The sequence below is a fragment of the Myotis myotis genome, unplaced genomic scaffold, assembly GCF_014108235.1.
Source record: "Myotis myotis isolate mMyoMyo1 unplaced genomic scaffold, mMyoMyo1.p scaffold_m19_p_11, whole genome shotgun sequence".
In the NCBI taxonomy this organism is placed as follows: Eukaryota; Metazoa; Chordata; class Mammalia; order Chiroptera; family Vespertilionidae; genus Myotis; species Myotis myotis.
In genome coordinates this window covers 67,061,814-67,205,992 of record NW_023416315.1, presented here as the reverse complement: position 1 = coordinate 67,205,992, position 144,179 = coordinate 67,061,814, and the positions used below count along the sequence as shown (strand labels likewise).

The 144,179-nt window shown below is 39.3% G+C and overlaps 2 protein-coding genes across 5 annotated transcripts; one reads left to right on the top strand and one right to left on the bottom strand.

Annotated features, from left to right (window-relative positions):
• The first annotated feature begins 16,176 nt into the window (after nt 1-16,176).
• On the top strand, nt 16,177-24,204 carry LMOD2 (leiomodin 2). The gene is made up of 3 exons (XM_036328806.1): nt 16,177-16,564; nt 21,863-23,242; nt 23,753-24,204. Exons 1-3 carry the CDS (start codon nt 16,292-16,294, stop codon nt 23,777-23,779), a joined length of 1,680 nt encoding a protein of 559 aa, XP_036184699.1. The 5' UTR covers nt 16,177-16,291; the 3' UTR covers nt 23,780-24,204.
• Nucleotides 24,205-42,023: 17,819 nt separating this feature from the next.
• Nucleotides 42,024-126,769, bottom strand: WASL (WASP like actin nucleation promoting factor). Of its 4 annotated transcripts, none has more exons than XM_036328804.1 (12): nt 126,367-126,769; nt 88,645-88,779; nt 85,618-85,704; nt 83,917-84,013; nt 80,683-80,706; nt 69,619-69,787; nt 68,522-68,564; nt 67,012-67,165; nt 65,154-65,171; nt 59,833-60,353; nt 50,040-50,148; nt 42,024-44,613 (listed from the first exon to the last, which is right to left on the bottom strand). In XM_036328804.1, exons 1-12 carry the CDS (start codon nt 126,475-126,477, stop codon nt 44,552-44,554), a joined length of 1,530 nt encoding a protein of 509 aa, XP_036184697.1. In that variant the 5' UTR covers nt 126,478-126,769; the 3' UTR covers nt 42,024-44,551. The 4 variants fall into 4 exon arrangements, with proteins under 4 accessions (XP_036184697.1, XP_036184695.1, XP_036184698.1 ...); XM_036328802.1 differs by lacking the exon at nt 126,367-126,769 and adding an exon at nt 104,806-105,272; XM_036328805.1 differs by lacking the exon at nt 65,154-65,171 and having other exon boundaries at nt 126,367-126,767.
• Nucleotides 126,770-144,179: the final 17,410 nt, after the last annotated feature.

Here is a 144,179-nt window from a genome sequence, read left to right as displayed (position 1 = left end):
AAGCCTCTGCCTTCGCGCCTTGGCTCTCCTCCCCACCCGTGTGTTTCTGGCTTCTTTCTGCGTCGCTCACCGCCTGCCAACCCTTTTGTAATATGTCTTAAGCCCTCTTCCCTTCTGATGCTACAGTCCCTGGGGCATTGCATCCACGTTCACAGTTCCGATGGCTGCCTGTGTGCTGTTGACTACAAAATGCATATCTGAAGTTCACCTTCTCTCGTGTGCTTGAGACCTGTGTAGACCATTGCCCTGATGCACATGAACACAAAGACACCTCAAGTTCAACGTGTCACAAATGAACTCACTACCTTCCTCCGCCAAAAGGCTCCTTCTCCTGTATTGTCTAGCTCAATGGTTAGTGCAAGGACCACTTCCGTCTCCCACGTCAAAAGCCTGGACATCAGCCTTGACCATCCCATCTTCCTTACCCAATGTAACAGATCACCAAATCCTGGTGTGTTTATCTCTTGAAATCATCTTCTTCTCAGTCTTACTGGTTCGGCCCTAATTCCAGCTCTTATGTCCACTGTCTGGGATCCTGTAGAACTGCCTCAAGGGCCTTCCTTCCTGTTGTCTCACCCCATTTAACATGCATTCTACACACAACATCACAGGATGATCTTTCACAAATGCGGTAGAATTTCACTCCCCTGCTTAAAATCATTCCCATTGCTCTTAGGATAAAGTTCAAAGTTCCTCATGATCTAATTTCCTGCCTTCCTCCTCAGCCTTATTTCTCGATGTCTCCCTCACCCCTCCCCTTCAACCATGGTAAACCACTTTTAAAAACGTATTCTTCGAACAGTGATTCCCAGACCTATGTGAAAACTACACATCAGTAGTTTTTGTTTTACTAGTTTTAAAAATGGGGTCATTTATCTAAATTTTCATAGAGGATCTCAGGCAGAGGGAGAAGGAAATGCAAATAGATTTGTATATGATCTACTATCGCTGCCATTTCATAAAAGAGCAGCCATTTTAGTGCCAGAAAATAAGGCAGCCTTAAACTCAATGATTAAAATGGAATGACTTTAGCTTAGGAAAGACTTACCACACTGTCCTCATTTTCCTATTGATGGGTGAAAATTTCATTCTGGCCCAACAAGTATCTTAGGTTCTTTGTTATGGACCATGCTCTCTTACATCTCGGGAGTCTTTGCACTTTCTTTTCCTTCTATCTGGGATCCTCTTTCCATCTCCTTCCTCCTTTTCGATGACCTAAGTTGTCTTAGATCATCGAATTGCCTTAGACTACACGTTGGCAGAAAAAGGAGGTGTATGACACCAACACGGATCCAGTAGAGTTGAGCAGCCCAGACGGAAGCTACCTGGCTTCAGCAGACATTAGACCATCACACCCCGCTCTTTGAGCGAACCGAAGATTGGTTTGCAAGTCTATTTTCATAGATACCACAAGAGCTCAGGTCCATATTTGGAGGAACTTCTTCATTAGGTTTAATCATTCTTTTCCTTATAATGCTTGCCTGTGTTTTGAAGCTCTTTGTGGCTTGTTTTTCCCTGTGCTGGAAAAACTGTATCTGCTGGAAGAAATACATCTGCCTTTAGCTCATGAAATCTTGCTTTACAACGGTCGCAAGTGTTTCCCCTTATCCTACACGTCTCAGCATTGATGTTGCCTCCTCTAGGGTGGGAGGCCCCAGCACAGCAGTTCTCATGCTCTACTATAGGTGCCCGTGTTCTCCTCTGTCTGTCCCAATAGATAAGCTCTGTGAGGGCAGGGTCTATGTCTGCTTTGTCTTCCAGTGTTTTCTTAGGGCTACATACATTCCCTAAGGCACAGAGAGGGTTCAAACATCATTTGTTCAATATGTTGAATGAGTGAATGTTGTACGAGACCCAGACAAAAATAAGCAATGACTTGTGGTAAATGATAGTGTTGACTCTCTGAATTGGGTACATAATATTAATAATGTAATTATTTAAATGTATTTTTCTTAGATTTTAATGTTTTTCTTCAATTTGTTTTTATCTTAAGAGTTACTGTACTCTTTCAATTGTAATGCCTCACTGGTTGTGAATTTTTCAAATTGTATTTAGCTTTAGGTAACTCTGAGATATAAATAGGTATAAAAATTACCTGTACAATTAGAGCTATAGTTGTATTCCCTACAGAATATATTTTTATATAAATTAAACTGCAATGTATTTAATTAGAACTATAATGTTTTATGTATAGAATTTCACGATTCCGATGTTGTTCTCCTACTTGAGGCTAAAATGCACTGTTGCCACTAAATAAATAAAAAATAACCTTAAGCATACAAGTTTGCCATACGTCTTCAGATATTAAATAAATAAACTAAAGCTTTGACATTTCCTTTAATGTATTTTTGCATAAATGCATTCAAAATACTCTAAATATTAAATAAATTCTAGTACACTAAAGCTTTGACATTTTATTTAATGTAGTTTATGTAAATATATTCAAGAACTACATGAATATAAATATATGAATTCACTGCACAGGTTTTTAAAATGGTTTGTTTGTTTTTTTGGTGTCTGTGAAGTAGGAGAAAAATGTATTCTATGAAACAGAAGCAGTCACTGTGCCCCAGATGGATTTGATCTTTTTCTTATCACATCTTGAACTTCCCTAGCAGTGTTTTTTGTTCTTGAGTGGGCTGGGTGGTAAGGAGAATGAATTTCTACCTAATTAGGACTCTGTTTCTCTCAGAATATGTCACTATCTGGGAGAGGGCAACAGCTGCTCATCCCTGTGAGCCTTTGGAGAAGCCGAACATTCTACAGTGGTGCCTGTGTAACCACCGTGAAGTCGACGGGGTAGTGTTTTGAGGACATCCTTCCATGCTGCCATGATGTCACGGCCGTTTTGGTCGCTGTGGGTTCTATTTTGTATTCTACGGAAATCCTGGGAAGAAAGAAGCAGGTTTGACCTCTCAGGTGAGTGTGTTTTGTTTAGTTTTTCAGGAGGTGATCTTTAAATAGTATTTCCATTTCCAACCTAAGATAATTTCGTAAGTCCATTGAAATCAAGTGCCTCCTGAAGAGTATGGTTCACTCGTTTTCATTAGTCACAGTGCATGTTTCCAGGCAATAGGATGACAGTGCAGAAAATGTGAACATGATTGTGCCCAGCAAATATTCATGGGTAGCACTCCCTCTCGATGCCTGCTATTGGAAAATCAATACATTATGGATCAGACAGCGTGGGAACTACAAAAAAGGTGAAGTGTTTTACATCACAGTGAACCACACTTAAGCTTTGTCCTGGCCTTTTACCAGACATCCCTATCCAAATTTTGGTTTCAAGATACATCACTCTTATATATATTGTCACCTTCCAAATCAGAAATCATTTAGGGCATATAAAAACTCTAAACTGCCCTAACTGGTGTGGCTCAGTGGATGGAGCGTCGGCCTAAGGACTGAAAGGCCCCAGGTTCGATTCCGGTCAAGGGCATATACCTGGGTTGGGGGCACATCCCCAGTAGGGTGTGTGCAGGAGGCAGCTGATCAATGTTTCTCTCTCATCGATGTTTCTAACTCTCTATCCCTCTCCCTTCCTCTCTGTAAAAGTCAATAAAATATATAAAAAAAATAAATAAAAATAAAAATAAAAACTCTAAACTACTTCAAGTTATTTAAGAAAATGAAACACTATATGTATATATCCATATTTGTATACATAGTACATATATATGACATCTATATAGCTAAAAGCCTAAGACCGAACAACCAGAATGACTGGAACGACCTGTTGACCAGTCGCTATGATGCACACTGACCACCAGGGGGCAGACGCTCAAGGCAGCAACTGCCCCCTGGTGGTTAGTGCGCTCCCACAGCCAACTTTCTGCAGCCGGCCAACCGCCTGAGGCCCCTATACCCCCCCCCCCCCCCACTGCTGGCTGGCTGGCCCCCATGGGGTCTGTGCGTGACACCCTGATTGGCCTCCAATCACTGGCCAAGCTGAGGGACCCTACCTGTGCACGAATTCGTGGACTGGGCCTCTCGTATATACATATAATATATATATAGATACATGCATCGTAGTATGGCACATTAGCTGTGCAATATAATGCAGTAGGTAAGAACATATACTTTGTAGCCAAACAGACATGAGTTTTAACCAGGCTCTACCAATTATTGTTTTTTAAATATATTTTTTATTGATTTCAGAGAGGAAGGGAGAGGGAGAGAGAGATAAGAACATCAATGATGAGAGAATCATTGAACAGCTGCCTCCTACACACCCCCTACCAGGGACCAAGTCTGCAACCCAGGCATGTGCCCTTGACCAAAATCAAACCTGGGACCCTTCATTCCACAGGTCGATGCTCTATCCACTGAGCCAAACTGGCTAGGGCTCCACCAATTATTAGCTGCTTGAATTTGAACAAGAATGATATAAATGTATAAACACGCTATCTAACACCTGAACTCTCATCATTCTTACATGGTGACAGTGATAGTGCCAGAGTTGCCAAAGTTAAGAACCTTGGCCTTATTGTACAAGGCTGCAGATTGTCATGTTTAGATGTGAAAATACGAAAAATAATGGTAGAGAAGTACATGGCATCTTACAATATCTATAAATACTTCGAGAAAAGGCACAGAATAAAGACAGCAGGGAATTGCCCCTAGCATGTAATCCCTCACATTTACTTTTACTTAGTAAAGCCCTGATCATCAACTGTTGAAAAGGGAAGACAGGGCTTCTCAAGGGAGAAGATGTGTGAAAGGAAGAGACTTATTTGACCTTGGTGGCCTATGTTCTGTAACTTCAGGGAGTGCTAGACATGTCTGGGGATTTGCTGTTTTTGGAAAGAGACAGCCTAGTAATTTGAATCTGGGCACTGGGAGTGCCTGAGTTCTAATGTTGGGCTGGCCAGTGATGCCACCAGAGGCACTTGGCTGCTACTAACATTCTGTGCTTCAGATTCCAGTAAACTGGGAACGGCCATTTCTCTTGCTTTGGAATTCTTGCATCCCGGATCTCCCAGTGAGATTTAAGATAAAACTCCTTGGAAGCAGCCCATAGTGCTGGATAAGGTAGAAGGTGTGGAGGGCGCTCAATGTGATACTTACTTGGGATTGAGCGGGTGCGAGATACCAGTATCAGCTTCTTTCTACGCGAGGCAAAGTCTGCACTGGCTTCCCAAGGAAGCCATGTTTACGCTTTGTGGCAGTTAAAGAATGAGGCAAGACCTTCAGTGGTCAACGATCTGTATTGGTGAATGTCTGAATATCCCTAAAGATCTAGTTTAATACTGTTTCAGTGAAGTGACAACTTTAATCACCTTTCACTAGACAATAGTAACGTTTGCTTAGGCTTGACTCATTGCAAGCCCCATGGCATGGTCTTAACTCTGACTCCAGACCCTGCTCTTCACAATCACCTGAGATACCCAAGAGACGAAATTGAATCTGTGGGTTGGAGGATGCCCTGATTAAATCTGAACTTCACTGTGTCTGACATCCTACACAGATTCTAGGATTTCTGAAGACCCTCTCTTCAAACAAAGCCTTTTACTTGACAATCAAAAGTAAGGTTTAGAATGCAAGTAAGTTTAAGAGAGGTGGAATCATATTAAAGCCTTTCGACATAACAAGCTTTAGCTAGGTAAAGATGGTGAGAACCCCAACTCTATAGAAGAAAATGAGTCGCTATTTCCTATAAATCAAAAGTTTGATTATTTGATCTATGAATGTGGAAAGAATCTTGAGAAACATCTAGCTCACTTGAATACATTCTGGAAAAACCACTTCAATAACAATGCCTTTCATTTGTTCTGTGTTTGATGGTTCACAGGCACTCCACATACATCATCATCTCATTTGATTCTTACAACTACTTTGGGAGCAGGGCAGGGATAAGGTAATCAATCGTGCAGTTAACTAAGCTAGGACTCAACCTGTGTCTCCTGACTGTAAATCCTGACCTCTTTCCACCCCAACATTTTCAGTTCAGATTAGGAGGGTGTTGTTCATAAGAGCCAAAAAGTGGAAACAATCCAAATGTCCATCACCTGGCAGTTACAGAAATACAATATGGCATAACTATACAACAAAATAACATTCAGCAGCACACTATGACATGGATGGGCCTCAAAAACATTAGGTGAAGGGAAAGAAGCCACACGCCAGTGCCGAGTAGTGTATGATTCCAGATTAGTGGTCCCCTGGGCTCGGGGGTTGGAACAAGGGTTGACTGCAAATGTTCTAAAATTGGGTTGGAATGATGGTTGCACAACTTGGAAAATTTACTGAAAAAAATCAGTGGACTTTACACTTAAAGTGGGTGAATGTTAGGGGATTAAATTGCATCTGAATAAATCACTTAAAAGAGAATAAAAGGGGAATGGCTCTCCCTGATGGGTGATGCCATGGTTACACCCTCGCCGAGGTGGCCCAACTAAACAGTGAGCTCATCGGGCTCAGAGGAAAGCACTTGTTCTGGTGCTGGCAGCACATGGTCATTAGCTGTGCTCTGCTGATAAGACGGTGAAAAGCAGATGAGGAGACAGTGTTCAAGGGCAGCACAATGCTTGCTGCTTTCCCCAGTCTTACTGGCCTTCAACCCAGACAAATGCCAACTGCTCTGCCGAATGGTCATTTTCATATTGGGGGTGATAGGACTTTCCCACGTTGTTATTTTTGTTATTATTATTTATAAACACATAAAAACATACAGATTGAGAGCTAGAAGTGAATGTTTCCTATCCTAGTCAGGGCATGAATTGGCAAGGCATCATGTTACCGGTGGGACGGGTCTTCAGTGACACCCTTGACTTCTAGCTCTGATTCCCTGGGGTGCAGTAGAAAGGACAACAAGAAGAGTGGGGGCGCAGCATTCAGAAGTGAGAGCCCAGGGAAACCAGAGAAGGCAAATGGTCACAAGGCCATGGGTCTCAAGAGCACGGGGAACTATGGACAGAAAGGTCAGCGAGGAACTGGGAGTCTCTGTGAAAAGACAGTGTCTTAGATTTTCAGGATAAAATTGCAAATGAAAAGGCTCAGTAACAGGATACCAGCTCTCAAACACTACCTGTCCCATTATTGGACGCACCGAGGCCCCATATTCCTGTACTTTGATACTGAAGTTACCTTTCTGGCCCCTCTTCACAGCAGGAGCTCAGCTTTGCTGCCCTTTAAGTGAGCACTTCCCCCGCAGGATTGGGAGTTTTCTAAAGGGACGGTTGTCCTGAACCGGAGGGGGGAGCCCTCCCAGGGAAAAGACCCATCTAACATCACAGTGAGCAAATCTCTATCAACACGCAGGGGTACAGGAAGCTAGCTGCAGAAATGAATAAACAGACCTTCCACGACAAGTAAAATTTTCTTTATTAGAATTTCGTATGATATACCTCAAATCTGCCTGTTGCGTGAGTGGAACTCCGTATTGATGGCCTGCAGCATAGGATGAACGGCCTGATGGATGAAAGTCAGCTATTCTTTCTTCGTTTCTGTTGTTGTTTTTTCTGGAAGTCACCCCCCTCCCTTTTTTTTGTTTTTGTTTTTTGGTCTTTACAGTTTTAACATAGTTTATCTTTCTATTTGCTTGCATGGGACTTATTCTTACGTTTTTGAATCAGTTCAACAAAGGATAATCGAATCTATTCTACATAAGGGAAAGCATCAGATGCTGGGTTAAAGATGTCTCATTTTTCTGTCTATCTTTCACTTTGGCACGTTTTGAAATGACAAAGCAGTAATTCTAATCATGAGAAGTGACTTGGACCTATGACACGACTCTACCACTTACTAGCCGGGTATGCTTAGAGATTTTTTTTAACCTCTCAGAACCTCAAAACCCATCTTTGCCCTTTGAAAAATGAAAATAATAGTGTCGATTATATCATGTGCTGCCTCAAAACTGTAAGTGGTGGCTATACACAGTTTTTTAATCCTCACCTGGAGATATGTTTTTACTGATTTTAGAGGAAGAGGAAGAGAGAGAGAGAGAGAGAGAGAGAGAGAGAGAGAGAGAGAGAGAGAGAGAGAGAGATGGAGAGAGGGAGAAACACCGATGTGAGAAACATCAATTTGTTGTCTCTCAAACTCGCCCTGGCTTTGGAACTTCAGCCTAGGCAGGTGCTCCGACTGGGACTTGAACCCGAAACCTTTTGCTATACAAGACGACACCCAACCAACTGAGCCACCCAGCCAGGGTCACACAATGAATAAATGGAGATCAGATTACTATGTTAGACTGCTGGGCACATTGTATGTGAAGGCATTTCGTAAACTGTAAATATTATACAATTGCAAGGTACTGTTATAAATAGCTCTAATAATTTTAAATTTGACTCATGCTCACTCCACCACAAGCTGGCATAGCTGGGAGATTTGCTTGGCTGCCAAGCCTGAGAGTGAAGACTTGATAAGGGTATTGCCAGTTCTCAGCTGATCCCTGTGGCCTGTTTGGTTGTTGTGCGTCCAGAGCCTGACCTTAGCCTGCCCTTCCCCCGGGAGCCTCCCTCCAGCGAGCTGAGCAGCTCCGGGGAACAGGCTGAGGGAAGTCGGAAGCTTAACTTCCTTAGGGGTCATTCATCACTTGGTTCAGCAGCCTTATGACAGACCGTGGTGGGAAACGCTGGAAACCCCAGTCCTCCTGCGAAAGGGGAGGGTTAGATCTAGTCCAGGGAGCAATCTCGCATCTGTGCAGTGAGAGTGATTATATAAGCCTAAAAAAAAAAAAGGCAGAGGTACACAGAGGGTGACAGTGAGGAACAGCCTTGATATGTGTGAGAATAAGAGAATTCCCAGGTTTGGTTTGTTTTTGGTGACGTGTCCAATTTTCAGTTTGCTTGTTTTCTATTTGTGAGAATAAGAGAATTTCCTTTGCAAATGAAACTAAAGCACACGCTTTCCATGTTTCTTCATCAGCAAATTGGGGACAGTTTAAATAAGAAAGGCATTCATGAAATGAACAAAAACGGCATCGTCAGATATGAGCATATGGTGGCCAGCTGGGCTCAATCATTAGTCTGGGGGCCACACTCAGAGGAAGATAAACTGTGAAGCAGAAGCTTCCAGGTCCCTGTGAGTGTCGGGGTTCCCAGGAATAGTGGAGTGGAGTGGGGGGGAGGGGTGCGGCTGAGAAGCCAATGTTACAATGAAGTAGCATTTCTCTATAAGCATTTCTGGAACCTGCTTAAGAAGATTTTAGAAGGAGCTCAAATTCCCTCAGACTTCGTCATTTGTCCTGATTTTATTGTTTAACCTTCTCAACTAACTTTTTATTTATAAATTATATCATTATTATTATTTGAGAGGCCCTCAACACCATATAAACTCCAGGCTCTATAAGAAGTGGATCTAGCCCTGTCTACACTGCCATTGATCTGGTTTGGACTTTTTAAAAAACCTAATTCCTGGACACGTAATAACTACCCTAGGCCCTGGGGACAGTGAGTGGCAGACAGGGCTCTTTCCTTTGGAGAAAATGCCTTTCCTGTGAAGACAGAGTCAAACAAGCGACCCCCTCCCCCCACCCCACCCAGTGGGATGCTGCCAGGGAGTGGGGTTCTGTGGGAGCTGGGAGAACTGAGCTGGTCCCTGGAATCAGGAAAGGTCTCCCCATGAGCCTGTTGCTGAACACCTGAGGGCTTGGGGGTGGAGTGAGAGTGGAGACCAGAAACCCAGTGTGAGACTCGGAGGAAGTGACCCCGGCTGAGGCTGGAGAGGTGAGCAGGTCCTGATCCTGGAAGGTCCAGGGTTAAAGATTCTGCCTGAAGCACCATGGAAGCCATGGAAGGTTTTAGGCAGAGAAGGAGCCGCTGAGACGTGTGTTTGCCAGGAGTTCTCTGGCTGAGTTGTGGGAATTGGAAGGTGCCCCGCCACACTGCATCGGGAGTCCGTGTTGCAGTCATTGGAGAAAAGGACCGCAGCCTAGACTCCGGCTGAGACGTGAAATCGGAGTCAAGAGCTTGCGAGTGACATGACAACGCTGACGAGAGCAGGCGCCAAAGGTAACAAACACACAGGCTCCCGCGAGGGTGGAGGAGGGATGCCAGTTTCAGAAACGTGGCAGCCGGGGTTGGGGGGCGGGGAAAAAAGCAGAAAGAGGGAAATGATGTTACTGGTTTGAAGCAGGTTGAGTTGTAGTGCCAGCGAGACAGCCAGGTGGAGATTTTCTGAGTGTTTTCATCAAACATTCTTAAGCTTGAGGATGCAAACTTTAGCTCAGTAAAATGACATGCCATTGGAAATCTTGGACCTGTGGGGTCCTTTCAGTTATTGAAATGACACTCATTAAATCTGCGAGTGACAAGGGTGTAATGCAGAATAAAGCAGAGGATCGGGAGAAATGAGACTTATATTAAATGTATGCATATGATACAGTCATTTAACTGTTCTGTGTTATGAATAGGAATGCTGATATAAACATTTTGCCATATGAACAGTTCCAGAAATTACCAAACTCTTCTTTGAAATGTCAGGGTTATTAGAGAAAAGAAAGAAACAGTTGGTAGGGGCTCCCGATAACTTCCAACATTAATAACCAAAAGGACGTAAGCAACACGCTAAGCAACTCACCTTTAGGCAGTGGGCGTCTCCTGCCACAGAGTGCTAGGCTGCAGCCAGTCCAAGTGGCCTTAGAAGGTCTCCAATCGCTGCCTGTCAAAGCTACTTACTGAAATACCAGATCCGCTGGCAGGGCTGGCACTGCTGATTTTTGGAGGTGCTGACGAGTTTTATTCTTATTGAATCTCCGGCATTCTCCCAACACTTGCCAGGATCAACAGTTGCCTACATTGAAGAAGGCAAACGATGACTATGAATGCTGCCATGGGATAATGTTAGAGATTTCCACTTAACAGTCGATGGTAATAAAGTTCAAACTCCTTGACATGGCCCTTCAAATAAAAAATGGTCAACATCTATATGCATCTTCCATGTGCAGGCATGATACTGGTGAGAGAGAGAGAGAGAAAAGAAAAGAAGGAGGAGGAGGAGGAGGAGGAGGAGGAGGAGGAGGAGGAGGAGGAGGAGGAGGAGGAGGGAGGAGGAGGAGGAGGAAAAGAGGGAGAGAGGGAGAGCGAGAGAAATGATGCAGGAAGAAGAGGTCAAGATACCAAAGCACTCTGTGTGATATAGTACAAGAACCAGCTGTACTTTTCTGGCCATCTCCACATACTCCCACTCCTACACCGAATAATACTGTCATCCTCCTGTGGTTTGCTCAGAGGCCTGTCTGTCTGCGTGGAAAGCTCTTTATCAACTTCTGAGCCTTCGCCGACTCCCACTCCCAGGCGGGCCACGGGCCATGTTGCTTCTGCACCTGCACCTGCACTCCACCTCCCTCCTCCTGCTGGCACCTTGGCGGAGCCCTCCCTGCACTCTGCTGCCGTCAGTTGTCTGCCTTTCTCCCTGGAGGATGAACTCCTGAGAGCAGGGGCCAGATCAATTTCTATTTTTCTGTATGTAACCCTAGCTCCCAGCACAGTACCTGCCCACACAGCAGGTACTTGGCAAACATGTGCTTCATAAACAATAGCATTTTCAAGGGGAAACCAAAGAAAATAAAAGGCGAAAGAAGAAACTGTTTTCACTAAAAAGGGAACTGAACAATATACTGGGAAGTAGTGTGTATCTGATTGCCAATCAGGAACCATGAAAATAATTCTCCCAATAAAAGATTTTTTTAAAAAAACACACAAATGATGCTAATCTTGAAAAGGCTTATAGTATCATTGACTCTAAAAGCAATTCTGCTCAAAAACACAATGTGCTTGCCAGGTCGGTGTTGCTCAGTGGTTGAGCGTTGACCTATGAACCAGGAGATCATTGATTCCCAGTCAGGGCATTTGCCTGGTTGAGGGCTCGATCCCCAGAAGGGGGCATGCAGGAGGCAGCCAATCAAAGATTCTCTCTCATTGATGTTTCCATCTCTCTCCCTGTCCCTTCCTCTCTGAAATCAATAAAAATATGTTTTAAATAAGCACACCACAATGTGCTCAAATGAAAATTCCAAAATAGAAAATGCTGGTGGTGCTAGAAATATGATTTGATTGTTTTCCCCTCTTAATATAGACAAGGTTGCAAGGAAATCTAAATTATTCATTGTACATAACTCTAGCCAGGGCTAGGTGGTAGTGTTTTGTCACTCAGCAGAATTATATTCAATGGAATTAAAGTTTGTGGAGAATATTTAAAGGGGGATCCAGTGAATTAAGATCCCAATGAATTGCGATTATTATCATAATCAGAGAGATTTTAACATGTATATAGGATATCTAAATGGATATTGTCTTAAGGTAGTGTCCTTGGAGAGGCCATTTTGCCCCAGTGATGCTGCCACAGAGCAAACACGTTCATGTCTCCGCTTTTGGAGTCATTTTAACAGTCATCCATGAGCCACCCAAGATTTGTGAGACTATTTATTCTGGGTTGTTCCAGTGAGAAAACTAAAATTTTTATTTTTTTTATTTTTTATTTTATTATTTTATATATTTTTATTGATTTCAAAGAGGAAGGAAGAGGGGGGGAGAGAGAGAGAAACATCCATGATAAGAGAGAATCATGGATTGGCTGCCTACTGCAAGTCCCCCACTGGGGATCGAGCCCACAACTCGGGCATGTGCCCTTGACTGGAATCGAACCTGGGACCTTTCAGTCCACAGGCCAACTCTCTATCCACTGAGCCAAACCGGCTAGGGCTCAAAACTAAAATTTTTAAGTTGGTTTTCCAAGTGATCAGTTTACAACACAATAGAAATAAGAATTTTGTAATGACTGAGCCATCCAACAATGGAATGAATTTTTGGTAATGTAGCATTTCCACTGAAGGTGTTCAAGCAAAGGCTAGGTGACCACTGAACAGAAGTGATAAAGAGAGGATCCATGTATTCAAAAGTCCCTTTGAGTTCTGACCACCTGTGATTCCAGGAATATCTGAGTAATCCTATCTAATAAAGACAGAATATGCAAATTGACTGTCACTTCACGACAAAGATGGCGGTGCCCAAAGCCAATAAGGAGAGAATATACAACTTGACATGACAAAGATGGTGGCAGCCGAGCCAGGACATTTGCGTTGTCGCCATGACGACGATGCAGGTGTTCTGCCCCACCCTGGCCGCTCCGGGCCTCTGGGCAGCACTTGAAGGTGGAAGGCGGCTCCGGGCCAGAGCGAAGGCGGTGCCAGCAGCCAGGGGAAGGAAGGCCTACTCTTGCATGAATCTTCATGCATCGGGCCTCTAGTTATTTTATAATCACATTAAATGTGTAGCATTATAATCTACACACATCAAGCCCTTACCTTTCTAGGTCTATGCTCAAATGTCAGTTATTACAGAGATCTTTCCTACTTGCAATATTATTCCCACAATCTCCTTTCTTCCCTCTTGCCCTGCTCTGTTTCTCTCCATGCAGCTTCTGTCTGATATGCTCTGTAGTTGCTGGGTCATTTATATGCTGTCTGTCTCCAGAAGGCTCCATCAAGGAAGGCATGTGGTTGGTTTTTTTCACTGCATTAACTCCAGCACCTAAAACAGAATCCGACATGTAGTGTGTGTTTAATAAATTGTCAAATATAAACAATATTAAAGTGTTGCAGAAAAATTAAAAACAAGAAAGAGAGACAGAAAGGGGAGTAAAATACAATTATGTTTTTGTACATAAATTACATACCTTCAAATTTGCACATATCACATGGGCCAGTACATAATTGTTGAAGAAATAAACTTGGGCTATCATTTTCATATATTTTCTTCTCATCTTTTTTTTTATCAAAAAACACAAAGGTTTTAATATAGTTTTAATCATAATTCATTGTTTTACCTAAAATGTCATTATACAGATGAATAACTAATCTTCTTCACCACACTTGGCTATAATGATTTGCTGTCCTTTCCAAAAACCAAACCATTTTCACATAAGGTAAGATGTGTTACCACTGAAGTTATGCAAAAGCATATGCTCAGGCCATAAAAAAATCTAATGAACTCATCATTTCTAATTTCATAATCATCTCTCTCATTAGAATCATTGAAAAGAGTTGTAGCTATTTTTGGAGGCAGTATACCATAATGAGTGAAGATAATAATGGTTAAAACATTTTTGCAAAAGAAAAAAGTTGGAGTACTTACACTTGCAATTTCACTATGTACAACAGGGCTATCATGTGGTATTGGCATAGAAAATTTACACAGATTCATAGATCAGATTTGAAAGTCCAGAAAGAAACCCTTACATTTGTGGACACGTAATTTTCCACAAAGGCACCAATGCAATTTAATAGTATTTTTTTAAGTGCTAAGACAACTGGATATTTGCATGCAAGAAGATGAATTTAGACTATTATCTTACACATATGCAAATATTAAGTCAAAATGGGTAACAAGCTTAAATATAATAACCTAACACTATAAAACTCTTAAGAGAAAACATAGGCGTAATTCTCTCTGACTTTGAGCTAGGAAGTGATTTCTTATGACACCAAAAACTCAAGCAATAATAGAAAAATTTGATAAATAGAACGTCATCAAAATTAAGAACATTTGCTCTTCAAAAGACATGAATAGACAAGCCAAAGAATGGGATAAAAGATCTGCAAATCATATATCTGATAAAGTCCAGAGTATATGGAAAATATATGTCCCAATAAGAGACAACCTATTTTTAAAATCAGCATAAAATCTGAATAATTATTTTACCAAAGAAGACATAAGAGAAACAATGAACACATGAAATGATTCCCAACATCGTTAATTATTAGAGGAATGAAAGTTAAAACTATAATGAGATACCATTTCATACCCTTGAAATGGCTATAATAATAAAAAAAAGCAATAGCAAATTAGGATGTGGGGACACTTGAACTCTTTTCAATTGCTGATGAGAATGTAAATTTGTGCAGCCATTTGGGAAAATAGTTTATCAGTTTCTGGAAAAGTTAAATGTAAATTTACCATATAACTCAGCAATTCCACAACTACATACCTATTTACCCAAGAGAAATGAAAACATACGGCCACTTAAACACTTGCATATAATTGTTCTTACAGCAGCATTATTTATAATAACCCAAACCTGGAAACAACCCAAATATTATACATATATATATATATATATATATATATATATTCACCAGCTGCTGAATACATAAACAAAATATAATATATTATACATGTATTGATAAATGTATATTTCAATGCATATACATTTTAACTGATTTTTAATCTATCCCTGTGCTAAAATGATACATTTACAAAGTCTCATGAGCTATATATTTTATCACATTCATAAGAATATGAGCATATATATATATATATATATATATATATATATATAATTTCAAATTAGCTTCTCTTTCGTTTTCAGCCCAGACACAAATATGAGTGCAAATTCTAGCTCTGTGGCCCTGGGCTAGTTACTTGACCTCTCTGAGACCATATTAGTGAAATGTGGGAATAATATTTACTGTACAGAACTGTAGAATTAAATGAGATGAACTATATAAAACGCTTAGCATTAGGCTGGCACAGTGTCAGTTCTTAACAAATCCTACCCAGTATTACTGTTTGTCTTTTCGGAGTTTTATTTGCAAACCTAGGAGTTTCCTAACACTCAGGGGTGAGGAGAGGGGAGCCATTTTGCGCTGGGGAGAGGGCCACTTCGCAGTCTGGCTGGCTGACTCCCAATCTGTCACTTCATCTCTCAGAGCCTTGGTTGCCAAAGTCTGTGAAGGAGGACACTGTTTGTCATCTCACCGGACTTGCTGTGATTAAGGAAATTGTATTAAAGTGCTTTGTAAACTACACAATGCCATAAAAAACCTAAAGTGCTCTGTGAGCATAGCTGTCTGTTCCCATCGCGGCGCTTTTAGAAAAACCTGAATAACTACCTACTGCACCCCTCAGATTAAAAGGACCCCTTTCGTGGCCACGGGGGTGGCAGCCAGTCAGTTCAACATGAACTTGTATTCCCCTGTTGTCTGAACACAAAGTGAAAACCTGTGTCTCTCCCTGTCGGAGACCTCTCTGCCTGTCCTCAGGAGCTATCAGGCACAGCTAAATCTGTCCCTGGCCAGTGTGTGCATAATCCCCACTGCTTCTGAGACCTCCATCCACCACTGATGTGACATTCTTTGTGTTCAAATGTCTAGCTGACGTCTGATGCTTAAAACAGCCCATGCCTTCACCCCGGCCGCATTGTCACGGCCTGTATCACCCTCTTAAAAGGCTATCGCAGCCGCTCCCCGCACCAGTTGCTGGCCAGCCTGCCCCTGGCCGCCTCGCCTGCTCCTGGCTGCCTTGCATGCCCAGGTCCTCAAGCTCCTTGTGCGTCTGACCAAACAGGAACCATGTCTACCTTCGGCTACAGGAGAGGACTTAGCAAATATGAATCCATCGACGAGGACGAGCTCCTGGCTTCCCTGACGGCCGAGGAGCTGAAGGAGCTGGAGAGGGAGTTGGAGGACATTGAACCTGATCGCAACCTGCCGGTGGGGCTCCGACAGAAGAGTCTGACGGAGAAGACCCCCACGGGGAATTTCAGCAGGGAGGCGCTGATGGCCTATTGGGAAAAGGAGTCCCAGAAGCTGCTGGAGAAGGAGCGGCTGGGGGAGTGTGGGAAGGTAGGCTTTCCGGACCTTTTCTTGGCTGCTCCCCGGGCCCCTCCACCCCCACCCCCACCCCAAATCTAGGAACCTGCTTTCTCTCCCTCTGCAGTCCCCCTCACTCTTCAGTCCTTATAACCTGCTACTGAACACTGTTTCGGGCTGAAATAGTCCTGTAAGTTCTATGGCCACCCGAAGGATCGTAATGTGTAAAATGATTGGCTGGGGTTCTAATAATTGGCTAAAGATGGAATCTTCAAGAAGAAAATAGTTCAAAAGTAAGGCATAGGTTTAGATAGTTTGCCAAACGTAAGTCTAATTTGAGTTATAAGCTGGGGATGTGGCATAGTATCTGTGTCTGAGATTTTATAAATATATATTATAGTTATGTAAATTTATTTTCTTCTTTAAAGACAAAAATGGGTACTCTTGTTGCGTTGACTGTGATGTGGCTACACCAGGAAGTGTGGGGTGGCAGGAAATTACATGGAACTGAGAGTCAGGGGACCTTCTTTCTAGTCCCTTCTGTATCTCTAAGTTGTTGGACAGATAGTCACTTAAGCAGGCTCCTCTTTCCCGTCTGTCCATTGAGGGACTGGGAGCCTGTGGTTTTACTGTCTGCATATGAACCAAAACCCCTTTGAAATTTGGGTCCGTTGTGGACCTTCTCCTTAAGAAAATACACGTGCGCTTGTGCACACACACACACATATTTCTACACAGAATTTCAAAAATGATGACATGCATCCAAAGCCCCCTGAGGGCCCAGGTTAAGCCTGCCTGGGTAGACGGCTCTAAGATTCCTTCCTACTTTACAGTCGTGATGCTGGGGCCAGAAAATGGACTTCTATCAGAGCGCAGGCTTCCCGAGCCCTTGTTCTCTGCCCAGTAAACGTTTCTTTAAATTCGCCAAATGAATCATGAAAAGGAGCTCAAAAGACAATGGGAAAGTGGTAACGGCCATGAGAACGTTGATAACGCCAATTTCCGAGTTTCTGGAAGAACACGGGTCTGCAGCGATGGTTTAAAACCTCTGTGCTTCACTACACTCACCTAAAAGCCAAATGGCCTGGAGCCCATGGGAAGACGTCCACAGGACTAATCCAGGCGCTGTTAGCTGATCTTGGTGGCAGGGTGTGTGGGCCACATTTGTAGCAAGATATGTGTGAGCTCTGCCCACGTCAGTCACCGCAGGAGGGGTCACGGGGATCGGGCCGGTGTCTGCCAAGGCCACGCTGGCCGCCTGCATGGAAGGCCTGGAGGGGGAGGTGACAAGGAAGGACACACATGACAGGCCAGGATTTAAGGTCAATTCCTCCACAGCCATGCTGTGTAGGGGTCTTTTCTTTTTCTTCCTGATGTGGGAATGTGCGTTAAAATATATAAAATATGCCCTGTTTGTGACAGTTATTCAAGAAATTCCTTCATAAAAAGATTAAAGGTGACCCAGAAGATGCAGGACAGACAGCCATTGTAGCAATAACCCCGCAAAGGCATTTTAATGCCACCATGTCTTTAGCTTGGTGGGTGGGAAGCAGAGGGCGAAGCCTGCTGTCAGCGGTGGGTGGAACCCATCTGATCCCGCCAAAGGTTTGGCTGATCCCCGCCAGTGGCTTATCGAGTCAATTAGAGAGGCTCCCGTGTTGATGAACTTTGACTCCTTTCTGGCTAATTTTTCTCTCGCGACACTTTCCTCGCTGGCCAGCTGTCCCTGTAGTCACATGGAGTGCTGGGCAGAAGCTTGCTGATGGAGAGTGTAAATCCATTCCAGCCGCAGGGAAAAGCTCAAAGCAGACGATGGGTGGGTGGGTGGGCGGGCCAGGAGCCACAGCATAAGTGAGGAGCACACAGCACAGACCATGAGGAGGGAGGAGATGGGGGTCTTTGCAGCTATTGGCTCTATAAAAGCTCAGGAAAACCATATTCAACTGCTGTTGAATGACAGTCTCTGCCCCCCCACCCCTACCCCCCTTCACACAAAGCTATGCGACACTCAATAGCTCCGTGGGCCTTGGAGACCAAGGCTCTAACTCCCCTAGCTTGAGTACAGTCACATCATTTCATTGAATTCTTACCTCCCGCACACGAGAACTCAGACTAAGAGAGGTTCAGAAATGCATTTGAGCTCAACACTCTAAAAGCAAGCTGAAATTCACACCAAGTTCTAATGGCACAAAGACCACGATTCTCAAAATGTGGGTGCCCGACCTTCAACATCATCTGGGAACTTCTCAGAGCAGCTAATTGTATGCTCCCTCCGACCTGCTGCATGAGGGACTCTGGCAGTGGGGCCCAGCCATTAGCCCATGTCATGTTACATCCATTCAGTGAGCAGATATTGATTGAGCCCCCGCTACATGCGGAGCCAGGCGAGCGAAACAGACATGATCCCTGTCCTCACCCTGCTAACAGCCTTTGGGGGAAAATGACAAACAACTCATTAAAATAGGCACTTTTTAGGGGGAAGTACAAGGTGGTGGGAATGCATCACCAGGGTGATTTCAGGGGGTGTCAAAGAAAGCTTTCTGGAAGAAAGTACGTTGTGTTTTTTTTATATATATATTTTATGAATTTTTACAGAGAGGAAGGGAGAGAGATAGAGAGTTAGAAACATCGATGAGAGAGAAACATCGATCAGCTGCCTCCTGCACATCTCCCACTGGGGATGTGCCCGCAACCCAGGTACATGCCCTTGACCAGAATCGAACCTGGGACCTTTCAGTCTGCAGGCCGACGCTCTATCCACTGAGCCAAACCGGTTTCGGCAGAAAGTATGTTTTTGAGGGGACAACATCTCTTGCAGATACAGCCTAAAGTTCTTCAAAAACCAAAATGGATAAAAATTTAAGGCACCATACCTTGAATTTTGAGAAAGGCCCCTTTCCTGCAAATATGGAAACAACTAAACACACACACACACACACACACACACACACACACACACACACACACACATCCCTCTCCCTCCTGATCTTGAAGAAGAGAGTAAATTAAGACTGGACAAGCCATCCCAGAAGCCTGACCCCTTCCCCAGGCCATCACTTGGTGCCTGCCACTCCAAACAAGTGGATAACTGGAGGCTATTTTGTGATAGCAACTGGGCAAACAAACTTGTGGAGACAAGCACAGTGTTATCCAAAGCTCATTCCACAGGCCTCAGGCAGTAGGATGCCTCAGGGTAAAAAAATAAAAATAAAAATAAAAGGTGCCAGTGTGGAAGGAAGAACCAAGGCATTGGGGACAGGGGAGGGACATGGAAAAATTGAACTGTCAGCAATTTCCTTTTTTTTTTTTTAAATCAGAAAAAGAAAGGAGTCAGTTGGACTTTTTAGTAGAGTCTTGTCAACAGGAAAGACAAAGTGAAATTGTGTTTGCCTGAAGGGCTTTCATAATGGAAACGTGGTAAATAATTGAAGACCATGGGCTGAGGCAATGGCTTGCTTCACGATTGTCTACTGTTCTCTGCTGTTCCGCGTTACACTTAGAGTCTAGTTGCTGCGGTCCGTCTCATCTAACCCTGCACTCGCGTGAGATTTCCAGTTGATTTGCTGAAAAGGGTGACCGAAGTGTTTTTCTTCACAGAGCCAAGCTTTGACCTGCTGCCCTGACAGCAGCCCCGCTTCCTGGGCTTCTTGCCCCGGAGCAGGGACAGGGCCAGCAGCGGCTCATGGGTGTGGGGTCTCTGGGCACCTGTGCCAGGCTCTGCCCCCGAGGAAGATAAATGCTGGAGAAGCACAGGACGCCACTGCCTCTGTCTCCACCGAGGCAGGCCCGGCCCACAGCACCTGGCTCCTGTCACATCTGCTTACAGGAGACCACGTTTACGAAAAGTCTTCAACATTAAGAGAAGAAATCCATTAACGTGTTGTGTATTCGTGTTGCCATGTGTTTCTTTGGGATGGAGAAATAAGCGTGGACAAAGGGGTGAGGGCAGAATCCAGAAGGGAGGGGTGAGTTTTTAAAAAATTGTACGTAGGCTAGGTGTCCAGTAGTTCAGAGTAAGTAGTTAAGAAAAAGAATACAAAATTGATCACGGGTTTCCAAAGCCAAAGTTCCACCTTATTTTTCAAAGTGGCAACATGATAGTAAATTTTAGTTCAACAAATTGCGTTCTGAATGCTTATTCTGCAGAAAACACAACAAATGTTTGTAGAAAAAGCTGTTGAAAATTATGCAATTCAATGTTAACCTTGGTCACCGAGGAGATTAAATTTTCTTCTTATATATTTTTGTTACTTGCCATGTGTTGCTTTTTCTTTTTCTGTATTTATTGAGTTATAGTTGACATATAACAATGTATTCGTTTTATTTGTACAACGTAACAGTAAAACCTTGATATCACGGACTAATTTGGTAAAGCAGATTTTCCGAATATATATGTTAAAAAATTGACAAATTAGTTAACCTGTTTTTACTTACATAGACAATTAAAATTAAGTGTGTATGAAAAGTTGACTTTCACAAAAAAGTTTTCTATATGCATTACATCACTTTAAATGTCTACTGAGTAGGTCTAGTAAATGCGTGCATTCACCAGTCACGAGTAAACAAGTGCACACGCTGGGGTTGGCTTAGAGCAGGTGGGGCATGGCCTGCACGTGTTAAAACTGCCCCAGAAAGTCACGCCACACGACAACGGAACCAAGGACAGTGCCAGGTGCGGTGTGATCACATGCTAATCGCTTGGTAAACATTGTTTACCAACAGTGACTTTTGGATTTAAATATGTAGACTATGATTGCAAACATGCAATATTAATTTATGTTGGGGAAATCATGACAGTGTTTTTTTCCCAACATATGGCCTATTTGCTAAAATGTGTTTAAAACATAACAGTGGCCCTAGCTGGTTTGGCTCAATGGATAGAGCATCAGCCTGCGGACTGAAGGGTCCCAGGTTCCATTCTGGCCAAGGGTACATGCCTGGGTTGCAGACTCGATCCCCGTTAGGGGACATGCAAGAGGCAGCCAATCAATGATTGTCTCTCATCATTGATGTTTCTATCTCTCTCTCCTTCTCCCTTCCTCTCTGAAATCAATAAAAAAAATTTTTTAAAAAATACAATATAATAATGGATTAATGACAAAAAAATAACCTGTGGCTTTAATGATCAGCAAATCTTGGTTACACGTAAGCATTTTAAAATTAAAGGTGCTAATTTTCACATATGACAGACAGACGGGAAATGTGGTCTGCGGCACCCGCGAAGGCCAGAAGGTCTGCAAAATCGAGGGTATTGTGAAACCATGTTACTTTTGTAAATTTAAAAAGTGTGCTTAGCAATGACAAACTTAACGATGGTGCCATGCTCTCTAGGTTGCAGAAGAAGACAAAGAGGAGAGTGAGGAAGAGCTGATTTTTACTGAAAGTAACAGTGAGGTGTCCGAGGAGGTGTACACCGAGGAGGAGGCGGAGGAGGAGGAGGAGGAGGAGGAAGAGGAGGAAGAGGAAGAAGAGGAGGAGGACGAGGACGACAGCCACGAAGAGGAGAGCGCCGTTGAAGACGAGGAAGCCATCAACGGCACTGCCCACCCTGAGCGCGCCAGTCCCGACAGCGCCCGGCCGAAGACATTTAAGAGTCAGTTAGAAAACATCAGCTTGACCAACGGCCACAGCGGGCGGCACTCGGAGTCGCCGGCCGCCATCCACCCCAGCGGCAACCCCACGGTGATCGAGGAGGCCTTGGCGAAGATCCGGAGCAACGACCCCGACACCCGCGAGGTCAACCTGAACAACATCGAGAACATCACGTCGCAGACGCTCGCGCGCTTCGCCGAGGCCCTGCGGGGCAACACGGTGGTGCGCACCTTCAGCCTGGCCAACACGCACGCGGACGACGCCGCGGCCGCCGCCATCGCCGACATGCTCCGGGTCAACCGGCACATCACCAGCGTCAACATCGAGTCCAACTTCGTCACGGGCAAGGGCGTGCTGGCGCTCATGCGGGCCCTGCAGCACAACCCCGTGCTCACCGAGCTGCGCTTCCACAACCAGCGGCACATCATGGGCAGCCAGGTGGAGATGGAGATCGTGAAGCTGCTCCGGGACAACACCACGCTGCTGCGCCTGGGCTACCACTTCGAGCTGCCGGGGCCGCGCATGAGCATGACCAGCCTCCTGACGCGCAACATGGACAAGCAGCGGCAGAAGCGGATGCAGGAGCAGAAGCAGCAGGAGGCGGCGGACGGCGGGGCCCAGCCCAGGACCGCGGTCTGGCAGAGAGGGACGCCCGGCTCCTCGCCGTACGCATCGCCCAGGCAGTCGCCCTGGTCGTCCCCCAAGCTCCCCAAGAAAGTCCAGACGGTGAGGAGCCGCCCGCCGTCTCCGGCGGCCCCGCCCCCGCCCCCTCCCCCGCCGCCGCCGCCGCCGCCGCCGCCCGCGCCGCAGAGGCTGCCACCCCCGCCGCCGCCGCCGCCGCCGCCGCTCCCAGAGAAAAAGCTCATCACCCGCAACATCGCCGAGGTCATCAAGCAACAGGAGAGCGCCCAGCGGGCTTTACAAAACGGACAGAAAAAGAAAAAGGGGAAAAAGGTGAAGAAACAGCCGAAAAACGTCCTAAAGGAAATAAAAAATTCCTTGAGGCCAGTGCAGGAGAAGAAAGCAGAAGACAGCTACCGACCTTCTACCCCACAGAGATCTGCCCATGACAACCTCATGGAAGCGATCCGGGGGAGCAGCCTGAGACAGCTAAGGCGGGTGAGTACCCCGAGGAGACCCTGGGGCTCAGGCCCCCCTTGCACAGTGGCACCCAAGTCGCCTCCCAACATACTTATCACTATTTTAACATGCGAGAGCAAGCCTACCAAGTTTGTAACATCCAGAGCAGGTGCCTGGTGAGCCGATTTCCATTTGAGAGAGGTGCCTGGTCCTTTCAGGGTTTTTTTAAGGGCTAGCCCCCATGTAAACACGCCACAACATATAAAAATACTGATTCAATTAACAATAATAAATAAATAAATAAATAAATAATCAGGGAGTATAATCTGCATTCCAAAAAAGTTCACCACTTGTCAAAAATGTTACCGAAGGGTTGGTTACACGTGGTTTCAAACCTAATTTGTAATATACAATTTTAATATCCGGTATTGAAAACCAATCCATAGCTGAGTTCCTCTCCGAGAATCCTGCTGGGGACATACCTCAGAGATATTTTTCACTTCGTCATTTGTGTTGTTTTTATTGAAAGAAAACCCCCTGTTTTTGTAGGTGGAAGTTCCAGACGCTCTGCGATAAACACACAATCTTGAGAAGAGGATGCAGACTTATTCCTTGGCGTTAAATGAAACGCATCGGGAGATGCTTCTAAAGTACCTTCTTCAATTGGAAACGTCCTCTGACTTTAAAAAATAGCCTCAGCCATGAAGTCCAAAGAGAATCTTAAGAATCTTCTGTAAATATGAAAATAAACTTCTTTTTTAATGTCATGAGATTTGTATTGGCAGGAAGCAGTTTGTTTAAAGATGCTTCATAGCTCTGAGCTGCTGAGTTAATGAAATATGCTGTTATTTTTGTAATCCCAATAAATTTGGATTGAAGTTTTTTTAAAAAAACAACAAACTAATATTTTTTTGTGAGTTGGTACATTTTCAGGTGTGTATGTAACATTGTTGAATATTAAAAATATTACATTATCACCCAAAAAAGGGTTTTGGTCCTTAGCATTTGCTTTTCTTTGTCTTCTCCAAAAAAACGTGGTCAGAGCTCTTTCTAAAGGTCTAGAATCAAAAACTCTCTTTACAGTCATCTTGGTAGTGAGATAAAAACTCAGGAAAAGATCCCAAAGTGGACATGATCATCCTGAAGGCAGTGATATGAGACCCAGGATGTCTACTGACACCCCCACATACTCATAAGATTTATAGGTCAATTTAATCATTTAGAATTAAAATCAACTCTTTCTGGAAGAAGAAAAATTGAAAGTTTTTTGGTAAACAGAATACAGATGCCGGGGGAATGCATGGAAGACAGGCCCCATGAATTTGGTGTGATCTGGTGGCTGATGCTAAAGATTCCTCTCTTGAGCTCTCCTTGGCTGAGCCCTCGTCCAGTGGGTCTCAGCCTTTCGTGCCCTACACACACAGTGGCGGTGTCAACATCCACGACACACTTCCAGGGACAAGGACACATGTATCTGTAATCATAGTGTGTCCCCACCCCCATCTCCTCTCACTCAAGAAAGATCTCAATTCAAATAAGAAAGACTTCTGCCGAAACCGGTTTGGCTCAGTGGATAGAGCGTCGGCCTGCGGACTGAAAGGTCCCAGGTTCGATTCCGGTCAAGGGCATGTACCTGGGTTGCAGGCGTATCCCCAGTAGGAGATGTGCAGGAAGCAGCTGATCGATGTTTCTCTCTCATCGATGTTTCTAACTCTCTATCTCTCTCCCTTCCTCTCTGTAAAAAATCAATAAAATATATTTAAAAAAAAAAAAAAGAAAGACTTCTCCACTCCAATTTATGAAAGCTACAAATCTCTTCTGAAGTCCCTTGTAATAGCTACGATTAGTCATGTTTCTTGCGTGTCCTGCAGAGTAGAACAGTGGTCTTGGGTCACCTGTCCAACGATTGTTTGCTTTATAGACAAAGCTTCAATCAAAATTACCTTCAATTTTCACTAGAACACTCCCCCATGGTTCTTGGGTCTGTGCCGTTTAGTCTGTCTCTCTTGTTCGGCCATTCTCTCTCTCACTCGTAAGAACAACTGATCATTTTCCTTAAGGAGGTGGCTCAGTGCCTGGACACGGTGTGGGCAGTGACTGGCATTTTCTGAACTCTCTAAGTTGTCTCCTGAACTTCTCACAGCAACATTAAAAGACGCTATCCTGTTTTACAGAGGCGGGAGCCCAGGCTCAGGGAGGGTGAGGTTGCACGAGAAACTGGCCGTCTGTCCCGGCTCGGCCCACACTCCCCGGCACTCTCTGTTCAAACCTCCCAAAGTCTCCCCGTTCAGTTTCCCTTGGTAGTGCCTTCACTTTTTTTTTTTTTTTTTTACCTCTTTTCATTGGTGTTCACAATCATGCCCATTATTGTTGTTCAAAGAAATAAAAGCTAACATGTAGGTTTTTAAAAGGTGGGTGTGTGGCCCTGACTGGTTTGGCTCAGTGCGTCGGCCTGCGGACTGAAGGGTCCCGGGTTCGATTCCGGTCAGGGGCATGTACCTTGGTTGCGGACACATCCCCAGTAGGGGGTGTGCAGGAGGCAGCTGATCTTCGATGTTTCTAACTCTCTATCCCTCTCCCTTCCTCTCTGTGAAAAATCAATAAAATATATATTTTTTAAAAAAGGTGTGTGTGTGTGTGTGAATTTAGAGCAGGAAACCAAGGCAGACCTTCCTTTTTCACCTGACCCTTTTGTGTACATGAGGACTAGGCCCTTCTAAAGGGGAACCGCCTCCAATCCCATCACGATGTGGCAGAGGAGCAAATGGTTGCTCATGAGGGGGGTTGTCCATAAAACCATGCATGAACGCCAGGAAGAGGGTGTGCAGCAACCCCTAGAGTGAGGGGAGAGAGAAGAGCTGCCAGACTTTCTCACCAGAGTGGTCAGGAGACACATACTGTTTCTTTGCATTTCAAAAGCTGTCTTTCTGGAACTTTGGGGGCTCAGGAAAGAACAGCCTGCACTTACTAGGTGCATCACAAGACCTATGACAAGTATGATACGATCAGATACTAAGTGAGTACATTGCTCATTCAGAAATACACTTCTAGAATGTTATCGCACAAGACAATCCCGTAAACATGCAAGGTGTTATTCGGCACAGGGCAGAGATTCTTAGCTCATCCCTCCTGCAAACTCATAGAGTGAATATGGGAACAAATTCGTTCATCCTCTATAAAGAGCTTTCAGCTCTCTGGGAGAGAGGCTGTCCAAGACCAGACGCAGTATTTAGGCTGTGATTGATATCTGCACATTAATCTCTTAAAGAACACCTCATCCCCATTTGAAATGGGGCCAGGTACTGAGTCTCGCTGGCTCCGAGAGCCCTGCTGCCACAGGTATTTAATAGCTCAGTGTCAGCAGGATCTTGATTTAATACCTGCCCAGTTGTAGTTGTTACGAGTGAGTGAAAGAGTGAGTGGAAGGAGGAGGTAACTACAGGCTGCCATGCCTGTATTGAAATGCACGGAAGAGGGGGTAAATCGATACATTCTTAAAAGGGTCTCTTAACTACTTCTTTTTTTGACAAAGTTAACATTGTCTTTTTCTTTGGTTTTTGTTTGTTTATTTTCTGAGGCTCCAGAGGTAAAGCTTTATTTCCACCAATCAGCAAATACATGATATAAAAGACTACAAATTGACTTAAAAATTATAAAACTAAAAAATGTAGTACTGCCCTGGCTGGTTTGGCTCAGTGGATGGAGCGTCAGCCTGCAAACTGAAGGGTCCCAGGTTCAATTCCCGTCAGGGGTACCTGCCCGGGTTGCGGGCTTGATCCCCAGTGGGGGACTTGCAGGAGGTGGCCGATCCATGATTCTCTCTCGTTGTGGATGTTTCTATCTCTCTCTCCCTCTTCCTTCCTCTCTGAAATCAATAAAAATATATTTAAATATATATATAGTGCCAACATTGATGCATTTAACAACTCCCACAAGTATTTTCCGAGTTCCTACTAGATACTCTTTCAGATACACAGCCGAAAAAGGAGATAAAACACCGGGCCTCATGTAACTTACATTCGGGTGGAGGGAGCTTACACCATTGCTTCATACATCACGGCTATATTTATCAAGTGCCTCCTGTGTACCAGGCACTCTGCTCAGCGGTGAGACCAACCAACTTTAATTAGAAAATATCCTCCACTTGAAAGTAAAGGGAATCCAAAGCAAATCATCCGTTCCAGGATATGAGGCAAGCACGGAGTGAGAGGCAGGTCTATGGTGTCCTGTGTGGGCACTGAGGAGGCATCATCTTCTAAAACTAATGTCAGTAAACTTTTTCTGCAAAGAGCTAGAGAATAATTAATTTAGACATCATGGGCATTTGGTCTCTGTCGCAACTCTTCAACCTGCTACTGCAGGGCAAAAGCAGTCATACACAATACCTGAATGAATGAACGTGCCTGGTACTAATACAACTTTATTTATAGGCCCTAAATTTTTAATTTCATGTACTTTCATGGGTTGTTCATTTTATTCTTTGATTTTTTTCTAGCATTTGCACATGTACAAACTCTTCTTAATTTGTAGGCTATTCAAAAATAGGTATTGTATGGATTTGACTGTGAGCCAGTCAAACTTGGGACTGGTTTATCATAAACCCTTGGCCAAAGGCAGATTAGAGGTCAAGAAAAGCTTATCAGGGAAGGTGACTTGGATTTTTAAAGAATAGAGAAGATGCCAGGTTATAAAAAAGTTGAATGATGAGGTACGGGTGGGGAATGAGGAAGGACATTTAAGTTTGAGGAACCAGGATGTTATAGAAAATAGTAAAAAAAAAAAAAAAAAAATCATAGAATTTAGGTATTTCTGGGAAAACATTTAGTAAAGAGTTAATATTTATCCTTTTTTCCAGTATTGGATAATTTTGGTGGATTAAGAAGAGAACTATTGTATTGGCCTTTTCTATTTACAAAAATAGTACACGATCATTAAGAAAAACCAGAGTATACAGATAAGCAAAAGAACATAAAGAATTTCTAAAATCCCACCCACATGGAATTACTGATAACCCTTGAGCATATATCCTTTTAGGTCCTTTCTAATGCATATTTAAACACACATATGACTATGTTTTCTACAATTAGGGGAAGATAGTGTACAGTACATACCATTATGTAACCCACCATATTTTATTTAAGCAATTTCAATAATTGTTGGATATTTAGGTTATTTTGATTAGTTCTATGATGTTGGCTATTTAGTTTGTTCATCACTTGAGTTATTCTGAATTTTAACTTTTCCCCAAAACCTGTAGAAGAAATGATTGACTGAGTGACTGACAGCTCGAAGTTAACAAGAGTTGAGGCATTACTGTGGTACACCACAACTGGGAATTAGGTTTCAACCAAATTGTCATGTTTAGCAACTTTCCCTCAGCCAAATTATATGTTGATCTGAACCTCAAAGGCATGCATTGCTAAGATGCATTTCAAAAAGTCCATACACTTTTCTGTTTCTGAATAAAAAGGCTGGGATGGATTGGAAATCCCAAGAGCCTATCCTGAACAACGTAGTATAAACTAAGGAATGTGCACTGTTGTGAAAGTCACGGGCAGCATCAAAGGCCTGCAGGAGGAGGGACATAAGGCTTATAGAGGTTAAGTATAGGACTCGTGTAACTGAACAAAGGATGGAGTCAGTGAGGCCCATGCTGGTGGCAGGAAGAACAGTCAGGAGGCCATTGTAACCATCTAAGAAGGAAGTGATGCAGACTTGAACTGTGAACGCTGCGTAGGTGCACATAGGTCAGAACAGGTAGATCAGAGAGGAAGAAAGCACCTGCTGAACGAAATTCAGCTACTGGTTAGATGAAGGGGGCAGGAGGTAACAAAAGCGAGGAATCTAAGGAGACACTTAGTTCCTGGCTGGGCCTTTTGGGTGAGTAGTAGTGACAGAAAATGGGATAGAGAATATAGCAGGACCAGATTTGGGATGAAACAGATGCATTTAGTCTTTGAATACATTGTTTCAGAGGTCCCTGTGCCTTTGAATGTGTGGGTCTAAAATCATGGAGGTGGGATCTGTGCCGAAAATGAGGATTTGGGGAGTCATGAGGCATGAGTGGCATTTAAAGGTGGGGGCTTAGATTAGGTCACGCAGGAAGAGTGTGGGGAAGGAAGGGCAGAGGCTGAGGGTGACCAGAAAACCAAAGAAGAATCATGTGGCAAAGCAGAGTGTCAGCAGCATAAAATGCCATTCGGGTCTGGAGCTTGAGCAGTGATCTTGGTGAGAACAAGTCCCTGGGAGCAGCGGGGATGGAATCAGGCTGTAGGGGTCGAGTGGGACGACTCGCCAAGATGAAGTATAAAGAGCATTGCTTCCTAAATGGGGGTGCTGCTCTGGTGAAGGGTTAGAGGGTCCACAAATCTCAGACCAAAAAAGGTACATCTTCCTGGTGTGTCTTTTACTTTACATGAAAAATAAAATTATATTATAGCCATGTATGCCCACATATATACATATATCATTATTTTTACTTGACAGGAGGAAACATAGATTATATATTTACACATACATACATTTATGAATTATATTTTTTTTCTCAGGTCAAGTAAAAATGTCATGTGTGTGCATATATATATAAAGTCAACTGGAAACCTCATTCCATCTCGTGACAGCCCGAAGTCTTCTGCCAGGTTTCTGAGAATTCCTAGGATAGAGGGTGGTGGCTGGAGACGTCTCTCCTCATGGTTGTCTCTGGCTTCAGATTCTGTATTCCAGTCTCACAGTCCATTTGCCTTGCATTATGGACTATTTGCAAACATGTCTTAATCATCCTGTTATTGTACTGGATTCTGTATCTTGAATCTTACAAACCCATGATTTAGTGGCCCTATTCCAAATTGCATTGACCTAATGTGCTAATTCACCTGTGGCCATCGGCCCTCATTCTCCAGTTCTTCAATAGTGCGTGAGCATGTGGGCAACGAAGGTGGGGCTGACATTACAGCAATACCATCGAACACGAGGCATTACTGTTACTATAAATCCTCTGGCTCACTGAACCCCACCGGTTACTGTAACCCACATAATGATCTGTTCTCTTGCCAGTTTATCCCTTTTGTTCTTCTCTCATGATTCTGTCTCGTTGCTGTCCTCCTAAATTATAGTTGGGAATTTGAAAGTCTTTTCGCAGTTATGCACAGCAAATACAGGTCTCTCTAGCCCCTCTCCCAAAGAGCAGCTCCATTCTCCCTTTGCTTATCCCAACTGGTCAGCGTGGTGCAGGTCAGAGAGCCTTTATTTAACAGGGGCCACCCTACATGAGTTGTGGAGTAGAATTTCTCCCCCCCGAAAAATAGCAGCGTGTCTTCTCTGCAATCAACACAAAAACCCTGTTGACTCACAATCTGTTATCTGGACTGTTGCTTCTGAACTGGTTTCTTCCGAACTGGTTCCTAACCAGTTTCTAACTAGTTTCTCTGTCTCCTATTTGCACTCACCTGAAATCTGTCTTCAACATACCAGCGTGGTATTTGTCCAAAATGCAATTCTGATCATGACAGTCACCTATTTGAAATTCTTCAGGGGTAACCCATATTCTATAGAATGAAATTCAAATCCCTTGGCGTAGCCAACGTGGCCCTGAATATCGTTCTCCCCCATCTTCCATCGCTTGTCCTCATGGACCCTGTGCTTAACAGACTTTGCAACTTGCAGGTCACTGAAGCACACCTTTTCACATGCCACCCTACCTGTCTGGAATGTCCCTTTCCCTGTTACAGCGGATTAGTGCCTAGTCATCCTTCAAAGGACACCTTGAACGCTGAGTAGCTTATTGCCCCCAAGGAGATGGGGGAAGGGGCATCCTTCAAGAGCCTCTGTTCTCCTGCACTGTTCTCCCTGGGTGGTTTCACCCAGACTCTTATCTGTAAGTACCACTCATACCACGTGACCCTCCAATTCTGACTTCGAGCACAAATACCACCCCCATGATTCTAAACCCACACATGCAAATGGACAGACAGTGTGTTGGAAACTGCAATCGCCTGCCTCCTCCAATGCCTGCCCCTGTTAGAGTCTATATTCCAGTTCACAGTCCATTTTGCCTTGCATTATGTACTATGTGTGAACATGCCTTGATCTTCCCATTACTGTACTGGATTCTGTATCTTGGAGATCAGAACCTGCATCTTATCTTTGTGCTTAATAAAACGCCAGCGCTCAATATGTACATTTGAATAGCTGGAGATAATGAGCTACTCAATGGCAATGAAGGGTCCTCGAAGGGTGGCCAACCCTGGTATGGGATCGGAAAGAACCATAATTGAGAAATGATGCTTGAGAGGCAACACTGGTCCCAGCGTGTAGGATGGGGCAGGATCTGCAGGTGGCGCTAAGGGGTTCCAAGGAGCATATCGCAAAGGAGTAAGCAGTGGTAGGCATTCCCTCTGTGGACATTGTAGGGCCAGAATTCTGAATACCCACATCCCCTCTCACTTGCCCTCCTCCCTCAAAGACCCCACCCCTTTTCCATGTGTGATCAGGGGCAGGTGCTGGGCTGTAGACATGAGTGACTGTGCAGATACAGTCGGGAGAATGTCTGGACAAACCAGGGACTGAAAACTAGAAAATGGAAGTCCTGTTCTGTAAATAAACAATTCTGAGGTAAAATCAGTATAATCATTAAAACCCTAAATCTTGAGTTCACAAATTTTCATTGTAAAACAAAGGTTTTTACTTTGATATAGTATGTTTGTACATTGGTTGTTCTGCACTAATTTTCAAATAATCACTTATTCCAGATTTAAACATTGTGTAATCATAGTCTTTAGTACAAATTAAACAGTTTCTTAGACAACTTCCGCAAAGTTACATATTTTAAAAAATTAGGTATTTAATGGAAAAGTATCTGATCAAGTCTCTGATTGAATCTCCTCTGATCAAAACACTGTTGTCACCAGCATAAACTTCTAAATTCTTTTTTTTAAAATATATATTTTATTTATTTTTTACAGAGAGGAAGGGAGAGGGATAGAGAGTAAGAAACATCGATCAGCTGCCTCCTGCACACTCCCCACTGGGGATGTGCCCACAACCAAGGTACATGCCCTTGACTGGAATCGAACCTGGGACCCTTGAGTCTGCAGGCCGACGCTCTATCCACTGAGCCAAACCAGTCAGGGCTAAATTCTCTCTTTTTGCATGAACTCTCAGATGATCTGAGTAATCCCTGTTACATAAACACAGAAACAAATGATCTAAAGTCAGTCCTGAGTTTGCATGTACCCTCCCTGAGTTTATTCTGCATTAATTCCCCTTCAAGCTAGGCCTATATGGGGGCAGCATCCTACATTGAAAACCAGTGCATTCATGTGATCAAATGATGCAACCAATAGCAGCTCAGAGGCTCTTTACATTGAAGCAAAATTGTGAAAATTAAGCTTTTTCAACATTTAAAGGAAGAACCAGAGGGAAAATACAATTATTATACATACTAGAGGTCCAGTGCATGAAATTTGTACATGGGTAGGGTCCCTAGGCCTGGCTGGCAGTCAGGGCCGATCGGGGCCTTCTGGCTACTGGTTGGGGCCTCCCTTCTTTCTGTGCCTCCCCCTGGTGGTCAGCGCATGTCATAGCGAGCGATCGGTCACAAGGTCGAACTCCCGTGGGGACAATTTGCATATTAGGCTTATATATATAGATTTGTGAATGTCTTTCTAGAAGTTATACTTTAATCTTTGTAGCTCTTGCTTTATCAACATGTCACTGATTAGTTGTAAGACTATGCAGGAGAACAGCAAAAAGCTGAAAATGTCACATTCAGGAGGAGCTAGGGAGCACTAACACTCTCATTTATTTTTCTCTAAATGCAGCCAATAAATTTTGGTGACTATTTTCAGAGATACTTACAGGAAGTTGAACAGGAATCTTGACCTGTCAGAACTTGTTGGGATAGTAACTATTCTTTTACCCCAGAAGCTGTCACTAATAAAAGTGATTTTTTTTAAAAAGCAAATAATTTTTAACATATACCAAAAAGGTGAAACAAATCAACTTCTCCATATATGGACTATTACTTAAAGTGATGGCAGAAGAATGGTGGTGTGAGAGATCCCCTTGGCCTCTACCTCTGAAATTTCAACAAGTTAACCAACCATAATTCAACAAGGAATTACTCACTCAATACAGAGGCATGCCTGAGAGACCCAGGAATTGAAACATCTAAAGGTAGGCAACCAGGAATAAACAATGAGATGAGAAGGGAGGACACCTCAGACGGCCCACAGGTGCAGCCCTGCAGGTGGGACCTTGTGGCTCAGCCTGAAGAGGGGAGGAAGTCAGCGGTAGCAGGTGCTTCCTTCCACAGGAGGATCAGAGAGCTGTGGGGGGCAGCCCAGCAGAGCAAGTGGAGTGAACAGTGACTGAGCCAGCAGATACCTGACAGAGCACAGGGTTCTGCCATGCGGCTCTCCACTGTCAGGCTGGGCGGCGGTGTTTCAAAGAAATGGAACCACAAAGCCCAGCCACCACTTGGACTCCCAAAACTCACCTCGCCTCCCACTGCCCTTGGAGTTGGGTTGAGGAACATATTATCTGTAAACCAGTAGAACTGTTGTTTCCCTCTGTGACTGATCCCCAGGTGAGGCAGGACCCTCACAGAGGTCAGGGGTCACCATTACGGTGAGGGCAAAACAAACCCCATCTGAAAGCAGCATGGCTGTACTCTTATGGAAGTTACAAAGGTCAAGTCTGGGAGCTCTTAGACATAAAAAATCTTGTGATTCAGCACCATATACTAGAAAATAGTAGAAAGACCTCTTCAGAGAAAGCTATTGTAGCAAGCCATTAAAATAGAGATATAAATACCTAGATAAAGGAGAACAGCAAATATGGTGAATAACCACAGTAACAAGGATGAGCAGAAAGAAAATGAAAAGTCTCTAGAAAGCAAGCTAGAACACATGGGAATATGTGACATAAATGATAGGGATTTCAACATTGCAGTTCTGAAAGTACTTATCAAGATGTGACAAAATACAGACAGGCCATTCGATGCATTCAGAAAACAAATCAATGAACAAAATGAGTAAAAACATTGAAACTTAAAAAAACAACCAATCAGAAATCCTGGAAATGAAGCATACAATTAAGGAGATTAAGAGTAAACTACTGAGCACAGAAAACAGAGGCAACCAGATGGAGGAAAGAATTAGTGATATTAAAGATAGGAATCTAGAAGCGATGCAGAAGGAAAAAGAGAGACCTGAGCATAGAGAAAAAGAAAAGAGTTATTTGAGAATCGACTCCATCAGAAAAAGCAATATTGGAATAATAGGTATTCCAGAAGAGGAAGAGAGGGAGACAGGAATGGAGAGTCTATTCAAACAAATAGTGGATGAGAACTTCCCAAACCTATGGAAAGAATTAGATCCTTGAATCCAAGAAGCAAACAGAAAAACTACTTACCTCAATCCAAAGAGGCCATCAAAGGCATTAAAACTGTCAAAAATTAATGACAAAGAAAAAAATTCTCAAAGCAGCCAGGGAAAAGAAGGAAGTATCCTACAAAGGAAAACCCATCATAATTTTATCCGACTTCTCAGCAGAAACTCTACAAGCCAGAAGAGAGTGGAATCAAATGTTTAAACGTCTAAGAGAAATAACCAGCTACAAATACTATATCCAGGAAAATTATCCTTTAATTATGAAGGAGAAATAAAGACATTTCCAGACATACAGAAGCTGAGGGATTTTATCACCACAAAACCTCCACTGCAGGAAAACCTCAAGGGAGTTACTACTCTACTTGAAACAAGGAACATAAAGTCACAACACTACAAGTAAAATCACCAAAAAACTTACAGCATAAACAGGGATAATTTGTGACAGCCAAAACATAAAAGGGGAGGAAGTAAAGGTCTGAACTGGCAAAGGAGGAGGAAGATCAGATGCACTCAAAACAAACAAACAAAAACAACTACTGTATATATGCAACTTTATTTTTTATAAATCTAATGGTAACCACACAAGAAAATCCCCAAACCAGAACACATAGTTTAAAAGAAGAGTAAACAGAGGAAAGAAGTATGGAACACCACCAAATAAATACAACAGACAGAAACACAAAGGAAAAGAACCAATGGGGTCACGGAAAGCAAAAGATAAAATTGCTATAAGAAATCCTCATACATCAATAATTACCCTAAATGTAAATAATTCACCAATAAAGATGCACATAGTAGTAGAGTGGATCAAAAACCAAAATCCAACCATATGCTGACTACAAGAGACACATCAGAGCTGCAAAGACAAAGGTAGATTCAAAGTAAAAGGGTGGGAAATGATTCTCCAAACAAACAACATCCACAGAAAAGCAGGTGTAGCCATACTTACATCTAACAAAATAGATTTCAAGATAACAAAGATAATGAGAAACAAAGATGGACACTTTATGATAAAGGGGGCACAACATCAAGAAAACATAATACCATCTCACACCTGTCAGAATGGCTATCATAAACAAATCAACAAAAGACAAGTGCTGGAGAGGATGTGGAGAAAAGGTAACACTCGTGCACTGCTGGTGGGAATGCAGACTGGTGCAGCCACTATGAAGACAGTATGGAGTTTCCTCAAAGTTAAAAATGGAACTCCCATTTGACCTAGTGATCCCACTTCTAGGAATATATCCCAAGAAACCAGAAACACCAATCAGAAAGGATATCTGCATCCCTATGTTCATAGCAGCACAATTTACCATAGTGAAGATCTGGAAACAGCCTAAGTGTCCATCAGCAGATGAATGGATTAGAAAACTGTGGTACATCTACACAATGGAATACTATGCTGCTGTAAAAAAGAAGGAATTTTTACCATTTGCAATAGCATGGATGGCCAGAACCGGTTTGGTTCAGTGGATAGAGCGTCGGCCTATGGACTCAAGGGTCCCAGGTTCGATTCCGGTCAAGGGCATGTACCTTGGTTGCGGGCACATCCCCAGTAGGAGATGTGCAGGAGGCAGCTGATCGATGTTTCTCTCTCATCGATGTTTCTGGCTCTCTATCCCTCTCCCTTCCTCTCTGTAAAAAATCAATAAAATATATATATATTTTTTTTTAAAAAAGAAGCTGAGGACCAATTTGGATGCTCAGTGTTTAAAAAAAAAAATAGCATGGATGGAACTGGAAAGCATTATGCTAAGTGAAATAAGCCAGTCAATGAAATAAAAATACCACATGATCTCACTCATTTCTGGATAATAAAGACCATTATAAACTGATGAACAAAAATAGATATAGAGGCAGAGCAGCATCAAACAGACTGTCAAACTACAGTGGGAAGGCTGAGGAGGGTTGGGGGGCAGGAGAGGGGGTAAGAGATCAACCAAAGGACTTGTATGCATGCATATAAGCATAACCAATGGACATAAGACACTGGGGGGTAGGGGAGGATGCGGGAATGTCAAGGGGGGGGGGGAGACATATGTAATACTCTTTGTAATACTTTAAGCAATAAAACAAGATAAAAAAATAATATTTAATATATGTGCACTCAACCAGGGAGCACTAAAATATATAAAACAACTACTCACAGAACTAAAGGGATAAACAGATCAAAACACAATCATAGTTAGGGACCTTAATACTATATTGACAGCTCTAGGCAGATCAACCAAACAGAATAGCAGTAAAGAAATATTGGCCTTAAATGAAACACTAGACCAAATGGACATAATTGACACTCACAGAATCTTTCATCCAGGAACATCAGATTCTTCTCCAGTCCACATGTAATATCCTATATAATAAAAGCCTAATATGCTAAGTGTCTGGTTGTCCAGTCGGCTGTTCAACCAACCAAAGCGTAATATGCTAATGATATGCTAAGGCAGCTTAACCGCTTGCTATGATGTGCACTGACCACCAGGGGGCAGACACTCTGACAGGTAGGTTAGCTTGCTGCTGGGGTCCGGCCAATCAAGACTGAAGGAGATGGGCCAGACATGCCCTGGAGCCCTCCGGTGGCCCCTCTCGGGCTTGCTAACCCTCCCGCGTCCCTCTGCAGCTCTGATTGTGCACTGGTGGGCTCCCTTGGCCTGGCCTGTGCCCTCTCACAATCTGGAACCCCTCGGGGAATATCAGAGAGCGGTTTCAGCCCCATCCCACAGGCCAGGCCGAGGGACCCTACTGGTGCACAAATTTGTGCACTGGGACTCCAGTTTATAAATTAAAAGTCACAACTGGGGTGATAAAGATATGAAATAAATAGGAAATGCTTAAGGTAAGAAGACAGACCAGCAGAGATTGCTTTAAGTTTGGAGAGAAGGTTCTGAGGTAATTCCAAATAAATTCTTATGTAATAATTAAGCACTTGGGATTACTCAAACATGCAAGTTACCTAATCTTTCAAATAGAAAAAAATAATGGAAAAGAATGGGGATGAGCAAATCCTATTCTATTAACTGAATACTGCACAAATCGGGTTATACTAATCTCAAAACTTGTCTTGCTTTAGTAGCTGCTGGTTTAGCTACATTATTATAACATTTTCCTTTATGTTGCATTTTAAAAGTTTTGACAAGAGAATGACATTTCTCTTTGGGTCTTTGCATGTACACACATGAGCAGAAAAATCCCAAGCCTTCTACGTTTGAAGAAAAGATATTGGAGTAATATTTTTACTGTTCATTTAGACCAGTGATGGCGAACCTTTTGAGCTCGGTGTGTCAGCATTCTGAAAAACCCTAAATTAACTCTGGTGCCGTGTCACATATAGAAATTTTTTGATATTTGCAACCATAGTAAAACAAAGACTTATATTTCTGATATTTATTTTATATATTTAAATGCCATTTAACAAAGAAAAATCAATCAAAAAAATGAGTTCGCGTGTTACCTCTGACACGCGTGTCATAGGTTCGCCATAACTGATTCTTGACCATCACTGGTGTGTTAACGCATCTGGGAGGCAGGGAACTACAGTGGTTAAGAGAGATAAATAGCAATGGGAAAATTTTTTTTTTAAAAAAATGAAACCAGATAAAATAGGATTAAAAAATTTAAGACTCCCACTTATTTCTACTTGCAGTGTTCTCCCAATTGGTAATTGTTGTTTTGTAAAATAAATTTTATTTATTGATTTTAGAGAGAGAAGGAAAGGAAGAGAGACCGGTCTCCAACCCCGCAACCTTAGTGTATTGGGGCGACACTCCAATCAAGCCACATCAGTCAGGGTCTCCCTATCGCTAATCTTAAAACTCTGCTTGCAAACACAGTCTCCTCCTTTCTATTCTCTTAGACCCTCATACTAGTTACAGAAAAAAAGGTTGTTTCTCTCAGGTTCACAAGCTGATTTGAGGGGCCAATTAGCATTGTCTTATAGACAACTCCAGAATTGAAACATTATGAATAGCTTTGCTTCACTATAGTTAATTGGACAAAATGCCTTTTCCTTTCACTTAGTTTCTTCCTTTCAGTACCACAAACACTAGCTGTGTCTTATTTTTCTTCCTGTTTTCTAATAAGGGTAAGGTACATGCCACCAAATTAGAAGCTCTCCTCTCTTACTACTAAGGAAACCAGAGAGTTGTGGAGTTAAAGTGTTCCGTTTGTCCTCATGCTCCTTGGAAGAACTTCCTGTCAGTAAATTGGCAGTGCAGCTGTTGACTGAAAATTATACAGAAAGATTAAAACAGCCTCAAACTAATTTTGTCTGGCAAATTTATTGTAAGGGTTTACAAAATACTTATGTTTAAATGAAGGCAATGACCATTCACATTTATAAGAAACTAACACATAATTTGGATGTGTAGAATATAAAGTTCAATCATTTCAACTGAGTCCTAAATGACAGGAGTGTCTGGTGATGACTAAATGCTTGGACAATGTAGGGTGACTGCCATCACTGAGCCAAATATGATCACATGCTTCAGTCAGAGGCTGGCTCCTCAAAGCAAGCCAGGTTTCCCAGGGAACACAGGGATAGCTTCTGTCACACCCAGATGACATGTGAGTGAAATTTATAGCCACAAATCTTTCAGAAAGAGTAAATCTGCATTTTATCCATAACTCACAAAAAATAGAGAAAACAAGGAAAAAACAGTATTATGGTACATAATAAAGAGCAACTGAATTAGTAGATCTGGCTTCTAGTATGAGCTTCTTCTAACCTTGGGGCAAGCCCCTCCACCACTCTGAACACGGGTACCTTTACCTGAGAAGTGGGAGTATGCCGGGAGCCGGTCCATGCTTGCTGTTTCAAGGGACCTGGCATATATGGCATACTGTTCTTAATATGTTTGCTCACCTTCTTGGCACTATGTGTTTTAACCAAGGTCTCTGAGAAAGGTTGTTTCCCCAGGTAGGGATTTTCCCCTGAAGTTAGGGAGGGAATAAAACCTCTTAACTAGTGCCAGGTGGGTAATTAATCACTTTAACTACGAACAATCATGCTTAAGCTACATAATCTTTACTCCCTGGAATGGAGATAAGAAACGCCCTAACCTTTGTAATAGAGATTGATAGGATTGAATCAACTGGTATAAATACAGATGTAATAAGACAGCAAGACACAGAACTTAGAATACAGAACTTAGAACACAGAACTTAGAACTCAGGACTTAGAATACAGAGCTTAGAACACAGAACTAAGAGGACAGAACCTACACAGAACCTACAGACAGAAGAACTTTGCTGGAGAGAACATGGCAAAAGATCCTGGACTGAACCTGACTACAGAAATTGGCAAGAGAACCTGACTAGAACCTGGTGACTGAACCTGGCTGGAGAACCTGGCTGGAGATCCAGACCAGAACTTCGCTGGAGATCCAAAGCAGAACTTCGCTGGAGATCCAGACCAGAACTTGGCTGGAGATCCTGGCTAGAGATCCTGGCTAGGCTGCTGATCAACTTAACGCTGTCTCCATGTCATTCCTTCTTCACCGACTCCGTCCACACCTTTGGGAACCCCTGGACCTGCTGGGGTAGGACCCCAGCAGGAGTAGGCTTGATAATAACTCAATGGTCTCCAACTGTCTTTCAGTGGTGAAGTATTTTAAAGGAGGGAGGGGAACCTATCTTATTCCACTACATATTTAATATCCACTACATATTTAGTCTTAATAGTTATTTAAATATGGTGATATTGCTTAAAATTTTTTTATACTTAAGCCTTGATGAAAATCCTCACACATCAAGCAATAACTAAAACTGAATTTAGGTCAAGATATGTCAACCAATTCAAGACAGAAAATTACAATGGGGCCTTGACTTACTAGTTTAATTCGTTCCAAGACCGAGCTCATTAAGGAGCTTGTTAACTCAAATTACTCTATCAACTCAATGCAAAAAATCGGCCGAGAGACAGCTGGTATCTCAAAAAACTCGTTAGTCGGGACACTCGTAAGTCAAGGCCCCACTGTATGTCAATGTGATACTTGTAATTTCAAGTTCCATAATGCAAATCGACTGTTAAAACTGGACTTACTCTTAAATAGAAAGTTCAAAAAAATCCTTAAAAACTAAAGGGCCATTTCAAATTACTAGCAATTCACCAACACAAAAATATCTAAACTAAAAACCACCTATAAGGTACTATTATATTTTACTCAAAATAATTGTGCTATTCATATCTTGATCTGTCAATCTTAATGGTGGTACACATGACCAGTTTAGATTTACAATGGACTTCTGTGAAGTGAAATACTCATCAGTAGTTACTATGACCACTGACGAATATTTAAAAATAAAAAAAATTATGGCTGATTTATCTAGACATATTTTGTTATAAAGCCAAAATTTTCACTGGGCTCCCTCATGGCAATGGAGGATACCATATACCACAGATAGAAGTAAAGGCAGTCTTACTATTAGCTACAAAATATGTTCCCCATCACAGTCCTAACAACCAAATTATTACACCTTTTCCCAGTGGCTTCATGAGAAGCAAAGTTTAAAAAAATCCATGAATAAAAGACCAAAATATTGCCAGAAAATGCTATGATTTGGAGGTAGAGGTGACAATGGCAATAAAATAAGTATGCAAAGTAAAATTTCTCCACGTTTCCATGCAGTATTTTCTATTGTACTATAAATAGGCCTTATCTCTATAGCTGTCCTTTAAGAACTTCATGTGAAAAGAGCAAGTTATTTCAGGAATTTCTCTGTTGATTACATAAATATGTGACAAGAGCAATTCGGAGGCACTTTTCTCTAAAACTTTTTGGTAAAGTTTGGTTAATACATTCTTAAGTGTTCACATTTGTACGACACAAACAACTTTTTAATAGAACATATTATTCTTGACATGTTTGTTAAATTCGGTGAAAGGTCTTAGAAGGCATTCAGTAGCATCCTACACACTGGATTCCATAACTTAGTTTAATCTTAAGACACCCACTCGTGCCAGGGTCAGTAGAACAAAAAATTCTATTTATCAAAAACTGAGCTTCTTGTTTAAAGCACGCACCATCTTTAATACCATTCATTAGGAGCTACTTAAATTCCACATGAACTGCTGTATTGGGCTTTTACTGAAACTACCAGTAAACTCCAATATTCTAGTTTAGAACCGCAACACTGTTGCTGCGTGAAGGTTTCTTTCAGTGCGACTTGTGACATGAACGCTCTGTATGTCACAGCAGTGGCCGCCCAGGAGCCGAGCAGCTGCCACTTCTCCCAGCAGAACAGGCTGTAACATTCCTTTCTTTCCGTGTTTACTTAATGGCACACTAGCTCTCAGGGCATGCGGCCGCTGAAAACTCCAACCATTATCGTTCACTGCTGTGTGCCCTTCACTGTATCGTTTCACACCACCCCCCACCCGCCGCCGCCTTCACTTTTAGTCTCTTAACAATAAATGAAAACACACTATTTTATATTTTTTGGGTCAAATTAATTTTATTATGTTCCATGATGAATTGCCACCAGTGCAACATCCTATTCACTATACATTTCAAAAAGAAATTCACATACTAAACAAAAATTCAGTTGATAAATGGAAATGAATGATTGAAAGTCATTTTGAATCTCATACATACAATATGTGGCTAGCTGAAATTGTCTATATCACGTAGCATTTAGATTAAAAAGCCTCATGCTGGTTTGTTAATGCGAAGGCTGTCAGACAATCACTTAGCTGGAGTATATATAGGAGGCTTCCAGACAAGGCACAGGTACAGTGCTGCCCACAGTGCACGGTGGTGGAGGACTGAAACATGCAACCTTTACATTGAACGCAGATTCAGTCCTCATGCCCGGACTGAACTCCACAGCTGCAGTGTTTCAACCAATAGTAACTTAGACTTTGTGCAACAACAACAACAAGTCCTTTTCTTTAATAAGGAAGAATAAACTCAAATACCTTTGGCAAATTTCTTACCCATCTTAAGTGTTTAAAATTGTGTTCACAACTCAAAGAATTCATAGCCTCTGCTCAGAGCAGCTCCTGATAGTTATTATACCACAGTTAGCGGAAAACCCTGAATTCCTTGGCCAAAAGTTAGAGAGATCTTAAATTGGCATTACCTTAAAGACATTTCTAGAATATGTAAAGTGTTTTTTATAATGTTGAAAAGAAAAAAATGGAAAATGTTTGATATTACTTAAAATAAGTAGTATGTTCTATTTACCATTTGCACAAATTCCTAATTTTATTGGTTAGTAAGTTGTCTAGCCTCATCTACACCAGGTTCAACTGAGCTCAAGCCACAATAGAAATTATAGTAAGCAGAAAAAGGTTTCCAGCAGCAGAGGGCACTGTTTCTGCAAGAACAAAAAGTCTAGATCTAGAATCTTTCCCATGTGCTTAAATTACTCTTGCAAGGAAGGTAACATTCTTTGAATAACTTAACTGTTTTACTGTACCACTTAACTGCTTTTAGCAACAAAACCTTTTAAATTATTTCTTATGATAACTAGATGCATGATCACTAGAAGTTATGTGATAACTGGTTAAAATTCAAGCCACATCTTGCAGGTCCAGCCTGTCAAGATCATGCCAATACTAGATTTGGGTCGGTATAATTCTAGAGAGCTTAATTTTTAGTTGGATACTGTGATTACAGTAATGAAATACATTTGGAACTACATTCTGCATGACTCAATGTGAGAAAAAAAATGTCTTATTTAAATCAGATAATTTTTCTATCTAAAATTTAAAGTAGGAAGGTATTATAATTAGTGTTACAAATATGAAAACCACCTTTAGGCAATTAGTGTATTGTAGAGAGGCAAGGAAACCCTAATTTTAACATATCATTTTTCTGTGCATAACAAATGTACAGGTTGCAAATTTTTATTTTATTTTTTTTAAAAATCTGTCATTGAGTTATGTTTTTTTTTCCCAAGAAATTTGACATTGGGGAAAGCAATCTTATAAGAAAAATGTAACCCTTCACCTGACATTTGATAAAAACCTTGAGAAATTATAAAAATTTCTTAAAAAAAGCATAATGGGTTCAACAGTAGATTAGATTCTTATGGCTGCTATTTTTGAATATCTCAATCGATATAAACTGCAAAATAAAAGTTATTAAACTCATATAATTTTTATAATGTTCTAATTTTTATACTATACACAACCAAATAGTAAAGTAACCATAATGTAGTTGACTTCAGTTCATATGAAAATTATTCACAAGATTCCCCAAACTCCAATAATTTAAATAACATTTATTTCAGAATAACACCAAAATTATTTTTAAAATTTTTGCCAAAAGAGCCAAATCAAGTACAGGTATGTAAGGGCTCCTAATGATACCAGCCTCCAAATGCCGCTGCTTTACATAACAGGCAATATTGCTGTAAGAGGTGTGTTACTGTTTTCCCTAACTAGCATTTCTGTGGTGATTTTATGTAGAGCATATTGCTAAAATTTGAGAAACTGCATCATTGTAGTGACGTCTAAAAACTGTGCAATGTATCAACTTCAACATTCATATAGCATTGTGTTCAAAATAAAGGGGCTAAATAAACTAAGGTTTGCATCACTTAAAAAGAATGTAGTGCTACACTAGATTTTAATAAGAAAATTTAGGTACAGAAAAAGTAGGGTATGAAAATAGTGTTTTCCTTCTGGCATTATAACTAAATTACATTAAGGTTTTTGTCAGTCTCACATATAATATTTAAACTCCCTTGTTGATGGAATGAAAAAATATTCACAAATTAAGTGAGCATCCTGGTGTAAACTTGCACACAAGAACAGGGAGTAGCTTTGTAGAGGATTATGACAAACCTTTACAGATTAAATGAGGTATTGCACAGATTAATAAAAAAAAAAGCAAAAAAGGCAACAAAAATATACAGCAAATTGGTAGAACATTTACATGGTAATTTTACAGAATCCATAGACAGAAAGTAGTGTTTAGTATTTCACCTTAAAAATATATATATAATATATAGATCAATCTTCCCACTCATCATCGTCTTCAAAATCTTCTTCTTCATCTTCATCTTCATCCTCATCTAAAAGAAAATTGAGACAATTAAAACCTATGTATAAATAAAATATTACGTAATTCTTGGGTGATTTCTCCAATTATTCAACTTCTGAAACACAAACCATTTGATACCTGAAGAATCTAGTTACTAAGATAGTTAAAAATGAATCTAATAAAATGCATCTTAAGAGTGTAGTGATGAGTAAGAGATGAGAACTGGAGTCAGAAGACGGGCTCTGGTCCCTTAGTATTTATGTTACAAATTTCAACCTGTGTGTTTCTTTACATGTAAAGTCACATTTAGGTTGGGCCCCTCTGAATTTTAGATTCGCATAGTGCAAATCCAACTGCTGCCTGGTATTCTCTACATGGATTCTCAAACTCAAAAGTTCTGAAGTTTTATCTCCTTCTCCAACCTGCTTTCCCCCCACCACCTTCGTCTGTGCCCTGATGATTACCAGTCTCCCCGCTGTTTAGGCCCCAAACCTAGAAGTTACTATTGATTCCTGTTTTCACCCCCACCCCCATCCAATCCATCAAGGCTGCTCCTTTCCTCCACTTCCACTACTGCTCCCACACCACCATCACATCTTGCTTGGATATTACAACTCTAGAGTCCATTTGCCTTAAAGCAAATGGAGTGATATTTAAATTCTAAGTTTTAAAAATACAATTTTATTGATGTAAGTGGCCGACTACTATTATTTGAATAAAATCTGATGTTACCTCACTCTACAAGACCCTACATGATCTGCCTAGTTATTGTCTCTTCCCTCCCCCAAACTTTTTTCATATGCCGTCTCCTGCAATTCACTGTTGCTAGGCGCATGACTTTCTTTCTGTCCCTTAAACATGCCAAATTTATTCTTGTTTTAGAGCTTTTGCAGTCACTATTCCTCTGTGTGGCTGAGTCTTCTCATCATGTTGATTTACTCAAAAACCACTTCTTCAGAGAGGCTACCCAGACCACCCTATGTAAGGTATAACCCTCCACCACAATCAGTAACCCCTCTCTCTTGATTTTCTTCATAATATGCATCATTACCTGAAATTCTTTACAGACCTGTCTTCACACTAGAATATAAACTCTAAAACAGGGTCTTGCCTGTCTTTTTATCACTGAATTCTTAGCATCAGAATAATGTTTCACGAAGCTGCTCAGTAAATGCATGTTGAGTGAATGAATAAATATTAAGATGTCATAAAATTCTATGAGCAATCTTTTATATTATGTACCCACTTCCCATAATTACTGACCTTTTAAAAACTATATACCTCATAAAACCCACAAAGGGCAAGTTTGTGAGAATAGTGGCTGAGCAATTGTATTTGATAATGATTTAGTAAAGCGCCAATAGAAACTGAATATGTGACATATGTGAGCTATGGGTACAGAAAACAGAATAATCTTTTTGCCTGTAAAACAGATAGTTTGAAGGCTTCTACAAAGTACTTGAGCTCTAGAATTAGAACTTGGAAATTAACAAAAGCCAAATAAGAGCAAAGATATCTTCCCTGTGCCCCAAACTAAGTTTTCACTTTAACAACATTAAGAATAAAAAAATAACAATAATTTTAAGTAATTGAGACTTAGCTCTAAATTGTTACAGAATTTATTTGGAAAGGAGTTCAATTAACTTTATGTTAATTAATTTCTCTGTTTACATAACTAAAAAGAGAAAAAATTTGCTCCCCAAAGCTTTTGCTAGGCATGCTTCACAGAATTCACCTGGAGGAAGGTATCAAGTGCATTTACAGGGTGATGAATATAGGCATTTATCAGCTTGCATGGTGTGGAAAAGTAGCTAACAATTCTATCATCAGGTACTACCACAGCTAAATAATAGTTAAAAGAGATGGTCCCCAAAATAAGTAAAAACCATACTATATATTCATCACATCAACATAGCTATTATATAATGGTTACTTATATCTTTACAGAACCTTACTATAGGGTAATTTTTAGCAATACCCTTAACTGACCTTAGTGGTGTGAATACATAAGTGGATAAACTGAGACTTACTACAGATGTTCAAATTATGCTAGTTATTATCTAACACCCAACCAGGTAGTAAAGAAGAGAGTGAGAAAATATTCTAACAAATATCAATTTCAGTAATCATACTTTTTATAGTAATGTCACTATCAACTGCTATGTCTTGAAAGAACAGTTCAGCTAACTTTTTAGAACCAAATGGGTCAGAAAGTCATGTTTTCAAGAGAAAAATTTGGTCATCTGCTGATTAGAACGTGAATTAGCAGGTGAAGGTTTTCTAAATAAACATTCAGAGAAACAAGTCTAGAAAAACATTATCTTTTTAATCATTATCTTTAAAGGAAAGGCTGGAAAATTGCAATCAGCATACTATACTGCTAAGCTACTGATTGCAGTGACAGACAGGAATCTCATTGACACTAAGGCATAAAAGAAACAGAGCAGGCAGTTCCAAAACCCAGTCTCCCTTTCTACCTTCCTATTCTTTCTTGAATCCACAGACCCTGCTCCTTCCAGGTCACCAACGACCTACCACTGCTAGAGGTAGAGCTTCACTCCCTATTCCTAATTTATTGACCTATCAGACACATCTGACGCAAATGATTAGTCTATCCTCCTTCAAAAACATTTTCTCTCTCTCTCTTTTTTAATAGAGAGGGAGAGGGAGAAAGAGAGACACATTGACCAATTGCCTCCTATAAGCATCCAAATGGGAATTAACCTGCCACAAGGCGACACTCCAACCAACTGAGCCACACTATCCAGGGCCAAAAATTTCTTCATCTGGCTTCTAATACAGCACATTCTTCAGCCCTAGACCTTAGTGACCGTCTCTATTTACTTCCACTTCTTTGCTGATCTCATCCAATTCCATAACTTTAAATACCTTGTATATCTTAATGACATGCAAATTTGTACTAACAGTCCAGACCTCTCCCCTGAATCCCAGATAACCCAAAGCCTACTGATATCAACAGTTGCTTTTTTAATAAGTATCTCAAATTTAATATGTATAAAACCAAACTCCTAATCTTTCCTGTCAAATCTGCTGCTTCTGCTAAATCTTTGTTCCCTCTGTTAATGAAAATTTCACCCTTTCAGTTTTCAGGTCAAAACTTGGGATTTTTTTCAAACCTCACTTTCATTCCATCAGCAAACCCAGTGATCTTCACATTCTAAATATGAGGAAGGTCCAACTACTTCTCACTAATGCTAGCAACCTGATTAAAACCTCCATCGTCTTTTGCTTGGATCACTGCCACTCCTCTGTTAAGAACCATCCATCACATTCATGGCCTCCAAAGCCTTACTACTGGCCCCCTACTACAGTGGGGCCTTGACTTATGAGTGTCCCGACTAACAAGTTTTTTGAGATACGAGCCGTCTCTCGGCCGATTTTTTGCTTTGAGTTGCGAGCTAAAATTCAGGTTACGAGCCAGCTTCAGATACCCCACCGCTAGTTGGCGCAGCGAACATCACAGTGAATGCCACAACATCAGCCCAGCATCACGTGTCTCACTCGTTCACTGTTTTGTTTTGTTTTTAAACTTAATTTTTTTTTCTTTTTTTTTTACATATGTGTCCCTTTTTTCCCCCCACCCTTGACAATCCCCTGGCCTCCCCTACCCCCCAGTGTCTTATGTCCACTGGTTATGCTTATATGCATGCATACATGTCCTTTGGTTGATCTCTTACCCGCCTCCCTCCTGCCCCCCAACTCTCCCCGGCCTTCCCACTGCAGTTTGACAATCTGTTTGAGGCTGCTCTGCCTCTGTATCTATTATTGTTCAAAAGTTTATAATGGTCTCTATTATCCATGAATGAGTGAGATCATGTGGTATTTTTCCTTCATTGACTGGCTTATTTCACTTAGCATAATGCTCTCCAGTTCCATCCATGCCGTTGCAAATGGTAAGAGTTCCTTCTTTTTTACAGCAGCATAGTATTCCATCGTGTAGATGTACCACAGTTTTCTAATCCATTCATCTACTGATGGGCACTTAGGCTGTTTCCAGATCCTAGCTATGGTGAATTGTGCTGCTATGAACATATGGGTGCATATATCCTTTCTGATTGGTGTTTCTGGTTTCTTGGGATATATTCCTAGAAGTGGGATCACAGGGTCAAATGGGAGTTCCATTTTTAGTTTTTTGAGAGTCGTTCACTGTTGATTTGACATACGAGTAATTTGAGTTACGAGCTCCGTCACGGAACGAATTAAACTCATAAGTCAAGGCCCCACTGTACCTCATTTCATTCCTCAGTGTTCTTCCCCTCCCACCCTTGCTCTAGTCATACTGACTCCTTTGTTGTTTCTCAACTGCAGGGACTTTGTACTGGCTGACACCTGAGCACACTTTGCCAGTTTTCTATATGGTTCACTCCCTGAACTCCTTCTAGTATTTTCTCAATTGTCACCTCAGCTAGGCCTCATCACCCTATTGCAAAATAAACTGCCTCCCATAGCATATAACTCGCTGTATCTCCCTCTTCTCCATAGTTTATACATATATATATACACCATAATTTAACATGCTATATTTTTTTCTATTTTATTTATTGTCTTTCTCTCACTAGAATGAAAACATGAATCTTTGTTGTTGTTTTTTTATTTTATAATTATTCCACAATAAATATCTGTGGACTAAATTAGCCTATCTTTTAACACATTATGGGAATATTATGCCAATTTAAGGAAAACAAATGTTGCTCAAGGATCTTATTTTAATTAATCTTCACATCAGTCATAGGATTTATGAATTCTCTCTATGGAACAAGAAAACTGAGGTCCATTGAGAATAAGCAATAGATTGAATAAGAACAAAGATCTGATCATGCTGGGGAAGCTAAACCTCAACTCCTATATCAGCAAAACCCATATGCTTGCTCTTTTTAAAAAGCAATATTTATTTACAGTATTTATTAATATTAATATTTATTAATAAGCTCAGGACTGGTAGTAGTTTATTCATATAAACCTATTAAGGAAATGACAAAAAAGGAAAAGAAAAACACACACTAGGATTCTTTAGCAAACTCCAGGAACAGTGAAATTATCTAATTTCTTAGTCTAAACTCTCACAAATCAGGAAAACTTCCTAAATTCTTTATGTCACAGGAACGTTAAGAACGAGATCCAGGAATCTCAAGACTGTTTAGAGGTTGTTTGCCAGGCATTCTGTCAGAATTACCCAGTATAGGAAGCAAAAGTGCCATTTTTCCAAAGTAGTTCTTCCAAGTTATAGTTATGGCTGTGGTGTTCTGACATCCATTAAGCTTTAGAGAGACTAGTTGCAGTGACGGACAACATTTAAAATACTCCCTGGAATCCATAACAATAAGTTATTCAATAGCAGGGAAAATCTAGCAAAGACTGAGTCATAAAACAAACAAACAAAAAATAGAACTCAAGCATTCAAATTTATTAAATATACATGTACACATGCAAATGTACCTGAAGAATGAATGGCTTTGCTCCTTTTCTGCATCACTTCCATTAAGGCCCCCACAATTCCTGAGGTGGGTGCAGGTGTTGGTGGTGTAGACTCTTGGCCATCAGATACCTTGAAAAAGAAAGTTAGCAAAATTCAGTAATAAATCCTTTGCAAAAATTTTGTCTCTAAAAAGTTTTACTTTCTTAGAATCAGTTCTTATTTTAAAAGAAAAACAAATAAAAATACAAACCAAGCTCAGGACAGGATTAACTAAAGTAAAAAGAAATAAGCTACTACCTTAAAAAAATTATTGAGGACATATTTCTGCTCCTTCTTAATGTATAAACCATTCAATGTAATTCCAATTTTTGACTAACAATCAAATTCTTTCTTGAAAAGCTCTTGCCCTTGCAGCTGGGTTATTTCTGTTTATTCCAGCACACAAAGTTGTAGCTGATTAAACTAAAATGAAACATCATTTTATAAACTATACAGCAGCTTGCATGCTGTGTTGGTGGTTGAGCCTCACAGTCAGTCAGTGTGAGGATTGAGTTCATGAACAAGCCAACAGCAATTAAGTCTCAATTACAATGGGGGGGAGGTGCAATAAAATGCACAAGGGACATTTCTAGAGCAATCAATCACCTCAGGGGATCAGGGAGACTGTGCTGCTGGGTCCCACAAGATACCTACTAAATAAGGCCATCCTACCAAGACTTGGGAGGCATAGCAGTTACCTAATACATAGAAACAAATACAAAAACGCAGCCAAAGTGGGAAGAAAAAAACACAAGCTCCAAATGAAATAAGAGAATACTCCAGAAGAAGAGCTAAATGAAGTGGAGGCAAGCAATTTATCAGATATACAGTTCAAAGCAATAATTATAAGGACGCTCAAAAGTATGAAAAAAGACACAGAAACCATAAAAAAGGAAGTCAGAAATTAAGAATGCAATATGTGAAATAAAGAATCCATTGGAAGGAATAAACAGCAGGTGGGATGGAGCAGAGGATCGAATCAGCAAATTGGACAACAAGGTCGAAAAAAGACCCAATCTGAGCAACAAATAGAAAAAAAGAATTTAAAAAAATGAGGAAAGTTTAAGGGACCTTGGGACAGCATGAAGTGTAACAACATAATACGGGTACCAGAAGGAAAAGAGAGCAAGAAAATGAGAACCTACTTGAAGAAATAATGACAGAAAACTTATCTAACCTGGCCACATAGTCCAAGAAGTACAAAGTCCTGAACAAGATGGACTCAAAAAAGGCCCACATCAAGACAGATCATAATTAAAATGGCAAAGGTTAAAGACAAAGAATCTTAAAAGTTGCAAGATAAAGGCAGTTAGTTACCTATATGGAACCCTCCCTTAAGACTGTCAGCTGATTTCTCAACAGAAATATTTCCAGCCAGAAGAGATTGGCATGAAATATTCAAAGTAATGAAAAGCAAGTAAATACAACCAAGGCTACTTTACCCAGCAAGGCTATCATTTAAAATTGAAGGAGAAATAGCTTTCCAGACAAGAAAAAGCCAAAGGAGTTACCACCACCAAATCAGTATTACAAAAATTATTAAACGGGGGGAAGGGGGGGGGAGGAGGAGAAACAAATAAACAGAGGAACATAGTTAAAAGTGGAAAGACGTAAAAGCTGGGGTAGCAATACTTCTATCTAATAAAATAGACTTTAAGAGACAAAGAAGGACACTACATAATGATAAAGGGAGCAATCCAACAAGATATAAACCTCGTAAACATTTTGTACCCAACAAAGGAGCACCTAAATATATAAAGCAAATCTTGATGGCTATTAAGGGAGAGACTGACAGTAATACAGTCATATTAGGGGATTTTAACATCCATTGGTATCAATGGATAGGTCCTCCAGAAAGACAATAAATTAAGAAGATGCTGGTCTTAAATGACACACTAGATCAAATGAATTTAATTGACAGAAGACTGAAAACATGTCAAGCATCCTCTCTGATCATAATGATATGAAACCAGAAATCAGAAATTAAGAGAGGTAACAACTGACACCAAAGAAACACAAAGGACTGTAATGAAATATTATGAACAACTATATGCCAACAAATTGAACAATCTGGAAAATATGATGAATTCCTAGAAACATATAATCTTCAAAACTAAATCAGGAAGAATCAGAAAATCTGTATACACAGATTACAACTAGTGAAATCAAAGCAGTAATTAAAAAAAACCTCGCAATAAACAAAAGCTCTGAACATCCTGGATGGCTTCACAGGTGAATTTTATCAAATCTTCAGAGAAGAACTAACACTTAGCCTTCTAAAACTATTCCAAATATTCAAGAGAAGGGAAGATTCCCAAACTCATTTTACAAGACCAGCATTATCCTAATTCGAAAACCAGATAAAGACACTGCAAAAGAAGAAAATTATAAGCCAATATCCCTGATAAACACAGAAGCTAAAATCCTCAACAAATATTAGTAACCAAACCCAGCAATATATTAAAAAGACCTTATACCATGATCAAGTGGGATTTATTTTGGGGATGCAAGGTTGGTACAATATTCAGAAATCAATAAACGTGATACACAACATAAACAAAATGGAAGATAAAAACTACATAATCATATCAATAGATATAGAAAAAACATTTGATAAAATCAAGCATACATTTATGATAAAAACTCTCAGCTAAGTGGGAATAGAGGAAACATACCTCAATGTAATAAAGGCCATATAAAACCAAGTCACAGCCAGCATCATACAAAATGGGCAAAAACTACAAGTTTCCCCTTGAAATCAGGAACAAGACAGGGAATGTATGCTTTCACCACTCTTATTCAACACTAGAGGCCTGGTGCATAAAATTATTGCATGGATGGGGTCCCTAGGCCTGGCTAGCGATCAGGGCCTATTGGAGCCGCCTCGCCCAGTCCCGATTGAGGCTGGGCCAGCCGGGGCCTTGGGGCCTGCTGGCTGCTGGCTAGGGCCAGGCCAGCAAGGGGGAGGGACCATGGGAGGTTTGCCGGCTGAGGGGGAGGGACAGGAGGAGGTTGGCTGGCCGTTGGAGCACACTGACCACTAGGGGGCAGCTCCTGCGTTGAGTGTCTGCCCTGGTGGTCAGTGCGCATCATAGCGACTAGTCAACCAGTCGTTCTGGTCACTTAGGCTTTTATATATATAGACTAGAGGCCCGGTGCACAAAAATTTGTGCACTGAGGGTGGGAGGGGAGAAGAGGGGGTCCCTCAGCCCGGCCTGTGCCCTCTCGCAGTCTGGGACCCCTCGGGAGATAACGACCTGCTGGCTTAGGCCCACTCCCGGGTGACAGAGGGCAGGCCAAATCCCTAGGTGCAGCCCCTGGTCGGGCTCAGAGCAGGGCTGATTGGGGAGTTGGGGCGCCGCCCTTGTCATGCACAGAGCAGGGCGGATCGGGAGGTTGCGATGCCACCCTCAGTCACGCTCAGGGTAGGGCCGATTGGGGGGTTGGGGCACCGTCCCCTGTCACACTCAAGGCAGGGTCGATGGGGAGGTTGCGGCGCCACCCCCTGTCACGCACAGAGCAGGGCCAATCAGGGGATTGGGGCGCTGCCCCCTGTCCCGCACAGAGCAGGGCCCATCAGGGGGGTTGGGGCTCCGTACCCTGTCACACACAGAGCAGGGTTGATCAGGGGGTTGGGGAGCTCCCCCCTGTCACGCACAGAGCAGGGCGGATCAGGGGGTTGGGGCGCCGCCACTCTCACACTCAGGGCAGGGCTGATGGGGAGGTTATGGCTCTACCCCAGGGGTGGGCAAACTTTTTGACTCGAGGGCCACAACGGGTTCTTAAACTGGACTGGAGGGCCGGAACAAAAGCATGGATGGAGTGTTTGTGTGAACTAATACATGTTAACACTGCTGCTGGTGAAGGAGCGGAGGGGAGAGCAAGAGAACCCTCAGCTCTTTCGGCTCCGCGGGCCGGATAGAACTGCCGAACGGGCCGGATCCGGCCCGAGGGCCGTAGTTTGCCCATGGCTGCTCTACCCCGTCACACACAAAGCAGGGCCCGTGTAGGGGGGGTTGGGGCGCCGCACCCTGTCACACACAGAGCAGGGCAGATAGGGAGGTTGTGGCCCCGCCCCCTGTCACACACAGCCGCAGGGCGATCAGGGGGTTTGGGCGCTGCCCCCTGTCACGCTGATCCCGGTGCCATGAGGCCTCATGGCTCCGCTTATCCTGGTGCTGGGAGGCATATTACCCTTTTACTATACAGGATTGAGGCCTGGTGCATGGGTGGGGGCCAGCTGGTTTGTCCTGAAGGGTGTCCTGGATCAGGGTGGGGGTCCCCACTGGGGTGCCTGGCCAGTCTGGGTGAGGGGCTGAGGGCTGTTTTCAGGCTTGTGGGTGACTGAAGCTCCCAACCGCTCTTTTTTTTCTTTCCTTTTTTTTTTAAATTCTGGTCCAGCTTTAGCTCTGAGGCTCCAGCTCTTAGGCCTCCGCTGCTGAAAGCAGGTATCTGGCCTTTGTTTACCTTCTGTATTTGAAACAATGTTGTGATTCTGCTGGCTGAAGCCCGGCGACTAAAGCAGGTTTCTGGAGTTTTGTTTAGCTTCTATATTTTTAACATAGTTGCTTAGAGTTGCAGCTCAGAGGCCGGCAGCAGCAGGCGGGGAACGTTGGAGTCCTCTGTCACTGAAGCAAGCAAGCCTCATGTTCGCTTTCCAGCTGCCTGGCTGCCGGCTGCATTCTTGGCTGGCAGTTAATTTGCATATCGCCCTGATTAGCCAACGGGATGGGTAGCGGTCGTACGCTAATTACCATGTTTCTCTTTTATTAGATAGGATAGTACTGGAAGTCTTACCCACAGCAATCAGAGAAGAAGAAATAAAAGGCATCCAAATAAAAAAGGAAGAAGTAAAACTTACTATTTGCCAATGACATGATACTGTATACAGATAACCCTAAAGATATCCACCAAAAACCTACTAGAACTGATAAATGAATTCAGTAAACTAGCAGGATACAAAATAAATAAGTCAGTTGGACTTTTATACACCAATAATGAACTATCAGAAAGGGAAACTAAAATAACAATTCCATTCACAATTGCTTCAAAAAAAATAAAATACCTAGGAATAATTTTAACCAAGGATATAAAAGACCTGTACTCGAAAAATTATAAGACACTGAATTAAGAACTGAAGAAGATACAAATAAATGGAAGGATATACAATGTTCATGGATAAGAAGAATTAACATCATTAAAATGTCCATACTACCCAAAGCAATCTATAGATTCAACACAATTCCTATCAAGATACCAATGACATGTTCAACAAAACTAGAAGAAATATTCCAAAAATTTATATGAAACCACAAAAGACCTAGCAATAGCTATCATGAAAAAGAAGAACAAAGTTGGAGGAATCACACTACCTATTATCAAACTATACTACAATGCCACAGCAATAAAAACTGCATGGTACTGGCATAAAAACAGACATGTAGATCAATGGAACAGAATAGAGAGCACTGAAATAAACCCACTCCTTTACTGTCAATATTTGACAAAGGAGGCAAAAACATATACAGTGGCTTAAAGATGTTTATTCAATAAGTGGTGTTGGGGAAATTGGACAGAAATGTGCAAAAGAAAAAAAAAAGAAAACTATACCACCTTCTTACAACACACACAAGAATAAATTCAAAATGGAATAAAGACTTAAAATGTTAGACTAAAAACTGTAAAAATCCTAGAACAAAACATAGTAAAAATCTCAGACATTTCTTGTAGCAATATTTTTTCTGATACAACTCCTTGGACATGGGAAACAAAAGGAAAAATTAACAAATGGGACTATATTAAACTAAAAAGTTTTTGCAAAGCAAAGGAAACCATCAACAAAATAAAGAGACAATCCACTGAATGGGAGAACATATTTCCTGATAGATCTTATCCTATCTAATAAAGACAGAATATGCAAATTGACCATCACTTTGCAACAAAGATGGTGGTGCCCACAGCCAATAAGGAGATAATATGCAAATTGACGCAACAAAGATGGCGGTGGCCAGGCCAGGACCCTTGCGTCATCGTCATGGTGACGACACAGGCATTCCGCCCAACCCCGGTCCCTCCGGGCATCTGGGCAGTGCGTGTAGGCAGAAGGCGGCTGGGCCAGAGCAAAGGCAGCGCCGGCAGCCAGGGGAAGGAAGGCCTATTTTTGCACGAATCTTTGTGCATCAGGCCTCTAGTAGATCTTATAAATAACTTATAAAACTCAACATAAAAAAAGCAATCCAATTAAAAATGGGCAAAGTCCTGAATAGACAGTTCTCCAAAGAGGACATACAAATGGCCAATAGACATATGAAAAGATACACAACGTCACTAATCATCAGAGAAATGCAAATTAAAATCACAATGAGATATCACCTCATACCAGTCAGAATGGCTTTTAATAAATGAACAAACAAGTACCAGTGAGGATATATTGAATCCCTGTGCACTATTGTTGGGATTGGTGCAGCCACTATGGAAAGCAGTATGGAGTTACCTCAAAAATTAAAAATGGACCTGCTTATAACCCAGTGATTCCACTTCTGGAAAGTTATCCGAAGAAACCTGAAACACTAATTTGAAAGAATATATGCACCCCAATACTCACTGCATTGTTATCTACAACAGCCAAGATCTGGAAGCTGCCTAAGTATCCATCAAGAGATGACTGGGTAACAGCCCTGGTACATTTACAAATGGAATATTGGCCAAAAAAGAAAAATTTTACCCATTGCAATAGCATGGGTGAACTTGGACAACTTTATGCTAAGTGAAATAAGCCAGAGAAAGACAAGTACCATATGACTTCAATCGTATGTAGAATCTAATGAACAAACTGAACTAACAAGCAAAACAGAGGCAATCTCATAAACAGAAATCAGGCTGACAGCTCTGTAGGGAAGGGGAGGGATTAAACAAAAAAAAAGGGAAAAAAAGAGAAAGACCTTATGGACACAAACAATAGTGTGGTGATTGCAAGGTGAGGGGCGTGGGTAGAGGTGGCAGAGTGTAGGGGGAAAAAATAAAGAAAAAATATTCAAACTAGTTCCCCACAAGATACAGACTCATTCATTAGTATTTAGGTTTTCAGAGACTGTATATTAAGTATTTCTGGGACAGAAGAAACACAAATGAAAAAAATAACAAATAGTTTCAGAACTCTGAATTGCAGAACAAGGGTGCTACAAGAAGCGTAACAGTAGCAAGGAAAATCATTCTGACTTCCTTTGAGCAATTTGATAACATAAAGCAGAGAACAGTATAGGAGCACAGCACTGTCATAAACACTGTTTTTTTTTAAAATATATTTTATTGATTTTTTACAGAGAGGAAGGGAGAGAGATAGTTAGAAACATCGATGGGAGAGAAACATCGATCAGCTGCCTCCTGCACATCTCCCACTGGGGATGTGCCCACAACCCAGGTACATGCCCTTGACCGGAACCGAACCTGGGACCCCCCAGCCCGCAGGCCGACGCTCTATCCACTGAGCCAAACCGGTCTCGGCAAACACTGTTTTTAAAGCACTTTCTTGGACATGATGCTCTCTGAGGTACTATGAACACAGAATTCAAAATGTATGTAAATAAATACCTATACACTTCCTGCCAACATTTTAATTAAATCTGTGGTTTTATATTAATCATATTCACATACCAAATTGATGATTTATATAGAATATTTAAAGAAACATAGCCAGATTGGTTATTTTTTTTTAAATGAAGTAAAATTATGGACTCAAATCACATGTATAACATGCCAATAATTCACTGATTATGCACATCACAAAAATACTCCTGCCTTTCCTAGTAGCTCAGTTGGTTAGAGCATCGTTTCAGTACATAAAGGTTGTGGGTTTGATCTCTGGTCAGGGCACATACAAGAAGCAACCAATGAATGCATAAATAGGTGGGATAACAAATCAATGTTTCTTTTGCTCCCTTCTTCTCTGTCTCTAAAAATCAATCAATAAATTTTTTAAAAGAGAAAATGCTCCAAATACATTCAAAAGGAAAGTGATCATTTAGTATAAAAATAGCCTACTATTCTACATTTAGAAAAAAAAACATGTCTTTCTAAAAAGAAGTTTAGAGAAGAACAATTTATAGGGTTGTGGGGTTTTTTTGGTGGTGGTGATAGAAAAAGTAGATGGGGGAAGAAATTAGGAAATATAACTCACCAGCTGTTAAATTAAGAAGAGGACACAATTGTACATAAAAATCAACACCTTACTTTCACTAAATGAGTGAAAAAAACAAAAGCTGGTTTTAAAGATGAGAGGAAATAAAAGGTTAGGAGTAGGAGATGGGAGTGAGAGCCACCCAGGAACTAGCATAGGTTACAAGGTAAAATCAGAAACTAAACAACTCTATTACATAAAACCTGCTATGCACCTGGGCTGTGGTCATTTTGACACTAATTCTCCCCACTAACAACTATTCAAAGTTCTTAAATTGCTCCTGAGGAACCTTTAGTTTGAACTAAATGGGAAGAGGGAGCAGAGATGGTTGCTCACAAGCTGATATAAGTATCAGCAACAGAAGACCCAGATATATTTGAGAAATCAGAAGTTTCTTAAATCTGTGATATGCTAATGTTTCATTCAATCAGTATGTTCTCTATGCATCATTCTCTTTTGAGAAAGTTACCATAATTTTCTATATTCCAAAATAATCTTCAGTTAAAATCTTCTTTCATCGCCACTTACTGCATAGAAAATTCTACATCAATTACCAGCCCGAGAGATTACACGTATAGACCCAGAAGGAAGTTCCGAATATAGGCAGAGGTCAGCAAGCTATTGTCCATGAGCCAAATCTAGCCTGTCTTCTGTTTTTGTATAATTTTAAAGCTAAGAACATTTACATTTTTAAATGGTTGAAAGAAAATCAAAAGAATATTTGACATTGAAATGATATGAAATGATATGAAAGTCAACTTTCAGTGTCCATGAGTTTTACAGAACACAATCATGCCTTCTCATTTATGTACTGTTGGTGGCTGTTTTTGAAGTATATGTGTCTGGCTGCCCCTTTTGTGGTTCAATAGCAGAGCTGAGTAGTCGTGACAGAGACCGTATGGCCTACAAGCCTAAAATATTTACTATCTGGTCCTTTAAAGGAAAAATTTGCCAAATCTCTGCTCTAGAAAATAAAATGATCACCTCATTCAATTCAGAGAATTCAAAATTATCTGCTATCATGTCAGAAAAGTCTATTAGAACTCTTTCAATTTTCTGTGGAGTCTGATTCAATACTCAACTAAATTTATAGATACAGAAACTTTAGTATGCTTTTGTTTTCACAAAGTTAGTGATTTGAATTTACCTAGGTAAATCAAAATTGATTTCAAGTAGGGCTATTTTATTTCTCCATACTTTAGTAAAGACTTTTCTCTAAAGTACCTTTTATTTAAAAGTAAAGTCTAAAAAAATGAACTGTAAACATACTGTAAATTTCCATTTTTATGAAGTTCAAGAATAGGAAAAACTCATCATTGGTGACAGATACCAAAACAGTGATTCATTTGAGGAGGAAGACTAACTGGGAAGAGACATGAGAGAACTTTCTGGGGTGATATTTAGATACAGAAGTACCAGTTACAGAAATATAGGTATAATTTATGCATTTTATGGTATATAAAAATATCAGAAATTCATAGTTTAAAAAATGAATACCAAGAGAAAAAATTAAAAAATACTTTTCAAGGATGTCTTACAAATTACTTTAAAAATCCATAATGATAGACAGTCTAATATGAAAAGAACAGATTACTTACAGATTTTAGTTGAATACCCTGTCGGATCTGGTCTAAAAGTGCATCCCTCCCAGAGCAAGACACCGGTCGACTGTTCTGTTCCACTTTTTTTAGCTGAGCACCCTCTCTGATTTGATCTAAAAGAGCTGCTTTGTTTCCTGAAGGATTTGGAATTTGATGGTCACCATCAGAAGGGAGGCCAGGGGGAGGTGGTGGCCCGGGTGGTGGCGGCGGTGGAGGCGGTGGGGGCGGTGCTGCTGACCCTGCCACAGACAGAGGTGGAGGAGGTGGCGGAGGCCCTGAAGGTGCTGAGGAGGGAAGGGCTGGAGGTGGCGGAGGATACATCCTATTTGGCGGCGGTGGAGGGACTCCTACACCTGGCCTGGATGGAGGTGGTGGTGGAGGTGCAGCTGTGGGAGCTCTTGAAGGTGGTGGAGGAGGAGCGCCTCTTCCTCTGGCAGGAGGGGGAGGAGGGCCTGAGCTATGTGGAGGGGGAGGAGGTGGAGGAGGCCCTCCCCTTGATGGTGGAGGAGGTGGTGGTGCTGAAATAAAAACAAAAAAAGAAATCATGTTTTCCCCCCATAAACGTCAGTGAGAAAGTCACTTATTTTAATATATATTTAAAAAATTATGTAAGATAAAAAAAGCACTCATCTTTGTTTTTTATTTTATAAAGGTATCTGACCACAGATGGTATCTTACAATTCTATTTAGGAATATTCAACTTAAAGATCACCTTCCTGTTGTTTCTTAAAAAAATATTAGCTAAAACAGTAAAATGTAGTTTTTAGGAACCAGTACCACTTCTGAAAGACAATAAACATTTTTAAAAATAAAGTAACAAAATAAACAACAGAATTAAATATTTGTCAATAGTATTATTTTGCATTTTAATAAAAATTAATGGATACTTTCTCTCTCTAAAGAATCAAGTACATACTTAGTTGTTTTATAAAATCAATTCACACTCAGAATTATATAGTTGATGTAGCCTAACAGTAGAATTCATTCAGAGTAATCTGAGCTGAAGCCAAATATAACGCTTTTTCTTTTAAAATGTAAACCTTTGCTATCTAACTTACAATTGCACTTATGTCCTATATTTTCTACTTTGGGTCCCCCAAAATGTATATACACTTTTTAATAGCTGATAGCTCAATTTTGAAAGCAAAATGTATTTTAATAAACACTGCCTTTATAATTATTCAGTGTGTGCATACATTTCTTTGGGACACCCCATATAAAGACTACATAACAATACATAAATAGATAGTATATAATATAAAATAATGAATAACCGAATATACTATAATAATATAAAACATATATAATGTCCTGTATTTTCTAAAAGATGGTCAGTGATTCCAGTGATGGCCTTACGGAGGTTGGCTGCTCGGCTGAAATGTTCAATTACTTATTCAGGAGACAAGAACTATTGACAAATTAACTTGAAAATTTCTACATGATACAAAATAAAAGCTATTAATAAAATATTAACATTATTCTGGTAGTAATATTTTTACTCTTATTATATGAAGTAAAAATATAAAATATAATAGATAAATCAATTCAAAGTATAAATTTATGACATCTCTAGAGATATGATTTTACCAACAGTATACACATATTTATATAATAATGAATATTTTTTCTCCACTCACTTTTAAAAGTTAATACAAAAATTAACTATTTTTAGGAGTAGAGAAATCCTAGAATTCATAATAGCTATTTATATTTATTGATACAAATTCTAATATATAATTGCTGGATACTTCTATAATTTAAACCAAGCATGTCAAACTTGCGGTCCACGGCCCACAACTAATATTTTTGCAGCCCAGCCAATATAATGGTATGTAAGAAACGTTTTAATAACAATTTTGTAAGTTAATTTTTACAATATCCTGTTATACATAATTATTAATAACGAACTACAACGTTTGCTAATGACTGATTACTATAATCGTGTTGCATTCATTTCCCTTACATGCCTTACGTGCAGGTGCACCATTTCTCTCCACTAATACCAGCAGCGAATATTTTAGCAGGCAATTGCCATGTCATTAGTCTCATACTGACTTTTTTGGTGTGCACAACAGGAAATATTTCGCTTTTGGAGAACAAGAAAAATAGGTTTATTTGCGTTATGCTTATTTAATTTGTGCAGTTATTCAGTGTCTGTTAATGTTCAAGAAAAATATTAATTTTTATTAAAACGTTCTATTATTTTATCTTAATGATTACTCATTTACTTAAGCCCTTTGTATTCAGCATGTCTCTATCGAAATAAACTTACGTTTCTATGAAAATTGAAACTTTTGTTTTTTTTGCGGCCCACATAAACTTAAATCTTATTTGTCTCGTGTTAGCCTTTTAGTTTGACATGCTTGATTTACAAGAATACAATTACCTACCTTAATTACAGATAACAATAATGCAAAGGTACCAAAGAGAAAAAAGACTCACTTCAAAGGAAATGAAATGGCATCTTCCAGTTTAATTTGGAACATTCATGGGAAATAAGCTATAAAAATATGCTATCAAATATAATCATAAACATTCAATCAAATATGCAGAAAGGCCAATATACACAAGGGTATTGTCACCTGGCATACAAACTTTTATAACTAAAAATAATATACAGCTGAAAATAGGAGTGTTATCCTACTTAGATGTAGGCCATCACAGATGTAGGCTCCTATGATTTGCACTCAAGGCATAAGGGCTGCAGAGCTAAGATATGCCCAATTTTCTGACCAGATCCAAAGCAAGGAGACCTAACATATTTTGTATAAAAGGGCGAAACCAATAGGATACATGGTATGTATGTATTATGTATACTCCCTGAATAAGCCAATACATATAATCATTCAAGCAGATACAAAGATTTCATTTTAACCAATTTAAGATTTTTATTTCAAACTAGAGGCCCAGTGCACAAAATTTGTGCACTGCGGGGGGGGGGTGCGCGGGGAGCGGGAGGAGGAGGTTCCTCAGCCCGGCCTGTACCCTCTCGCAGTCTGGGACCCCTCGGGGGATGACCACCTGCTGGCTTAGGCCTGCTCCCCGGGGGATTGGGCCTAAGCTGGCAATCAGACATCCCTCTGGCAGCCTGGCAGCCCTCAGGGGATGTCCACTTGCCAGCAGGGAGTGGACCTAAGCTGCAGTCAGACATCCTTAGCGCTGCTGAGGAGGCAGAAGAGGCTCCCACCACCACCGCTGTACTGGCAGCCATCAGCCTGGCTTGTGGCTGAGCAGAGGTCCACCAGAGGGCAGCTCCTGCATTGAGCGTCTGCCCCCTGGTGGTCAGTGTGTGTCATAGTGACAAGTCATTCCCAGTCTTTCTGCTGTTAGAGTCAGTTTGCATATTACCCTTTTACTATATAGGATAGAGGCCTGGTGAACGGGTGGGACCGGCTGGTTTGCCCTGAAGGGTGTCCCAGATCAGTGTGGGGGTCCCACTGGGGTGCCTGGCCAGCCTGGGTGAGGGACTGAGGGCCGTTTTCAGGCTGGCTGGCAACTGAAGCTCCCAGCCTCTCCTTTTTTTCTTTTTTATTCTGGGATTTATTTACCTTCTATAATTGAAACTTTGTTGCTGTCACTGGAGCTGAGAGCCGGGCTCCTGCTTGCTCCAGCTCTGAGGCCTCGGCCTGCTGAAAGTAGGTATCCTGGGTTTGTTTAGCTTCTATAATTGAAACTTTGCTGCTTTCAGAGCTCAGAGCTGGGCCACGGCATGCGGGGAACCTTGGCCTCCTCCATCACTGGAGCAAGCAAGCCTCCTGCTTGCTTCAGCTGCGTGGCTTCCAGCCGCCATCTTGGTTGGGTTAATTTGCATATCTTGCTGATTAGCCAAAGGGAGGCGTAGCGAAGGTATGGTCAATTGCCATGTTTGTCTATTATTAGATAGGATACTAATGATATTTGTCTAGACTGGCACTTTTATGTTTTAGTTGTTTATTAATCAAGAAGGACCCACTCTATTCTACCATACAAGGTATTAGTCAACCATTTCTCATAGTTTCACTGAGGAATTTCCATCCATAATCTTTTATATGTAAAATGATAAATTTCTTCAGTAAAGAGAACTTGTAGTAAGTACATTTATTATAATAATTTGAGATCCAGCTAATACCCATTCAAATAGACACTAAATCATTGCTCAGGGAAGAAGCCTTATTAATTTATGTGAAAAAAGGTCAGCTGCATCCAGTTTTGGGTATAGCACAAGGTCAGCATTTCTATTAACTTGAAAATAATGGGAATCTGCATATTTTTGTGAGGAAAACAACATGCCACATGCCAAGGTAAAAATGTGAGTTAAATAATTAAATTCACATTTGATTCTTGGCCCAATGTTAGTTAGGTTTATATGCACAAAAATGTCTGCTAAGCAGATACCACACAACAACACTATGAGAAAGTCTGATGGCCTACAAATTTCTAAAACTCTAAGAGTCATCACAAACACTGGACTGAGAATGACAACTTTCTTAGATCAAATGAAAACTATTATTATCAAAGCTTAGTTAAAATGAAAAAAATTTTAATATTTACAGAAAAAAACCTTATCTTGATGGTACATTATTAAGGAAGGTCAATATACTTTGTTTCAGAAAAATATTCATATTAAGAGTAATTAGTAGATAATTCTCTAGATATTTATAATACTTAAATGCAGTATTATAGAACTCAGGAAAACATTAAAGAACTGTTCTCATATACTCAGAAAAATGTTATTAACCACAAATTAAAACTTATGAGAATACTGACAACTCTGAGTAGGCAATTACAAAACTAAGTGTGAGTTTATGTTTAGTCCTCCCTCCTTGCCACAAATGTAAAAATGTAAGTATGCTTGACATAGGATATTAAATAATGCCAAGTATAAAAAGCAATGACTAAAAGTAAGTATAATCCTATATAATAAAGAGCTAATTTGCTAATTAGACCGAACAGCAGAATGACAGTCCAGACAACCTTCTGGACGAAGCTGGGGCTGTGAGGGCTGAGCCCCTTGCATGAATTTCATGCATCAGACCTCTAGTAAGTAATCAAAACAACAGTGGTGCTGTGGGAACGGGATTAAAAAAAAAAATCCACAGAATTTCAATAAAGTTATCTAAATTGTGGACAAAATATGAGCTCTGACTCATATAGAAATAAATTTTCTTTTTACTTTAAACATCTATATGCCCAAAACATTGGTTTGAGTAGAGGGCAAAAGACCTCACTGGATGTTAGATTTGATGGCAAGGTAAATGAACTCTAGCTTCTCTGAAAATAAACACACCACAGCATGCATAATTTAGTGCACTGGGTCAAATAACATCCCACATACATACCACTCCATTGTGGGGGACCTACAGAGAAGATTATTACGAGTTAATGGATTTCAGACAATTGCACATAAACACAAAGAAAGATACACTGGAAATCACAAGTCTAGTACTTTTTATAATCCTGATTAAATAATTTTACAAAATTAAGTTTTAAGACATTTGATTCAATAGATTTTTACAGAAAAACTCAAACTTTTCCCTAATTTTTTCATACTTCTAAAATTATTTGCTCAGCTTAGAAAATATCTCCTTAATAAAAATAAATATCAATTTATTCTTCCTTTAAAAAAATTTATCTTCTATAAAAACCACTGTTTGGTGGGTTCTACACTAGAAATTAGGTTCTTGAGTATGATAATAAATAACTCTGTTCCCAACAGTTTTGTTTTTTTTTTTAATACCTGTGTCTTTTTTTGTTTGTTTTAGGTCATTTAATTGACGGAAAGCCTTGCTTATTTTAATGTTTTAAAATCAGCTAAAATTACAAGCAGTAATAAAGTTTAAAAACACAAACAAACCCAATCAAGTTAATATAGTAAACTCTTAGTTACAGGAATTCAGGTGAAAGGGTTGTAGTACGGGTGGTCTAATAAATGTCAACAATACTTTATACTTATAAATTCAGAGAGCTCAGAGACCCTGAGAACCATTTGGTGGTATAAGGTGAGGGTCTGTGGTAACAGTGAACAAAAAGAGTCAAGGAACACACAAGGGTCCTCAAGACTTCCCATCATCTGTACACTGACAGTAACCCTGACTTACTCTGGGAGCATTTATAACAATGGTACAGTGGCTCACAATGTTTTATTAAAACTCTACAGAAACTGGAAATGTAATTATTTAACAAAGTAAGATAAATTAGCATCATACTAGTTTCAGTGAAACTAGCATTGTGTTTCCACAATAGTCATTATGACTGAATACCTGTTTACATATCTGTTTCCACACTAGACTATAAAATTTCTGAGGCCAGAGACAGACTGTATCTTTATATTTTAGTATCCTGAGACTAGTGGTGGTGTATATTTACTGAATATATGAATGAATGAATGAATGAATGAATGAATGAATGAATGAATGAAAGAAAGATTAAATGAACATCACTGGTTAAAAATTCACGTAAGTCAAACACCTAAGTTAAAATGACAGGTAAATTCTTCAGAAGAATAATTTGATTAACTAGAGCTTTCACATTGCTAAACTTTATTATGAGTATGCAAAAACAAAGAAGAAAAGCAGCACCAAATAAGTAAGGTAGCAAAGAAATGATTGCCATACTGGAAAATTCAGAGTTACTGTCTTTGCATTTTATTGTGATAATTATTAAGATACAACTAAAATACAAGGCGCTTTGATCTTGAAAGGTTGCAAATTATTTGTGCATTCAGGTATCAAAAGACAAATTTTATACCTTTTAAGAAAAAAGTTTGTATTTAAAAATAAATAGAGATATTTTTGTTATTTATATCCTGAATATCCTTACAATTTATTGATTAGGTAGTGATTGTATTTAAATTAATAGTTCTGTATTGTAATAAAAACAATTTTAACGGCTTCTAAGATTAAGTAAAATATTAGGTAATCATACATTTTTATTCTAAAATAGAATAGCCAGAAGATTCTGTATGAATTTTCATAATTTAATATAAGACATCTTTATAATAAGCAAACCTTTGTCAAGCTTTTTTGTTATACCAAAATAATGTAAAACATAGTACACTGGGCCAAACTAGTTATGAATAAACTCAAATATTTGCTTAAGGAAGGTTCACATTAATGTGTGTAGTTGTCTTTCAAGAAATTAACCTAAAGATTCAAAAGAACAAATAGACCAGGATTCCTAAATAGAAATAAAAGTTACCTTGCCTTCGTAGTTCATTTTTAACAGCTTCAACACCTCCTGTTTTTTCAATAAAGTCATATATGACTTTTGATGTTTCTCTGTCTTTAAGTTGTGCCTCTGAGATTCCACACATATCAAAAAGATTCTTCAATTCTGGATCCAAATTATTCAGCTATAACAGATAAAATAACTAATAAAATCTCTCCCAATTTTTAAAAACAAGCATAATATTTAATTCTCATCTGTACTATTTATGAAATTATTTTAAGTTCATAAACTTTTAATATGGTTATATTGTTTATATGCTACATAAACTTTCTTATTAAAAAAATAATACAAAAAGAATTGATTTTAGCCTGTCTGGTGTGGCTCAGTGGTTGAGCACTGACCTATGAACCAGGAGGTCACAGGCTCCATCTCCAGTAGAGGGCGTGGAGGAGGCAGCAGATCAATGATGTTTCTATTTCTTTCTCTCTCTGCCTTCCTTTTTGAAATCAATAAATATATATATATTTTTAAAAGAATTGACTTTATATTTTATCTCCATCTCTTTTATTCCTTGCCTTCAAAAATAGGGAATGTCAATTAGATTTTTTAAATTAATAGTTTTGTATTATAGATAAATTAGCATCATACTAGTTTCAGTGGAACTAGCATTGTGTTTCCACAATAATAATTATGACTGAATACCTGTTTACATACCTGTTTCCACACTAAACTATAAAATTTCTGAGGCCAGAGACAGACTATATCTTTATATTTTCCCATTCATGATTCAGACATATTTAATGCTCACCTATACTACATTATCCTAAATAAGATTTAGTTATAACCACAAAAAAAAATACAAATCAACTTGCAAATTTGAGAACCCCAAGCACACTGTACAGTGTCCAACACAAAAGGCACTCAACACTTATGGAGTTAACATTGTAGCTTTAACAAAACAACCAAAAGGATTTTTAACCTCAATCAGAAATATTTTTCAAATTAATTTTTACAAATCCTGACTGTCAAATGTGAAATACCTATTACTTAGATAACCAAAGTAGAGATAAAATATTAAACACCTTTTTTTTTTGCCTGAAGTTTCACCTATCTTGCTCACAGTGCTACAAATTAATGAATGATGAAATTGCCAAAAATAATAGAATGAAAAGACCTATATCATTCAACAACTGAATATTCAGAATTTGATTACAGTACTTTCCAATAATTTGGCATATATTTATTTCCCTGAAATAATTATTGAGCAGAAATAATTTTCTTCCCTTTGCTTTCAAAACACAAGGATTTTACTTATACAGTAAAATAAAGTCAAGGTATACAAAAATTTTCTCTTTAGAGACTTAGCCATGAATTACAGAACAATACTATGGTTTCAAACCTAGTGATATGTACATAAACACAGCACATTCAAATAAACACTAAAATTCACAAAAATAAATAATAAAAACAAAAATCCAAATATAGGCCATAATATTCCCACATAGTTAGAGTAATGTTTATGGCTTGAAAAGACACTTACATCAAAGCCAGTATTTGGATCCCAACCAACATGTCCAATGTGCCTAAAGTAGAAGATAGGGGAAAAAACACACAAAGGGCATTAACACCAAGATATATATGAAATCCAATCTACCCACTGAATTATTGGCCTTAACTAATAGTTCTCATAGATATAACGAAATTATACTAGAGGCCTGCCTGCATCCTCTTGCAATCCAGGACCCCTTGGAGGATGTCGAATAGCTGGTTTCGGCCCATTCCCCAAAGACCCGACCCAGACAGGAGGGAGCCCGATCCTCGCAGGCCTGATCCAGACAGGAGGGAGCCTGATCCTGTGTGTTGAGCATTTGTCCCCTGGTGGTCAGTGCATGTCATAGCGACCGGTTGCTTAGGCTTTTATTTATATACATGAGAGGAAAGGAATTTTGTAATGAGCTAATAAAATAATGCCTGCTACAGACTATTTGTGCCTCCTGAAAATTCATAGATGTTAAAATCCAATCCCCAGTGTGATAGTATCTAGAAGTGAGAATTTTAGGAAGTGATTAAGTCATGAATGGGATTAGTGCCCGTAAAAAAGAGGCCCCAGAGAGCTCCTTTACCCTTTCCTAACATGTGAGGGCACAACAAGAAAACAGCTATCTATGAACCAGGAAGTGGGATGTCACCAGACACCAAATGTTGCCTGTGCCTTATCTTGAACTTTCCAGTCACCAAAACTGTAAGAAATAAATTTCTGTTGTTTATAAGCCACCCAGTCTATGGTATTCTGTTATTGCACCGCAAATAGATTAGGACAATGCCTCTAAGAAATTGCCAAATACCACTTTTTATAGAGAAAAGTGAGAAATCATCTTTATGTCCAACAATTAAAGAAACTTTACCTAATTTTTTTTCTAATGAATGAAAAGGTAAAATAAACTATAAGATTCACAGAAAGTCAGCTTAAAAAACAAACAAACAAACAGAAAACTACAGCAAAATCTGTAACTAAAAGGTATGCAAGTGATAAATGTAAGGGTTCTATCAAAAGAAAATTTTATAACAAGTTAAAAACCTAGAGTCATAATGACTAAATAAAAAATAAAGATAAAAGCAACAAAAGAACTGTCTTACTGGAAATTGCTTGGTGTTCCAATATCTGCCTTGGTTAATCTCTTCTTTTTAGCTTTTCCTTTTTTCTTTTCTTTGGTATGGGAGATGTTGCTGACTTGTGGACCATAAAATCTATTGGTTGTGATTTCTGGATTTTTAATGTCAACTGTTGCCATAGGTAGATTAGGACCTGAAAATAAAGTTTAAATAACATTAAAAGAATATAATTTAACATAATTGTTATAATCATAATATATAATTTAAATGTCTTTTTCTGAAGTAGGACCACTTCAATATTATAAATTTTTTACATTTTAAAACTGCAGGCTAATTTTTATAAATAATGAAAAAAGTACTGCCTAAATTTTGAAAAGACTATATAATAAATTCTTAAACATACATAATTTCAAAGCAAACTTCATAACATTAAATCTCATGAAGAATATAAATTTTCAATAAGAATTTAAATATAATTGGTCTAGTAGTCCCTTAAATTTTCACTGTAATTGCCTCACATCCAACACATTAGTCACTGATAGAGTGGTATATATCACATACCAAGAATAGTAAAAAAAAAAAAAAAGTAAGATAGCCACCTATTTTACTTTTAAATCTAATAAAGAAATCTAGTCTTACCTCTTTGTTTCAATTTTACTAGTTTGAGGAAAAAAGTACTGTAATTACTGCTGCTTTTTTCCAAAACCTCCATAATTAAGTCCAGTAATATTTTCCCCATCAGTATATAGAGAATTTGACTATCATAAGTATAGAGCTCAAAAACAATATCAAAGAAAATTCTCAAAACTCTCATTTTCTGCAATAACCAACTGTAAAACTATCTTAGGCACCTATTAAATATTGTTAATAGCATCTTTAGGAGTTGCACTAAATGTAGCACAAAACCTGTGTTATGATTCATAAAATATTACTGGTCTTAAAAGTGTAAGAGTCTGAACAAAATGTATTCAACATAAAATTTTCTTATAAAGTTACTAGAAGAGTAACACATGTTCCTTACAAGTCCCACTTTACAGGTTTCAGGTGCACAAATTGACAACACATCATCTGTACAATTTATTGTAGTGCTCACTACCCCAAGTCAAGTCTCCTTCCACTACGATTTATCCCCCCCATACACTCCTCCACTCCTGCTTCCCTGGCAATCACCAGTTGCCGGAGTCCATAAATTCCTTTTTTTCCTTCCAACCCCTCCATTCCCCCCAAACTCCCCTCGGCCTGTCGCTTAATTCACTTTGTTCATTAGAGTCCACATATGGTACTTGTCTTTCTCTGACTGGCTTATTTCACTTAGCATAATGCTCTCCAGGTCGACTATGCTGTCAGAAAGGGTAAGATTTTCTTCTTTTTACAGGTGAGTAGTATTCCATTATGTAAATATGTACCACAGCTTTTTTATCCATTCATCTACTGATGGACACTTGGGCTGTTTCCAAATAATACATGAGTCTTCAACAAAATCTCCTAACAGACCAAATTCCTCTGAGATGATCATATCAATGATAATTTAAAAAATGTTGTATAAAATACAATCACCATTGTGCAGAAAAACAGTAAACCCAACAGGTCTGACACTATCCTTTGAAAGGCCTGCTTGCAAGGTTGGCCTTTAGTTGGTTATCTGGGGTCTCGGACTTCAGGAGGGTTCTCATTATTCCCTGATAAGACTGGCTATTTCTAAACTGTTTGTGGCAACAATGTGGGTTATGCTAAACAGCTGCTTTCCTTCTGGGAGTTTAGAACCCTGGTAGGTACTATATGATTAGCAATCTATGTGACTAGCCACCAAGAAACCCTGGGCTTTAAACGATAATCTGAGGCTCCCAGGAGCCGCTTCTTTAGACATTTCACATGTGCCGGGACAATTCATTACTGGAGAAATTAAACGCGTCCCTGTGACTCCAATGGGAAAATACTCTTGTGTGGTTTTCCCCCAGAGTTAACCCTGTGTCTTTCCCATTGTTGATTTTATTATATACTAGAGGCCAGGTGCACGAATTTGTGCACGGGTGGGGTTCCTCGGCCTGGCTGGCGATTAGGGCTGATGGGGGGGGGGGGGGAGAGGTGGGCGGCCAGCCAGGGGGAGGGACTGCAGGAGGTTGGCTCCAGCAGCAAGCTAACCAACGACTAACCAGCCAAGCTAACCAGGGCTCCCTTCTCCCTCCTGTCTGGGTCTGGGGTGCGGGTGAATCAGATTTGGGGCTGTTAGGGCCCCAGCAGTAAGGTATGGGTCAGTGCACTTCACAGCTACTGGCTGGTCGTCTGGTTGTTCTGTCCTAATGGTCGCTTAGGTGCGTGCGCGCGCACACACACACACTAGTGGCCCGGTGCACAGATTTGTGTACAATGAAAAGAAATAAATTAGAAGAAAAATTCATGCGGTAATTACATTACTGCAAAAAATTACATGTCAAAACAGTTGGTCTTCAGACATATTCTGTCGATAACACGCTTTCTTTCAGCTTCAGAGGTACATTATGCCAATAGTTGGTCTTCAGATACATTCTGGCGTCACGTGTGATTGGCCCCAGCGAGAGCTTTATATGTATCATGCATGCACAAGTCAATGTTTATTTTTAAATTGCCAGTGCATGTCATATGTGCTTGCCAGTCAGTCGGTTGGACAGTTGAACAGACGTACAGTCAGTCACTTAGCTGTATCTATCATCTATCTATCTATCTATCTATCTATCTATCTATCTATCTATCTATCATCTATCTATATAGATATATATCTCCTTTCACTATAATAAATATTTGGCATGAGTACCACTATATGCTAGGTCTTGTGAGTCCTTCTAGCAAATCACCAGTTGTGGAGGTAGTCTTGGGGACGTGAACACAATCATAGAAGAGCAAATAAAAATCCCAAGAAATTGTAGGCTAATGTATATTAAGGTATTACTAAATGCCAATTTGACTACAACTCTTTTTTATTATTATTATTATTAGTTAAGGTATTACAAATGTGTCCTCATCCCCCCCATTAACCCCCAACCTCCCCACCCCTCCGCCCCGCACACTCTTGCTCCCATCCCCCTGTTGTCCATGTCCATTGGTTTGGCTTATATACATGTATACAAGTCCTTCAGTTGATCTCTTCCCCTTAGCCCCGCCCTCCCCTACTTTCCTTCTGGGGATTGATAGCCTGATCACTGTTTCTCAGTCTTTGGGTCTGTCCCTTTTCATCAGTCTATGTTGTTCTCTATAATCCGCAAATGAGTGAGATCATGTGGTATTTATCTTTCTCTGACTGGCTTATTTCACTTAGCATGATGCTCTCCAGTTCCATCCATGCTGTTGCAAAAGGCAAGAGTTCCTTTTTTTTTACCGCAGCATAGTATTCCATTGTGTATATGTACCACAGTTTTCTAATCCACTCATCTGCTGATGGGCACTTAGGCTGTTTCCAAATCTTAGCTATGGTGAATTGTGCTGCTATGAACACAGGGGTGCATATATCCTTTCTGATTGGCGTTTCTGGTTTCTTGGGATATATTCCTAGTAGTGGGATCACTGGTTGACTACAACTCTTAAATTGTGCTAAAAACCTCAAAAGTAGTCTATTAAACTAAAGAAACACATTTACCTACATGGGTAAATTATATCTCTCTTCCTCTCTATTATTAAAGATGAACTAAAGCTATAATAAAATTACGAAAGTCATCTGCCACCTCATAGAACAATTAAACAATTTGGAAAGATATGTATGTTTAATATCACCAAAACTCAGCTATTTTCCTTCACTATTCAAAGTACACTTATATATAATTATAATATACAAATGTCTAAAAGTTCTATGTATAATTGCATATAAAATTCCATAGAAGTTGCTCATGTTGGCAAGAAATAAAGAAATTCTTCTTGGAAAAAATGGAAGCTAGTGAACAATATGGATAAGATCGTTAAGAGCTAATTCACTGTCAAGGAATAATCTGAAAATAACTGGATCAAGAATTAAAGATTTAGTGTCTGTTCAAGTCTTCTGATCATTTTTTAACTGGATTGTTTGTTTTGTTGTTGTTGAGTCGCATGAGTTTCTTGATATATTTTGGATATTAACCCCTTATCAGAGAGCAATTGTTTTCAAATATCTTCTCCTTTCGAAGCTTTTTAGTTTGATATAGTTCCATTCACTTATTTTTGCCGTTACTTCCCTTGCCTTTGAGGTACACTTCTCCCAAGAAGACATACAAAAGACCAATAGATATATGATATGTGCTCAACTTCACCATCTATGAGAGAAACTACAATGAGATACTATCTCACACCTGTTAGAATAGCTACTATCAATAAGACAAATAATATGTAATACACACATAACTTTCCAAATTGTTTGTTTGATAAGCAAGTGTTTGAGAGGTTATAGAGAAAAAGGAACCCTCATTCACTGCTGGTGCGAATGTAAACTGGCATAGCCCAGGGGTGGGCAAACTTTTTGACTCGAGGGCCACAATGGGTTCTTAAACTGGACCAGAGGGCAGGAACAAAAGCATGGATGGAGTGTTTGTGTGAACTAATATAAATTCAAAGTAAACATCATTACATAAAAGGGTACGGTCTTTTTTTTTTTTTTTAGTTTTATTCATTTCAAATGGGCCGGATCCGGCCCGCGGGCCATAGTTTGCCCACGGCTGGTATAGCCACTATGAAAACCAGTATGAAAATTCCTCAAAAAGTTAAGAATAGAGTTACCATATGACCCAACAACCCCTCTTCTAGGTATCTACCTGAAAAATTTAAAAAAAATTTATTAGCAAAGATATAAGTACCCCTATGTTCATTACAGCATTACTCACAGTGGCCAAGACATGGAGATAACTAAAATGTCTTTTGATAGATGATTGCATAAAGATGTGGGTACATATACACAATGGGATACTACTCAGCCATAAGAAAAGTTAAAATACTGCCATTTGTAACAACATGGATGGATCTTGAGATTACATGTTAAACGAAATAAAGACAGAAAATGTCAAGAACCATATGATTTCAATCATATGTGAGATATAAAACTGAAAGCAACAAAATGAACAAATAAGACAAACGAACTCGCAGACACCGACAACAATATGGTGATTACCAGAAGGAAAGGGGCATGTTGGAGAGCTAGAAAAGGGTAGAGGAGGTCAAATATTTGATGACTAAGGAGATTTGACTTTGAGTGGTAAACACACAATGCAATATACAGATGATGTGTTATAGAATTGTACACTTAAAACCTATAAAATTTTACTAACCAATGTCACTCCAATACATTCAATTAAAAAAAGACAAAGAAGAATTAAAGGTTAGTTAAGCAATACAGAAAGCTTATTAAATAGTAGATTAAGACTTGGATTTTCAAAGTTGTTCAGACATTAGATTTCCATGCTTGCTGTAACTTCACAAAGTAAGAGAAGTTATTGAGAATACCCAGAATTTGTGTGTTAGAGGGTTGAATTGGGGTCATACCCATACCTTTATATACTTATCTAGTGACCTGATGTTACTTATCACTCTCCCCTTTCTGCTTTCTTCCTTCTTATAATTTACCTTTACCAATCAGTAAGAGCAACACTGTCCACAGTAAGATACTGCAAATTATTATTTACTCTCTTATCTTGATACTCAATAGTATAAATAAAATAGGACGTAAGCACTGACTTAAGACAGACTTAGGGAGTACCAGAGTTAGGTGCTCTCTTTATACATACCACCCTTCCTAAATAGGTGTTCATACAGCAACTACAGGGTGGGTTTACAGTTGTGAGTACATGAAATACGGAGTTTATTCTTGTATTATTATTTATTAATAATTATATTATTTTCCATACGAACAACTAAGTCTACTTTTGCCACACCTTTACAAAAGCAACAAATTCACCATTAAAACAAAACAAAAGAAAATTAGCAACTATATAGTTGACCCTTGAACAACATAATGGTTAGAGGTGCTGACTCCATACAGTCGAAAATCTGTGCATAACTTGTGACTCCCCTTACTAATAGCCTATTGTTGACCGGAAGTTTTATCAAGAACATAAACAGTCAATCAACAAGTATTTTGTATGTTCTATATATTATATACTGTAGGCTTACAAATAAAGTAAACTAGAAAAAAGAAAAGGTTATTAAGAAAATCATAAGGAAGAGAAAATACATTTATATTACTGTACATATTTATTGAAAAAAAATCCTTATAGAAGTGGATTTAGCAGTTTAAACCATGTTGTTCAAGGGTCAACTGTAATTAGTGTTTATAAAAAAACAAAAAAAAATTTTTATGCTGCTTTAGCTTATATAAAATAATCTATTATACTATGGATGTTCTAAGGCAGTGATGGCGAACCTATGACACGCATGTCAGAGGTGACACACGAGCTCATTTTTTTGGTTGATTTTTCTTTGTTAAATGGCATTTAAATATATAAAATAAATATCAAAAAATATAAATCTTTGTTTTACTATGGTTGCAAATATCAAAAAATTTCTACATGTGACACGGCACCAGAGTTAAGTTAGGGTTTTTCAAAATGCTGACACGCCAAGCTCAAAAGGTTCGCCATCACTGTTCTAAGGTAAGAAGTGGATATAGTTAAGTTTAACAGTTTAAATTATCAAAAAATATATTATTTTCTGGGAAATAACAAAGTAAAGGTTCTTATAAACCCAATTCATAACTCACTAGAGAAAATAACACAGCATCTCTGAAGAAAGTTCAAAGATGAAGAGACAGAAATAAAAGTGTTATGTGGAATGAATAACAGAGTTTAATTCACACTGTAGTTACACTATGTGGAATGAATAACAGTTTAACTCGTTCTGTAGATGCACTGTTTCCATTCCTCTCTCTACCCAAAACTCAGGTATGGATACACTATTACACATCTCTCCACACAGTTATAGAGCCCTGGCATTAGCTATTTAATGTCATTATATATAAATTATATTAGTACTTGTTAAGATACTATTGAAGTCTATATAAGAATATACAGATTAAAAACATGTTAGAAAATTACTATTAGATGGGAAATTTAGAGTTTTTCTAAATGTTTCATTTTATGTATGAAAGCTAAGGGCAAGAACCATCAGGTGGCATGTTTAAAGTGACATAATTAGTGACTAAGGCGATGAAGTCTACTTGGTTCCCAGACCACTAACCTTTCTATTAACTCCTATGCTTTCTACCAAACTTCAAACCATAAAGTGATTAATAATAATGATACTACAAATGTTATCATTTTATCAGTTCTCTTATTTTTTTTTTTTAAATATATTTTATTGATTTTTTACAGAGAGGAAGGGAGAGAGATAGAGAGCTAGAAACATCGATGAGAGAGAAACATCGATCAGCTGCCTCCTGCACATCTCCTACTGGGGATGTGCCCGCAACCCAGGTACATGCCCTTGACCGGAATCGAACCTGGGACCTTTCAGTCCGCAGGCTGACGCTCTATCCACTGAGCCAAACCAGTTTCGGCAGTTCTCTTAAGTTTGTAGTCCAATAATTCATTATTCAATAAATATTTACTACTAACTTTCACAATTTAGAAAAAAGGTTTTCTACACATTCAAGAAATGAGGTACTTGGTTATTTGGGTTGACAATAGTAATTTACTTCAGACTTTGAAGGTGTTATGAAATAAGTTTAAAATGGAGTTCTACAGCCCAAGTAAATATTTGTTTCAAAAGTGACAGTAAAAAAAGTGATAACAGGTATAAGGCAGAGTCATTTGTTAATAAGTACGTTTACAGGAGATCTGGTAACAGAAATACTCTCGAATCATTTCTAATAAAGTTTAGTTTAATTTGCTGTTTATGAAATTACACTAAATATATAATGGAGAGGGCCATTTCCCTTCCTTTTTTGGGAAAACAAAACAAAACAAAAAAACAAGTCAGAGGACAAATTACCTTCTTCTGATTAAGGACAACTGTCACAGAAATGGTTTGTTTTTTTTAAAAATATTCTCATTAAACAGCATTTCTAGTTAGTTTTAAAATTAAAAGAATAAACTAAAGTCTTCCCCTTAATTACATAAAAAGTCGGAACTCTCACCAAGGTAAAATAGTTGAGAAACAGGTGGCCCAGAGGCCTCTGATGTCAAGCAGGCATGAAGTTGAGAACAAATCTTATTGGAAAGCGTCTAAGCTATAAGTGAGACTGACCAATAAAGAAAAAAGAAAGATGTACGGATTAGGAGTTAGTGAGGAAGACACTGAACTGCATTTCAGGAATATATGTTACTTCTACATAAAGTATCCTTTTAATAGTAACATTTGAAAAGGTCTGCTACACTGATAATGTGAATGAGGATCTGAGACAAGCTCGGACAATGCAAAGTGGTGAAGGTGTCCATTGCCACCTAGTGGTATGGCACCAAATGCAGAAAAGAAATGTGCTGCCTCCAAAACAGGGGTCTCCACACAGGAGGGAGAGAACAAGACAATCGACTGCAAAGTAGGAGAAAAATATTAACATTTCTATTAATTATTATTTCATTATTTATTGTAACGTGTTATACTAATACCATATTATATGTATATTTTGTAAATAAATATACAAATATTGGCAATATATGCTGTGTATTTATGCCTTTTAACGATTCTATTTTTTAACTCTCCATTTATTTAATGAAAAAATTAGTTTGGGACAACTGCATCAAGGGGTCAGAACTATAGATCTAAAGATTTAAAACCAAGATCGATCTCAGAGAAAGAAACTACATTAATTATGAGTATCTCTCTTAGTAGAGAAATAAAATTGTGAGATATCACTGTCACATAAAGAAGAATATGCAAATCCTATCTATTCATGGATTAGGTACCTCTTCAGAAATACATTTTATACGGATTGAAAAGGTTAAAATTTTGAAAAACCATAAAGTATTTATATCCTTTTATTATATTATTATTTTGTACAACATCAAATCTTAGGTTACTCTCTCCAAAGAGGCTACCACTAGGAAGCCTTCCCCACTGGCACTTGATATGTGCTCACAGAATGCCAAATAATTTAATAAAAAAGAGATGAAAATATTGAGCACATATCAAGGAAAAATAATTACACTACTGCTTTAAAGGCTCACAGATGAATGACTTCCGATTCAGCTGCTTCTGCTTCCTTTGCCTCTGCAACATGCTAGCTGCGTGAACTGAAGCATGTTATTAACTCCCTCTAGGTCTGTTTCTCCTACAAAATCATCTTGACAGTACAGTGGCTAAGTGACTCTGGATGCCGATCTCTTGAGACTGAATCCTGCTCCACCACTTACTAGTTAGGTGATCCTGAACTGGTTACTACCTATCTGTGCCCCAGTTTACTCATGTATAAAATGGGGATATTAGGAGCTACTTCAAAAGGCTGCTGGGCAGTGCCTGGCAGGTTGTCAATGATTGTTAAATAGTAGCTGCTGTTACTATCTTTGTTATTGTCTTCATCGTGATAACTAAGTTATTAAGCATTATGCTAAGCACTTTGAGCACTTCATTTCTCCACAGAAACCCTATAAACTTAGTATTAAAATTTCCATTAAAAGAGAAAGTCAGCCCTAGCTGGTTTGGCTCAGTGGATATAGTGTCGGCCTGCAGACTGAAGGGTCCTTGGTTTTATTCCTGTCAAAGGCATGTACTTCCGTTGCAGGCTCGAACACTAAGGGCCTGGTTGACGAGTGCGTGCGGAGGCAACCAATTGATGTGTCTCTCTCACATCGAAGTTTCTCTCTCTCTGTCTCTCCCTCTCCCTTCCAATCTCTCTAAAAATCAATGGAAAAATATCCTCGGGTGAGGATTAACCTAACTAACTAACTAACTAACTAACTAACTAACTAACTAAGAGAAAGTCAAAGTATACAATACTTGGCACATGGTAAGTACTACTGAAAATAGTCAGACATTAAAAAAACTGGGAAGGCCAAGCCGGCGTGGCTCAGTGGTTGAGCTCAGTGGTTGAGCATCGACCTATGAAACCGGAGGTCATGGTCTGATTGCTGGTCAGGGCACGTGCCTGGGTTGCGGGCTCAATCCCCAGTGTGGGGCATGTAAGAGGTAACCAATCAATGATTCTCTCTCATCATTGATGTTTCTATCTCTCTCCCTCTCCCTTCCTCTCTGAAATCAATACAAATATATTAAAAAAAAAAACAAAAAAAAAAACTGGTAAGGCAAGTAATCCAAAATTAATATTTGGTTCATGTTTTTATATTGGAAAATAAATTTAAGGACAAAATCAGAAAGCAATACATCTGTTTAAAAGAAGCAAATCCCAATAATCACTAACAGTTGTTATATAGTAAGAACTCTGTATTATGTTAAGTGTTTCTCTGAATAATTATTCTAAATTCTGATGAGAGGATGTGAGATGCTTTTAAAAAGGAGCAGATATATTCCCCATTATAATGAAGGCTCCTGCGGCGATAGTTATTTACTGTCACAGGGTCAGGAACACCATTTAAATGTGATAAAAGTCATCGATTCTCTCTCCTCAGAGTAAAAATCATAAATACTTACAAAATTTAACACACAATTTAAAGGAGGATTTATAGAGTCCCTATGAGAATCTCTGTCCTAGAGGTCTGGGACTTTGTCATTTATATATTGGTATTACTTTTACTATACAGTATTTTTAAAAATATATGAACCCATAATATTTCATCAAATTAAGGAGGGTTATGTGCAGCTATTATTAGTTCTAAATATTGAAAGGAGCTAGTTTCATATTACCAGTGTGAAATAATATTTTGAAATAAGACAAAAAGATAAATCTAAGTAAGAAATCAATCAACATGCTAGGCAAAATTTAGTGCCTTTAAGGAAGATATTAAAACTAGATTGTGCAGTTTCTAAATTTAATTAATTGTGAATACAGAATTAAGATATAAGATCAGTGAGCTATGTAGTATTCCTTCATCCTAAAAAAAAAAGCCAAATGGTACATTTCTAAGTCTCATCTATCATCTGTTATTTTAAAATAAGAACATAGTATTAGATCAGATATTAATTAGGTATTAATGTATGATATATGTTTCTATAAGAATTAAACTATAATCTAAGATCTTTTTGATCAATAATTATAAAAAAGCTTACCATTAGGGGCGTCTCGTCTTTTCTCTGTTAGAAAATAAATTAAAAGAATATTATTAGACATATGTAGTACAAAAATCAACATAAAAATTTACTTAAACTCCTGTCTTGATTGATTACAGGTGATTAAAGAAGGTTTCTCTGAGGAACTGACAACTGAGAAGACATCTGAATAAAGTGAGAGAGGGAAACATATTCAAAGGCCCTGAGAAGGAAATAGCATGAAGGAACAGCATGAAGGCAGGACTGGAACGAGAGAAAGGAAGAGCGGAATGAGATTAAGTTAGAAGGAGAGCCAGGGACTGGACAATGTAAGGTCCCAGAGGCCACGGTTAAGGTATATAGATTATATTCTATGTATAATACGAAGCTCTTATAGGTTTTGAAAATGGCAAGAGACATGATCTAATCTATATTTTAAAAGTTTATTCTGGCTACTATGTAAAAAAAAAAGATAGTATGAAGCATAGACTGGAAGCAGGGAGTCTAGTGAGGGAGTTGTAGTAGTCCTGAAGACAGATGATGGCTTTAATTAAGGTGACAGCAGCAAAGGTGGTGAGAAACAGATCCAAGACATATTTTGAACGCGGAGCCAATGCGACTCACTGACAGGATTTATGAGGGACCATGGTGAGCCAGAGAGATGAGAGGGAGCCAATGTCTCTTACTGAGATGGGAAGACTAGGCAAGGAGAAGGAACAGGTCTGATTGGGGTTGGGGAACATGGTCAAGTGTTCTGCTCAGATTGCTAAATTTGAAGGCTATTCTGAAACCCAACTAAGGTGGACAAATCTGAAAGTTGAAGAGAGGTCAGCAGTGAAGATAAAACTTTGGGAATCATCAGCATAGAGACAGTTTCAAAGCTACAGGACTGAGTTAAAGCTCAAAGTTAATGAGAATACTCAGATGTCTGAGCAATGGGGCAAACTAAAAAAAATACTGAAAAGCTGTAGCCAATTAGGCAGGAGTACAGCAAAGAGAACTGCTATCAATCCTTTGTATTCATACTCTCACCTACCAGGTTTGACACAATTTTGGTTTAAAAAGTTCAAAGTAGTTCAAGAACTTTAAACAAATATAATTTCTAGATATTTTTAAATTAAGAATTCTCCAAAATTATACGAGAAAAACACATACATGATAAAACAGATTATAAACAACTATAATCTAAAATTAAGAATCCTGGCAATGGTAAATATATTACTCCATCTGGTGGTCTCATGAAATAACTTTCTGAAACAGTTGAAGTAATTTAGCCCTATCTATGTCAATGAATGTCAATCTCCAATTTCCAAGATGATGTTATCTCTGCATCCAGAGAGGAAATACTTCTTAAAATTGGTGATGACACAGATGTGGACATATATTGAGATAAATAAGAAGTTGAGAGCGTAAGTTCTAAAAAGCAATTACTTAGATGACACTATCCTCACTTGAGAAGCATTCATGTAAAAAAAGGGAGGGTTTGGTTGAACACGGAATGTTAATACTGTGAAATGTCTGCTAGAAGCATTAGCAGAACAGTGCTTAATCAAATCAAGCATCATTTTAGTGTGACAGTACAGCCAGACTACTTCTGGAGTATGGTATTGAAATCTGGACATCATATTTGAAGTTGGATCATTTCTTCAAATCTGGACCATTTGAAGAAGACACAAAAGTAGATTCAGAGCAGTGTACTCAGGATGATGAGTCTATAAACTCCATCATGTGAGAAATAAGAAAACAGAACTAGACTCAAGAAGTACATAATAGATGGAACAGATAACTTCTAATATTAAATGGCTACTGGGAGGAAAATAAAATAGACTAATTCTTTGTTGCCCCAAAAGTTGAACCCCATACATGTAAGTTAAAGAGAGGTAGTTGGAATTTGAGTTAGCATGAAGAGCTACTAAATGATGAATCAGCTCCCTCCCTAATGTGATCTCTCTCCTTTTGAAACACTATGTCTAAAAGCTTAGGAACTATATCAAATAGAATTCTTATACCAGGTAAAAGAGTAAGTGACCTACTAATTTCAAAGTCACTATTATATATTTTAAGAAGTATTCTTTTACTCTTTTGTATAATGAAAATGTCACATATTTTGACTTAAAAAAGTCCCAGGGAGCTCCTGGCCTATGACCAGAGCATGTCACTGAAATACGCACTGAACCACAAATAATCCCATAGCAATTAAATCCTTTCCTAACATGGAATCAAGTGGTAAATGCCTTAGCTGTCAAAAGAAGTAACAAAAATAATAGGCCCCTAATAATTCTCCTATTCACTCACTACAAGTGGAATATAATAAGTGGGGCAACAACTTAGTTCATTTTATTTTCAGTGTTACCTCACCTCCCACTTGCAAACCCTTTAAGAGAACAATAAAGATGTATAAACTGGAATACATGCTTTTACATTCCTGTTTTCCCAATCCAGTTTCTACCATTTTTACGGCTTATTTCCTCTTATTGGTAAAGTACAATCGTGAATACAGTAATCTTCAAACTGGGGTAACATGTACCGTGGGTGTACAAAAAGACTTTTCAAGGAGTATACGGGAATGGCTAGTTTTAAAGGGATTTACTTGTTCATCTCAACTCCATGTGTTATTTTTCCTACAACTGCTCTGCTTAAGATAATTATGGAGAGGTTCACCTTTCTTAAATCACCCCCTTCTCCTACTTTACAACAGAAAGGCCTGGCACACTATTGTCAAATAGTTATATACCAAAGAATTTAAAGCTCTGTACTGCAATGCATCATTTAACTGTTTTACATGCATTAGCATTGTATACATTAAACTAAGTTCCTTATGGTTTCATCATTTACAACATTAGGGACAAAATAGAGACAAGGCAATGTTTATAGATCTTGTTTGTAACTTTGCTTATTTGCTTCAAGACTTGCCTAAAATATCTGTTTACAAAGTATGAAATACTTTTAAAAATGTAAGTTATAGTGTCATAAAAATGCAAATTTAAAAGTCAGTATTTAATTTTAAAGGTAAGGATTAGCAACTTTTTAAATAAAGGACCAGATAGTAAATATTTTAGATTTTTAGGTTTTTTTCTGTCATAACTATCCAACCGTGTTGTGGCAAAAAGCAGTCATAGACAGTATGTAACCCAATGAGCATAGCTGTGTTTAAAAAAAATTTTATTTACAAGAATAGGCAATGGGCCAGATCTGTCCTGTAAGCCATAGCTTGCTAGCTCCTGTTAAAAAGAATTAGAAAAAAATAAAACTTACCAGATTTCCTTTGTCGTCGGCCCAACAAGTCCGTAACTGCTTTTCGGAATTTTTTTGCTTCTTCTTCATTGGCAAAATTAAGAGCAACTTGACAAGTCTAAAATATTTTCATCAAAAAGAAAAACAATAAAAAACATGAATTTAGTTTTATATAACAAAAAGGTGATAACTAACAGAAGCACATTTCTGAAGAAAAGTTTAACTTTATTAAAAGATAAGAACTCATTTTATGACATGAATAACTTAAGAAGGCAAAAAGTTAAAAGGTAAAATAAAAGACTACTATTAGAAAAGTTACCTATCACAGTAGATACTCAAATATTAAACTGAATATCTTCAAAAAAACAACAGAGGCAAATTGAATTTGATCCTTCAATAGAGCTCTGTAAATAATTTAGATTTGAAAAGGCAAACACTGGAAAAGTTGGTAAAATGCAGATCAACTATCTTTACTAGTTTGTTTTCATTTTGCAGCTTAATTATAGGCATTATTTAAATTATAACCTTAATTTAGGTAAATTATTAAAAATATAGAAACATACTGACATTATTAATGGCAATTAATACATAATTTAATATGTATATATTTATATCCTATCAAGAGAAATATGAAAAATCATAGCTAAAGAAAAAAAACTGTCAGAAAAGATAGATATACGATCTAATCCAAACCTTTTTCATTGAAGAACATTTACAAAATACAAGTATAAAAACAAAGAAAATTAATTCACCTATAATCCATTCACTCAGATAATCCCTGTGAGCATATGGTATAAAAATCCTTCTAACATTTTCCCCAAGTATATGCAATACATTTTTTAAATTGCCCCCCCCCCCCCCGCTCCATTTACTGTATTTTAGCACTCTTCTAGGTCATAAACTACTTTTTCAGAAAATAATTTGAATGGCAATAGAATCTTCAATATTTAAAAGCTACAATGGATTAGTGAACAATTAGACTTCGTTTTTATACATAAGAAAACAGAGAGATTAAACTATCTGCCCCAAAACAGAAAGAAGATAAAAGAAAAAGAAAAAATCAGCCCAGCCCGCATGCCTCAGTGAGGTCACAGTTCGATTCCCGGGTTGTGGACTCAGTACCCAGTGTGGCGTATGCAAGAGGCAGCCAGCCGATCAATGATTCTCATCACTGAAGTTTCTATCTCTTTCTCCTTCTTCCTTCCTCTCCGAAATCAATAAAAATATTTCTTTTTTTTTAAAAAAGAAAAAGATCAAACTTCCTTTCTACAATAGCAAATTACATTTACAGTCCTCTTTAAAATCTTTTACTTTTGCCCTTATATCTTAGCCATTTCTGCCTGGCTAACATGGCCCAGGGGTTGAGCATCGACCTATGAACCAGGAGGTCATGGTTTGATTCCCGGTCAGGGCACATGCCCGGGTTGCAGGCTAAATCCCCAGTAGGGGGTGTGCAGGAAGCAGCCGATCAATGACTCTCTCTCATCATTGATGTTTCTATCTCTCTCTCCCTCTTCCTTTCTCTAAAATCAATAAAAATATACATAATTTTTAAAAAAATCTTAGCCATTTCTTCCAATGTAGCTATATCTATGAAGTTTTTAAAAGTAAAATAATTCTTTTTCTATTCAATAGTTACACAGAAAACTCATAAATGCTTTCCACAGACAAATGTAAAAAGCAATTACATTAAACAAGGCAATAAAGAAAAATATAACTTACATCTCCAGCAAATGTATGAAAATATCCTCTAGGACTATTATATACAAAGTTATTGTATAGTTCTTGCTCCCACAATAGTTTCCCATCCTAGAAAAAAGTAAAAGCTGGAGTTACCAAGAAAATAATCTCTAGGAATAAAACAAAGAAGATGACTACTATTAAGGGAATTATTTATATTAATAGCTTTTAGATATACACATACAACATATGTAATACATAAGTAACACACTATAATCAGTAATTTCTTAATAATACTAGATAATGTTTCTCTCATAAAAAGTACATACCATGTGAGTTTAATTCCATATGCTATGATATTATCTCATTAGCCAAGCATTCCCAAATACAGTTATACTTGTTCAATTACATAACTAGAACAATTACTAGATAAGCAATGTTAGATAGAATACTTTTGTACATGCACTGATTATCAATGCATAATTTCATCAGCAATATTTATAGACTGTATACTATTAAATATTACAGAAAGAGTTCATGTTCCTTTTCTCAATTCTCTAGCAGGGTCAAATATACCTTTTCTGTACTGCTCATTAGCAATCTATCAAATCCTAACTTTTGCAGAGTAGCCTCCCAATTAAACACTGGTATAAATATCAATCATGTGCAGAAAGAAACCAATGATTAGAGTGCACCACGGTTAAACAATGGTTAAGAGAGCCATGGATGACTGTCATACCTATGGCCCTAGTATAAGAAATATAATTAACCTTAATACCAAAGGTGGCTAATTGCAAGTATTCAGCAATGGTTATCTACAATTGAAAATAAGTAGTTAGGGAAATACAATCATTGCCCAATTCTGAAATGCAAGGTTATACCTATACCAAAATTTAAAAATATTTACAACACACTGTACATAAATTATGATCACTATACAGGAATTCCTTTCTTCTCAGTGAAGTTATATGGGCATTCCATTTCTAAACAGTACTTCTCATTGGTGATGAGAAATAAAATGGGGCAAAAGTAGGTTTTCAGTTGTGAGTAGGCAAAACACAGAGTTTATTCTTGCATTATTATTTATTGTATTTCCAAATGAACAACTGTAAAGCTACTTCTGACCCACCCTTATGCCAAAGGACTTAGGAATTTCTTTGAAACTATGCATGTGTTCCCCCACTTCCCATAATCACTGCCCAGCAAGCCACCATTAGTAACAGGAGTATGCCACATCTCTCAGCTGTGTTGGGGTATGGAAATAAAGGTGTTAAGAAGCACTAACAGCCCTGGCTGGTGTGGCTCAATTGGTTGGGCATCGTCCTGTGTACTAAATTGCCAGTTCAATTCCCAGTCTGGGCACATGTCCAGGTTTCGGGCTCCATCCCTGGTGGGAGAGGTGCAGGAGGCGGCCAATTGACGTTTCACGCTCACATCGATGTTTTCTCTCTCCCCCCCTTCTCTAAAATCAATTCAAAAATTTTTAAAGAAAACTAAAAAACACTAATTTACAAAGTGCAATTTCCTGGCCAGGTAGTTCAGTTGGTTAGAGCAGTGGTCGGCAAACTGCGGCTCGCGAGCCACATGGGGCTCTTTGGTCCCTTGAGTGTGTTTCTTCCACAAAATACCACGTGTGGGCCTGCATGTACAGTGCGGTTGAAACTTCGTGGCCCATCACAGAAGTTGGTATTTTGTGGAAGAGCCACACTCAAGGGGCCAAAGAGCTGCATGTGGCTTGCGAGCTGCAGTTTGCCGACCACTGGGTTAGAGCATTGTCCAGATACACCAAGGTTGAGTCTTCGATTCCCCATGTCAGGGCACATACAAGAATCAACCAATGACTGCATAAATAAGTAGAACACAAATCAATATTTCTCTCTCTCTCCCTAAAATCAATCAACCAATCAATAAACAAACAAAAATACTTCACTATGCAATATGTGGCTGTTTAAAAAACAACACACACACAATACTCCCCTCCCCCAAAAAATGAAAGTGCAGGAGCATAAATCTCAGGGAAAAAACTTTGCAACAGACCCAGATGGTTATCCCATTTTACAAATAAATAAGCTGAGGCCTAGAGAAGTAAAACAGTTTGACTACAAGCTATCTGACCATAAGTATCATCGAATAGTCAAAGTCAATTTTAGTTTTCTGTAATTATAATTTCACTATACTTATTGTCACATACAAATATTAAAGAGGCTTACCTATGAAAACGGTTTCAAAAGGTAAATGGAGACTTCATCTCAGCAAAAAGAGAATTACTTTTATAATAGCTATAATGGATGAATACCTGACAAAGAACAGCTAATCTGGACAATGGGAATGTGGATTTATGTTTCAGAGTGAGGGATACAAGGCTGCAAAAATGTGAACATGCCCATCTTGAGAGGATCATAAGGAAAAGTGGGCAGCAAATACATCATCATCATTATTATTTTTAATCCTCACCCAAGAACATGTATAGAGAGAGGGGGAAGTAGGAAGAAAGAGAGAGAGAATCGGCTGCCTTCCCAGACGTGTCCTGATCCAGGATCAAACCCATAACCTGGGTATGGGCCCTGACTGGGAACTGAACCGGCAGCGTTTTAGTGCAAAGAACAATGCCCAACCAACCGAGCTATTCCGGCTGGGTGCAAATACATGGTTACAGATACCGTATAATTCTTTAAACCTGAGCTGAGTAAATGACAGTGTGTACCAAACTAAAATACACTTCTGTAGCTCCCTGAAAGGACTATCTATATATCTAGTCTGTAATTGACAGGATGGAATAAAAGAGTATCATTAGAAAAGAAGAGAATGTGGAGAAAGCCTAAGACCCAAAGGCATAGAATAAACAAACGTGGTACAAAGAAAACTAGGGAACTATTCATGTCTGGCTTAGGAGATGTTCCCATTTGGTCTCAATGTCCAGGCTTCAATATCTAAAACCAAGCTTGCCCTTGTAATACTAATTTAAGTATAACTTAAATATTATATATGGTATAAATAAATCTACACTAAATTGTAATTGAGGTAGAAAATCTAATCACCTGCAATTTAGAGGAAGCAAACAAAACTCACCTTGATATCAAATATTCTTAAAAAATAAGATCTCTGTGGATTGTCCTTAACCAGACAAGCAACACCGCTGCACTTCTTTGACCACATACAGTTCCGATCTGCTGCATATAACTGTACCACTGCTGAAGACATAGTCTGTAATATAAAAAATTTATAGCTATTAGGTTCAAAGTAACACTCAACTGACTGCAGCCCCTGCTGACATATTAATGCAATCTCCTGAGAGACACCGAACCAGAACCACCCAGCTAGGCTGCTCCTGAATTCCCGACTCATAGAAAAAGGAGTTAATAGTTATTGTTATTTTAGGTCACTACTTTAGAAGCAATTTCTTATGCAGTAATAAATAATAGCTATACTGAAAATAATTATTGAAAGCTAACATTTACTGATGCTTAAAATGTGTTAGGAAATGTGCACATTCAAATATAACTCCATTTAATTTTTATTTCTATTATGTCCTCATTTTATGCTTGAGAAACCCAAGGTTAAAGAGGATAAATAATTTGTCCAATATGACAAACCTAAGTGACAGAAATCAAATTCCCATACAGATATTTGTGAGTTCAAATCCTATATTCTTACTCCCTGTAATAAACTGTTTTCTAATAAAGTGAACATTCAAGCAATTAGGTAGTAGTATTAGTAAAGGCTGACTTCTATATAGCAATTAACCACTTTAGTATAGCTATTAAGTCAAACTTGAAAACAAGCTACTAATTATAGTGCAGTGCCCTTTTAGATGCATAGGAGAGAGCTAATTCATTACATGCTATGGACACCTTAGTCGTGAGCATTCAGGTTTTCCAGTACACAATGTTGCCACCTCCCTCATAATTGTATCACAAAACAATGAAAATTTTCATTTAATTATAAATTAAGTCATTTTATAGCATAATCTAGAATGCAACTATTTGATTTTAAGTTTCTATAAGAATGGTACATACATATACTGGTACAGCACTTATAAATCTTTTATAAATAATCATGTTTTCTGATCCAGTAATTTCATTCCTAAACCAAAAAATTAAGAAATAATTTAAAACATAACCAAAAAATGGCCCTGGCCAGGTGGCTCACTTGGTTGGAGCATAGTCCCATACACCAAATGGTTGTGTGTTTGATTCTGGTCAGGGCACATGCCTAGGTTGTGGGTTTGATCCCTGGTCGGGGCACGTGCAGGAGGCAACCAATCGATGTTTCTCTCTCACATCAATATGTCTCTCTTGCTTTCTCCCCCTTCCTCTCTCTCTAAAATCAATAAAAACATATCCCTAAGTGAGAAATAATAAAATATAACCAAAACTTATTTTATTATGAATATAAAAGGACAAAATATGTATATAAACATACGCTAATTATTTTTTAATAGAAAGACTTTAAATATCCCAAAAGAGGAGATGGTTAAATAGTTATGGTATATCAATTCAATGAATATTGGGCACTGTAATTAAAAATAGACTACATTAAGATTTGAAGGTAATGCTGTTTTGGGTTACCAAACTATGCCTAGGAAATGGCCTCTATGATAAGAACTATTATATGTATATGTACAAGTCTCTTATGATAATCAAGTAAAAAATGTAAGATCAGTATACTGTTGGGGATCAAAATTTCATGAAGACATACATTTCCAGATAACAATGTTCCATTTTATGTTGCAGACCAAACTCATCTTTGAAATTCACAGAGAGTCGTGAACAGGACACAAAGCAGCAGGAAAATGTCCACAAGAGATACTAGAAGTTATAAAGATAGCTTAGAAACTAGGACATTGGGCTTTAAAAAGAAGATTGAAGAATGTGGGTATGGCTTTGGCCTGCTCTAAGTATACTGTGCTCTTCTGTAAGTACAGTCCCAGCATGATAGCTCCATAGGCTCTCTAACCCTAAGCCTTAGCATTAAAATCTACAGAAAAATGGATTTTGTATATATTATCCAATGGTGTAAGAGACGAGGTTAAAGAATTCAAAAATCAGATGGGAAAATTTGTTTTCTAAGGAAAATGCCTATAAATTACAGCCTTTTCAATATGGTGCTATCCAAATGCATTCACTTCTAAAAAGGAAAGCAATTAGGGAACCAGATGCCATTAAAGAGATTTAAAAATTCTCGTATTTTACTTTCTAACCAGAAAACAAGAAGTAACAGCTTGCAAAAGAAAAAAATGTCTTATTAAACAGAGTCTGTACTTCTATTATGGAAATCTCTTGCCATAGGATTAACATTATAAAACATTGTCTAGATGTATATGTGATTTTAAAACAAAAACAAACTCCCAAAACTAAAAATCCATATTTAAACGTTGATATAGGTTTAAAACAAATTCTTAAAATATTTGCTTAAAAAATAGAGACCCACGAAACAGTTTTATAATTTTCCACACAAACATGGTTGGAATTATAACCTTATTCTAAAACAACTTATATGTTAATATTAAAGAACCCAACTAATCATAAGCAATTTTCAGTAAGTGGATTTTCAAAATTTTGCTACAACCTTTTATTAGTCTATTTCGCCCCTTCTTATCAAAACTGGCAAAGTCTGAAAATTATGAATTTAAAGCCTTTTCTGATTAATTCAGAATATTATAGTGAATGCAATAGCAGCTTTACATACATAAAATTTGAGATATAAATGCTAGAAATAAAAATTGACTATCCCTTAAACTCTAGGCTGACAAGGGGTTTAATTAAGTTTTTAAAAATATTCCTTCCCTTCCTTTCAAGTAATTACAGCTAATCAACTCCATTACTTCTTGTCTTTCTTAATCTAAAAGGTATTACTTGAAAAACAACCTAAGGACAAGTGTTTAGGAAAGGAAATCTATTTCTTATTAGCTCAAAAATGTTAGGGTTAAAATTTGTTAATTAAAATGGAAAACAGTATATATCAATTTTGTAGAAATATTTTACACATCTTAATATTACAGTACTGAGTTATTACAGTAACACGTGCATCCTCAGAACTTTAATTTTCAAGGGCAGAAATCAGGTGGAGGATGCCCCTGGTCCAGTGATGGCGAACCAGTGACACGCGAACTCATTTTTTTGGTTGATTTTTCTTTGTTAAATGGCATTTAAATATATAAAATAAATATCAAAACTATAAATCTTTGTTTTACTATGGTTGCAAATATTAAAAAATTTCTGTATGTGACACGGCACCAGAGTTAAGTTAGGGTTTTTCCAAATGCTGACACGCCGAGCTCAAAAGGTTCGCCATCACTGCCCTGGTCAGTGTGCTTCAGTTGGTTATGTGTCGGCCCATGCACTCAAAGATTCCCAGCCAGAGCACTGCCCGGGTTAGGCTCCATCCCCTCTAGGGGGTGCAGGAGGCAGACAATTGATGTGCTGCTCTCATATCCATGTTTTTCATTTCTCTCTCAAAAACAAAACAAAACAAACAAAAAAATGGAGGATGAATTTAGGGACAGGAACCTGTCCCACTGTCCTCTGGCAGGGCACTTTTACCTCTATTGGGTTGCCTCAGCACCAGTCAAGAAGTATATCTTTGATTCCTTAAGTTCTTACTGTTTCCTTCATGTTTCTAGTGCCTTTTCCTGAGTCTTGTATAAATCTTGTTACATCACGTCTTATTCTAAAATAGAATACTTTTCTATATTAACTTATTACCTATTAAATACATTGTTATTCCCTTCAGCACCTAAAATATTTCTGCAAGCCTATACTTTCAGTTCACCTTTGCCCCTTGTAAGCAAATATTTGTTAAATTTAAAACTGCATTTTCAACCCTAACCGGTTTGACTCAGTGGACAGAGCGTCGGCCTGTGGACTGGAGGGTCCCAGGTTCGATTCCGGTCAAGGGCATGTATCTTGGTTGCGGGCACATCCTCAGTAGGGAGTGTGCAGGAGGCAGCTGATCGATGTTTCTCTCTCATCAATGTTTCTAACTCTCTATCCCTCTCCCCTCCTCTCTGTAAAAAATCAATAAAATATATTTTAAAAAACAAAAACAAAAAACCCTGCATTTTCTGATTCTGATAACAAATAGGGGAAAGACCTTGGTTTTAGGATACACACCCTGAAGTATTTATTATTTGTTAAATGGCATTTTTTAAATGTTTTATTGATTTTTAAAAATATATTTTATTGATTTTTTAATATTTTTTATTGATTTTTTATTGACCGCAACATTATATCAAATACAGACAATAAACAAAGGCCAGAAACCTGTTTTCAGCAGCTGAGGCCTCAGAGCTAAAGCTGGCCCAGAATAAAAAAAAAAAAAAAAAAAAAAAAAAAGGAGCAGTTGGGAGCTTCAGTCCCAGCCTGAAAACAGCCCTCAGCCCCTCAGCCAGACTGGCCAGGCACCCCAGTGGGGACCCCCACCCTGATCCAGGACACCCTTCAGGGCAAACCAGCCAGCCCCCACCCATGGACGAGGCCTCTATCCTATATAGTAAAAGGGTAATATGCCTCCCAGCACCAGGATCAGCGGAGCCGCGAGGCCTCCCGGCACCGGGATCAGCGTGACAGGGGCCAGCGCCCAAACCCCCTGATCGCCCTGCAGCTCTGTGTGTGACGGGGTGCGGCGCCCCAACCCACCCCCCTCCCACGGGCCCTGCTCTGTGTGTGATGGGGTAGAGCCATAACCTCCCCATTGGCCCTGCCCTGAGTGTGACAGTGGCGGCGCCCCAACCCCCTGATCGGCTCTGCTCTGTGGGTGATAGAGGGCGGCGCCCCAATCCCCTGATCCGCTCTGCCCTGAGTGTGACAGGGGGCGGTGCCCCAACTCCCCTATCGGCCCTACTCTGTGAGTGACAGGGGGGAGCTCCTCAACCCCCTGATCGGCCCTGCTCTGTGCATGACAGGGGGGAGCTCCCCAACCCCCTGATTGACCCTGCTCTGTGCATGAAAGGGTATGGAGCCCCAACCCCCCTGATGGGCCCTGCTCTGTGCGTGACAGGGGGTGGCGCCGCAACCTCCCCATCCACCCTGCCTTGAGTGTGACAGGGGGGCGGTGCCCCAACCCCCCAATCGGCCTTATCCTGAGCATGACTGAGGGTGGCATCGCAACCTCCCAATCTGCCCTGCTCTGTGCATGACAGGGGGCGGTGCCCCAACTCCCCAATCGACCCTGCTCTGAGCCCGACCAGGGGCTGTACCTAGGGATTGGGCCTGCCCTCTGCCACTCGGGAGCAGGCCTAAGCCAGCAGGTTGTTATCTCCCGAGGGGTCCCAGACTGCGAGAGGGCACAGACCGGTCTGAAGGACCCCCCCTTCCCCCGAGTGCACAAATTTTGTGCACCGGGCCTCTAGTTTATTATAAAGGGGCATCATATCAGCAACTTACTTGTCAAGTGACTCAAAAAAATAATATATATGTACATATGAAGAGAGAGAGAGAACCAAGGTAAAATATTATAAACATTAGACTAATCTAGGTTAAAAATATATAGGAATCTATGTATTTTATTTGCAGCTTTTCTATAAGTATGAAATTACTTTGAATAAACAAAATTTTAGAGCACAAATGATTCAAGTTAAATGTCAGACAGTCAACCTCTACACCAGGACAGTCTTCGGAAGGAGGCTCTCGTGGTTAAAGGAAATAATTTTTTAAAAATATAATTTCGCCGAAACCGGTTTGGCTCAGTGGATAGTGCGTCGGCCTGCGGACTGAAAGGTCCCAGGTTCGATTCCAGTCAAGGGCATGTACCTGGGTTGCAGGCATATCCCCAGTGGGAGATGTGCAGGAGGCAGCTGATCAATGTTTCTCTCTCATCGATGTTTCTAACTCTCTATCTCTCTCCCTTCCTCTCTGTAAAAAATCAATAAAATATATTAAAATATATATATATATATATATATATATAATTTCAAAGAATGTCTACAATATACTGAATGTATAAATAAAAATCAGTGGACTTAATATATAAAGTCTTTTCTATGATTACAAGGATCTAGATTAACGGTCAAAACGCTCCAGCTTGTGTGTGTGTGTGTGTCCCAAATTTCTAAAATCTATTCTGGCAACACTCAACCTAAATGTTCTCATTATATAAAAGCAAACTTTTCAACATGTTCCTAGATGCTCTGATGAAGTAGTCACCTGAAGTATCCCATTATCCTAAATATGAAACATTATAGAAGGAATTGTAACAGTAAAGATAAAAAAATGGTTGAATTCTTATAATTACCTAATTATGCCGTGATCTCAAGGAGCAATTGCCTAAATAACATAACACCCCAGTTACATGGCAACCTACAAAACTAGGAAGAAATCAGCAATTTAAAATATAGAAACAAAACTCCTGAGTGGTATCACTGAAAATTATCCAGGAAAAGAAAACAGAAACAATTCACTCTGAAAAAGGGGAATGTTATTACCCTGGTAATTTCCACCATTTTCTGAGAATTAATCAGAAAAACAAAGAAAAAGAAAAATATAGAAATTTTAAAAATACATGAAGAACAGGAAGACATCACAAGAAACAGTTTTATTTTTTTTACAGCAAAGCTGGAAGATTGGAAGAAGATGATAAAAGCCTTAAGTAACAGTTCCAATAGTGAAGGGAAATGGCGCTTAATTAAAAAAAAATAGCTGCTGTCTTAGGAAACAAACACATCAATAGTCTTTTAGGTCTTAGTAGTTATTTAAGAAAAGTACTGTGCCAGGCATATTCATTCACCAAATGTTTACTGAGTACCTACCTACTATGTACACAGGACTGTAATAAATGAAGGTAAGGTGGAAATGAAAGTGGGGTCGAATACAAAAATGAATTAGAGTCCTCATGAAACATGTTTTCTAATGGGCAGATAGACATTAGTAACTATTACTGATGCTATAATGGAAAAATCCAGTATGTGAGGCAAACGTAAAACCTACTCATGTGGGAAGGCTTTCCTGAAGTGACAATGCACCTAAAGAATAAAAAGGGGTGAGTCTGGGGAGCCAAGCAGAGAGAAGGTAACATCCCTAGGATCAGTGATGGCGAACCCATGATACGGGTGTCAGAGGTGACATGCGAACTCATGTTTTTGGTTTTTTCTTTGTTAAATGGCATTTAAATATATAAAATAAGTATCAAAAATGTAAATCTTTGTTTTACTATGGTTGCAAATATCAAAAAATTTCTGTATGTGACACGGCACCAGAGTTAAGTTAGGGTTTTTCAAAATGCTGACACACCGAGCTCAAAAGGTTCACCATCACTGTCCTAGGTAGACACATCAATAAAGACTCAACCATGGGGAAATGCTAGGGGAGTTTTGGGAGCTGTGTAGGGTGAAGGATAAGAAGAGATTAGTGGCATGGAATGAAGTTACAGACTTAAAGTAACATCAAACATGGCTCAACTCTGTGGTTTTGCGAGATAAAAGAACCCTATACAGTTTGGAAACCTTGTTCGGATATGTGGTACAGTGGTATTTAATGTGTCTCAGTAACCCAGTTCTTGTATACTCTCCACCCCCACTGGCCCTAGGGGTGTCCAGCTGACTTGCTTTAACCAACAGGACCTCAGGAAATGTAAGTAGAAGCTTGAAAAGTACTTGCACGTTGTGGCTTGCCCTCTTGGAAGTGCTGCCAGGCATATTCATTCACTAAATGTTTACTGAGTACCTAAGCGCTGCCCTGAAACTTGGAGTGAAAGGCCACATGGAAAGCAGGACCCCAGTCATCCTACCAATCCTTGTTGAGCCCCGTTCCCATAAGACATGCCAGCTGAATGCGTCTGCATGAGAGCCTAGGTGACAGAAACAGACTAACCACCCAGCCAATCCAGAGAACTGTGATAAGCTGATATTCCTTTAAGTCACAAAGTTTTGAGGTGGCTTGTTTGCAGCAACAGATTAACAGATATACAGGACTGTTTAAATATACTAAAAAACAATGAACTATAATAGACGGTTCTAGCTCAGGGGTGGGCAAACTTTTTGACTCGAGGGCCACAATGGGTTCTTAAACTGGACCGGAGGGCTGGAACAAAAGCATGGATGGAGTGTTTGTGTGAACTAATATAAATTCAAAGTAAACATCTACACTAATAAAAGAGAAACATGGTAATTAGCGTACGTTTGCTACCCTTCCCACTGGCTAATCAGCGAGATATGCAAATTAACTGGCAGCCAAGATGGCGGCCAGCAGCCAGGCAGCTGATGCAAACAGGGAGGCTTGCTTGCTTCAGTGATGGAGGACTCCAATGTTCCCCGCCTGACTTGCCAGCCTCTCAGCTGCAACTCTAAGTAACTATGTTGCAAATATAGAAGCTAAAAAAAAACCAGAAACCTGCTTTACTAGGCGGAGCTTCAGCCAGCCGGACCGCAACATTGTATCAAATACAGACGGTAAACAAAGGCCAGAAACCTGTTTTCAGCAGCCGAGGCCTCAGAGCTAAAGCTGGCCCAGAATAAAAAAAAGGAGCGGTTGGGAGCTTCAGTCCCAGCCTGAAAACAGCCCTCAGCCCCTCAGCCAGACTGGCCAGGCACCCCAGTGGGGACCCCCACCCTGATCCAGGACACCCTTCAGGGCAAACCAGCCAGCCCCACCCATGCACCAGGCCTCTACCCTATATAGTAAAAGGGTAATATGCCTCCCAGCACCGGGATCAGCGGAGCCGCAAGGTCTCCCGGCACTGGGATCAGCGTTGACAGGGTGCAGCGCCCAAACCCCCTGATCGCCCTGCAGCTCTGTGTGTGACAGGGGGTGGGGCCCCAACCCCCCCACCCCCCACGGGCCCTGCTCTGTGTGTGATGGGGTAGAGCCATAACCTCCCCATTGGCCCTGCCCTGAGTGTGACAGTGGCGGCGCCCCAACCCCCTGATCGGCTCTGCTCTGTGGGTGATAGAGGGCAGCGCCCCAACCCCCTGATCCGCCCTGCCCTGAGTGTGACAGGGGGCGGTGCCCCAACTCCCCTATCGGCCCTACTCTGTGAGTGACAGGGGGGAGCTCCTCAACCCCCTGATCGGCCCTGCTCTGTGCATGACAGGGGGGAGCTCCCCAACCCCCTGATTGACCCTGCTCTGTGCATGAAAGGGTATGGAGCCCCAACCCCCCTGATGGGCCCTGCTCTGTGCGTGACAGGGGGTGGCGCCGCAACCTCCCCATCGACCCTGCCTTGAGTGTGACAGGGGGCGGTGCCCCAACCCCCCATCGGCCCTAGCCTGAGCATGACTGAGGGTGGCATTGCAACCGCCCAATCTGCCCTGCTCTGTGCATGACAGGGGGCGGCACCCCAACTCCCCAATCGGCCCTGCTCTGAGCCCGACCAGGGGCTGCACCTAGGGATTAGGCCTGCCCTCTGCCACCTGGGAGCAGACCTAAGCCAGCAGGTCGCTATCTTCCGAGGGGTCCCAGACTGCGAGAGGGCACAGGCCGGGCTGAGGGACCCCCTCTTCCCCCGAGTGCACAAATTTTGTGCACCGGGCCTCTAGTCATTACATAAAAGGGTACGGTCTTTTTTTTTTTAGTTTTATTCATTTCAAACGGGCCGCATCTGGCCCGCGGGCTGTAGTTTGCCCACGGCTGTTCTAGCTCCTTCCTCTGTTCCATTTACATTGAACATATGTTTAAAGTCACCAAAACTTTAAAACTAGAAATCATAAAAGTTTTACAGCACACTCTCATTACCAGCACACATTCTTTTTTTGGAACTATTTTTAAAATTATTTCATATCCAAAAGCCTTACTAAAAGGTATGTGCTGGGCAACAGCAAAAGCTCAGTCACTAAACCACAGCCATACATCAATCTCATATGGTGACTGTGATTTAAATTCATACATTTAGAAAATTTTAAATATGTGACACAGACCTCTAAACAATCACATTTATAGATTCTACAAAAGATAAAATTTATAGATGCTAAAACTCCAAATGGTATTCTTAATTTTCTACTTGAAAGACAATCATACACAGATAAAGGTGATCTTATTATAGACTGGGTCATGTTCGTAAGCAGGTGAGGACACTGTTCAAACTGTTAAAGGGTAGCACAAAGGTATGGCTTGCTCTTTTCTGCCTCTCCCTTCTGTGTAGCTCAAGTGGACCTGCTTAAAAGTTTTTTATTTTCTTTCTTCTTTTGTCTTTTTACTTTTTGTCTAACTCTCTCTTGCAAAACAGTTGAAATTTGATAAAACCTGATGTCTGGGTTTGAATTTTCAGAGTATGAAGGTAGAAAAGAGCTCTCTTAGGATTCCCACCTTAGCTCATGGAAGTTTAACGGTATCAGCTAAGATCCAAGCCCTAATAACAATAACAGCAATACAAATACACACCTACACACACACCCTTCCCCCCCTTCGACACACACTCTTCCACCACTTGCCTGTGCAAATAATAGTTTGGGATAAGAGCGTGAAAAAATAGGTATTTTGGTCACTGACAGAATTTTAGTATTCCTGAATCCTAGAGCCAAATACCATCTGATACCATATCACAATAAATTGATCAAGCTTATAATCCAATTCCCTCACTTTACAAATGAGATAAATTTATTTTCAAAGGTCATATATTGCTCAGCTCTGGATGAACTTCCCAATCAGCTACTCATTTTGTATTTACCATACTTTACTCATTGATTCAACCCAGTTCCCAATTTGTCAAAATGTTGCCCTATCCCATCTAAATGATTTTACAAGAGCTATACTGGTAAGTCCTTGACATAATTTTATTCCTCTACTGATGCCATCAGGATAAATGGAAGGAAATAGAGGATTGCTGGTGCATGAGAAAAAACTTCAAACAGATGTAACGTATATATCCATGGTAGATTTACCATGAAGTCAATTAAATGTAAGTTTCAGGGTCCTTTACTTGGAAGAGCCCCTTACAAGGTCTGGCTTGTTCTCCTTTGGGACACATGAGGTAGCACCAACACCAGCCTCATGCCTAGGCACTCCTCACCAGCTATCCCTAAAGGTGATACTGGGACTTCCATCAAGGATGCATTATACTTCTACGTCTGCCCAAACCCAGCAATACCCTCTTCTCTTGGACCACATGATACGTTTAGACAATCTTGCCTGTTAAAAGTATTAAGAGATGTCTTCCCCACTCCCCCCATTGACTACCCTCTTTCACTCCCGTCCCCTTCCCAGGCCTTCATCCCACTATTGTCTGTGCCCATGGGTTATGCATATAGGTACCTAAGTTCTTTGGTTGATCTCTTCCCACCCATCCCCCTCACCCCTCTGAGAATCTCATCTGTGGCATGCTTCCATAAACTGCTTTGTCAGTTTATTTTGTTCATTAGATTCCACATATAAGTGACGTCATGTGATACTTGTCTTCCTCTGACTGGCTATCTCACTTAGCATAATGCTATCCAGGTCCCTCCATGCTGTCTCAAAAGGTATGCGATCCTTTTTTACAGCTGCCTAGTATTCCACTGTGTAAATGTACCACCACTTTTGTATCCATTCATCTACTGATGGGCACTTGGCTGTTTCCAGATCTTAGCTATTCTAAAAAATGTAGCTATGAATATAGGGATGCATATATTCTTTCTGTGTTTCAGGCTTCTTAGGCTATATTTCTAGAAATGAAATCACAGGATCAAATGGCAGTTCCAATTTAACTTTTTGAGGAAATTCCATACAGGCTATACCAGTCTGCATTCCTGCCAGCAGTGTACTAGAGTTCCTTTTTCTCCACATCCTCAACAGCAGCACTTGTTGTTTGCTGACTTATTGATGGTAGCCATTCTGGCAGGTGTGAGGTGGTACCTCATTGTCATTTTAATTAGCATCTCTCTGATGATTAGTGACTTGAGCATTTTTTTCATGTCTCTTGGCCATTTGTATGTCCTCTTTGGAGAGGTGTCTATTTAGGTTTTCTGCCCATTTTTTTTTAAATTGGATTGTTTGTTTTCCTCTTGAGTTGTATGAATACTTTATATATTTTGAAAATTAACCCCTTATCAAATATACCACTGGCAAGTATGTCCTCCCATATAGTGGGTTCCATTTTCAATTTGATGCTCGTTTCTTTTGCTGTGTAGAAGCTTTTTATTTTGATGTAATCCTATTTATTTTTTCCATTGTTTTTCTTGCCCTAGTTGTATCAGTGAAAATTTTGTGACATGAGATACCTGGTATTTTGCTGCCTACATTTTCTTCAAGGATTTTTATGATTTCACAACTTACATTTATATCTTTTACCCATTTTGAGTGTATTTTTGTATATGGTGTAAGTTGGTAGTCTAGTTTTGTTTTTTTACATGTGCCTGTCCAACTATTCCAATACCATTATTGAAGAGACTATCTGTACTCCATTGTATGTTCTTGCCTACTTTATCATATATTAATTGAGAATAATGACTTGGGTCAATTTCTGGGTTCTATGTTCTGTTCCATCGATCTATATGCCTGTTCTTGTGCCAATACCAGGCTGTTCTGAGTATAGTGGCTTTGTAATATAACTTGATATCTGGTATTGTGATTCCTCCAACTTTGTTCTTTCTCAAGGTTGCTGCAGCTATTTGGGGTCTTGTTTAGTTCCATAAAAATTTTTGGAGAGTGTGCTCTAGATCTGTGAAATATGCTGTTGGTATTTTAGTAGGGATTGCTTTGGGTAGCATGGACATTTTAATGTTAACTCTACCTATCCAAGAACACAGTTTATATTCTCCACTTGTTTATGTCTTCCCCTCTTTTTGCAATGTTCTATAGTTTTCTGAGTACAGGTCTTTTATTTCCTTGGTTAAGTTTATTCCTAAGTATCTTAATCTTTTTGTTGCAATGGCAAGTGGGATTGATGTTTTTAGATTCTCTGAGAGTTCATTATTGTTGTATAAAAATAATTTCTGGGTATTAATTACCCTGCTACATTGCCTAAATAATTTGTTTAGTCCAGCAGTTCTTTGGTGGAATCTTTAGGGTTTTCTATGTACAATATCATGTCGTCTGTGAATAATTGGAGTTTTACTTCCTGCTTTCCAATTTGGATGCCTTTTATTCATTATTCTTATCTGATTGCTGTGGCTAGAACTTGCAGTACTATGTTGAATAAAAGTGGTGAAAGACAAAGCTATCTTGCTCCTGTTCTGAGGGGAAATGCTTTTAGTGTTTGCCCATTAAGTATGATGTTGAGTGTAGGTTTGTCATAAATGGGCTTTATTATGTTTAGGTATGATCCATCTATTTCCACTTTGCTGAGAGTTTTTGTCAAAAATGAGTTAGATGTTGTCAAATGCTTTTTCTGTATCTATTGATATGATCATGTGATTTGTCTTTCAATTTGTTTATGTGATGTATTACATTCATTGGTTTGTAAATGTTGTACCAGCCTTGCATCCCTCCAATAAAATCCACTTGGTCATGGTGTATGATCTTTTTTAATATATTGCTGGCTCTGATTTGCTGATATTTTGTTGAGGATTTTAGCATCAATGTTCATCAGAGATATTGGCCTGTAATTCTCTTTCTTGTGTCTTTATCTGGTTTTGGAATTAGGATAAAGCTGGCCTAGTGAAAAGAGCTTGAAAGTGTTCCTTCCTCTTGGATTTCTGGAATAGTTTGAGGAGGATAAGTGTTAGTTCTTCTTTCAATATTTGGTAACACTACCCTGTGAAGCAGTCATGGACAGAGCTTTTGTTCGCTGGTTGTTCTTTTTTTTTAATTACTACTTCAATCTCACCAGTTGTTATTGGCCTACTCAAAGTTTTTGATTCTTCCTGATTTAGTTTTGCAATCTTGTATTTTTCTTGGAATGTGTCCATTTCATCCATGTTTTCTAGCTTGTTGGTATATTTCATAGTATTTGTTCATAATATTTGCTTAGAATCCTTTGTATTTCTGTGGTGTCAGCTCTTACTTCACCACTTTCATTTCTAATTTTATTTGGGTCCTCTGTGTTTCTTGATGAGTCTGGCTAAAGTTTGTCAATCTTATTTATCTTTTCAAAGAACCAGCTTTTGGTTTCATTGATCCATATGTCATTTATTTCTGCTCTGATCATTATTTCCTTCCTTCTACTTGCTCTTTCTCTTTTCTTCCTTTCTCTCTGCCTCTTTCTGTCTTTACTCTGGGCTTTTCTTGTTCTCTTTCTAGTTATTCAAGCTGTAGGGTTAGACAGTTTATTAGCAATTTTTCTTATTTATTGAAGTAGGCCTGTAGTGCTATGAACTTCCCTCTCAGGACTGCTTTTGCTGTGATCCATAGGTTTTGGGTTGTTGGGTGTTCACTTTCATTTGTTTCTGGGAAGTTTCTGATTCCTTCCTTGATGTCAATGGTAACCCATTCCTTGTTTAATAACATGCTACTTAGCCTACATGTGTCTGAATGTTTTTTATTGTTGATTTCCAGTTTCCTGCCATTGTGATGAAAAATGCTTGATATGATTTCTATCTTCTTGAATTTGTAGAGACTTAGCTTGTGTCCTATCATGTGGTCTATCGTTGAAAGTCCATGTGCACTTGCGCAGAATGTATATTCTGTAGCTTTGGGGTGAAATGATCTGAAAATGTCTATTAAATCCATTTGATTTAGTGTGTCATTTAGGGTTGCTATTTCCTTACTGATTTGTCTAGAGGATCTATCCAGTGATCTCAGTGAGGTTTCAAGTCCCCTATCATGGTTATATTGCTGTCAATCTCTCCTTTTAACTCCTCCTGAATTTTAAAAATATATATTTGAGTACTCCTAGATTGGGTGCATTTATGTTTATCAGGGTTATATCCTCTTTTTGGATCAACCCCTTTAGTGGCCTTGTGTTGTGTTACGGTCTTCATTTTAAAGTCTATTTTGTCAGATATGAGTATTTTTGTACCCCAGCCTTTTTTTTTTCCATTTCCATTTACCTGGAAATTCTTTTTCCATCCTCTCACTTTCAAATCTTTTGTTCTGAGGTGAGTCTCTTATAGACAGAATATATATATAGGTCATGTTTCCATATCCATTCAGCTACCCTAGGTCTTTTGATTGGCACATTTAAGCCACTTATATTTAAGGTTATTACTGATACTATTTGCTGCCATTTTATTCTTTATGCCTATGTTCCTCCCTCTCTATTTCTTCTTACAACAGTCCCTGTATGATTTCTTGCAGTGCTGGTTTGATGGTAATAAATTCTTCTAGTCTTTTTTGTCTGTGAAGCTCCTAATTTCACCATCAATTTTGAACGACAGCCGGGCTGGATAGAGTAGTCCTGGATTCAGCCCCTTGCTTTTCATTACTTTGCATAATTCATGCCACTCCTTCTGGGCTTAAGTGCTTTTATTGATAAATCAACTGACAGTCTAATGAGAGCTCCTGTGTAGGTAACTTTCTGTCTCTCTTGAAGCCTTTAAGATTTTTTTGTGTTTAACATTTGGCGTTTTAATTATGTGTCTTAGCATGGGTCTTTTTGGGTTCATGTTGATTAGAACTGTGTTTTGTTGTGTGCACTGTGTGACACCATGCCAGGGAAGTGTTCAGTCATTATTTCTTGAAACAGGTTCTCTAGTCCTTGCTCAGATTCCTCTTTATCTGGTACCCCAATTATGCAGATGTTGTTACACTCCATGTTGTCCCAAAGCTCCTCCTGCTTTTTGATATTTTTTCCCCCAAATGCTACTTTGAATGTGTGTTTTTTACTACCTTCTCTTCTGATTAGCTGATTCTGCCCTCAACTTCTTCTAGTCTACTACTGAATCTTCCCAGGGTATTATTTATTTCAACTATGTTATTGTTCATTTCCCACTGATTCTTCTTTTTTTATAAACCTTTACTGTTGAAAGTATTATATATGGTCCCGTTTGCCCCCCAGTGATCACTTCCAGCCTGTGCCAGGCCTTCATAACCTGTGTCCATGGGTTATGCATATATGCATACAAGTTCTTTGGCTGATCTCTTCCTGCCCATTCTCCCCTACCCATTGATTCTTATTGTTTCAACTTCATTTTAAAAAATATGTTTTTCAAAATTGATTTTAAAGAGAGAGAGGAGAGGAACAGTAAGATAGAAACATCAATGAGAGAGAAACATTGATAGGCTTCTTCCCTCATGCCCCCCACTGGTATTTGACCTTGCAACCCAGGCATGCACCTTGACCAGGAATCGAACCGGTGTTTCCCAGGTCGACGCTCAACCTCTTTTGTCATGTTGGTATAGCTCTCATTAAGTTACTTACAATTCTCATTAAGTTGTTTGTAGTTCTAAGTTGCTTGAGCACCCTCATAACCATTACTTTGAATTCTTTTTCTGACAAACTACTTGCCTCCATTTCATTTAGTTCCTTTTCTGGTGATTTCTCCGCTTCTTTCATTTGGGGGTTGTTTCTTTGCCTCTTCATTTTAGCAGTCCAGTAGTCTGGTGCACCCGGCGAGGCAGACAAGGGTAGCAGGGGCAGGTACATGCATCCAGAGGTGACTGGCCATGCTGGGTTGCAGCAGTGGGTCCAATATGGTGGTTCCAGGTTAGACACCAGGATCGCTGTGGCAGGTCTGTGTGTATGGGGGTGTCAGGTCACATCTACCAGGTGGTGTCAAATGGTTAGAGCAGCAGGTCCCTGTGTCCAGGTGGGCCACGTGTCAAGATAGCAGGGAGGACTGAGCACTGTTCTCTGGTGGAAGGGGTGAAGTAGGCTGGGTGCTGTTCCACTGGTGGAGGGGCTGGGGCAATATGGCAGAGTGGGCTGATCGCTCTGCTCATGGACAAGTCAGGGAAGGTTGGGTCCTCCAGTGTGGAGGAGGTAGGGCAGCCAGGAGTCCCCACTATGGATGGGGCAGGGTGGGCAGGGTGTCCCCCACCCCCACTACCAATATGGTAGGCTCCAGGCACTGCTTGTCAATGTAGCCAGCTGGTCCTCAGGCACACCAAGTTGCTATGTCTGGTCTGTATGTCTGGTGCTTAGGGTCCCAGCAGTGGGGCCATGTGCATTTGTCTGTGGTCTAGGGGCACTGGCACAGAACCATTCCCTGCAGCCCCCTTGTGGAATACCTTCCTGCTCCTTCAAACTGAGCACTCTCCCAGGCCCAGCAGCACATAGCAGTTGGCAGCTCCTCTGGCAGAAGTGCCTGAACCACTCCCCGGAACTCCTACTCCACATAGATGCCCACCCACACCACACCCACCCACACTGCCCCTCACAAACATTCATCCACTCACACTCTCACCCTAACTCAGGTCCTGCCTGTCGCCATGTAGGTCTCCTCTGTCTCATTAAATTTTGAAGATACATGGGACAGTCTTTCTCTAACTCATTATCCTCTCAAATCCTGACCTTCGCCCTAGCTGGTTTGGCTCAATGGATAGAGCATCAGCCTGCGGACTGAAGGGTCCCAGGTTTGATTCCAGCCAAGGGCATATGCCTTGGTTGCAGGCTCAATCCCCAGTAGTGGGCATGCAGGAGGCAGCCAATCAATGATTCTCTCTCATCATTGATGTTTCTATCTCTCTCTCCCTCTCCCTTCCTCTCTGAAAATAGAAAAAAAAAAAAAAGATCCTGTCCTATTTCAGTTCCATCCTCCCTCTCTCACCCTCCTTTTACCTGGCTAACCTTGCTCACCTTTCAAATCTCGGTTTTCATCTATAGCAGTGGTTCTCAACCTTCCTAATGCCACAACACTTTAATACAGTTCCTCGTGTTGTGGTGACCCCCAACCATAAAATTATTTTCGTTGCTACTTCATAACTGTAATTTTGCTACTGTTATGAATCATAATGTAAATATCTGATATGCAGGATGTATTTTCATTGTTACAAACTGAACATAAAGCATAGTGATTAATCACAAAAACAATATGTAATTATGTATGTGTTTTCCGATGGCCTTAGGCCACCCCTCTGAAAGGGTTGTTCGACCCCCAAAGGGGTCGCGACCCACAGGTTGAGAACCGCTCATATGTTTTCCGATGGTCTTAGGCGACCCCTGTGAAAGGGTCGTTCCACCCCCAAAGGCAATGGTTCTCAACCTTCCTAATGCCTCGACCCTTTAATACAATTCCTCATGTTGTGGTGACCCCCAATTTCATTGTTACAAATTGAACATAATTAAAGCATAGTGATTAATCACAAAAACAATATGTAATTATATATGTGTTTCCAATGGTCTTAGGTGACCCCTGTGAAAGGGTCATTCGACCCCCAAAGGGGTCCTAACCCACAAGTTGAGAACCGCTGATCTATAGGATCCCTTAGCTGACACACATCCCCCCCCCCCCCCCTCGTTCCCGGGCAAAAGTGTTAACACTCAACCTGCTATATCCTACTAATTATGATGATAAGCAACATGAGTTTGCCTAACAAGACACTCTGGTCAGCTTCAGTCATCCAAATCATAGGAAAGAAGCAGCAGTTCCTCTCTTCAATAAGCCTTACTTACTAAGAAAATTACCTTCAAAAAAGTCAGTGGACTAGTCAGGTAACTAGGTCCTCTCAAACTACACAAATGGTTGGGTTATACTTTAATGAACAGGAATTGCTAAAGAATAAGATGAAATACATAATCACAAAGTCAACAAGAAGCAAACCTGCTGAGAAATTTAAAATTCATTTAGAAAAAACAAAAAGCTTGGCACAGGAAAATGTATGATCTCTGATATAGCAAGTAAGTACATGGTTTTCCCCACTAGGACTCATAATACCAATAACAACTCTCCTGAAAGAAAGCAGAATTGAGTGCTTTCTCAAAAGCACAACTGCCACAGTTCTCTGCAGTTGAGCCCACATGATCAGAAAATATAGGCAAGCATTACTCAAACAATCTTGCCTATGCAGAATAGTAATAAATTTATAAAATACTGTAGTATAAATTTCTGATAATTAGCAGGGATGAGAAATGTTACATAATCAAACTGTTCACATAGGTGACCTAATTTATCATATGTGAATTGAAATAAGTTCAATAATGTGTTTATTTAACTAAACTTGGGTTAAACACATTTTTAAAAGACTTCTATTAAAATATTTTAAATCTTACATTTATTAATTCAAATATTTAGAACCTGAAAATTATCCAAAATTACTCAGGTAAGTGAAATTTCCTAGATTAAAAAAAAAACCACTCAATTAAAACATACTTCACACTTCAGCTATACAATACTATACAGCTGCCAAAAAAAAAAGTGTGTGTGTGTGGGGGGGCTTTTTAAGTAATGACAAGATACTTTACAGAAGGAAAAAGCTAGATGAAGGGAATAGTATGCTTACATTTAGGCACAAAAGCAGTAACAAGAATAAGTAATTTGCATTTGCCTAAAGTATAAATAAAACTGTTTAAAAAGGGACACAGGAAACTAGAAACTGTTGCTAGCTGTTAGGGGTTCTGTGTGTGTGCTTTGTCAGGGAAGGAAAAAATAGGCAAAAGTATGGACAAGATGGAAGAGAAACTTTTCAATTGCTTTACATATTTTTTGATTTTCAACCAGGTGAATATTTTAGCTTTTCAAATGACTGTATATTGATTTGAAACACACACACACACACACACGAAAAATACCAATTCAAGTCACACTATGGTACAAGTCTGGGAGGAAAAAATAAAACAAAAAGAAACATCTTTCTTATCTAGAAATTGTAATCCAAGAAGAATTTCTAGTAACTTGTAAGTTTCCCTTTAAAAATTAAAAGTGAACATTGCTGAAAATAGAATAGCATAGTGTCTAAAAGCATAAACTAATAAAAAAGCAAACTTTGGCAATGATAGCTTATGTCTGTAATGAAGGTCAAAGTCTATCATTTCTTTCACAAACTGTCCTTTTAAGTCTTCTGAACTTTTAAACATGATTAATCAAGATAAGTTTAAAATTCAATTGGCTGTCTTCCATACTTGTTATTTTATATGTAGCAACTCATATTATTCACGTTTTTAAAGAAACTCACAGGGATATGTGTGTGTGTGTGTGTGTATACACACACACACACAAACACATTTAAAGTGTTTGACTTTTATATGTACAATCGAGGTGGGGGAAAGGACATGCAAAGATAAGGTTAATCCGAGAGTAAATAAGTTTAAATTCAATGTACAACCTAACTTAAGGACATTAAGTACAACATTTGAGACTCTACCATACATTATGCATAAGAATTAGGTGCAAAAAAAAAAAAGAGAAAAGAAAGAAGAAGAAGAAGAAGAAGAAGAAGAAGAAGAAGAAGAAGAAGAAGAAGAAGAAGGGCAGCAGAACATTTCTGAAGTTTTTAATATTGGCACTTTATTCACAATTGCAGATTTAAAATTGTAGTGTAAAACATTAATAATTACCTAGTCAATAATTTGAAAAATTATTCATCGGGTTTTATGTATTTCCTTAGAAAGCTCAATGTTGCTAGTTTCAAATGGCAACTTTTATTCAAAATGCATGAGCATTTCTAGCTCTGGTTTTTATCACTGAAATGAATACCCATAACGAGATGTTTGACTGCAACCTCCACAAAGGAGTAGGAAGCTAGCTGACAAAATAAAAGGTGGATCATGTGTTGTTGTTTTTCTCTTTTAAAAGATCTTTACCATCAATAAATCATGAACTTGGGGATGGAGAGGGAATGTGAGGATTTTATATAGTAACAGTAACTCCATAAAATTATACTATGTAAAGACAAAAACAAGCCAATGATGTTGTCTATACTAGTAAGTGGAAAGGGTGACTCTTAAATCCTATGTATACATTTAATAACTTGAATGTTCTATGTTTAATGTGTAAATTATTTGGCAACTAGTTCCCTTTAAGCAGACCTTTTACAGTGTTAGTGTATCTATTTTGTTCTCTATAAATTCTTATTACCAATTATCTTTTAATAGATTCATGCTTAAAAACATAATAATGTAAACAATAATATAAACAGAGCTACTTTAAAATGGAGCTGGAGCTGCTATTCTAGCGGAACCGCCTGGCATGTCTTATGCCCCAAATCTTTGGGTGTTAAAACAGGGTGAGATAGCCTCTGGAATTTGCCTAAAGCAACACTGTGTACCAAACTAGTTGGAAAGATAACAAGAAAGCAGTTATACTACTGAATTGAAATTAAAAACACTGTTTAGAATTAACATCACTATGTTTTGTTATCTACACCAATAGAAATGCCTTCCTTCTACTGATAATAATTGTTATCCTTCCCTTTCTCATAAATACCCATTGCCTTTGTTTCCTAATCAGAACACTATTCCGATTTCTGTCTGAATCAGTGCTTTCCAGATTAACTATTTTTATCGATCGATCTCAAATAAATGTTTGTTGCCTCTCACTTTTTATTTATAGGTGAACATAGGTTCCCATATGTTAAGAATAAGGTCCAAACTCTTTGGCAAGGATTCAAGCTCTTTCTTAACCTATGGTAATCTGCAGATGCCAAAACATACCATACTTTTCATCTTAGCTTCATCACACCCGGATATGAATCATCCTATTGTCCAGTATATCCATGCTGTATACACTAACCACCCATTAGTCACTAAATGGCTATCTTGGTTATCAGATCAACTGTCACAATATCCCAGTGCTTGTATTCAAGTAACCCTTATTTTACTTAGTAATACCCCCAAATTCAAGAGTAGTGATGCTGTCCATCCCTGGAGATTGGTAAATCCATAGGTATCCATTGAAAACGATATACTCACTGACATGAAACACTGTCAACAAAAAATTCATGTCTGTGCTTATGAGGTGTGTTTGCTGAGAGTAAGCACATATGTACATTACTCAAGAATTTGTGCAAAAAAATTTACGTAAACAAACCCAGGAGGATATAGACAAAAATGTTAATTAGTTATTCCTGGGTGACGGGATTTATAGATGATTTGCACTTCTGTCATATTACTTTGAAAACTGCCAAACTTGCACTGTACAATAGAAATACAATGTGAATCATATAAGCAATTTCAAAATTTCTAATAGCCAATACATAAAAGTAGATGCATTTGGTGATTATAGCTTATGGGTAAGTGAAATGAATAACAGCAATGTTATAAGAGGAAGCAATGCGCACTCTCTGTTGTAAGGTACTGCTACTGCCCTGGCTGGGTAGCTCAGTTGGTTAGAGAGTCGCCCCGATATGCCAAGGTTCAATCCCGGTCAGAGCACATACAAGACTCAATCAGTGAATGCATAAATAAAATGAAACTAAATTTTACTAAACATTTCAGCATATACACTATGCTGAAACTACAAACTGATGTTTCTCTTTCTCTCTCAAATCAATAAATAAAAATTAAAAATAAAAACAAGGTACTGCTACCACCCATTTAAAATTGGACACAGATTGATTGTAAGTGTAAACTATACAAATGATAGCAAAATTTTTTTTAAAAAAGTATAAATTACTTCTTAGGAAAGAAAATGAAATCATATAAAATGTTCAATTAAAACCAAACAAAGCAGAATATGAGTGAAAAAAACAAAGGCCATAAATAAAAAAACAGTTAACAAATAGTCAGTATTAATGTAATTAATCAATAATCACTTTAAATGTAAATGGTCTAAAAACACCAAATAAAAGATAGATTGACAGAGTGGATTTAAGGAAACAACCAACTATATGTTGCCTACAAGAAACCTGTATTTATCATAAGGACATATAAATTAAAAGCAAAGGGCACTAGCCGGTTTGGCCCAATGGAAAGAGCAACTGCCTGTGGACTGAAAGGTCCCGTGTTTGATCCCAATCAAAGGCACATGCCCAGGTTGTGAGCTGATCCCCAGTAGGGGGCGTGTAGGAGGCAGCCAATCAATGATTCTCTCTCATCATTGATGTTTCTATGTCTCTCTCCCTCTCCTTTCCTCTCTGAAATTAATAAAGGTATATTTCAAAAGATAAATAAAACAAATAAATTAATTAACTAAAAGCAAAGGGATAAAAGAAAATATACTATGCTGACAATAACTGAAAAAAGCTGGAGTAGCTATATTAATTGTGGGCAAAACAATGCTTCAGGGGCATTGCATAATGATAAAGGGGTCAATTATCCAAAAACACATAATCCTTCATGTGTATGCATTTAACAACAGAGCATCAAAATACTTGAGACAAAAGCTGAAAGAATCACATGGAAAAACAAATGAACTGATTATTTTAGCTGGAGATTTCTATACCCCTCTATCAATAATTGACATATCCAGTAGGCAGAAAACCAGTAAGGGCAGAGTTGAACTCAACACCATCCAACCATCAATCAGCTGGAACTAGTTCCCATTTATAGACGACTTCATCCAACAACACATTCTTCTCAACCTCACATGAAATAATCACCAAGAGAGACCACATTCTGGGCCAAAATTTGTGGGATACAGCAAAAGCAATGCTTAGAGGGAAATTTATAGCATTGAATGCATATCTAAGAAAACAAAAAAAAAGGATCCAAAATCAATAAACTAAGCATCTACTTTAGGAAACTAGAAAAAGAGCAAATTAAATCCAAAATAAGCAGAAAAAAATTACAGCAGAAATCAATGAAATAAAAAACAGGAAATCAAAGGGAGATATGAAAAGACCAATAAAATTGATATATTTCTAGACAGGGTAAGGTAACCAAGATAAAAAGAGGGAAGACAAAAATAACAGAAATGAAAGAGGACCTATGTGCCCAAATGTAGATGTTATGAACCAATTATTTGAAGGACACAATCTACCAAAATTCCCAAGGAAAACTAGCTAATCAGAATAAACCTCTAGTAAAGAAACTCAATCTATAATGAATAACCTTCCAAACAGAAAACACTAGGCCCACGTGGTTTCACTGACGAATTTCACTAAACATTTAAGAAATTATACAAATTCCCTACAATCTCTTCCAGAAGACAGAAGCAGACGGAACACTCAATAACTATTCTTTGAGGCCAGTTACCCTAATATCAAAACCAGACAAAGCTATAACAACAACAAAATTACAGATGAATGCATCTCATGAACATAGATGAAAATATTCTCAGTAAGTTGAAACCAACAATACATAAGAAGAATTATATTCCATGATCAAGTTGGATTTATTCCAGATATGCAGCATTTAATTCAACATTCAAAAATCAACTCAAGTGCCCTAGCCGATTTGGCTCAGCTGGATGGAGAGAGTGTTGGGCCATGGACTGAAGGATTGCAGGTTTGTACCCTGGTTGCAGGCTGGATCCCTGGCTTCAGTCAGAGTGTTGCAGGAGGCAACCAATCAATGTGTAATGTGTCTCTCTCACATTGATGCTTCTTTCTCTACGACCCAGTCCACTTTCTCTAAAAAAATCAATGGAAAAACATCCTATAGTGAGGATTAACAATGAACAAAAATTTACAAAAATTTTAAAAAATCAACTAAAGTAATCCATCACATTAAGAAGCTACAGAAGAAAAACCAAATGATCACATGAATAGATGCCAAAAAGCATGTGATATAATCCCACACCCATGATAAAAACTCTCAGCAAACTAAGAATAGAGTTGAACTTCCTCAACTTGATAAAGGACATCTATAAAACCTAAACTAACATCATACATACTACTAACAAACGATATGCTTTCTGACTCAGTATGAAGTGCAAAGCAAGGAACAAAGTCCCCTTTCACCACTCCTATTCAACTCTGTACTGGAAGCCTTACCTAATGCAAGGAGAAATGGAAATAAAAATACACATTGGAAAGGGAGAAACAAACTGTCTTTGCTTGCACATGGCATGATTATCTATAAAGAAAATCCCACAGAATTAAAAAAACAACAAAACTCCTGGGATAAATAACCAATTATAGCAAAGTTGTAGGCTACAAGGTTAATATACAAAAGTCAACTGCTTTCCTATATAGCAGTGAACTGGGATTTATAATTTAAAAACAAATGCCAATTACATTAGCACACACAGAAAAGAAAAATAAGTATAAATCTAACAAAATATATATGAGAGCTTTATGTTTACAAAATTCTGATGAAATAAATAAAAGGAAATGTAAATAAAAAAGAGGTATTTTACATTCATGGATCAGAAAACAAAATATTGTTAAGATGTCAGTTTTTCCCAACTATATCTATAGATTCAAGGGAATCCCAAAGTTATTTTGTGGGTATCAACAAACTGATTCTAACGTTTATATGGGAGAAATATATAAAATAAAATAAAGAGAAAAAATGTTTACGTGGAAAGGCAAAAGACCCAGACTAGCCAACACAACACTGAAGAAAAAGAACAATGTCAGAGACTGATGCTATCTGACTTCAAGATTTACTATAAAGTTATAGTAATCAAGGTAGTGTAATTTTGGCGAGAAGAAACAGATCAGTGGAAGAGAATAGAGCCCAGAAGTAAACCAACATATTCAACAGATCTTTGACAAAGGATCAATGACAATCCAATGGAGAAAGGATATCTTTTTGAAAAATGGTGAAAAACTAAATATCCGTATGCAAAAAATAAACCCCAATCTAGACACTGATCTTAACACCTTTCATAAAAATTAATGCAAAATTGGTCACAGATCTAAATGTCAAATGCAAAGCTATAAAATTTCCAAAATATAACAGTAGAAAATGTAGGTGACCTTGGGATTCACTTTTTAGAAATACCAACAAAAAAACCTGCACACTCTATGAAAGAAATTGATAATTTGGATTTCATTAAAATTAAATACCTGTTCTACAAAAAAACACTGATAAAAGAATGAAAAGCCACATACAGGGAGAAAATATATGAAAAAACACACATCTAATAGTGAATGTGTTTAGACAAAGAACTCTTAAAACTCAACAATAAGAAACAAACAACCCAACTAAAAGTTGGGCAAAAATGATTATAGCATTAATCAAAAGAAAGTTTCAGTGGCTATATTAATATCAAAGTTGATTTCAGAGCAAAGTATATCAGGGACGATGGGGGTCATTTCATGATGGTTAATTCTTTGAGAGGACATAACTATGAAAGTTTATGCATCTAAAATATATGAAGCAAAACTATAGAATTCCAAAGAGAAACAAATTTATATAGTGGAAGAATTCAGTACTCCTTTCTCAACAATTGATAGAGCAAATAGAAAATATACTAACTTGATATAATTAACATTTGCTCAATACTCCACCCAACAAGACTGGAATGCATATTTTTAAGTGTAGGAAGAACACCAATTTAGACGACATTTTGGGCTATAAAACACTGCTCAATAAAAAGGATTCATATATAATCTCCCAAAAAAATGGAATTAGGTTAGAAATTGATATAGAAAGACATCTGGAAAAAAATCCATAAATCTCTGGAAACTAAAATGCATACATCTAAAAGAACCAGTGGGTCAAAGAAATGAAAAGGAAAATCAGAAAGCAACTTAAAAAATAAAAATGAAAATACAACATATCCAATATGTGAGATGCCACTAAAGCATATTTAGGAGGATATGGATAGCACTAAATATCTGTATTACAAGATGAAAAAAGGTCTCAAATCACCTTAGTAGTTACTACCTTAAGAAAAACTAGAAGTAAATTAAACCCAAACTAATCAGAAGTAAATAATAAAGATCAGAGTAGAAGCCAATAAAATATTAGTAGAAAACAAGAAAAATAATAGAAATCAATTAAAAGAAAATCTATTATTTAATCTTCACCCAAGGATTTTTATTTATTTTTATTTTTTAAAATACATTTTTATTGATTTCAGAGAGGAAGGGAGAGGGAGAGAGATAGAAACATTAATGAGAATCATTGATCTGCCTCCTGCACGCCCCCTATTGGGGATCGAGCCTGCAACCCGGGCATGTGCCCTGACCATTCAAGTACCAGGTGGTCAACCACTGAGCCACACCAGCTGAGCTGTTTATTGATTTTAGAGAGAGAGGAAGGGAGGGGGAAGAGATAGAGAAACACTGATCAGTTGCTTCCCATATGCACCCCAACTGGGGATAGAACCTGCAACCAAGGTATGTGCCCTGACTGGGAATCAAACCAGCAACCTTTTGGTGTGCAGGATGACCTTCCAACCAACTAAGTCACCTGTCCAGGACTAAACTAAAACCATTAAAAAAAAAAATTAATAAACATCTAGCCAAAATGATCAGGGGAGAAAAAGAAATCTCACACGCCTGGGATTTACTTAAAAATAATTCAGGTGTGTGTGTGTGTGTGGGGGGGGGGGGGTGTCAGAGTGGGGAAGGTGGGTAGGAATATAAAGCAAACAAGATTAGCTATGAGATGATAATTCTATTTTACTTTGTATGTGCTTAAGTTTCCATAATAAAAATGTTTTTGTTTTTTTTTAACTTGAGGTAGCTCTAAATGTACCTCATATAAACTGCCCAGAATATAACCCCTTTTAGGTAAAATGCAGACAGCTGTAAATATAAAATATACACATCCTATGCATATAAAAAGGGGAAGAGTCACATCAAACAATTAAGAGCTTTCTATGGAGCCTAGCTGTATTGAGAAATGAGAGTTAAAGGATGATTTTAACCTTTAACGCTGTACAGTACATTGTGTGCGTGTGTGCACACTTTAAACAATGAGTATAACTGGGTGTTACTTTTGTACTCAAAAAATATTATGCATAAGCACATAAACATAGCCAGAAAATACTGAAAAGGAGAGTAATGAAGGACTTAATGCTAATCAAATAGTATCATCATTATAAAGCTACACGAATTTAAAACTCTGTGTACTGACAAATAAATAAAATAAACAGAAGAGAATGCAGAAGTGGATCTAAACAATCTGGTAATTTATTAAGTAAATTATAAAGGTAGCATTTCAAATAGGTGGGAGAAAATAAGTGGTACTGGAATAACTAGCCATTTGTAAAAATATAAAGCTGGATTTCTACTATACTCATTTTCCAAAGTCACTTCCAAAAATATCAAAGATAATAAGTTCAAAATAAAACCATAAAAGTACTAGGAAAATGTGAGTAAATATTTTTGCAATTCTGAGCTAGGACAGTATTAAATAAAAACCTGATACACAAAAATTTAAAACCAATACAGTGACCAAAAACACCAAAAATAGTTCTATCAAAGATAAACAAAACGACTGCCAAAAATATTGTAATTTTTAATTTAATTACTATCCCTAAAGAGTTCTTCCAGTTACTATGAAAAAACCAGGTAGAAAAATGGTCTAAAGACAACAAAAGCAATTCACGTAAGAAATATAAATGAGCAACAGACATGTAAAGATAATTAACTACAAATGGAACAATGAGACTTTTTTGGCCAGTGCAACTGTCAAAAGCAAAAAAAATTTAAATCCTAGTGTTGATGAGAATATATAGTTTGGTAACAACTATTTGAGAAGACAATCCAGCCATATCTATTAGTATTTCTAATGCCCTCTAACTTCATTTCTTAGAATTTATTCTATAGAAATACTTGGAAAGGATACATAAAAATATGTATTTGAATGTTCATTATAGCATTGTTTCTAAAGGCAAAAACTTGGAAAGTAAACATACCCACTATTGAGCTAAATTGTGTCTCCCTAAAAGATATGTGGAAGTCATAACCCCTGTATCTGTGAATGTGACTTTATTTGGAAAGAGGTTCTTTGTAAATACCACCAAGTTAACATTGCAGACCAGTAGTTTTATTGCTAGCTTTATCCAGTGGCCAGATACGTTTCTATTGAATGAGTACAAAAAACATTTTTACATAAATGTTAAAGGCACACCTTAAAATTAAATACCCATTGTATTTTGAAGTTATTTATTACATGTTCTTACAAGGTAATATCTTTTTAAAGTATGATACTTTGTAAAACACTGTGTAATATGAAAACATGCGCATTCTCGTGATCCCTCCGCAATGTGTTAAGATGAGGTCATTAGGAATGCCACTAATCCAATGACTGGTGTCCTATAAGAGAAGACAGAGACAGACAAGCAGAGAACACCATGTGATTATATAGGCAGAGATCAGAGTCATGAATCTATAAGCCAAGGAACATCAAGGACTGCCAGCAAATGCCAGAAGCTAAGAGAGAGAGGCATGGATGGGACAGATTCTCAGTGTCTTTAGAAGGACCCAACCCTGTGATACCTTAATTACGAAGTTCTAGCCTCCAGAAGTATGAAAATAAATTTGTTTCAAGTCACCCAGTTTATGGTAGTTGGCTATGGCAGCTCTAGAGGTTAAGAAGTTACAAGAAATACATAAAATAAGGATGAAGTAATAAAAAGTCTGCGACAGATATAAATGGAAGTGAAAATATATGAAAGTTAAATTAATATGTGAAAAAGTTTAAATTACAGAATATGTATAACACCATTTTCTGATAAATTAAAGAGCACATCTTTTTTCCCTTTCAACTCCTCATTGAAATCTATCCTTCTCAAATGCTGGCCAAGTCAAAAACGAGCCAGACTGCCTCCCTCTGTAATCTTGACCTGCACTGACACCATCACAGATCTAATTCCACTTACAAGACCTCAATAACAACACTCTGCAAAGGATTCCAAAGCTCTAGTCCTGCAATTCTTACTAATTTAGCCATTTCCACTAGGAGGTTCTGTTGTCATCTGGAATTCACAAAGCTATTTTTTTTTCTTCACAGTGTTTTCTAGAATATAGCTTTGAAATGGCAACTAGATTTCATCTACTATGAACCTGGACTGGTTAGTGTGGCTGCCTTTAGGCATATGCTGAGTATTCAAAGACCACTCCTGGAAGCAGTAAGGAAAAATGCTGTGAGGGCTAGATGGTGTGTGCCTTGAGCACAAAGACCAAGGACTTTATATCTCTCATAATCCTTTTTATGTTGCGGATGCTGCTATAATTCAGGTTCCTTAGCCAGCCCAGGCCTCCTGAGATAACAGTCTGAAAGTGTTTAGTAGATGCCCTGCCAGTATGGCTCAGTGGTTGAGCATCAACCTATGAACCAGAAGGTCATATGGTCAGGGAACATGCCCCGTTCGTGGGCTGGATCCCCAGGAGGCAGCAAATCAATGATTCTCTCTCATCATTGATGTTTCTCTCTCTCCCTCTCTCTCTCAAATCAATAGAAATATTTTTTAAAAGTGTGCAATAAACTTTAAAGCATTCCTATTATAAATAATTTCCAGTTTTCCTCATCTCTAGATCCTTCCTATCTCGACACTTTTTGAATCAAAAATCTTTAGATCCCTTGCTACTTAGGGACTAAAGCTCAGCCTCTAAATCTGATCTTCCAAAATCTGGGATCATTTTACCCTTCCTCATCATTCACTATTTCCTCAAGAAAATAAAATACAATTCTCAGTTTTAGCCAAGCCAATCTATTAAATACTTCCAAATACTCCATGCAAATTCTCTACTCCAAACTTGCTCCCACATTTCCCCCACACTTCCACTGAGCTGCTTCCTTATGACATAAATTCATAAGGTCCTTCTATGTTCACGCCCCACAATGATGTATCCCAGTGATCCCTCTTTCCTCTCTATTCAAATTTTTATTATAGACTAGCTTTAAAACATATTTTTTGTGTGCATAATTTTTGTGTTCCCCAGCTATGTAGTAAGCAACGAAGGGATAAGAACTGAACCTTAGTTATCCCTCCCTTCTATGTATTTCAAGGTACTGGGAGGTGGTTATGTACTCAGTAAGTCCTCAATACTTGATCATGATGATATTTCATTAATAAAAAGTAAAGAAAATCATTTGCGTTTCTGACTAAATTTATGCATTGCTTATAAACCAATCAGTTCCATTATTATGAAAATTTCTTAGATATTTAGGTATCATCTGATATTTTTATGGCAATAAAAGTATTTACCATACTAGAGGAAGCATTTCACTTAAAATTTTTAATTTTGGAACCTGAGGTATAATAAACAACTTTGCCTCTATTTTAATTCTTAAAAAAACTAGATAATTTTAACTTCTCCAAATCTAATATAAAGTCTAACTTTACAATGAAACTTGCCCTAAAGTTATTGTATATTTGGCTCATAATAATTTCTATCTCCTCATATCATTTTTAACAGCACATTATATTACTGAATGTCTTTCTTATTTCCTTTTTGTTTCACTTTGCCTCTACAACACTGATTCCAAAATGAAAGTGATGTTTCCTTATTAATTTCATTTTCTTATACTGATATTATAGTGGTGTAATCTACTACTACTTCTAAGAATACTGATACGGATAAAAGCAGAATATACTTTTTTTACACTGTATTTATGAATAAAGTTAAATATGTGAAAATCTTCTAATTACTGAACACTTAAAAATACTTAACACCTAAAAATACTAGACTGTTCAGTCATACACCAATAAAAATATATTTACAGTTAGTAATATATGTTACTGTAGACAAGAATGTATGAACTTGTTTGCTTCCAGAAGCTTTACAATAGAAGTGAACTCTATTAACCCTTTGCGGTCATTTGTCTACTCTCAGCCACCACAGCAAGGAACCGTATGAATCTTAACTCTATTCATTCATGTATCAGTTCATAATTTCTCTGAAAGCTCTTAAGTGTCTAAGCGACCTTGTCACGAACCAAAACATTGCCCCGACAAATCGGAGATATCGAAACTCAATATTAACAAACGCCGTAGTTCCACACTCGCCATGCAAAACACCGTGGCGAGTCAGTCGCCTTTTGAGAGTGAAGAAATCGACAAGCTTCGGAGATACTTCGCAGAATTTCAAATAAAGCTTTACAAATTACATTTAACTGTAATTAGGCATTCTCGCTTGTTAAGATATTTCAAAATAATACTCCAAAATGGCAAAAAGAAAGTTACCGAAAGAAGTGTACTGCGAATCTGAAAGTAACGATGAAGAGTTTTATTTTGGCACCTTGAATACTGACTCTGACGTAGAAAGTGATAACGTTTGTAGTAATTCTATGAGTAGTGACGTAGTTCCAAAAAAGAATTAATAAATCTTGTTTATCCTTCATAATCTTGCATGTTATGTATCACTGTTCTTTCAATGGAAATTAATTCCGACCAGTACGGCACCCATGTCCAAATTTAATACGACCGCAAAGGGCTAAATATCGTATCACTAATAAAATTTCATGTAAGAAATAAGGTTCTAATTGGAATTAATCTGTCAACAAGAGAAACTCTTAGAAACAACGCCATCTTAATTAAAAGGCAGCACACTTCTAATAAGCCAAATATTCTTTGCAATCACAAGAAATAATTCAAAATTAGTTAAGACTGACAATCCTATTACTAATGCCTTTCAATGATGTTCACCTGACTTTTCAAAGTAAAATATTTATTAAATTGTGATGCTTAGGAAAAGGTTAGTAAGAAATGGGGATTTGCAATGAAATGATTTCTGATTATCTACCTTTCACTTAGATATATACTATCTTTGTCTCCAGAGTGCAAAACACATGTATGCCAAAATTAACTGAAGGCTATTCTTTTCCTGCTACAGAGTCCCTGGCATCTAGAAAGTTATAATGATAGAACATTAAAGCTGGAAAGACTGGTGTTATCTTGTCCAAGCCCTCATTTTCAGATTAGGAAAAGGAGGTTTAAAGGCAGAGATTCTTGTTCACGTTCACAATTAACTGGTGGTAGTGGAGCACAGACTAAAACCCAGGAACTGTTTAACTCTTATACCAGAATCCCTTTTTTCCTCTTTGGTCAGCAGCCAGGGGTGCTAGCTAAGGCTGCCTAGAATTCCCCATAGTTTAGTTCCAGCTACTGCTTAACTCTAATTCACATACTCTGTAATTAACTGACATTTAAATACAATTGATAGAATTTGCCTAAATCAAAACAAATACAATACAGAGTTCAAATTTTTACTTTAAAACCTTCTTGCCAGTAACAGGAATGGTATTAATGATGGCATTCTTTCACATGCTTTTCCAAACTCCCAGAACACTTAGTGTCAGGCACTCTAGGTGCTTTACATACGTTATTGCATTATTTTATAAATCCTTGACTAAGCCCATTTTACAAATCTAGACACTAAGGTTCATACTGGTTAAGAAATTTTCCTGTATTATAGAGCAGTGATTTTCAATGGGTGTGCCACAAGAATTTTTAAAACATGCAATACCTGACTATTTAGTCAGGGGAAATGACCTCTCTTCAATTAGACTGTCAAATAAAAAAGTGACAACAGCCAACACAATAGCCATCCAGTACAAAGGATATCAAAATCATGCCCATTTTTTTTGTCATATCAGCAAAAAAATCTATTTTTTGGTGTGCTGCAGAATTTAGTAGCTTATATGTACCATGAGATGAAAAAGGTTGAAAAACAATGTTATACAGCTTATAACCCAGATCTGGATTCTTGTAAATATCCACTCTGTTACTTTGTAGTCACCTTTTTCCTCTATACTAGAGGAAAGATTAATTTCTCAGTTTTGTATATTCCAAATCCCATGAATTTTCAACCTTTTTCCTTTCACATTACTCAAGGTGAAATACATTCCTAGCCCTAACTCCCTTAATTCAGGCCTTCATCAACACAATGATCCCTCTAAGCACCCTTCCCTCAGTCTATCTAGACCTATTTAAGGATTTAGAGCAGAAACAAGTAACTGTTGAACAGTTACTGATACCACCTATCAGTAGCAACATTAAACCACTTTGTTTTCTTAACAAATGAAGACTTTATTAGTAGAACATTAGAAATGGAAGATCTTAACAACCCGATGAAGCAGTAAGAAATGCTGAATGAGTTCCTAAGCAATAAACAAGTTAGCAATTAGAACAATTCAAAGAGTATTCAGTGATCTGTATGTTAGATGTTATCAAAATTATATACATATAGAAAACTACACAGGCATAAAGTCCAATCTCCCAGAATTATATACAGGACTAGAAAACAAACACCTAAAGAATATAAGCAAGTACTAGAAATTAAATGAAATAAAGATTAAAGTTGGTTAATAAAAATGGTATCATTAAATCTTGAAACAAACAAACCAGGTGAGTATGAAAGGGAAAGGTAACTGCCAACAACATTACTAAACCCCAATCCTTTTAGGCCAGAGATGGTTGGTTGCAGAGAGCTAGTATAAGGTTCTATTTTTTCCAATCCTTACCTAATTTCCTACTCAGGACTATATATTAAACTTCAGTTGGCAAGAGAGCACATACTCTTTATAGAAAATAAGTTAAACCACACTACATGAAAGACAACAAAACTACAAAACAAAACCTGATAATCTTGTTTTAGCCCTTTTTTATTATTCTAGAAAACACTACCAGCTAATGAACTATTTACTTTTATGTAGAAGTACATAACACATATATTACATATAACTTTAAATGAAACCTCAACTTTCACAAAATCTATTTTTAAAAACTGAAAAAACAAAGATTTACTGAAGATTCGCCTTCTCCATGAAACCATCATCAATACAGTCTCAACTTACATCTGAGTATATTTTCATCCAGTGAGAAAGTTCTGCAGACTCCTGCTGGTGACTATACTTGTCTTTATAACAATTCCCTTCCCTAACTCCTGTTATCTGAAGGGGAAGAAATCCTACTGGGGTCTTTTTAATTATCCTTGAATTCCTACCAGCGCTGCCTTAATTCAGGCCCTCAACACATTTCACATTGACTATATAAACACCTATCTGACCTCCTCTGTCTTCATTCTCATCATCCTCAATCCACCTCCTGTGGTGCCTCCCCCTTCCTCCCTAAACTTTCTAAAAGTCAAATCTGGCCTTGGGTTCCTCACTAAGGAGTGTAATACTTGAACTGTCTATCTCTCACATCTATGAAATAAATACACATTGATATCTTAAAGGGATGGAGAAATGCTGTACTAAAATAACCTGTTTTAACTTAATTTACCTTAATTCACAAAATACAGACCAAAGGTTCAGGGGGAACCTATTAACATGTCCAATGTGCTTCAGGGTTACCCTGTCAGAAAACTGTGGACAGCAGCAGTGGTTCTCACACTGTGACAGGTGCCAGTCTTCTGGGAAGCCTGCTAAAAATCAAAATGCCCAAGTTCCACATCAGACCCACTGAATTTGAATATCATCTAGGAATTCAGTGTAGTTATATGCATTTGTAAGATCATCTCCACATAATTCCAATGCAAACTAAATTTGAGAACCCAAGCAGAGACCCTCCTTGCTCCATAACATACTATTATTAGTAGGTCTCCTGACTTTCCAAGCTGTTTCATACCTCTCATTAACCTGGGGGAGTACCCACTAATCTTAAATATTTAAGTATACACCATTCTAAAAAAGCTTTTACTCATCCTCTCTTTTGGTCCCCTAAGTCTTTATAAAAATAATAGCCCATATATTTACATACAGTCCTAATCCACAGCCCCACTGCCCCCATAAGTGGTATAACTATTTCGGAGATGAGAAAACTAATTTGAGGACAGGGAGCTTACCTTGTGCAAAGTGACCACCTGAGTCTGAACTCCTGTCTGACTACTAAGCAACAGTTTCCAGGGTAACATGCAGCTTCTTACATATCACTCTGAAGTATTGACTTACACATCAGTTTACACATTTGTCTCTTTTTTATACAGAAAGCTCCCTGAGGGTAGGCATCAACCCTGGTTTGACCTCAACATCTAGTTACTCAATACATATTTGTTGAGTGAATGAAAGACTGGAATGCCTGAGAGCTGGCACTGTAACTACTCCTCTGAATACACTTGCTTAACAAATTTGGTTTGACCTGTAAATCTTATTGCGGAACTTTAAAAAAAAAAATGAAACAACTTATTTCAGTATTATCTTAAACTACAAAACAAAACAAACAAAAAAAACCCCTGCATAGTCAGCAAAGGGGGAAAAAAAGATTGTTCCAAAAATTAAAATATCATTCTTACTTTACTCTCTAATAACTGGAAATGTCAAATATTAAAGTAATCTTTGCAATAATTTCATACCAGGAGAGCAGGTAACTATAGCAGTGTGGTTTTTAAATGACAGAAATTCAAAAGGTAAAGTCTATTAATAGAGGACATAAAGAAATTAAGCGCTGAACACAGTTTATTTGGCAATCCATTTACACTAACTAGTAAACAATGTTATCTTTATCACTGTATTCTTCCACATCTGTCATTTATTGAAACCCGTAATCCTTATAGGTAAGCACAGAGCAATTAGTCAGTATACTTGCAATGTCCTTCCTGCCTAAAGCTAATGTGTTTGGTATGTAAAACAAAGTACATACAACTACTTGCTGACAGCAAATGTAATAAACCAACCATGTTTTTATTTTCCATTTGCAGATAATTTAACATTTAAAGTGCTAGAGATTTACCTAAATTGGAAATATGCAATAAATTAGGACTTAAATAAGAACCTTAAAACTTTAATTACATCGATGTTGGGTTGAACAAAAGTTATTATTCTTTTAACACCACTTGTAGAAATAAACCAGTAACAAGAGAGAAAAACCACTTCTAAGACAACATGATGTAGTGGAAAGTACAACAGACTAGGCATCGGGAGTCGTGGTTTCCTAGTTCTGGTCACATTACTAAATTGCTCTGTGACTTAGGGTTCACTGGCACAGTTTTCTCATTTGTTTAAAAAAAGCTGGGGGGTGGGGCGGGGGTACTTGGTTATCTTTACATTAGTTTCCCAAAATTCCGATTTTAAGCCACCTCTCTTATTTCATTCTTTCCGTAAGTCAACTCAACGTACGTCCTTTAAGCTCTAACTTCTGAAATATGAAACACATCTGAACTGACTGTCCCGACTCAATGTCCAGTTGGACAGGACAGGATACAAAGGGTAGACTCCTATACAGTTAACCATTAATGCAGTAATTCTCCCGGAAACTCTCTAAGCCTAACTTCCAAAGCAGGTGTGGCAGGTCTTGACATATTGAACGCCACTACGCCAAGTGGCAGAACGGTCCCACGGACATTTCTGCAGGTGCTTCTTGGGTCCCCGCGGCACCCACCCCGCAGGTGCTCACGGAGCAACGAGGGGAGAAAGGGACCCGCAGCAGCGTTTCTGCAAACTCAGCCGCGGGCGGCTGCACCCGCTGGACGAGGGAGCAGGCGCTGGACGAGGGAGCAGCCGCTGGACGAGGCCTGCGCCGCGGCACGGAGCCTCCCCACCCCCAGGAGCGGCGGCAGCCAATGTCAGGAACGCTTCCGTCAACAACACACATTCCCCGGCCCCTGCCCCTTCCCACCGCGGAACTGCCGGCTTCCAACCGGCCACGGGGGGTCTTAGGCCGCACACCGCCAACCTAAGGCTCACTCACAGGCCCCCAAAGGTCAAGAACGACCACAGATCTCGGCTCCCCTGCGCAGGGGTGTGGGGGGAGCCGCCCCTCCTCCCACCAAGGTAAAAAGAAAAACCAGTGGGGAGGAGAGGGATAACCAGGCCCCTGGGCGAGATTCCTAGAGGAGTAAGCCCCCCTGCTCTGCAAGGGGAGGCAGGAGCGTGGCCTGCCCTCGTCCTGAACCGATGCGCCCGGCTGCATTCCCTCCTGCAATTCTCCAGGGGCATTAAAAACAACTCCACGGCCCGATTCATTCATATCTGGGCTTCCTTCCCCCACCGACCCACGGCTGAGACCTCTGGCCTGGTGGAGACCCAGCGGCAGGAGGTGAAGCCGGGACGGGGGCCCGGGAGCGACGACCCAGCCGCTCCGGCAAGAACCCCGCGTCGGGACCTCCCCGCGACAAAGTTTGAACCGGCAACAAGGGTGCGGACCTGGCCGATCGGGGCTCCGGGACGGGGACTCCCCGCTCCCGGGCAGCTCCGGAGGCGGCGTCGGGGGCCGCGGCGGCCCGCACCGCCCGCACCCGGGCAGCGGACCTCGGGAGCGGGGTCCGGGGCGCCGACGCGGGGCCCGAGGCCGGGGGAGGCCTGGCCGGCAGCCCGACCCTCCGCGCGCCCCCGCCTCCTGCCCACTCCCACTCCCCGGCCCGGGAGGGAACGGCGGCGGCGGCGCCGCGGGTCTCGGCCACTGACCACACATTTCTTGCCGAGGAAGGTGAAGAGAGACTCGTTCTCCTGCGGGGTGAGCAGCAGGGACCCCACGTTGGCGACCCTCCGCGGCGGCGGCTGCTGGCCGGAGCTCATGGTTCCGCCGGCGGGACTGCGAGTCCGGGGCCGTCTCCTCCGGCGAGTGGGCGAGCGCGCGTTCCCCTCGGTGACAGGGGCGGGAGGAGGGGAGTCACAGGCTCAGCATCTCGCAACTCCTCCGGCGCCAGGAGGAGGAGGCGGCGGCGGCGGCGGCCGCGGGGAGGAGGAGCCGGCGGCGGGCCGCGCGCAGGAAGGGGAGCCCCCGGCTCCGGCCCGGCGAGGCTCTGGCCGGTCGGCCGCGGTCCTCGCGCTCCGGCGACCGCGCTTACACGCCCCGCTCCGCCAACCCTCCTCCGCCGGCGGCGGCCGCACGATCCAACATGGCTGCGGGGCGGGCGAGACCACGGACGCAGGGCGCGGGGGAGCGCGCCGGAAACGCGCGGCTGCGGGCCGGCCGGGACGCACCACCCCGTGCGCCGCCGCGGGTCTCGCCGCGCCGCCCGGGCCCCGCCCCCTTCCGGCGGAGGCGTGCGCCGCGCGGTCGCACGGGGGCTGCGGTCCTGCGGCGGGACCCGCCGCTGGTGTCATCGCTCGGCTGCTCCAGGCTCCAGGCTGCCGCCGGGAGGGAGGCCGGTCTCCGCCGCGGAGCTGCGGGCCCCTGTTGCGCACGGACACGTTTGCGAAGCGCCCGTGCGGGCCCCGGACCCTGGATCTCGGCCCCGGAGCGGCTCTTGCTTGTGGGGCGCGGCCGCGGGACGTCACTCCGCAGTGGAACCGGAGGCCGGCGGGACGCCGGGGGGGACGTGCGCTGCCCCGCGCCCCTCGCGGGTCTCGGCCGGAGCCGCTGGTGCCCGGCTTCCTTGCACTTTGCCCGGACTGGGTGCTGGGTGCTGGGTGCTGGGCGCGGGGGCGCCCACAGGCCTCGCCCGGGGTTGCGAGGGAGGGATCCTGCTGCTGGCGGTGCGGAAACACCAGGAAAGTCCTCCCGCGGCTCACGGAGGCCAAAGTATTTGCGGCATTTAAACTCAAGCTCTTCCTTAAAGGATCCTGAAGACGTTCCCCCCCTCTGTCTGGGGAACCGGAAAATATTCCTTTTTTTCTTTGCATCTTTCGGTTTCTCTTAAATCCCGAAGACCTTGTTTTCTTTTGATCCAAAGTGATCGTGCCTGTTTTGGAATGTCACACAGGAAAATGACATCTGGTTTAATACTTAGAAGTAAATCTCAAGAATTAAAAACAAAACAAAACTGTATGTCTCAAGAGTATTAAAGGTTACTTAAGAGGAACCCTTTGGTTCAGTAAATTAAATACGAAACAACTGTTGTGAAACGAAGTTTTGGGATATGGATATATAAATACTACCCACAGCAGTGAATTTTAGACTAAGCTTCTGACTTACCCACTTTGAAGAAATCAGCATTTATTGCATAAACTTTACCCATCATGTTTGCTAGTTATTCAACTTAAATAAAAAAGTTAACCGGGTATTAAACTTAAGACATCCATCCTATGCCAAATCAAATTTGGTAAAACTATTTGCAACATCTCCAATACAATACAAATCTCGAAAGTACTACAGGGATTGAAAAACCATTATCAGTACACTTCGGGAAAATATAAAAATTAAAACATTAAAGCTGTCCTTAATAACATGAGCTAAGTAGGAATAAATCTGCAAAGGAAAAAGGTCATGTAATCCTTGGAGTACTCACATAAAATATGGATATTTCAAAATTACACTTGATCAATAATGTTAGGGGAAAGGTGACTTTAAAAAAAAGCAAGTGGGCCCAGGCTGGTGTGGCTCAGTTGGTTGAGCATCAACCTGTGAACCAGGAGGTCCTTCCATTCCCTGGCAGGGCTCCTGCCTGGGTTGTGGGCTCCATCCCTGGTGGGAAGCGTTCAGGAGGCAGCAGATCTGGATGATTCTCATCATTGATGTTACCATCTCTCTCCTTTTCCCTTCCTCTCTGAAATCAATTTTTTAAAAAGCAAATGGGCTTTTTATTAAGTAATTATGTTTATAAATGCAATGGTAGAAATGTAAACCTAGAGTTTTCTCTGAATTACCGAGCTAAAAAAAGAAACCAGAAGCTAAAGCAGTTTGTCTCTTGAATCAAGCTTGAGGTCCCTATAACTTCAAACCACAGTAACAGTGGAAAGCATGACAAATTCTTGTGGAATGATAGAAATTAGATCCTTAATACTTTCAAACCTGTGAATCAGGATAGTAGCAAAAGTACAGGCTTCAGATAAGGCCTAAATTTGAGTTCTTGTTCTACCACTTAACCTTATGGACTTTGGATCAGTGCTTCTCTGAGTCTCATTTCCTCATCCATAAAATAGAAAATAATTTTTATTTAATAAAGGTATAGTATAGAGATAATTAACTCTACTTCAAAGTTGTAAGATTTACCAAGACAACATGTAAAATACCTGATACATCATGGTTCTCAAATATTATCTGTCATTGACCACTGTTGTCTATAGTCTCTGCCTCCCCGTGGCTAAAGGGTCAACAGTTGTGTTGAAATGGGGATTTTTTTTTCTAACCTTTGTTCTATGTAAACCTGATACTTTGAAAACTGTCCCTCATATTTAGAATTCTATGTAATTCTCCAAATACATAGTGATTACTTTGGGCTACAGTTCCTTGGCCAGCAGAATTTCTGATTAGGCTGTATATTATGCCAATAGGCTATATGTCCCAGCATTCCAAAAGTACAAAGCCTTTTAAAACTAGGAAGCTAAAGATAGGATCATATTAGTTTCTAATGAATAAAGACTGAAAGATAGCAATTTTTATGCTAGAATGCCTGCTTTAAAACTTGTCCACTGAAAGATGTGGAAGAGGGTTAAGGGAAAAAAGCTGTGGGAGCATGGGTGAATGACGGTCGCTATGAGTTGAAGACTCCCACACAGAGAACTATTGGGTTCCAATCATTTCATAACTTCTTGTTAGCTGACACTATTTGCTTTCATTACTCCGCGCCCCTCCCCCCCCCCCCCCAGGAAATTTTAAATGTCTTATCTATTTCTAAGTGAAATTTTCTGACTATTTGCCGTTTTTTTTCTTTAGAAATGAAGATAGAAGATTATAACCACCAGAGACTTTTCTTTCTCAAACCCAAACTATTTCTTTAACTTTTCCTCAAATTTTTAAATGCGGAATTTTGTCCACAAAATTGCAATTTCATTTCTTATTTTCTGCTTGGTCATTATTTTTGCCATTATCTGGGCTTTTTCCAACTCTTTGTTCTTAAAATGTGGAAAATGTAAGTGTGAACACTGTATTGGAACTAAGACTTTCTTCCTCTTTGGAACATTTGAACAGGCAATATTTGGGGTTATCCCCTTTACCATGCATACAAGCATCTGTTTTTCCATGTCCATCCTGAGACCAAGCAGTACTGTCTGTATTTGTTTCAAAAGTTTTAGCAAGTCCTTTCTTCCTTTCATTCTTGATAGCATATCCTCTCTTTGTCAGAACACAAGACATCTTTCTCTCTGTTTCCTTTGGCAAGTTATTTTCTTATCTGAAATTCTTTTTAGAGATTGGATTTGATCCAGGAAATAAGAAGGTTTCTATTTCCCTTCAACTAAGTTTGTAAGCTAGGTTAAAAAGACTAGGAATTTTTATCTTTATATACATATAAAATGCATATACCGAATTATGGATATTTCTTCCATTTGACTTTCTTTGACTCAATTAGAATCTATTTAGTACTTTATTTTCTTCTTTCTTTGCTATAATCCTTTAAAGTGAAGCCCTCATTTTAACAGAAAACGTTAGGGTAGTTTATTTATAGAAATGAGGGCAAATTTTTAGATGCACTCCTGCTGTTATTATATCTTGCACATTTCTTCTGATCCTTTGATAATACAGCACACTTTTCTTCTTTACAAACATTATTGTTTATGTACTGCTACAAGTCCTCCAAAACGCCCTGTTCCCTTGCGAAGGTTAATTAAAAGGTAGTGACACCCTTCATTGTAGGGCAATGTAGAAGCAGCTACACCCAGGATCTATGCCATTCAGCAGCCATTGTAGCCATAATTACTGGCTTGACTATGGCAGAACTGAGCTATAGAGACGACAAACCTGGATACAGCAGGAGATGAATGTCACATCTCCCATGCAGCCTCCAAGTGCCATGGGTTTAAAATGTTCGCATTGTAAAATATCTGTGTACATTTTTATGTAAATGTTGCATATGGCAGTGTTTTAGAGAATTTGTTCTAGTACTTGTTTTCGCAAGTTAAATGTTCAGTGTTTTCTTTTTCATTAACTAACATCTTAAAAAATAAGCTACCAAACTTTTTCTCTCCCTCTCCCTTTGTAATTCATTTCACAAAGCCTCTTTGGGGCTTTTTTTTTTAGGACTGCATAGCTTATGTACAGCCCATTCTGATTCTTATTGATGTTAGTGAAAAATTGAATTCTTACTCCTGCTAGTGCATTACCAGTGATAGTTACCACCAGTTACTACTAATATATGGCCTAGTCTCCAGATACCTAGTACGTACCTTTATTCAAGAAATGATTTGAAGAACTAAGTATGTTATTAAGTATGTTACAGTTCCCAGAATGCTACTTCCTGGTTTTCTCCTCTCTGCTCCTTAACTTTAAGGAATATTAAATGGCTCTCAGTTTAATTATTCCAGATAAGAGGGAAAAACATTGGCTTCTTTATTATAATGTGCTCAAGGACAATTTGCATTATGGAGGAGGTGTCAGTGTGAATACTCATGATGATTTATAGAAGTGATATATGCACATAACTTTAAAAATAAAATAGTACTACAAAACTTAAACCAAAAAAAACCAGAAGCTCCATTTACTCTCCCCAGAAACATCTACTTTATACTTCTAGAATTTACCTAGGTACTTCTAAATAATATGCTAAGCTGCTATGTATTGATCAATTAATTTAAAGCATTACCTAGCAATTTCCTATCATAACTGGTGAGAATTCTCTCCTTAAACTACCACTTCCCCTTTTCTCCTCCCCTGGTGTAAGTTATAGTACAATTTGTGTTTTAATTATTATTACATAGAACAATGTATTCTCTAGTGATTCGAGTATTGCACTATGACTATAGTTACATTCTTGTACCACTTTAATTTTTTTGTTTTTTTTCCCCCTTGATATCATCTTTTTGTTTAAATTTTTCTTTTTTTTCTGTATTTTCAACAACTATAAACTCTCATCTCATATATTTTCCATGTAATCAAATGTATCAGGAATATGTTAGATCCACTTATGTTTTTTGTTTTTTAATCAGAGACTTCCCAAGGCCCTCCACCCTGCTGTATTAATCTAGATATGCTGTCTTGGCTACATGGCTATTGTCTGGGGTTTTCTGTAACCTCTATTCTGTGTTGTACCCTCTATGTCTTGGATCTATGTTATATATGTTGCTTTATTCCCTTGTTTTGGTAGTATATATATTTTTTCCTGGGGAAAAAATGTATAGAAAGTAACATTTTGAAATCTTGTATATCAGATCATGTCTAATTCTCATCCTTGACTGATTTAACAGGATATAGAATTTCAGATTGAAAATTAGTTTACTTCAGAATTTGAAGGTGTTATTCCATTGATTTCTAATTTTAAACATTGCTGTTGACATATGATGATGTTATTTTGATTCTGATCCTCTGTATATGGCTTTTTATTATCTCTAGAAGTTTTAAGAATATTTTGTTTGCTCATGGAATTATGAAATTTGATGTTGTTCCATATTGGGATCTTCTTACGTTCATTGTACTGGATATACCAAAGGCCCCTTCTATCTAAAACTCATGTATTTTAGTATTGGAAAGTTCTCTTGTGTTATTTCTCTCTCTCTCTGAAATGCCTGTTTGTCAAATGTTAGACTTCCTGATTCATTCTCTATGCAACCGGAAAGTACCCCTGAGTTTCACTCTGGAATTACACTAGTGAACTCTCATCTCTAGACACAGACACCATAAATTCACTATTAAAGTTGGGAACTGGAAACTAGAATTTCTCCTGGGTTTCTAAAAGCTGTGTATTTCTTTGCCAGAATGGATTTCTTTGTGCCACTGCTTCTTTATGTACTTAGAAATCACAGTTGCCCATGGGTTTGACTGTTTAGAGAAAAGTCAAATACTTGTACCCTAGCTGCAAGATAGCCTGAGAGTTCAAGTGCAACTTTAGAGATCTACAGATTCACAAGATCAGAAATTCTCTGAACATAAGAAGGCTATTCATAGGCACTCATTAAGTTTGGGGAGAGGATGGCAACAAATAGTGAGAACTTCAAGGAATTGAATGTGTGGGCAGAAAAATAATTTTCCTTCTACCCTTCTAAGTAAGTTCTTCTGATTGGAGTAATAATCAAATTAACATGAGACAGATTGACAGGAGAAAATGACCAAGTTTATTATGCTTGTACATTACAGAGGTTCCATAAGAATATGGGGCTTAGGACACATTTAGTAGTAAAGGCTTATGTGCCATTCTGAACTATGGAGAGAGAGGCAGGGTCTGGGACTACAGTGGGAAAGCAGTCAATTAACAGACAAAGAAGCAAATATTTGGTAAACAGAATCTTGCTTGGCCACCCAAAAACACTGGGACATGGAGGGAAGTCTAGTAGATTTTGCTTGGTTTCTTCCTGTTTGTAACATGTAGTTTATATGATGGTGATAAGGTGATAGCTCCCTTCCTTTAAGCAGGTCTTTCTATATGAATTCTTTTAGGTAGGGTCACTGTTTCTTCTGAGTCATTTGTTTATTTATTTATTTATTTATTTATTATTGTTGTCAAATAATCTTTCATTGAAACATTTTCCTTTGTAGCTCATAACTAGCCAGACATTCCACTGCACCACTGTTGATATCATCTATGATGTCATGAGGGTGGCGGCCATCAACATTGCAGCCCACAGACTGGGCAGTTCCCAGGATCTCTTGGATCTCTTTAATGGTTCCAGAGTGTAATCTAGCTAAAATCAGTGCTGCATCTGTCGGACAATGCTGACAATCTCGTCAAAAGTGATATTTCCACTGTGCTTAATGTTTGTCTGTTTTGCTTTCTTCTATCTCTTGGCAGTTCTTTGAGGGCTTTGATGAGCAGGCTGAGGCAGAAGGCACTACCTCCATCTGGACCTGTCTGTTCTGAATGGTCAGTTTCACTGTAATCCTCAGACCCTTCCAATCACCGGTTGCTTTGACGATGTCATCACCAACCTTTTTTTGGAGATAGGTCCAGGGGGCCAATCTTGGGGGCCAGGGCAGACATGGCACCCACTTCCCCACCGGTGCACCTCATTGGGGTCGAACTTCTGCAGCATGGTGGAGGCAGCTGGTGCCAGGTGAGTCTGGATTCAGGATGGCCAAAGAAAGTTGCACCTGAGTCTTCTGAGTCTTTTATTTCTTAAAAATAACCAGCTTAAAATAATATCCCAAAATTTGGGGGTGGCAAACTTTGCTTCCTGTCAAATGATGGGGGTGTCTTTCTTAAAGGCAAAACAGTAATATATTAAACATAAAGTTGCTTTTTAGTTTTCTCAAGGTGACAGTGTTTTGCATTACATGCATATTACATACATGAAAGAATTGTAAAACTTTGTCTCTAGGAAGTAAGCAGTCTTTTTCCATTTTTTGAGTTTAATAAGAACTAGCAGTGTTTTGTTACATCAACTAGGTTATTTGTCTTTGGAAAGTTAGTAATGGATGACTGGGTTGGGACTATTGTTACTACTGTAATTAGCTAGTTATTAATATTAATTGGAAAGGAGCAAAGGGAAGGCCAGGCATTATAAGGGTGGCCATCTGGGCAGCTTCTTCGGGAAGCTGCCACTTTACACTCCCCAGAGAACCGCCAGCCCATTCCCTGCAAATCACTGCGGGAAGGGACTGGACAAAGGGGAGGGTGGGCACATGCTCAGTAAAGTTGAGGAAAAATACTTGCCTGTCAGTCTAGCCTGGGAAACCGTGGATTGGCTAAAGGGGATGGAGCCACTGCAAGTACATGAAGAAATCTTAGGAGATTAAAATCCCCAAAGAATTCTCCCTGTGTGTTCCTCTGGCTTTGCTCCTGCTTCCTTGCACCTGTATTTCCTCCATAACCACGTGGCGCTAAAGGCCACATGACCCAGGGCAATGCAGACCCCACACACAATGGACTGCAGCTGGAAATAAGCTAAGTTGGTCTGATTCTGGACTGAACTGTACAAATATAGAACAGAAACTCTAGCAATGGTTTTAATCAAGAAAAGGGGCTGTGGCTCCGCTGAAGATACAGTGTACTGTACTTCTTCCATGGTGTGATGGAGGGAGAGGAGTCCTTGGGAACTCAGGGGTTTAGTTCCATGCAAATTAGTGCCACTCATTCTCCCATGCGAGTCTCAGAAAGTCTCTATTCTCATGACATTGCAAGAAGCCCCCTTCCACCAGCAACAGGAGGGGACATGGAGGGCACCCCACCAATAACCCTATAACTTCATATGCTTTTACTGTATGTCATTTATCTATGAAGAGCTGTTTAGCTGATCTATTAAAATTGTAGCATGTCATTTTAATATGTTGTCAAAGCCAGTGATATACAGATTTACCAGTTGGAACTTATAAATTACTTTTTAAATGTTTGTCTCCCTCATTAGCCTGAAGGTTCTTTGAGAGCTGGAATCAGAAAGTGATCAGGAATGCTGGTGGTAGGATTCAACAATCTGTGTTTTAAAAGCCCTCTAGGTGAGTATGATGGACTGACCGTCAAAAGGACATCCAGGTGGTTAAATTCACCTGCACCAACAAACGCCTTCCTCCCTCCCCCTCAGTATGTAAGACATAGCATTATACAGATTGTATGTGAATTCCATTCCTCTATTCCTTTTTGGGGAGGGAACTTATAAAAACCACTGGGACTTATTCTTGTCAGTTTAAGGCCAAGATAAGGTAGAATCTGTACACACAATATGTTCATTGTTCACACCTGGCAAAACAGCTGCTAGGGCAAACCATTAGCTGTTCTGAGTTTATATTAACTAGCCATTCCATCTTAGCAGAGTAACTCAACTTCTGAATACTCGATTTACTGATTTGTGAAATGAAAGGAATGAATTAATGATTGCTAAGGTTCTTTTCAGCTCAAATGATATAATGTCATCCCTTTTTGGATTTAAAAGACTTTCAGCATTTTAAAAACTAATGGGTATCCCTGGCTGGGGAGCTCAGTTGGTTAGAGTGCCGTCCGGATATGCCAAGGTTTCGGGTTTATCCCCAGTCAGGGCATGAACTAGAATCAACCAATGAATGCATGAATGGGTGGAACAACAAAATCTCTCTCTGTCTCTCTCCACCTGCCCCCCCTTTCCTTTTTCTCTCTCTCTAAAAAATCCATAAATAAAATTATTTTTTAAAAATAATGGGTAAAGTGGCAGTGCATAAGAGAATGTAAACAATTGTTATTTTTTTCATTATGACAAATACCATTTTGGTGGTATAAAAGTGAATATATAAACCTTAATATAAGCCCACTTCTATTGGAATAGGGGGCAGTAAAAATTATAAGCCCCTAAGCATAAAAATCCTACTATGAATTACCTCAGTATACAGGAATGCATAATTGGTGACTATTGGTTTCATGGAATTATTGACCTAATATGTATCATTTATATTCAAAACTGGATTGTATAATACTTGATATTTGTTATGCCTCTCAAGTCTCCATGGCTAGTGGTTAATATTATTGGGTTTTTTACTAGATAAGGAAAAACAGTAAGTAGATAACTTAGTAACTTAGCCAGAGTTAGTGGTCATCCCATATAATAAAACCCTAATATGCAAATCGAGGGAATGGCAGAATGACTGGTCACTATGACGTGCACTGACCATCAGAGGGCAGACGCTCAATGCAGGAGCTGCCCCCTGGTGGTCAGTGTTCTCTCACAGGGCAAGTGCTGCTCAGAAGCCAGGTTCATGGCTGGCGAGCACAGTGGCGATGGCGGGAGCCTCTCCTGCCTTCGTGACAGGTGGGCGGTAAGGAGCAAGGAGTTCCGGACTGTGAGAGCCCTGGACTGTGAGAGGGATTTCTGACTGCCAGATTAGGCCTGATCCCCCCAGCAGGTGGACATCCCCCGAGGGATCCTGGACTGCGAGAGGGCGCACACCAGGCTGAGGGACCCCCGAAGTGCATGAATTTTGTGCATTAGGCCTCTAGTATTAGAATAAATTCTTTATTCCTTGTTTGAAAGTCATTCAGCTCAATAGCTTTGCGTTGAGTCAGTGTGTCGGAAGTGGAGGGCAATTATGCAGTTCAAATTCCTCATTCACCTATGCCTAAAAATGGAAAAGGCAAAAATGTAAAACAGAATATAGTATATGGATATATTGGTTTGTTACATTGCAACAGGCATTGAATAAAATTTCATTGAGAGGCAGGATAATGTAATGAAAATAATGCAGACATTCTAGTCAGACAGACCTACGTTGAAGACCAGCTCTACAGTGGTCAAGTTAACTTCACTGTACTTCAGTTTTTCCTCTGTAAAATGGAGATGATACTCATCTCATGAGATTGTTGTAGGGAATAAACATGAAATAATGTGTGTAATAGTACCTACTGCAAAGCCTGATGCTTAAAGGTGCTATTGCTATTAAATGGTAGCTGTTACTACTAAATAGAACTAAAGTCCAAGGATTTCCCACAAAAATGATTTTGAAGAATATTAGATCAAACTATTCAGCCTTATTTATATACACAAACTATTTATATACACAAACTATTCAGCCTTATTTAAACACACAAACATTGTAGCCTGAAAACTTACAAAAGTTTCAAGCTTATTTCCCTGCTCTGTTCTCTCATTTCTTGAGTTTCCAACACGAAAAAGATATTTTGCCATCTCATCAATAATTACAAATCTGCCTATTATTTTAAGATTGGAGCCCTACATCTTAATACTAGTTTCCTGAATATAACTTCTGGTTTAATTGTGTCTATCTTTCTCCAGAGTCTATTTATTTAAAAAAAAATCATATTTAGTGTTTGTATTAAACCAGTTTTCCTAGAAGCAGAACCTGAGACAGGGATTCAGGCCCATGCAATTTATTGAGGACGTGTTCTTCAGGAAACACTTGTCAGGGAATGAAGGAGACTGCATAGGGAAGAGGAAATAGTTATGCAAATGACAACTGAGATGTCTCAGGTGAAGGCTACCCTTAGCTTGATCCCAGAAACTGAGGCTCTGGATCATAAGTCATTCCACAGAAATGTCACCTTGAGGCAAGAGGATTAACTTTTTGTACGTCATTTATTACACAGCCATTGGCTTTGGGAGGAGGGAGCGGTTTGGGTGATGGCTCCCAATAGCCAAGGCAGTGCCAAATCTCTGGAGAAGGGAGCAAATGTGAGCCATTAGCAGGCAACACTCCCAGCAGCTCGGAGCTGGGTGCAAGGACTGGTCCAGGGGTTGTAGTTCATTGTACTGGAAGGTTTCTAAATCTATGATTTTTCCTTTGCACTCACAGCATGCCAAATGGTAATAACGAGGCTTATATGAGTTGAAATCTAGTCACACTATGTTGGCCAGGTTGTGCGTGGGCCCTAGAACTCAGAGGAGAGATCTTTGGTTAATTCCTACAAACCACTGAATAGTCTAGGGACAACTCTAAGTATAAGCTGCAATGGAAAGGTCTCAATAACTACTGCTCAGCAGGGCAAGGAAGGCAATACAAATGTTTAAGGAAAAATAGACAGAACTTGGCTGGAGATCCTGGCTAGAACCAGGCAAGAGAACCTAGCTATGATGATCACCTGAAAAAAAAAAAAAAAAGGAAAAATAATACTCGGATACAAACTGTCCTGTCGTCTAAGTCCAATGATTACTTTTGTCTATTTGGCCATCACTTAATCTTGATTTCACTTACAACTAGGGATACGTTAAAAACAAACAAACAAACAAACAAACAAACAAAACCTGTCACTTCTTAGTCCCAAAAGCACCTGGAGGTTTGTATTAGCTTATGTTTAGATTCTCGCTTCAGCTCTGACTCTGTAGTGCCCTGAGACTTCAGAGAAACTTTGGCAATCAAAAAAGAAAAAAATCTCAAAGGCCCTGGTCCAACCAGGAAATCATAAGTTACTTTAAGATTTTAAGACAGAATGAATTTAATTCAGGAACTTGTTCCCACAGGTGATAGGAATGCTGAAAAACTAGGAAACTATAAAAACAGATTATCAACAGTAGAAGGTCTCTACAGATGTGAGGCTGGAGGTGTAAAGAGAGAAGGTGGAGCTGGTCACCTTGCAGCAGCTGGAACCACAGCTGGCCTATTCTGTGCTGCCAGGCCCTCACAGGAAAGAGGAGAGCATTTCCTGATTTCTCCCTCCAGCCTTCCAGTCCTCAGTCCTGCCAGTGCCTCTCATTGGCTGAACCCAGCTGGAAGTCAGCTGATTTGAAGGCTGGGAATTTTACATTGTAGGGCTCACTCCCCAATCTCTATAACGCATGACAGAGCAGAGGAAGGGTGAGAAATAGGTTTGAGAACAAATTCTCAAGGACAGATCCAATATTTGCTAACATAACCTCTGAGTTTCCAATCCCAGAGAATATCTCCTTCAGAAAGAGCAACACATGTATATTTCCAAATTCATTCTCTCTTGACTACACTTCTCCCATTCAGAGTTTCTGCTCATTACTAGCCTTCAAATGACTTCACACTCATCTTTAGCCTTCTACATTTTCCTATAATAGATGCCTACTCTTCCACAAAATCTGGTGTTCATGCCCCTGAGTAATGGCAGCCACATTTGCCAGGTACATTTTGTGACCTTGCCTTCTGGCCATAGCGGATTGGACTGGGACTGAAGACCTAGTGTCTGCTAGGCCAATTGAATTTGTCTCTTGAGATCTGAGAACCATACGCTCTAAAATGTTAGTGTATGCTTACTGCATGAACTAAGGACACATAAACACAAACAATGTGGGGTGGCCATTTTCTACCGTGTGCACGAAAGATAAAATAATTCGCAGAGAGAAATCAGAATGAAGCAGACTTACAGAGAGAGGCATAGATGGGAGACATGTGACCCGCCCTCCCCAAAGAGAGAGACACAGGAAGGGTAGCCTGCATCCTGCTCGCTTTCCCATTACTAGTTTCCATCTTTTGAGGTGCCAGTTTCACTTCCTGTTCTTAGATTCTGAGAAATACTCTGTTATCCTGTGTAAATTCCTATTTTTTGGCTTATTCCAGGGGGTTTCTATTACCTGCAACAGAAAGATCTTTGATTAGGTCAACATGTAAAACTAACCTGATGAAATTAAGTTACATATTTGCTTTCTTGCATTTCCATTTCTTCTCCTTTCAGATAGTTATGAAGATGTAAACAGTGGGTATCGGTACTTTTCTTTTCCCCTGGTACTCTTCATACTGAAGCGGTTGCATGCTTAAAGTATGTTCAATTAGACTGGGACTTTGAATCTATGAAGGAGGAAAACTCATCAATAAGCATTAAAACTGACTTGGTATGCCCTGGCCGGCTTGGCTCAGTGGATAGAGGGTCAGCCTATGGACTGAAGGGTCGCCGGTTCAATTCCGGCCAAGGGCACATCACATGCCTGGGTTTTGGGCTCAATCCCCAGTAGGAGGCCGGCAGGAGGCAGCCGATCAGTGATTCTCTCTCACCATTGATGTTTCTACCTCTCTCTCCTTCTCCCTTCCTCTCTGAAATCTATAAAGAAATATATTTAAAAAACAAAACAAAAAACCCTGACTTGGTATGTTGACTCAGTTCCTACATAATGATGGTATCTATACGTATACACATGTTAAGGATCTGACACACAAGGCGAATGTGTCATCCTGTCACAATTTCCTGTTTTAATGCAGATGCAGCCAACATCCCAGTCTTCCTCAGGCTTTCCAAGCACCATGGGATTTACTGTGTCATAAGGGACAATTGACAGACAACTTCACCTCAGCCCATACTTACTAGAGAAACTTCTTTTACTCTTGGTTCCATTCCAACATAGTTCTGAGATAATTGGATAAATAGATTGAAACAAGGCACTCATATCTACAGACATAAGAATCCAAAGAGATCCACCAAGCCTCATTAGAAAGACACAAAAGGAATAGCAATCTGTCCTTCATTTTGAAGGAGGTATTTGTACATATTCCCCCAGAAGCATCCCTGAAGTATCAGGCTCCTGTATTTGATAGTAGTATCTATCACCCCAAGCATTCATTTATCTGACCAAGGCACTTAGAATACTTGAAACTTCCTAATCTCAGGCCATTCCAGCGTGATGTTATTTTATGCCAGGAACTAGCATGATATCAAGTAGAATGGGAAGATGGTCTAAGACAGTGGTCGGCAAACTGTGGCTCGTGAGCCACATGCGGCTCTTTGGCCCCTTGAGTGTGGCTCTTCCACAAAGTACCACATGTGGTATTTTAAATATGAGGGAAGCTTTTCTTAACAGGTTTCAGGAATTCAGAAATAGCAAAGCGACGTTAGCCTTTGTTAAAAAACCTCTCAATGCTACTGTAACAGAATTAAATTTTTCTCCCTTTAATATTGACCTTGGCAACTTTGAAATGCAATTGCTGGATTTAAAAAACAAAGAACTGTGGAGCTTGAAATTTGAACATCTTTGTGCAGATATAGAAATATTGGAGAAAAACAAATGTGAACTTAGTTCACAGCACAAGTGGTCTGCTTTGAAAGACCTGGAGAAGGAAGATATGTTGATTTTTAACACCTGGAATAGTATTCCTGACTCATATAATCAACTGAAAAAACTAGCGTTTGCTGTTCTTTCCTTATTCGGGTCTACATATGTATGCGAACAATCATTTTCAAGCATGAACCTTATCAAGAGTAAATTGAGAAGTCTTCTTATTGATGAGAACCTGGAATTGTGCCTAACATTAAAAGCAACAACATACAAACCTGACTTACCCAAACTTTCCAAGGAGATGCAAAGCCATTGTTCACATCAGTGTTTGTCAGTCGTTGTCATGATTTAATTTTATGGATATTGTAAGGTAAATTGTAAGGAATTTAATTTTATCAATAAATAATATTGTTATTAAGTATGATATCAAGTTTATTCAATGTACCTATAGTTTAACTAAGACTTAAAACTTTAAGTAAAGTTTATTAAGTTAATTTTAGGGAACATTGTGGAGTGAAAGAAGATGTAGTGTTGAGGACTGAGAAAGGTATGTTGAGATGGTTTGGGCATATAGAGAGGATGAACCAAAAGAGATAGATGAAACAAGTATATAAGATGAGTGTGGATGGGAGAGTTGGAAGGGGTCGCCCTCAGCGAACGTACCTCAATCAGATTGAGGACGTTTTTAGCAAAGGCCAGCTTAGGAGTACCCTAATTAAGTTATTAACAATGTACCTACCTATATAGCTTAAGTTTAAAAAATTTTGCTCTCAAAAGAAATTTCAATCATTGTACTGTTGATATTTGGCTCTGTTGACTAATGAGTTTGCAGCCACTGGTCTAAGAGAGCTGACCTATGCTTGAGAAATGAGCTGACCCGTGAGCCCCACAATATCCTCCCAGTAAATTCCCTTTAGCTTCAGTTATCCAGGGTCAGTTTCTGGAACTAGAAAAATTAGGCGAATTTTGTACCATGAAGATGCTTGAAAGCAACAGATCTTCAGGGAGATTAAATTCTTTGGAATTGGTTATCTGGCGTAATGAGACAAGATATAGCAAAACTGCCATTCATATTCAAGATGGCAATAGCAGTGAGACAGCATTACATTATTGTCTCTGATTATTAGCATTTAGAATCTACTTAGGAGAATGGATAAAGAAGGTGTAAAAAAAAGAACGAATTATTGCCATTGTGACAACATGAATGGACCTAGTGGGTATTATGCTAAGTGAAATAAGTCAGACAAAGACAAATACCATATGATTTCACTTACATGTGGAATCAAAAAATCAAAGTAAACGAACAAACACGAACTAACCCTTTGTAATACTTTTAGCAATAAAACAAAACAAAAAAACACGAACTAATAGATTCAGAGAACAAATTGATGGTTGCCAGATGGGAGCAGAGCTGGAGGGATGGGTGAAAGAAGTGAAGGAATTAAGAAGTACAAATTGTCACTTACAAAAATAGTCATGAGGAGCTCTGGCTTGTTTGTCTCAGTGGTTGGAGTGTTGGCCCGAAGACTGAAGGATCGCGGGTTTGATTCTTGGCCCCTGTCAGGGCATATGTGGGAGGCAATTGCAATTGATGTGTCTCTCTCACATTGATGTTTCTCTCTCTCTCTCTGTCTTTCTCCCTCCCACTCTCTCTAAAAATTAATGAAAAAATATCCTTGAATGAGGATTAACAACAACAACAAAATAGTCATGGGGATGTGAAGTACAGAATAGGGAATTATTAAATCTATCTATATATAAAAGCCTAAGGGACAGTTACAACAGGTTGACCTAACGACTGGTCAACCGGTCACTATGACACGCACTGACTACCAGGGGGCAGATGCTCAATGAAGGAGCTGCCCCCTGGTGGTCAGTTCACTCCCACAGCCAACCCCCCGTGGCCGGCCAACCTCCCGCGGTCCCTCTCCCTGGCCGGCCAGCCCTGATTGGCCCCAATTGGCCCCAATTGCCAACCAGGCCAAGGGACCCCGCCTGTGCACAAATTCATGCACCAGGCCTCTAGTATTGTAATTATTATGTGTGGTGTCAGATGGGTACTAGGCTTATTAGGATCATCAATTCATAAATTATATAAATGTCAAACCAATATGATATTATATGTTAACTGTAATTGGAAAATAAAAATAAATAAAAATCTAGCATCTACTGAGATTAGAGAATGCTTTAGGGGTCTGCAAACTATGGCTGGGGCTCAATCTGGTCTGTTACCCATTTTGATAAATAAAGCTTTATTGAAACATGGCCATGTTCATATTTTAAGTATTGTCTCTGCCTGCTTTCATGCTACAATGGCAGAGCTGAAATTTGCAGCAAAAACCGTATGACCCACAAAGCCTCAAATATTTACTTATCTGGCCCTCCAGAAAAGAAGTTTGCTGACCCTTGCTCTCGGTAACTGCATATTTTTTCGACATCAAATAAAAGTATGAGAAATTCAAGAACTGTAAGATAACAATGGATAAAGTAACCAGGGAGAATGACTAACTCTAGTCTATGAATTCCTATCTCAGAGCATAGCCTGATAGGGACAGTCTGTGATAATTAAAAAAGAAAAAAAGTCTGGCCAGTGTGGATCAGTGGTTGAGCATTGATCTACGTATGCGCCCGGAGGTCAGGATTCTATTCCTAGTCAGGGTACATGCCTGGATTGGTGGCAGTCTCAGGTCATAGTAGGGGGTGTGCGGGGGGCAACAGATCAATGATTCTCTCTCATCATTGATATTTCTCTTTCTCCCTCTCTCTTCATCTCTGAAATCAATAAAAAAAATATTTAAAAAACTATCTTGGATAGTCTTGTGTTCAGAATTGCTAGATTAATGATTTATGGATTATAGTATCATAAATACTTTGTAATGAGGTAGGGGGTGACCACTAAAATCACTTATAAAAAGAAATTCACTGGTTATTTTATTGTAAATTTCTTATAAGAATCATTGAATTTAGGATGTTACTCAAGCCCCCATTAGCTCTGGTATTCTGTGCTCACTGAGGCACTGAACTTTTTCTTTTCTAAAGCCTGCTTTGCTGTGCTCAGCAGGTCTCTGTAAACTTGTTCCATCGATGATTTACCTTTTCTATATTAT

Coding starts and splice junctions, on each gene's coding strand:
- LMOD2 (XM_036328806.1), top strand. CDS start 16,292: ATGTCTACCTTCGGCTACAGGAGAGGACTTAGCAAATATGAATCCATC. Junction 16,565..21,862: donor GGCTGGGGGAGTGTGGGAAG/GTAGGCTTTCCG, acceptor CATGCTCTCTAG/GTTGCAGAAGAAGACAAAGA. Junction 23,243..23,752: donor GCCTGAGACAGCTAAGGCGG/GTGAGTACCCCG, acceptor CTGTTTTTGTAG/GTGGAAGTTCCAGACGCTCT.
- WASL (XM_036328802.1), bottom strand. CDS start 104,943: ATGTACCTGCCCCTGCTACCCTTGTCTGCCTCGCCGGGTGCACCAGAC. Junction 84,014..85,617: donor TTCATACATTTGCTGGAGAT/GTAAGTTATATT, acceptor AAAATATTTTAG/ACTTGTCAAGTTGCTCTTAA. Junction 69,788..80,682: donor AAGACGAGACGCCCCTAATG/GTAAGCTTTTTT, acceptor CTTTATTTTCAG/GTCCTAATCTACCTATGGCA.